At 42.2% G+C, this 144179-nt stretch overlaps 1 protein-coding gene and 1 long non-coding RNA gene across 2 annotated transcripts; one reads left to right on the plus strand and one right to left on the minus strand.

Moving 5' to 3' along the window:
- Positions 1 to 43616: 43616 nt before the first annotated feature.
- Positions 43617 to 92663, plus strand: CDH20 (cadherin 20). The gene is made up of 11 exons (XM_040984746.1): positions 43617 to 44007; positions 52591 to 52885; positions 54210 to 54329; positions 56756 to 56923; positions 61525 to 61712; positions 68221 to 68474; positions 77241 to 77377; positions 79090 to 79211; positions 80935 to 81052; positions 86964 to 87215; positions 91107 to 92663. The coding sequence occupies exons 1-11, from the start codon at positions 43771 to 43773 to the stop codon at positions 91610 to 91612; spliced, it is 2397 nt and encodes a 798-aa protein (XP_040840680.1). The 5' UTR covers positions 43617 to 43770; the 3' UTR covers positions 91613 to 92663.
- LOC121159575 lies at positions 60736 to 102498 on the minus strand. The gene is made up of 6 exons (XR_005884392.1): positions 102379 to 102498; positions 100145 to 100330; positions 98670 to 98814; positions 67860 to 67962; positions 61481 to 61750; positions 60736 to 60871 (listed from the first exon to the last, which is right to left on the minus strand). It is a non-coding gene; the product is annotated as an uncharacterized LOC121159575 (long non-coding RNA).
- Between the last annotated feature and the right edge of the window lie 41681 nt (positions 102499 to 144179).

The following is a 144179-nucleotide window of genomic DNA, read 5'->3' on the forward strand; positions in this document are numbered from 1 at the left end:
ATTTCACTCTATGTGCATAGGATGTGTATGAAACACAAATTAACTTCATGCTTGGGTCCCATTCTCAAGGTATCTCATTAGGTACTTGTGAGTACTAGAAAATGAAAAAAACATTTAAAGTACACAATATTTCTGATTCTGACATTTCAGAAAGAATAATCTGTACTACACACACTAGTACAGAAAAATATCTCTGATTTTAACAATTTCCAAATAATACGGTGGCAATGTTCAAGGCAAAACTTCTCAATTAAAGAAAAAAATTAGCAGTCAGCCACACACATAAAAAAATCTATGTTTTGAAATATTCATATCTCAGACCTAGCACAATGGCTTGATTGGCTAATGCTTCCCCTTCAAGCAACAGGATCCCATATGGGTGCTGGTTACATCCCAGCTGCCCTACTTCGCTCCAGCTCCCTGCTTGTGGCCTAGGAAAGCAGCAGAGGGTGGCCCAAAACCTTGGGACCCTGCAAGCTCTTGGTTCCTGGCTTCAGACCGGCTCAGCTGTGATCACTACAGCTGCTTGGGAAGTGAAACAGTGGATGGATGATCCACTCCAAGCCTGCTCTTAAAATGGGATTTCCGAGATTGGCCCCAGATGACCTCTCATTTTTCAGCAAACTAAAACTTTTCCTCAGCCCATGAGAGAGGAAAGAGGTTGAAGGTTTGGGGTGAGGTTTGCATAAACTCTCTTGAGGCCTATTTTGGGAACTTCTATTTCAAGCACTGTTTTCTTTCTTTTTTTTTTTTTAAGATTCATTTATTCTTATTGGAAAGCAAGATTTACAGAGAGAAGGAGAGACAGAGAGAAAGATCTTCTCATTGCTGGTTCACTCCCTAAGTTGCTGCAATGGCCCAAGCTGAGCCGATCCAGAGCCAGGAGCTAGCAGCTTCTTCCGCGTCTCCACATGAGTATAGGGTCCCAAGGCTTTGAGCCATCCTAGACTGTTTTCTCAGGCCACAGTCAGGAAGCTGGATAGGAAGTGGAGCAGGGAGGACACAAACCAGTGCCCAGGCAAGAATTAAGCCACCAGGCTACTACGCCAGGTCCAGGCACTATTATTCCACTTCTATATTCCTTGCCAAATCAAATTCCAAAGCCAACCGAGATTCGAGTCAAGAGAACAGACTTCACTCTTAACACATGGGTCTGTGGTCAACATTAAAAACAATGTGGATATAAGCAAGGGTGGAGAATTGGAGTTTTGTGGGATTTTTGTTTGTTTGTTTGCTTTTGCAACCAACACAACATAGATCAAAGCACACAATTAGAACAGCAATCCTATAGTCCTAAACAGCAAATATTTACAGCATATAATTATGGATAATTCTGATCTAGGATCATCCTACTTATGCTGATTGATTGTGAATCAGATAGTCTAAGCTCTCTGTCATATAATACCCTTTTCCTGTTTGCATAACTTACTTTTCCCAAAGCTTTTATGCTGAAATGCAAGATGACTTGGCACACAGTGATGATTGAGTTTATTAACCTTACTAACCCAATAGTATTATTCCAATGACTACTAATAGATTTTTATGATTTTCATTTTACTTTGTGGTTTCCTTCCTTTTATCCATCAAGCATTAAACATATAAGACATATTTATGCTTCACTAGTGTCAAACATGCTGATGAATCAATCTTACAGGACTTAAGAAAGAGACAAATTAAAAGCTGGAGCTTACCCAAGTACTCTTTGGTCTTTGTATTTGGTCAAATAAGTGATAAATATAGACTTTATACACAGAAGGCATTCAATAGACCATACAGAAGATGGTATGACAAAGGTAAGAAACACAGAATATAAAATACAAAATAAACTTATGCTAGAGCAATGAGCCTTCTAATTTTTGCAGTGCCAACTTCCTTTAAGTATTTGAGTACCCAACTGTCATCATTCCTTTGTTTTGGGTCCCTTCACCATTTGTAGATCTTATTTATTCTGTAAAATAATTTGCATTTTATAAAAATACTTCATTATCATTTTATGTATTTTATTCCAAAGTATATAATCACAATTAACTAATGTGGTCTTCAAGACTCTTATGTACACAATTCTATGTTCTCTTCTGACACGTCCAGTTGCAATTTCCTTGTGTGTATGGCTTAAAACCACATTTTTTAATCACATAAATTTAGCTGACTTTGGATTGAGAAAAACATGTTTCCAGCACACAAATTTTCTGTCATTCCTCTCAGACCAAGGACCACAAAATCTTAGGATATTTTATAGCAAGTAAATAAACAAAATAAGTAAAATGTCAAACAAAAACTTAGGAAATATCAAGCATCACTGGGCACAAGTCAGGCTGTGTCTTTTAGAACATCATAGTGGTTTTCCAGAAGCTCTGGCTCAATTGGGACTACCTAAATCAAATTTCCTGCATATAACCAGTGTTCACTTAAAATTTTCAGTTTCAATTAATATACATCACACAACACGGGAAAATACACACAAGGCCTCAAGTTGATAGAAAAAAACAGCATCAAGAAATTTGAGTAAAACTGGAGACTATTATGTGCTTTGAGGGAAGGCAGATTAAACATTACTTTGTAAAATTTGTTAGGATTAGAGGGAGCAGTGAAATGTGAATCTCTGTAACAAGAAGATTGGTGGACCATTAGAAACCAAAAGACATTTTCAAGGCACTTTGATAAATCTGCTCTCTTGGGAAGGTTAACACTAATTCACCTCTGAACAGTTAGCAGCAACACAGAGCCCAGCCCCTCTGAGACCACACTGAGATCCTACTAATTGGCTTCTTAGGAAAATGACGTTGTCAGAGCAGAACTACTTCCCAGTGAATGAAGACTCGTGTGTGTGTGTGTGTGTGTGTGTGTGTGTGTGTGTGTTTGTGCACACATAACCATAACCTTAACCCTTCGCCCCATACTCCCAGTCTCATCACTGAGCAGGTTCAGTGCAGTAAGTTTTCATGGTTCCTATGATGGAATTGATAAAGGAAAAAACTCCATAAGTTATTTTGAAAAAATTAAGGAAGGACCTGGAGCGACATTCCAGATCACATTGCAAACAAGTCCTCACTATCAGGATGGATGATTTCAAGGGCTATGAAGTCAAGCACTTCTGAAGTCAAGCAAGGATATAAATGAGCAAGCTAGGCCCAACACTTTCCCAAAGTACTGTGAAGAACATGTCTTGTCTGAAATGAAAAATCACTTCCCAGGTACATCTTGTTGCTGCCATGTAGGAAAGCGGAACTTCCAGACATCAGATTTTGAAGGGACACAGAATAAGGCAAAATTTTTAAAAAGATATTCTGAGTGTGGAATGTTATGTAAAATATTTTCATGTACAATTTGTCAGCATATGAGCTTTACCCCCCCACAAGGCATTTTGGGTGGCAAAACATTCTAGACAAACTCTGCAGAACACTATTCTCGTGGTGCTTTATTAAACCTTGAGGAGACCAGCAGTATACAGTGAGAGGTAGAAAGGGAACAGAAGACAGCAGAACACAGCTACGTCTGGGAAGTCAAACATGGCCTCAAATAGTTCAGGGAGTGAGAGTCTGACTGCACACTTGTAAATACAACTAAATCATATAGGAAGGCAGGAACTAGTCAGCCAGGCAAATGGCTGTTCCTCTTCCTCTTATGTAGTCAATATCTGAGCTCTTTGGGGCACTTAAGAGTTGGAGGCTTAAAGCTGATAAAGCTATATTGCTCATCATGAACATTCTACCTAGTGGGATTTATTTGCTTATGATCTGTCTCCCCATCACAACTCCCTTCCCTAATCTCCATCACTGATTATAAGAACTAGAAGGGGGAGGGGCCAGTGCTTTTAACATTGCAAAGCTAAGCAGCTACCTACAGTGCCAGCATTCCATATGTTTGAATCTATAAGCTCTGTTTCTGATCCAGCTCCCTGCTAATGGCTCAGGAAACACAACAGAAGAAGGCTGAAGTCCTTTGACCCCTAGATTCTTATCATGGGAGAACTAGTAGAAGTTCCTGGTTCCTGGCTGCTGCCTCGTTCAGCCCAGGTCACTGAGGCCATTTGAGGAATGAAGCAGTGAGTAGAAAAATTTTTTTTCTCTCTCTAATTCTGTCATTCAAACAAATAAATTAACAATTTTTAAAAATTTTTAAATGTTTATTTTTATTTATTTGAAAAACAGAGAGAATAGAAAAAGAAAGAGATCAACTTTCCATGTGCTGGTCCACCCCCAAATGGCTTCCACAGTGAGGGCTGGGTTGAGCCAAAACCAGAAACAGGAGCTTCTTCTGAGTCTCCCACCTGGCAGCAAGAACCCAGAACTTGGACCACCTTCAGCTGTGTTCTCCGATACATCAGCAGGGAATTGGATCAGAAGTGCAGCAGCAACTCAAACCAGCACCCATATGGGATGCAAGTAGAGGGCTAACCTGTATACCACACCACTGGCCCAATAAATAAATCTTCAAAACAAAAAGAACTAGGAGGGTAGAGTATTGAAACCACTATATAAAATAAACATTCAGCAAGCATTAGATGAATCAGAGAAATTCTATCAAAGGTGTGGATATAAAGACAGGTATACATATACTAACAAGATAACATTTTTAAAGCTATTTCCAGAGGTTGCTCTGCCTCCTTCTTGGGAACTGTTAGATTTTCTTTATTTTCATGGTCAGCTCAAAATGGAGTTTTGCAGCCACCAAATGTAGTATGGGACATGTTTGAAGCTGAAGCTCCTTATAAAAGACTAAAGTTGAAGGATAGGAGAATTTGAAAATGGGGTTCCCAGGCATTGTGCTGATAAATTTGACTGGGTGTCTTTCCAGTTAAGAAGGCCTTAATCTGTCTGAAGAACTTCAAGAGACATTTAGCTTCAAAGTATAAGACCATTGTTGACTTCAAATCCTGTGTGAAACTGTTTGTGGCTATTACAGAGGGCAGGCCTGTAACTAGGAGTTGTCTACTAGAAGGCAAAAGCAGAGCCTTAAATCTCTGTCTTCTTTATTAAGACGTTTTGAAATAATTCTGCTTAACACATTAATTTTCTCTCAGTCCCTTGACCTCCTTTGTTTGCTCATAATTTCAGATCCATCATGTTGCAGTTTTGTGGCTTTTTCTAAAATTTGGAAACATCTTTTTTTCTAATCTCATTAGCCTATTTCCTCCTATTTCCAGTATTAGTAAGAAAGGGATTATTCTAAATGGCTATCTAAGTCTTTATTTTCACCACTCAAAAGTTGGTTTTTTTTAAGATTTATACAATTTATTAACACAATCCTTTCTTTTTTTTTTAAGATTTATTTTTATTATTTTTTCATTGGAAAGGCGGATATACAGAGAGGAGAGACAGAGAGGAAGATCTTCCGTCCAATGATTCACTCCCCAAGTGAGCGCAACGGGCCAATACTATGCCGATCTGAAGCCAGGAGCCTCTTCCGGGTCTCCCACATGGGTGCAGGGTCCCAAAGCTTTGGGCTGTCCTCGACTGCCTTCCCAGGCCACAGGCAGGGAGCTGGAAGGGAAGCGGGGCTGCCGGGATTAGAACCGGCGCCCATATGGGATCCCGGGCGTGCTAGGCGAGGACTTAACCACTTGCGCCACCGCGCCGGGCCCAACACAATCTTTTCTAAAACTTCATCACCATCTCCTACAAATATCTAGAAACTTCTTCAATTCCCTCAAAGGTGTCAATGTTTGACTCAGACTTTTCATGTCTGCTCTACTCTTCCAGCTGCCATCTTCAGCTCAGGGTTGCAATACTGTTATATTTGTAATTATACTTACTGTGCTTTGCCATATACTTTGTGTCTACCTTGCTCCAGTCATTGTGTTGTATTTTATAGACACTATTTATTGATAACCCTGCCAGTCAGACAGCACCCACAAGAGTGATCAAAGATTTAGACACAGCTTGACACAAAGTCAGGCATCTTTGCTCTCTGAGTATACTACACTGATATAGAAACACTTCTGTGAATAACTTTGCTAAAAGCTGATTTTTAGTTTTCTATTACTGCACGCAAACATTCATTTTTACTAATGTAAAACAACCATAACCATTCATTTTATTCAGAAGTCTGCAATTTGGGCAGGGTTTGGCAGGAAAGCCAATCTGGCATCAGCTGGTGTGGTTCAATGGACAATCTGAAGATCTGCTTTCCAAGGTGGATCATGATCAGGACTGCCAAGTGAGTGGGAGCTCAGCCGAGGCGCAGGGCCATAGGTTTAACTCCCTCTCCATGTGTTGCCTAGGCTGGCTGAGAGCACGGCACAGGTGGTTTGTTCCAAAGGCAAGCACCATGGAAGAGAGCCAAGACAGAAGCTGCATCATCTTCCATGACCCAACCTCACAGCTATGCAGCCTATCTTCTATTGCATGGCATTTTTGAAACAAGCCACTAGAGGTGGCCATACATAAGCAGAGGGGAATCATACTGCACTTATTACAGGAAGATTATCCAATAATTTGTCAACATATTGTAAAACCATATGGTCCCACAATTTATCTCTCGCATCACCTCCATGCTGCTCAATGACAGCAGAAACCACACCACTCACCCTCCTAGGCATCACTGAAAAGAGAAACACGCAACTTAACAATACTACTCACCTTCTGTTTCTCCTGTTCTCAATTCCTGCACTGTCTTACTCTGTCAACTTGACCTACTCCTTCAAGACTCTACTCCCTTTCTCCATTCAAGTCCTTCATCTCAGTTTCTGTTCAATGGTCAGGAATTTCACGGTTTCTCTTTCTAATGCCTTGTCATTCTCTTCTCCTTGCTCTTCTCTCCTTATTTCTACTCCTCTTATTAATCACCTTGTAGTCTGTCTCCTTTCCCACAATTATTTATGTACTCAAAAAATTGACAAAAAATTGCAATTATCTCCTGATTCTTCTAATATTTTCCCCATTTATCATTCTTCTTCCTTCCGTGCCACTTGATAGTTACTGACCCAGTCCTTTCCATTTTCCCCTTTCTCCATCCATAACTACATTTGTCTTGTCACAAATTACTTTTTATTCAACATAAGAGTACAACCCAAGTAGAAAGAAAGTCTATCTTAAAAAAAAAAAAAACTTAGAAGAAGCATAAGCACAAACACAGCAAGACGAGTTGCTGTATGTGAAAATGAGGTATGTTCTCCCCACAAGGGGCATGATATTTGGATGAGAAATCTTACAATGAGCAATACATTTAAATCCATTTTGAATGTCTGCCCGATAACTGAGATCATGATTCAAGGCAAAGAGTTTCACCTTCAGAAAAACACATAGTTGCTGCACATTTTTTTCTTGGCCTTGAAACTTTTAAAGTATCCAGTGAAGGCTCTAGATCCTTGTCTTGGGAAAAAAAAACATAATATGGAGAAAAAGACATAAATATTTGAATATGGTAGACTAGTATATACAACTAGGACACAGTACATTTGTTAAATTTGAGATTTATACAAAAACCCAAAATGAAACGGATTAATAGGTATTCATATACACAGTTACGATGCTCAAGAAGAAATCTAAACGGAAGTAAAAATGCTGCAGGCATTCGATATAGGATGGCTAAAACCACTGGGTATATTTTAGAACCCTTAAAACCTTAGTTGATGCATGTTAAAGACGGACTCTTGGAATATAAAAAAAAAAATTAAACAGAAAACATCACACAAAGAGTTGAAGAGGAGTCAGTGAGTTGGGAGGATAGCACAGAGAGTAAGTTTTACACGATTTTTAGCAAGTTTCAAGAAAAGGAACTGTAATAAATATTCATTAGCTTTCTTTGTACTGATGGTAAAATATGCAGCAGTAAAAAATAGTGAGTAGAGTCCATAAGCTATGGAGTAAACAAAGATTTAAACATTAGAAGTAGTTGAGCTAAACCAGAAATTCTTTGGAAAGAGAATTTCACATTTCAGTTCACAGTGTATCTTTAGTCACTGTGCTTTGTTCCTATACGGTCTGAAGCCATGTGGTTGACGTACAGAAGTGTTACGTCTTCTCCTTCACTGCCACCTGCTCTTCTGAACAACTCTGCTGTCTCATCTATATGTCACTTATGCCATTGCAACACAGTTCCTAAACAGCTGACTTCTGCCTGTGTGTATGCTTCTCCCAGAAATCCTGTCATGCTATTCCTGACAAAAATTCAAAGTTGGATTTGAATTCAGGCTTCACCTCTTATGATCTTCATTTTTTTATCATTTCTTCATTTGTAAATGAAGCTGATATTTGTAAATGAAGGTGATACTGTCTCCCACACATAAATATTGCAGGGCAACTATTCAGATAATATATCTGAAGCATAGAACCTAATACTTGAATAAACACCAAAAAAAGAGGAAAGAAACAAAAAAGATGTGCTTAGGGGAGCCTGACCTCCTCCAGTGTCTAGGTAAGGATACAGAAATCCCAGTTTTAAAACAATGACCCCATTTATTGGAATAGCAGGATACGAGATTATTATTATTTATTATCATCATCATCATTACAAAGTGGTTCCATAGGCTCCGGGGTTTCCCCTCGCCTCTTTCCCAAATGCCCTCCCCTCACTGATTTCTGTATTAGACTAGTATAGTCCTTTATGAACAGTCACATATCCATCATTCTGTTATATTAAGGATATCTGTGTATAGTTTTCCTTCTGCTGTAGTATTTTTCATATTTATGGCTTTGGTATTAAGGTGATGTTGGCCTCACAGAGTTCGGAAGAAATGCCTCCCTTTCTACTGTTTTCAATAGTTCAGCAGTGAAGCCGTCTGAGCCCGGGCTTTTCCTAGCTGGGAGGGATTTATTACTGATTTGATCTCTGTCTCAGTTACACTTCTATTTAGATTTTCTGTTGCCTCAAGACTCAGTTTCGGTAGGTGGTGTGTGTCTAGGAATCTCTCCATCTCTTGAAAGTCTTCTGATTTGTTGCCATATAGTTGCTTGTAGTAACTTCTGGTTATTGTCTGTATGGTCATAGTACCTACTGTTATGCTCCCTTTTTCTTAATTCCTATCTTCTCCTTTTTTGTTGTTTAATCAGTTCGGCCAATAGCGTGTCCATTCTTTGTTTCATTGATTTTGTGTATTGTTTTAGTCTCTATTAGGTTTATTTAGTCTCTTATTTTGATTATTTCTTTTTTTCTGTTGATCTTGGGATTATCTTGCTGTTGCTTTACTAGCTCCTTAAGGTGTATGCCTAGTTCATTTACCCGGTGTTTTTCTTGTTTCCCAATATAGACACTAATTGCAATAAATTTGTCTTTTAACACTGACTTGGCAGAGTCCCATAGGTTTTGGGATGTTGTGTTTGTGTTTTCATTGGTTTCATACAGTTTAATTTCCTCCTTGATTTCCTCTCTAATCCATTGTTCATTCAGTAGCTTCAAGACTTCTAAGACTTCTCTAATTTTCTGCAGTATTTTGATTTATTGTTCTTTAGTTTCACGCCATGGTGGTCTGAGGAGATACGTGGGATGATTTCAATTTTTTTCTTAATTCCTGAGGTTTATATTATGACCTATAATATGGTCAATCCTGGAGAAGGCGCCATGTACAGCTAAAACATGTTTATTCAGTGTCCATGGGATGAAAGGTTCTGTAAATATCAATTTTAACTTGTTCTATTGTCTGTGTTAAATCTATTGCTTCCTTGCTGAGTTTCTGTATCACCAATATGTCCATTGAAGTTAATGAACTGCTAAGGTCCCCCACTATTATTGTATTGGCATCTGTATCTTCCCTTGGTCTGTCAACAGTCTGTCAATGAAGGTATCATGTAGCTAGATGCCCTTGTATTCGGTGTGTATACATTTATTATTGTTATTTCTTCTTACTGGATGGACCCCTTTATCATTATGCAGTGTTTCATCTCTTTTAATGTTTTTCATGGAGAAATCTATAACATCTGATATTAGAATGGCTACACTGGCTCTTTTTTTTTCCTTTCCATTGGCATGAAACAGTCTCTTCCATCCTTTCATTTTCAGCTTTTGTGTATCTGTTGATTAGATGTATCTCTTTGTAGGCACATATTGATGGGCCGTGCTTTTTGATATAATCTATGATTTCTGATTTATGAGATCAAGTCATTCATTCACATTCAGTTAATATTAATAGGTTGCAATGTGGTCCTGTCATTCTTGAGCTGGGATCTCTGTTTAACTTTGGGTTTTTTGTGTATTTTAATGGGGAAAACATGCCATCCGCCATCACTGACTGTGGCTAACTTATCTTCTTTCTGTCTTCAGCACCTTTTTTAGTAGAGTTCCTGATCCTCTGTACGTGCTTGTTTCAGTATTCTTTATCTTCCACTGAGAGCTTCACAACTTGACAACGATGTGTCTGGGTGAGGATCTTTTTGGATCAAGTCTATTTGGGTTTCTCTGCCCTTCCTGTATTTGGCTTCCCCTTATGTTCCTGATGTTTGGGAAGTTCTCTTTGATAATTTTAGTGAATACTTCCCTGCATTTCTGCCTATCTTTCCTTACTTTCAGGAATTCCTATAATTCTCATATTCAATTTTCTAATGATATCATTCAGTTCTTGGATTTTTTTTTCTTTTTTTTTTTTTTAAAGATTTATTTTTATTATTTTTTCATTGGAAAGGCGGATATACAGAGAGGAGAGACAGAGAGGAAGATCTTCCGTCCGATGATTCACTCCCCAAGTGAGCGCAACGGGCCGATACTATGCCGATCTGAAGCCAGGAGCCTCTTCCGGGTCTCCCACGCGGGTGCAGGTTCCCAAAGCTTTGGGCTGTCCTCGACTGCCTTCCCAGGCCACAGGCAGGGAGCTGGAAGGGAAGCGTGGCTGCCGGGATTAGAACCGGCGCCCATATGGGATCCCGGGCGTGCAAGGCGAGGACCTTTAACCACTTGCGCCACCGCGCCGGGCCCGGATTTTTTTTCTTTATTCAAATTCTCTTCCATATATCTGATTAACTGTGTGTCCTCGAGTAGATTATCTTTCAGTTCTGACATTCATTCTTCTGCCTCATTCATTCTACTGATGAGGTTTTCTTTCACCTTTTTGTTTTACTTTATTGTATTCTGTAGTTCAAGTATTTCAGTTTGGATCTCTTTTATAGATTGCATCTCTGCTAGGATATGTTCCTTAAACTCCTTGAGTTCTTGCCTTTGTTTCTCACTGTCTCTGAGGAGTTTTATAATGATTGTTTTTGCATTCCTTCTCTAGGAGAGGCTCAATATCTTCATCCTTCAGCTCTAATATTGATACGACCTTTTGTTCATTTTTGAGGGAAGCATTGGTTTTCCCCATCTATGTTGCTCCCTGTTTTTCTGTTGCCCGTCCCCATGGCCTTTCAGACCTGTGGGCTTTCTTTTCAAGCAAATCTTTGTCTTTACATTGTGTTTTTGGCTTCTGAATTTGTAGGTTGGGCGGCTTCGGCCTCAGTCTCAGCACTCAATGCTACTCTAGCTGTTTCCCTTAGCTGCTTGGGTGCTGTTCCTCTCTGTCTAGTCCCGTTCTCAGACTGTGGGACAAGTGAGTCTCATTTATTGCTGATATCTCTGCTAAGACTGCTGTTCTGCTCAGAAAGTTAATCTGCCCATGATTTCCCAGCCACAGAGTTGCTAGGTACTGCTCAAGCATACTACCAGCTGGGTCCTGCCACAGGTGTGAGTGGTCTGTGGATTTTCAAGCTCCCTATATTGGATTGGCTGCTGGGTCCTAATGCTTGCCCAGCTGAAAGAGTCTGAGCTTTCCTTGAGTTTCACTCCAAGACTCAAGCAATTGATTCCAACCCAGTCTCTGCTCCCCAGGCATCCAGCATCTCTCTATTGGTTGGTTGGTTCCAGTATCTCTCCAGGGATTTAACGTACAAAGCCTCAGGGTATGGGGTAAGTATTGTCTTCCTTCCCTGAGTCCCATCCTCTGCCAGATCACCCTCCAGCAGCTCACTCCCCAGTGGTGTGTCTGCTCTGATCTGGGGTGTGATCAAGCTGTGGGTGTAGGAGCTTTTACTCAGCCTGCTTCCCCTCACCAGAGTTTTGTCCTATGGCTTTTTGCCTCACACTGTCTCTCTGGAGGGGACTTCTGCTGTGAATTCCCTTTGTGCTGGCTCAAATTCACCAATCCTTTGTGGGTTGGGGTGCCCTCCCATAGCTCACCTGGGCTCACCTTCCTCCTGGGCTGCTGGCTGCTTTCTCCTGCATTTTCACCAGCTATTCCTTGCACAGCTGCTGCTTCCCTCTGGCGGCCTCCAAGGAGCTTCACTCAACCCATCCAAGGACGTCCTTTTACTAGCTCTGCGCTCCACCTGACTTTGTCTAGCGGCTTTCTTTGCACTCTCAACTACACCTCCCTACCCCAATTGGCCAGCCATCTTTACTCCTAAATATTTTTAAAGACTTTCTGTCCACCAACTGTAATACAACAGAAAGGTCAAAAGATGCAAGGAATCAGTCTCAGTGAGACTGTTAAGTATATCCTGACATCGTGATATTAGATTTTCTACCATTGCCTATATGTACTTAAGTAGCAGAATGTCAGATTTGTGACTGTTGCTGAAGGACTAGACTATTATAATAATATGGGGAAAACAGTCAAGATGATATCAGATTTACATCCTTACACAAGATACTTACATAAGCTACTGATGGCTCTCAACTTCATTGCCTCATTTATATTTCGCTCTCAGTGCCAAAAAAGCTGAGAGATCCATAAACACTTAGCTCTTTTCTCATTAAAGCCAAACACGAGCCCAAACCCTCCACCTTTACCACTCAAACCAATAATAACCTCATTTGATTCCAGTATGGAACAATGTCTTTCACTTAAAATGAATGCCTTGTCCACATAAAATTGAAATACAGAATGCAGCCTTCCTGATGATAAGTAGAAAGCATAAAGGTGACTTTTAGGGAGATAAATTTATTCTGTCGGGGAAGGAATAGAAACCTTTTGCTATTCACCTGTGACTTGAACATTCCTAAGTAATGAATTCTTCCCTTATTTGTAACTAAATATGATCTGTCACTCAGCCTTCCCTTGCTGTCGTGTGTTAAATGAAAATGTAGCATTAGTGTATATATACAAATATATGTATATACGCACATGAACACACACATACAGTCTGATTCTCGTGTGGTAATGGCTCTGTATTAAAAGACATCTGAAAGCCATGTACACATAATGATGTAAGTCCACATGGATAGGCAGTAAAGAATATGGCATTTTAAATTATTTCAAATAGAATAATTATATTGCTTTCACTTACAGAGAATTTCAAGCACTAAAATCATTTTTGCATTAATGAAATCAAAGAATTACAATGATCCAATAGAAATTTCTGGAAATAATATTATACAGAAAGATTAGTGCTAATAAGACTTCCTTGATTTTAAAAGAGAACATCCTGGATAACTGAATTGAAAGCAGGTATTTTCCTCAATGAGTCAGAAATCAAGAATCTTGCACTCAATCATCTGCTATCAATATTCTGCATAAGATGTGACATAAATTATATTGCTATCCTAGAAATAAAGAAAATTTTGGCTGAGTTTTTGTTGCATTACTTCTAGCAAAGACTTAGCTATTATTTGTTGAAGTCTTATTAGATATCAACTCCTAAATTTAATCCACATAACAAATATTTGAGACACATTTTAGCAGCAGCAAAATCGTGTTTTGTAGAAAAAAAATCATTTTTTAGATAAGAGGAGCAATCAAAAACTATTAAGTACCAGGAACATATTTTAAATCATTGAATACAATACCACTCTGAGATAGGTGCCAGTATAAAAGCAACCCTCATTTTTTCAGACAAGGAGACTAACTAGCTCAAAATTACCAGTAAGGGAAGAGCATGGATTAGAATCCAGTTTGTCCTGCCTCTAAGATAAGAAAAATATGGCTCACATAGGTAAATCTGAATCAAAGAGATACAGCTAGGGAAGGATGCAGATGAAATGTAAATGCTTACTATGGATTCAGAACAAGAATGTTTGGTTCTATTTTAAAAGTTAGGTAAAGCCATCCAGGATTTTTCTGCTATATAAGTCTATGTGGAGAGAGACAGAGATGATTTTTTTTTTTTTTACAAAATGGAATCATATTCTCTCTGCATTCAAAGCCGACCAATACTTCTGCATCCTTCCTTCCTTACATATCTTTTACTTTGCTAAAATTAAGAGTTCCTGGCACATAAAAAGCTCTCAATAAATGTATTGACTCAGTGAAGGAAATAGGAGTAAAGTAGCATAATCAAAAAGTGAATTTTCTATTTTGATATGCTTTGTAAAATTAACTATCAGAAAAACCAACAGCCATTTTTTCCTAGTTATATATTTTTAAGAATTTGTAATTGAACTATTTCATGAAGTTTCAAATCTTTTACCTTGTGGCTCCATCTCAGAAGTAGGTGACATGTTGGAGTACAACTGTAATATCTATGAAAGCCAATAGCCAAACTTTCAGGAATTTTGAGAACCAGTGGCCAGTTCAGTCATTTCTTAATCTATACAACTTTGCAATTAATTAAATTATATTTAATACAAACATAATTTTCAAAGTATACAATTTCCTAATTATTTTACTAAATGTTTCCATGCCTTTGCTTTGAAGTCAGTTATGATCGTTGTATCTGGATAATGGAAATACTATATACAGAGATGTACCACCCTGCATCTCTTCCCAAATCCATGTTCAGTGACTATGCCTGGAGCTTGCAATTGGTTGTGTGGATGTATTCACACTGTGAAGATCAGCAAGTTGTATAAATTATTATTTGATTTAGTATTGAAGCTAAAGGAGTTTTTAGTCTAATTAATAATTTACACCATGGTGAAAAATAGTTCAGCAATATGCTATATATCAGATTTAATGACAACAAATTCATTGGGAAAAGAGTGCGTAGACTGGAATATAACTCCATTTGTTAAATCTTGACTCAGAGTTCACTGCAGATTCCAAATTAAAAACACAAGAAAGGTATTCTTTCAGAACGAACTATGTGGAATATATTTATACGATAGAGAACATTACAGATTTTAATTATTTGCAAGTTATTTATAAATGCAACAATTACTGTCAGTAAAATGTATGGCATGTGTACATTTGCTTGCTTCTTTTTTTCCAGAGGGCTACTTGTTCAACACTTAATGGCACACCATTGCTTAAGAAACATAATACTTTTATAAAAACTGAAATATTACATGTAGTGAGCTATTTGTGAAATATTCCATTGCTATTTCTGATTGTTGTGGTCTTTATACTACGGTGCATAACCATAGATTTAAAATATCTGGAAGGATAAACATCACTCCCAATATATTACTCCATAAATATTTGCTCCTTGACTATTAAAAAAAATGAACTATAAAAGAAAAGAGGGCCAGGGCAGTAGACTAGCAGCTAAAGTCCTCACTTTGCATTTGCCAGGATGTCATATGCACACCAGTTCATATCCTGGCTGTTCCGTTTCCCATCCAGCTCTCTGCTCCAAGGGTCTCCAAGGGTCATATTATAAATAGCTCATCCAGGAGCATCAGCATCATCAGAATCGTGTGACTCCGGTGAAATGACTCACGCCTCCTTCTGAGTGCATGTACCTGGGCTGAAGCACCTGGAGCACAGACCATCATCAGAGCTTGTTCACACCCACCGTGGGAAGAAAGCTAATGGGCAGAGATGCCGGCATTAATGTCACCACAGCTTGAGAAAGCCTGAGCTGAGAGGCAAAAGAATTGAATGCCAGTCTTGGCTCCAACTTACTAACTGGCAGAAACCATTTAAACCTAGAGATCTTGCGTATGAACTCAGAAATCTAAGAAAGTGAACACCATGATCTATAAGATCTTGTCCTGCTTGTAAATAATCTTTATTATTTCCACTTAAAGAAACAAAAATAAAGTTATGTAGTAGGAGAACTCTACAAAATATCTAGGAAGTATCTTCAGTATCAGAAAGATGGTGAAGGAAGAGAAACAAAAAGATTCCATTGGTTCCAGAAAATCTCCTGCAAAAGAGGAAGGCTCATCAAGCTCTCTCCGCTGCAAAGGCAAAGCAGGAACTAAAGGCAGAAGATGGTAACACTGAGGAGCCAGGATGAAGGGATTAGAATCTGTATTTGGTGAATCTTTTCTAGGAGGTGTTGAACTAGACTTGGCATGAACAAGTTCCCATGCCATCATTTCAAAATGCTAGAGGAAAGGAAAGGAGATTTAAGTTCAGAGTGGCAGAAATGTGATGAAGTAGACTAGAAGTACAACTTCCTGTCTGGGAAGAGCCAGATTCACATTACTTGCCTTTGTTGTACGTGTCCAAGGACTAATGGGTGAGTTCACTTGCAGAGAAGTCCACAGCCAGCCAGACTTTTACGTGTCCAGTGGTGTCTGTCAAAATCACCCGCCAAAACCTAAAAGTGGCCCTTGTTGCCATTCGGGAGGTGAACCAGAGTATGGAGGCAGAAAAAAAGATCTTCTTTTCAAATTCAGAACAGTTGAACTATCAAAACAACTTGAGCAGAGCTCTTGGAGCAGGCCCCACGTCGGGGACCCTGGGATGGTTGGGAGGCTGAATGTGGGACTTTTCCCCTTATCTCTCCCCTTCCTCCAGATACAAGAGAAAAAAAAAAAGAATGTGATAACAATGGTCTCACCCACTTTCTTCTATCCCCTGACCCTTTGTTCCCAATTCAACTATGTAAAGATAATCAACAAAATAAAAGTGAGGGAAAAAAGAATAAATACCTCTTTTTTAAAAAAAGTTGAAAAGCAAAAATCAACAAATAAGACCAACCCTCTGACAGGTAACACAGCGAGTGGAAAGCACCTGGGATTTCCTGGCTATCTCGGGGATCCTGTGCCCTTTCCAATGGCAATGGTCTGGGTTGCTACCAAAAATACAGTGGGTTAAGGAGATTGGCTTGCCTGAATGCTTGGGTCAATGCAGGAATCAGCTCATCCATCAGATGAACCAGACCCAGAATATCTGAAAACACAGTGGAAACATGTGTTTCTGTTCTTTTGAACTGATAATAAGTATCTTCAGAGAAGACTGCTTATTGCCTTACCCCCAAAAGCGAGAAAGGATCAAGGAAAAGACAGCTAATGACCGGTAGGCACCTCACCCCAACACAGTTACAATGCAAAGTACCATAATTTTCCACCTTGACTGCTGCTTGTTCTGGAATGGCACACACCACAGAGGACTGAGTCCACCTTTGTCACAGCTTCTATCCTGGCATAGAATGTTAATGAATGACTGGCCTGAGCATTTATACAAGGCTTTTTAACAATCATGGGGCAATGGACCAACCCTGTCCCCAATGAAATATTCAACTGAGCCTTTACCTTGCTTATTCCAGATCTCAAAAGTACTGCTGTTTGTCCTGCTAATAATGACATAGTAGACTAGCAACAAGACTCCTGGGGAAATTAATTCTCGAGGAAAAAATGAATCTTACACTGCTTGTGTGCATCATCAGAGTCCATTCCCGAACTGCCCCAGCTTATTGTCTAAGCAGTTAGTGAGAATATTTCAGGCCTAAGTTAAACATAAAAACATGCTTCACTGTTGTATGCCTTAGTTCTTTTAGATCAGCTTTACTTCCATTCCGTCCATGCAGCCCTGCTTCTGACTCTTGCAACAGGTTTCCTGCTCTCAGTAAACGCGGCATTGCTTACTATCCCTGTCCATACGAAAAGTCTTCAGTGTGACGTAAGAACTGAGATCCTCTTCATCCTCATCTCCCGACAACAGCACAGAGCCATAAATCGGACTCAAGCAGAATCCAACTTAGTCAGGTCACTTCATAGGACAGGTGAGCTGGTGGACTGCTTCTGCCTGTTTCTCAGACAGCCTCCCTCTCCTCACAGCGACTCCATCAGGAACACCAGGTCCCTGTCAGCCAGATCAGAGGCAGCACACTCCCAGTCTGAAGATTCAAGGTCAGGCCTGTGGACTAGGTCTGGATCAATCCTCCTGAACTAAGCCTCTGTTCAAATGCGGCTGTCTTACAGGGAATGGCCCTTTGGGAAGAACTGCAGGAGACCTTGAGAAGCCTGACAGATCCTGACCATGCACCTCCTAAAGCCTCTTAGCTCAACACCAGACCCTCACAGTCCATAAGGGTGCTGGGCTAAGAAGCACCTGCTTCTCTCTGTGGATCCGCCCTTTATAAGGGACCAGGAGAAGGTTTTGAGATGACTGATGAATCCTGGCCAGGGATATACTCTGGTGCTTCTTGAAAAAATCGTGGCTGGGCTCCAGATCCCAAACAGCCTAAATGGATGTTTGGCTGGGAAGCACACTTCCTGCGGGGGACCACACCCCTGGAACTGGGTACAGTCTGGAGACCACAGGCTCCAAATCCCAATGCTCCAACGACTCATTACTTTACCTCAGATGTGAGAGCCCATGACCTGCTCTTTCGGAGTCTTCACAAGCTGTGCTACTAGAGGATCCACCCGCTACTTCTTGGCTTGGCTCTGGGAATATTGGTCCTGTCTCAGTTTCCAACGTGAAAGTCAGTCCATTGCACAAGTCTGGGAGGAGGTCCCAGATTAGTTGAAATACGCACCACACATACACACAGTTACAGGAGGTTAAGAACCCAATTTAGAACCTAATAGGCAGTTAGGTCAATCAGAAAGCTGTTAAGTCAGTTAATTGCATTCAGTTTTTGCGAAGCTACGCAAGACTATAATCCCTGCTTTCTGACTGTGTGTTATTCTGCTCCTTCCCTAATCAGTTAAATCAAGGTTTAGTGTTGAAAGGGGCTGGTGAGAAAGAGCCACTTTGCATTTAACAGACAGCACAATACCTCCCTTGGAAACACCATGCTGACAATAACAGCAGGTTTCTTGCTTACTGTCCTTGACCACAGGGAAATTCTTTTTTTGCCTTGAGACAAAAACTGGCATTGCCCTGGTCCTCATCATAATCACATTCCTGGCAGAACTTTTCCAATCACAAGCCCTGCTAAGCCGACTTTATGCTACTTGACAACACTGTTTTATCCTCGTCATGTGTGTAAAATACTCCCCAAACCTGAGAAGAGATGGCCATCTCTGGTCATTCACTGATGCTTCTTTCAGCAGTTGCCTAATTATAGTTTATTGAAACGAGGTGTAGATACAAGGTCTACAATACTTAACCTAAATAGGCTAGTCTTTCCTACAGACTACAATAGCAATGGTAGAGATTTACACTTCATTGAAAAGTTTTGCCAAATATTACTCTGTAAGTTAGTGGTAATATCTCATCTAATGCTGACAACAACCTTATCATTCTCATTACTTCCCCAAAATACCATAATTGCAGAGCCATTGCCTGTTCAGCCACTGTGAATAGGGCTCCTCGTTCCTAGCTGGGCAGTTTTACCCTAATCAAGTCAGTCAGGTCTCATATTCTCATTTGTCACTGACTGATGATCTTGGTGTTCATGCCTATCCCAATGACTTTATAGCAGAACATGTTTTGGGTTTCACCTTTGGAGGGCTAAAAATACAAACAAAACAGAGTACAGAACATACAAAACAAGTGACAAGATATTAGCTCTTCAAGTGAGAATTTAGAGTTTTCCAGAGTCAAATCAAAACTCAGAGCAGAAGTATTCTCCAGTCTGCCTCAGCCCTTCTCAATCCAGTCAGGCCTACAGCCTCCGTTACCATGGTAACCAACTACCATTTCCTGGTTGGCCTCACATGGCTGCTGCCCCTCTTCTAAATGTTTTATCTCATTTCATAATGCAGATTCTCCTGTGGAAAAATCTAAATGCTTAGTGGATCTTTTCTATGAGTCAAGAAGCTAGTCTCCCTTCAAACGCTTGGGAAAAAGCAGAATGTAACACAAGTGGTTAAACAAAGACAGACTGTATTTCTGCACCTCCCCAGGTCTGCTGTGATGGCTATAATAACCTCCATCTGCTCCTGCGTCTTCTTATTTATGTAATTATTGTATTGGACAAATATGTTTATTGTTACCTCTGTTGAAATATAGGGTATCCCCAGTAAAAGGGAAAGAAGAGCATTCTAAACATCATTCTCCAAAATGAATTCCAAACCAAAACATCAAAAACGTAATGTTTTGGTTGCCCCTCTATTATAAATGATTAGGCCAACATTTGGGAAAGCAGGTAGTCACTGAAGTGATGCATCCAGGAGGCACCTGCAGAGTAACTTCCTGCTCCTTTCAGCAGCTGGGTCTGAACCCTGCCTGATGACTGGCAAGGAACCCACACACATCAACGGAGCCCCCTCCAGGTGGGGGAAGCAGTCTGTGTGGAAAGATGATGGCACTAAATCTCCCAAACTTAAGTATATTTTATGTCAATTGTGTTGCTTTAAATCTCATCCACAGGGAGACAGAGTCGGGCTTTTTGATTTCTTTTCTTGTTCACACAAATGGCTAAACTGTATTTCCTTGAGAGGTAGAAATCTACTTCTGAATAGTTTTGCAACTTTAGAAGTGCTTTATGAAACTAATATCATCTAGTTAACTGTACCATAATAGCAGCTTCTAAATGGGACATTATATTATCAGTCATAAGTTGTGCTGTAGATTTAACAGTTTTGGTCATAGTATTATAATCTTTTTAATTTAGAACACTTACAAAGCTGGAAATTAAACATATTTCAGTCTGCTATTATTCTAGCCATTACTTACCTCAGTGCCAAGTAAATACTGTGAAATGCCATAATTTCCAGTAATATTATATTATATTCTGAATTCCTTGAGGATTGAATACAGGCTCAGTGTAGCAGCACATCTTTTTATCTTACCCTTCTTTTTGCCCTGTTTAAAGTATTATTTCTGTAAAATAATTTTCCTGTAAAGTTTTAATGTACATTAATGATATGCTCCTTGGGGAGATATTTGCCACATAGGAGAAAGGGGGAATGTTGGACTTACAGCCGTGTGTGTAGATGTTACTCAACGCTGAATCCTCTATGCACTACACATGCAGTATCACAAGCCAAAAAATAGCACATGTTGGGAGACAGGCAACTGAGAATGTTGGCCTAAACACACGAAGAGGTTCCTGAAGTATATCAATCCCCTAGTGCTCAAGACGTGGCCTTTCACAGAGCCACTATCTGCACGTCCTGGGCTGTTTAGAAATGCAGAAGTTCAGGCTTCACCCTTGGCTGACTGAATCAAGACCTTCAAGTTGACACAGCCTCGGGGAGATGGCGGTCACTCCCAAGAGTCACCTGGTCAACCTTGGGCCTGAGTTAGACCGTGCTGCTCCAGTGTGAGTGCAGGAGAAGGGCTGTGACTCGTCAGTCACTGAGATCTGGCATCTACGGAAGTGGGGAGAGGGAAGCAGCAGAGTGCTGCACATTTGATTACAACCATTGTTAGAAAGAAAAGCTCTTGTTGGAACTAGCTTCCCCTCCCGTCTGTGATGTAACTGGACTTGACTTCCTTTCTTCTCCAGTAGGACACACTGGTTAAAAAAATAAATGACCTGAATTTAGTATTCCATCCAGATGCTTTCCATTTGGCAGGCCCAATGCAAGCTTTGCATAGATACTGAGCTCACTGCAAAGGATTAGAATTTTGAGCTTCAAATTCCAAAGGCATTTTAAAGTCAAGGAAAGTGTATAGAAAAAAAGAGTGACCTTAATATAATTATGACATGATACATCTTGGAGCCAATTTGAAGTAAGTTGCTTCAGGCGCATTTGTAACTAGTCCGTCTGGCACTGAGTTCAAAACACTGATTTTATTCTCAATCTTACTTAGGCAAGTGACAGAGACTGGGCAGTAAGAGCCACGCTTGTCTCACCTAATTGAAACAGCAGCTCACAAAAACCATATACTGCACAATGGCAATCGTGTAAATGAGCAAAAGCTGACCTACCCCACTAATCTTGTCCTGGCACTGGCCACCCTCTTTGCAGCGTAAAACAACCCTGGGCCTCACACATGTCACAGACACCCAGGGGCTGACCTGAGTGTCTCGCCATCTTTCCATGAAGGCACCAGGAAAGAGCAGAGCTTCAACATTCCTTGACTCCATGCTCTGCTTACTGTCTGTCCTGTTTAGAAGCTTCCTTCCTCTTAGCCATTTCTGTTTTCAGGTAAAGACGCCAATCACTTCTAGTGTTGTGAGATAAATACTTTGATTCAAGTATTTATGTTCAAGCAATTTGCTGACGTAGAAGTAAGCATACAGAGTAGTTCAAAAAGGCCTTAAAAATTCAGTTAAAGTGTTTACTTTGATGCAAAATAATCTTTATATCCAAACATGGTTGTGTCATAACATACATTTTTCATTAGCTTTTTGATGACCTGTCATATGGATTTCAAAACTTTTGAGTAGCAAACAAAGATGTTTAATTCCACTTTTCACTAAACATTTTAAGTCTCCTCATATCATTCAGTATTTTTGAACTGGAATCTTAAACTATAACAGGGAGAGCCCAGCGTGATGGCTCAATGGATAAATTCTTGCCTTGCAAGTGTTGGGATCCTACATGGGCACCAATTCATGTCCCAATTGCCCCACTTCCATTCTAGCTCCCTGCTTACAGCCTGAAAAAAGCAGTAGAGTATGGCCCAAGACCTTGGGACCCTGCACCCACATGGGAGACCCAGAAGAAGCTCCTGGCTCCTGGCTTCAGATCAGCTCAGCTCTGGCCACTATGGCCACTATGGCCACTTGGAGAGTGAACCAGGAGACAGAAGATCTTTTTCTCTGTCTCCCTTCTCTCTGTAAAATCTGATCAGACTTTCCAATAAAAAATAAATAAAATATCAGATAATTAGTACAAATCAAATTGACATTGTTACTTATATTTTCAATAAAGAAAATTCAATGTTTTCTTATTTTCTAACAGAAAAGTGAACTATGCAAAAATAGATAAATATGGTATATTAACTTCCTAAGTGGCTGTAGCACAGTGCCACAAACAAGGTGACCTAAAACAGAAAGATTATCTGGAATCTAGAAGATGCCCCAAGTGAAGAAATCCACAAGGTTGACTCTTTCCAAAACCACTAGGGGGAGCTCTTTCCTGGCCTCTTGCAGCTTCTGGTCATCCTAGGTACTCCTTGGCCTGCCCCATGACAGACCTACTACTCTGTCTGCAACTGTGTCTCTGTCTTCTATTAAGGACATTGTCATGTTAGATCGATGGCCCACTCCAAAGGTCTCATTTCAGCATGATTGCATCTGTGAGCCCCAACTGCCAAATCAGATCACATCACAGGCAGCGAAGAGCAGGAGTTCCACAAATCTTTTGGGTGAGCATAGGCCCTTAACACATGATGTCATCTTGTCACTAACAGAATATATAGCCTTGTAACTTTACTGAAAAGGCAATTTTATTCTCTCTTTCTCTACTCTACAAAGTAAAATAAAATTTGTTCATTTGCCTTCATCTAAAAAAAAAAAAAACCAGAACAGTTAGAAATCAAGCAGTAGTTGCTAAAGCGAGTCCCCAGATACTGTTCAGTATTGACCCTCTTAAAGTGGATGCAGGGGCATCCAGGGCGTGTTTCTGTGGTAGCACCCATACTAGGAGTTGATAGCTTACAATTCTTAAAGTTTTCTAGTAACAAAACTGCCTGGTGACACAGGCTTCAAGAAAATACACTTAGGAAAAGCTTAAAAAGACTTACCAGGGGAAGAGATAAAAGCCTTAATGACAACTACTCAGTCCTTAACGTCACTTGGAATATCTAGAAGATGAAATTCACACTCAGTAATACGTCATTCATGGCTAAATGCACAGTAGTACACAACTTCTTTTTGTTATTTTCAGTCTGTGCTTGCGTTAAATACATTCCCAGCCTGACAACTGCTCCACCTTGTGCTCTAATCTCCATCTTGAGGACACTTTCAACGAACTCTTTCCAGGATTTCTGTCTGGACTCCTTCTCTGTCCACTGTGGGCATCCACATGCCTGTTATCCTTACGGCTGCTTCATCCAACCTCCACCCTATTCCCTTCGGCTAGCTGAAAATCCTCAACGGAATAAACAGCTGCTGAACTCACCTTAACGTCCTCCCTCATCCCCCCAGAGGTCTTCCTCAGAAGTTTGGGTGAATCTTGACCAGAAGTATAAATATTGGTATATTTTCTAGAAAATGAAGTCAACTTGTTACCAGGTTCCCAGAGAATTTCCTAATCACGAAAGATATGATAAAAAGTCATCCCCTCAAAGGTAAAATCCAAGCTGTCATCAATACCGCGTCTGGCAGGGCACGGAGGGCCTTCTCAAAGCATGCCGGGTGGTTTTAGCCCTTCCCTTTGTGCAGCTATGGCCTGGGAGAGAAAGAGCTGAGGGGCGGGTTGCAGGAGGAATCCACACATCCTTGTCTTCAGACAGAAGTCCCATCCTACAATCAAGGTGGGCTGCGTAGTCAACTCCCAGCCCACAGTGAAACTAAGAAAGCAAAACTGGATAGGGACAAAAGCAGCTGTGTCTTCACTCTAACAAGCTGTGACTACGGTTCCAAAGCTCTAGAAGGGCCTAAGGAGATGGTGAGGGTCCCAAGGGCACTGGGCCTGAGTCCCTGATAGAGAAAGGGGAATTCTGGATCTTTAGAACGGCCCCCCCCACGAAAGGAAATTTCTCCCACTTCTACCCACAATGACCTAGAAAAGTATTGTTAAGCTTTACATTAAGTCAAAGAACATATGTAAATCACCCAGCATGGAGCCAGATAGATATTAGAGATTCAATAAATATTAGTTCCCCTCCCCATTAAAAGTTAAAACAGATACAATGCTTATGTAATCCCTTGCCATTATTACCTCTATAGCACAGCAAGAAGCATGCACATAATTAAATATGTACCACTATGGTAATTTTGTTTTTACATTTTATTGATCACATCATTATGTGCCTTATGTAAGCTCCGAGTTTTTCTGCTTATACAATGTGGTTATCTGTTTCTAACTTCCAACTCCCATCACACCACCTTCCCCCCCCACACACAGTTCAAGGGAGCATGTCAGGAAAGTGACTTTAGTGGACTAATGAGGTTTTTTTTTAAAAAAAGTGTCAGATGTTCCTGCAATATAAAGTAGTACTTTCCTCATTAATCTTCCTGTCTGAACCCAGCCCCACCTTCAAACCTGACATTGCCCCCTACTTACCCACTGCCCTCTACCCAACACACAACTGATATTGGTATTTCTCCCTCCCTTTCCACCACTTAAAAGGGAAAAAAATTCACTTGTCACTGCTAGCAAACACCAGACAATCTCCAGGAACATCCTCCCCCTCTGTCTTCTGGATGCTTTGACCCACCGTGCTATACAACCTCACAGGCTGGCAAGCCTGGCCAGGGCAGAGCTGGCTACAAGAGCTCACAGTCCCTGCCAAAACTATCCTTATTCCAGAATCACTGATCAAAATGCTGGCTGAAAGTAAATGTGGGCTGTGACTCAAAGCCCAGGAGGCTAAAAGCAGCCACCCCCATTTATCAATATCTGAGACAAGGGGAAAATATCAGCTTGAAAAATAGCCAGACTGGGGAGACTTGAAAGCAGGTATTAATGACCCAAGACAAGAGCTCAAGTTGAGGTTGCGGTGAAACCAGTTGGGATTCTTCATCATCAATATGAATTATTCTTACTTTAAAAATGTAGAAAATTTATTTAGAAAGTCCTCAGCATGTTCTTTCATTCTGTAGAAATCATCTTGACTCACAATCTGAGGAAAAGATAATAGCTATAAATTCAAACAGTTATTTCAAAATAAGTCTCTCTATACCAAACATTAAGTCCCGAGTAAACTCAGGGACGATTTAAAACACGCGCAGCACAGATTTCACTGAAATGAGCCAACAGGCCTAGCTGCCCGATGACGTCACCAGATGCGGATTTAAATGGAAAATGAAATTGAAAATGGGGTCCGTGGGGCCTGTGCAGTGATATATCGGGTTACTCCTCTGCCTGCAGCAGTCAGATTGCATATAGATGCTGGGTTGAGTCCTGGCTGCTCCACTTCCAATCCAGCTCCCTGCTGACCTGGGAAAACAGCAGTGGATGTCCCAGGTCCTTGGGCTCCTGCTCTCATGTGGGAGACCAAGAAGACACTCCTGGTTCCTGGCTTAAGACCAACCATGTGGGCAGCTGGAGAGTGAATGGAAGATCTTTCCCATCTTCCCCTTGGTGTCGCTCCCTCTCTCTGTAACTCAGGCTTTCAAATAAAATAAATAAATCTTAAAAAAAAAAAAGAAAATAGGGTTACTATCAATGAACACTGGCATATATTAATCTAAAAGCTAAGAACTGTATCAAATCCATAAGCTTTAGTCATTCACAGGCACCAGACTCTCTCGACCACAGCTTTGCATCAGATAGTTAAAACTGCCATTTCTTATTAAAAAAAAAAATGCTGCTGTTCAAGTTTTGCTTTGTAGCATGTTTACCATCACATGGAAATAAAACAGAAATGGCAGCAAAAATCCAGGAGTTATTATTCACTCCCCAAATGCCTGCAAATAACCAGTGCTGGACCAAGCCACCGTAGCAAGCCCAGTGCTCCATCCTCTTCGGCCACACAGGTGGCAGAGTCCCAAGCTTGGACCATCATTTCCTGCCTCCCCAGGTGGTCACTGGCAGGAAATTGGATTGGAAGTAGAGGAGGCACGCTGATGTGGGACTCAAGCATCACAAGCAGAAACTTAATCACTGTTATCACTCGCTAAACTATTTTTAAACTTTAATTATTTTAATATTTATTTTTATTGGAAAATTAGATATACAGAGATGAGGAAAGACAAAGACAAAGATCTTCCATTCATTGGTTTACTCCCAAAGCAGCCACAATGGCCAGAGCTGTGCTCATCTGAAGCCAGGAGCCCGGAGCCTCTTGTGGGTCTCCCATGCGGGTGCGGGGTCCCAAAGGCTGTGGGCCATCTCGACTGCTTTCACAGGCCACAGGCAGGGATCTGGATGGGAAGTGGAGCCACCAGGATTAGAACTGGAGTCTATATGGGATCCCAGCGCATGCAAGGCAAGGACTTTAGCCACTAGGTTACCATACTGGGTCCTAAACTCTAGTGTTTTGGGAGATAATTTTTAACTCCCAATTATATGGACTTAAATTCTATTATCCAACCACGTGAATTATGGTAATTCATGTTTTAGATTAACATTAGCACACATAAGAAGCACAGGATATTGAAGCATGCAGAAAGCACAAGGAAGAGAATATTTATCAGTAAAGTCGATTATATGTCCTCATCCTGGGACTTGTATTGTGGTACAGTGGGTTAGTTACCACTTGTAACCCCAGGAAACCATATCCGAGTCTCATACTGATTCCTGGCTAATCTGCTTCCTGCTAATGTGTCAGGGAAGGCAGAAGATGGCCCACGTGCCAGCCATATGAAAGACCCAAACACAGAGTTCCAGGCTCCTGGCTTCAACCCTTCAACCTGGCCTAGACCCTGCTGTTGCAGCCATTTAGACAGTGAATCAAGAAGCAGATCTCTATCTCCTCTCCTCTCCTCTCCTCTCTCCTCTCTTCTCCTCCCCACCACCCACACACACAATTTCTAATTCTACAGAAAACCTTAGTAATCCAATGATACTCAGGGATGCAATCTGCCCAGGGAACAAGTTCACTACTGACATAAAGAACACAAAACTGACTGGAGGCATATTCTCTACAAGAAGCAAAAATCAGATTGTATGATTGATAACTGTTACTTTTTATTGAGATAAATGCAAATAGACACAGAAGTGGAAACCAACCCAACTCTGCCTGACTTCAAGGCCTATATGGTTTCTTTTATATGCCAACGTATCTTACTAATACTGGTATTAATAGCTCAGGTTTACTGACAACATACTGTATATTGAGGCTTAATGCCTGAGTGTCACACATAGAAACTTAGGCAATAGATGTGTGAACTAGCCACTGTTAGCCCCACTTTACACATGTGGAAAGGGACACTCAAGGAAAGGGATGCTCAGGGTCACACCTCATCTAAAAGGATGACAGAACCCAAGTAATTCTGCCCACATCACATTAAGCTGTCTCCAGTTGATCCTACAGATATCTGTCCCTTCTTCACGACTGCTCTCATTATTATATTTATTTAAAAAGCAGAATTACAGACACATGAGGGAGAGACAGAGAAATCTTCCATCCAGCAGTTATAACAGTGAAGGCTGGGCAAGAAAGAACCAAAGAGTCCAAAATCCTGAGAACCTCACATGGGTAGCAGGAATCCAATGCTTGGAACATTTTCTGCTGTTTTCACAAGTTCATTAGCAGGAGGCTGAGTCAGAAGTGGAGCAACCAAGATTCAAATGAGCAGGTATATAGAATGCCACCATTACTTAACCCGTGACACAACACTAACCCCAATTACTCTCATTATTAAGTGAACATCCATCAAGTGTATCTGAAGGCAGCTATGAGTTCAAAGTGAAAATCAGTTAACAGCACCGTGCTTGAGGAAAGACAAAGTCAGTTTCAAGACCCACCGTCCAAAAGGAAATGCCCTGTTTGTTTCATGTCAGTCTCTGCTTCAGATGAGGGAGAAAAAAAAAGGGCAAAGCTGTAACCATTGGTCTGGCTGGTTATTTCCCAGCAAAGCAGGGACAGATGCAAAGCCATTCAGCTGACGCTAACTCCTTATCTTCTCCATCTTCAGCAGCTTCGGAAGCAGCTCAACAAAGCTTCACCTTTGTTGAAGAGGAATTAACACACACACACACACACACACACACACACACACACACACACACACACACTCTTCCAAGTCTTTATATAAATAACATTTTGAAAAAAATACAGACTGGGCTGTCACACAGACAGGTGATGTGGCTGCCTTAGCAGCTTTGATATACCAGGCTGGCTGCCCAGTTTGGCAGAAACCCTGCATCCTCTCCCCTCCCAGCTGTACTGCAGTGAAGTCAAAGCACACAGCCTGGTTGTACATGTAACCCATGAGCCCAGCACAATCTCTCTTGAAGTCGGAGGGATTTCTGGGCAGCTCTGGAGTATGAATACACACGTGCATGGAAAACAGGAATCACCCTAGCTTTCATGTTTGATTGTCGTTTCATTTTCATGCATTATTATTTCCAGCAACATATATACACATAATGAATGAATGGATGAAAAAACAGGCAGCTAAATATAAACACAAATATACACCAAAGGCAAGGGAGGGAATCTGGATACACCACAGATATCCTGTATGAAATAGATCAATAATACCAAGATTCTGATAACTTAGAGAAAAAAAATGCAACAATGAGGTTCACTCATCAGTATTCAGAATTCTTATCAGAAACCAGTGTTCTCATTGCAACCTGATGCCAGTAAGTTGCATGAGATGCTGGTTTTCATCTAGTGTGGAAAGAACATGAGTACTGACCCACTGCAGCTCTTCGTGCTCACCCGCCCACCCCCCGGCCGTGTGGGGGCTCCTCTAGTCCCCCTTTCAATCTCTTACTGTGTGAATGTTGTAACGGTTTGCTAATTACATGCAGGCTGTATGCACTAACACGCCAACAGCAGGGACTGGAGGCCAAGGATGGCTGGTTGGGTGATTTCCCAGTGACATCTTATCATCCTACATGCATTTATTCCATGACTATCATGGCAACATAACCAAGCACTGACTGTATCTATCCAATCTATTGCTCTGCTACATTGTCATTGGTCAAATGACCTTGTTTTCCCCCATTTTCTATTTGAAAAAGGAAGGGAACCTATAAGCCTGATCTCAATTTGTTCTGACAATTATTGCAAAGCTCCTACTGAGAGGGAAGTTCTGCCCTTTGGTGTGGAATGAGATGCAGCCATCCAGGGTCCAAACAAAAGACCCTGCTTTTCTCTAAGTGTATTCGTCCATGTGAAGACATATTGGCTTAGATGCCTGCCCATTCACATCTTAATGGGAAAAAGAACAACAAGAATCTGAGGATGGGGAGGGGAGGAGAACAAAAGGCTGTCAGATGACACTAGCTACAGAAGAGATAAAAACAAAATCTGTACTTGATGAAGGGGAAGAAATCATAGGACATGAAATCACAGCTGTGTGCATGTTCAAGCTATCCAGGTAAAATGTGCTTCTTTCCCAATAAAGGTCACTACCTTGACAATGAAAAGTGAAACTGAACAGTTACACTTTGAGGCTGGATTATATGAACCTGCCTCTCTCACTCACTCACTCTCTCTCTCTCTCCCCTCCTCTTTCCTTCCCTCCCTTCCCTCATCAAGGCACAGCAACATATTATTTCAAATACATCAAACACCATTAGGTCAAAATACCACTGAGATGCATTCTAAAGCATAATTCCTCTGGAACAGTTTGTAACTTTACCAAAAACTCGAAGTACCAGCCAAAAAGGCAAAAGAAATGTATTACATTATGATGAGAGACAGGTCATTTAAGAAAAGGACAAAAGAACACTTCTTTTGAAATGACAAGTAGAGTTTTTGTTAACACTGGAAAACGGGTGCCTTTTTCTTAATACTTGTCCTTATTCTCTGCTGATAAACAGAAGAAAAATATTTATAGGAAAACTAAAGTCACTTTAAATTCTAGACCATCACACACATTCCTGTCTTGAGCTAAATGCCTTCCTCTTTCCCTCTTTCACCTACATTTTAACAATAATCGCTCAGCCATCCAACAAGCCAATCTCCCAAGAAAACAGTTGACAAAAAGGAACGTGAGAGTTAAGTCCATAACATACCAGAAATTATTTCTCCCAGCAAAAGTCACTTCTTTCAAAGGAGAAGTAATGAAATGAACAGAATAAAATAAAGCTAACCTTCAAATCGGTTATTAGTTCTCCCTGTAGCATCATGGAAATCGGGAGATTATGGATTCACTAACAATGTGGCATTTTTTTCCACTTTGAAAATGACTTATTTAACACATGCACCACTAGCAAATGATCTCTCTGGTCTTATGTAACACCACATAAAGAAGCAAAAGGAAAAGCTTAAGACATAAAATATACTATAAAGTTGCTAGAAAAAGTGAACCCCAATCCCCAATGAAATTACCTCTTTTGGCAATTGAGAATTTGTTGCAGCATGAACAGCCTCAAGCAAACTCAACAGACCCATTCCTGGCTGCCGGTAATGACAGATTTCTTAGGGAGTATTATTTAATTAACAATAATTTGAAACAGCAGCTCAACTGAGATATTGCATTTACTTACTGGAAACACTAAGCAACAGTTAAGTGAAAAAGACATGCAATTTGTTAGCCTGCGAATGATTTTTTTGTTTCTGAAATGCATAAATAGTGATAGGTTTTTGCCACTAGGTATTTTCAGTTATCTGGGTGGCCAGCATGTCCAGTGCACATTAGCTTTTACTGTGCAAGGCTGTTAGCAGTCCTTTGCAGTTTCATTCTGTTAGAAATCCCCTGGGGCCTCACATGTCCAGGGCCATCATGCTCTGCCCTTCCCCCTCTAGACAAGGGCAACTGCCAGCCCCCCTCCCTCATACAGGCCAAGCTTTCTCCCACCCCCATACATCACTTGCTGCTAATCACCTAACGTAAGTGAAGCCTTTGTTCTCAGACTCTGCCCAAGTTGCTTTAGGTTGTATCAGCAACTCAGAGCCTGATTGGATACTTGGCTGCCCCCTTCCAGAAGCACTCAGACCCCATGGTACTGGCAGCAAGGGAAAGAAAACCCCCCTTCCAATTTCCTGAACTGTACTCTTTACATCCAGTGCCTTCCTTTAGAGCTGATTATAATGAAACAAAAAAGTTTTAAACTGGTAGAGAGGACAATTTCAAGTTGTTCTGTGTAGTTGTTCTATATGCAGTAGGAGCTGGTGGCAGGAAGCGAACTCCACCCTTCAAGTAGCAAGCTCGGGAAAATGCAAAAATAACCCACTCTGTGGAAGAGGAAGAAAGTAAGTCATCAAACTTTTCATCTCTTCTGTTACTTCCATGACCTATCTTCACAAAGTGATCAGGATTGGTCAATGAAGCAGAAATATGGTCCTGGGAAATTAACGTGTCAATTTTGTTCCTGTAGGAGGCAAACCAAGCCATCTGAGAGAGCAATTTTAAATTATTATGGGCTGGCTGTTAATTGTAGCCACTTCTGCCCATTAGAATTCCTGCCAACAGAAAATCTTTATCTTGACTTGATTTGTGATAAACTTAGAAATGAACAATCAATGTGGAACACAGTTATTAAACAAAACAAATTTCTTTCATGGCATCTGAAGAGACAACCTGAAACTCAGGCAGTTGGGTCATAGTTATCTTTGGGAGTAGATTAGCGTATGGTGTATATACAGCACTCGCTTCCACAGCGTATTAACACTGATTGCAGGAGCAAAAGATTTTTCTCTTTGATTCTTTTCAGTCTGAAGCAGCTTTCGCTCAAATAATATCAAAGGCATCTGATTAAACACATCTCCCAGCAGGATTTTATCGTAGGGCATACTTTATTATGTACAGTATAATCAGATTATGTGAAATGGCATCAGCCAGAGAATGCCTTGTTTCAAAACAACTTGTGGAAATAGATTTTTATCTCTTACTTTAATTCTAATTTGGTGCTATTAACCAATTCCATTATTTAAATTGACTATTAAGATTGGATTCAGTTTGATTTATCAGAATGTATTTCTCATTAATAAGGCTTTCTTTTTTATCCTCATTTCTAAACATTCATTTATATCTAATACTTTGAAGAGCAACATTTACAAAATCTTTTTGTTAATGTGGATTAAAGCACGTGGCTTGGTTCCTATCAAACTATTCTTAACTATTCCTATTAAACTTACATTGTAAGGACAAAAACTCATAGAGTTTATATGGGTTTCTTTGAATGATTCGTACTGTATAGGAAAGATAAAAAGGGTTATAGGAAAAAGCAATAATAAATCAAATTTCGCAAAACAACATTTTCACAGAAAATGAATCCCTTTATCGACATACAAAGGAAATATACTAAATTTTACCTGCTAATGCCATTTCAACTAGTAACATTTCAACATCTTTGTGCACCATTATATAATATTTAAATATTAGAAAGAAGAAAAATGTCAGCATAAAAGCAGGGGAGAATGACCACAGTTTTCAAATAACAACCATTTTTCCAGACAGCAGTGTTAACAATCCCTTCTTGCCACTTTGCTACCTGAAATCAATCAGCAGGCCATTTAAAAAAATGTTTTTTTACTGACACTTTATAGCAAATAAAAGTAGAAATAGCCAGCATCAAGCATCAATTGACTGCAATTTTCAAAGGACATCTTATGCTTCTTGCTGTGTGCTTCAAATTCAACGTTTCTCCTATGCAAAAATGAGTGGGATGACTTAAATGCATGCTACTATACACAACCAACAGTTTAAAATAAGGGATTGTAAAAGACCTGTAGGTCTTTGGGTTTTGTCCCTCATCCTTGGCAGGTATTCCCCAAAATTTGTGAGAAATTACCTCATCCAGAGCAGTCTCCATCGCTACCTTCCTAAGCAATTTATCCCAATTTAGAATCTCACTGTCAAGAAATCTGCCACCATTTAAATCCCATGTTCCCTGTTTCTGGTTCTTCTTTTCTATGAAGATAAATTTCAAACATATATTGTGTGTCATTATTACGCTGCTCCTTGACTTTTTCTCACCTGGCCTTAAAGGTTTCCTCCCCACATTCACTTAGGTCTCATCTTTAGAGCCGTGTTCATACTTCTGAACTTGCTCCAGGCTCCAAGTTACCCACACTCCTGGACACCCTTTGGTTGCAGTTCTCAGAAACTGATAGAGTCTGGTGAGGACCTCAGGCCCACCTGCTGGTTCCTCAGGATTCAGCTCTTTATCACACACAAGTGCCAAGACTGTTTAAAACAAGACTGCTGTGAATTATTGTTCACTTTTTATTTAATTCTATTTCACATCTTATTAAATCATGGCTGTGGACACTGTGCCGATTCTGAGGATACGAAAGTGATAGTTGCAGTCTTCATGGAATGTATGTGCTAGTGGGGAACGCAAACCCATATGTGAGCTATGGGGGTCATAAGGACAACGGCAGAACCACAGCAGACAGGTCTGGGGATTAACAAAGGATCCCTTGAAGAGAACCGTTATGTAAGGAGCTTGAAAAAAGTATTTTAACAAGAATGTGAAAATGTTAAAACACAAAGTCTGTGGTTGATTTGAAGGACCCAAACATGTGGAGGAATATAGACAGGAATAAGGCTGGAATGGTGGGTGGGAGCCAGGTCACGAGGTCTTTGCATGTCTCTGTAAAGGATTTTGGATTTTATGAGTGAAACATAAGGAGGTGAGTGACCCAATAAGATAAGGTCACTTTGGTAAGTGAAAGAAGTATTTATTAGGAGAGGGACAACAGCAGAAGGCTGCTGCCATGGTAAAGGCACGCAACCTCAATGCCTGATCTGTGACTGACTAGGACAGTAGCGATACAAAAACAGACCTATCTGAGAAAGAATTTGAAAATACAAATGATAGAAGGTATTAGGTCTAAGTGACCAAAAAGAGAGGACTGCAAATGGAAGGAATTTCATACTGACTTATGATTTCCATTTGGATGATGCAAGTGCCATTTCTTGGACTAGAGTTGGCAGAGGCAGGAGTCAAACTGAAAGCATATGATATTCACTACATCCCACCATCTCAGCTGCTCAACGAGTTCTTCATTTTCTGAGCTTACCAGATCCTGCTTAATTCGTCATTACTTTGTCTATTTCCTAATACTTCTCCAGTGATCCAGTATAAAGCCAAACTACATACTTCATTGTCACCACTTTTACTTATTCCACTTAGGGAAAAAAAAAAAAACAACCCAGTACTTTGTGAGTGTGGCCTTTGATATCCTTAAAATGACGAGTGAATATCAAACATTGGTATTTGACATTTCTATATAATACTACTTGTTCTTGCTCTGAAGTCAAAAATTGTCCACTTGATAATTCTGCAGACACTGAGTGCTGAAGTTGAAAACTTATTTTTGCATTCATCATTATCTGCAGAACAGAATCCAGCATTGAACTCAGCCCCTTTAAATGCAGGCAACTGCCTTTTCATTTCTGGCTGGGACTGTTCTTGACAAATTCAAGCAGCAAAAGTTCCTTGGCACTGAACTGAGTAGCCCTGAATCATCTGATTGACAGTCAGGATGTAGCAGCTGGTGTTTACTGAAGTTGACCACAAAGATGTCTTGCCTCCAGTGGGTGCTTTTGGAGCCTAGACACACCTCACTAAGACACCATGTTTAAAAAAATAAAAAAGACATCATGTTTAACTTGCTTCAACTTGTGTGTGTGTGCTTGCAGGTGGCTTATACAATGTGGCAAAAGCAAAATTGAGGAAACCCTGAAGCTACATCATAAATGATGTGCCTGATGTATTGTTGGAGTCTCAGGATTTCGTTGATGTTTTCTGCATCTATGTTCATGAGGGATATTGATCTGGAGTTCTCTTTTCTCTGTTGTGTCCCTAACTTTTTTGGTATTAAGGTGACACGGACATCATAGAATGAATTTGGAAGGATTGACTCCCTCTCTGTTGTTTTGAGTAGCTTGTGGATGACTAAGCTCCTCTTTAAACTTTTGACAGAATTCAATATGAAGCCATTCGCTCTTGAGCTTTTCTTGGTTGGGAAGTATTTAATTCTTGACCTAATCTCCACCCTAGTTGTAGGCCTATTTAGCTTTTTTAATTGCTTCATAATCCAGTTTTGGTAAATTGTATCTGTCTAAAAATCTCTCCATTTCTCTTAAGTCTTCCAATTTGTTGCTGCGAAATTGCTTGTAATAGTTTGATTGTTCTATGCATGTCTGAGGTTTCTGTTGCTATATTTCCTTTATCATCTCTGATTTCATCAATTCATCTCAGACTAGTTGAGCTAGTGGAGTATCTATATGGCTTAACTTTTTTCAAAGAATCAGTTCTTTGATTCATTGAGGTTATGTATTGTTCTTTTGGTCACTATTGATTTTGTTCTTTACTTTTTTTCTGCTAATCTTCAGGTTATTTTTGCCATTTTTTCTAGCTTCTTCAGATGTATGGCTAGCTCTTTTATGGCTGGTGTCTTTCTAGTTTCTTGACATATGCAATGATTGCAATGGACTTTCCTCTTAGCACTGTCTCGGTTGTATCACAAGTTTTTACATGTTTGTTGACACTTTCGTTTCAAAGATTTTTTTTTATTTCTTTGAGTTCTTCTACAATTCATTGTTCATTCATCAACAAATTGTTCATTTGTAAGTATTTGTGTGTTTTCTGGAGGTATTTTGACTTGCTGGATTCAACTTTAACTCCATCATAGTCTGAGAAAATGCATGGTATAATTTCAACATTTTTTAATTCACAAAGGCTTGTTTTGTGACCTACAATGTGATCGACTGTGAAGAAGGTTCTATGTACTGATGAAAAGAAAAATGCAATCTCTGTCTATAGGAAGAAAGGTTCTGCCATTCAATTAAGTCCATTTGTTCTATCAGATGGGTAAACTGTGTTGTTTCCTTTCTGAGTTTCTGTTTTATCAATCTGTCCACTGAAGCTGGAGGGATGTTAAAGGCTGCCCACTATTACTGTATTGGAGTCTATATTGCCCCTTTAATTCATTAACAGTTGTTTCACATAGCTAAGTGCCCTGGCACTTATTGTATTATCATACTCACATTATCATTGTTTTTCCTCTGCTGAATGGATCCCTAATCATTTTATGTTGTCCTTTGCCTCTTAATGCTTTTCAACATGGAAGCCTGTAGTATCTGATATTAAAATTACTAGACCAATTCATTTTTCCTTTCCATTAACCTGGAATTTCCTTTTCCATCTTTTCTCTTACAGTTTCCATACACCTTTGTTGGGGAGGCGTATTTCTTATAGGAAACAGATAGTTAGATCCTATTTTTAAATCCAGTCTGCTAATCTATGTCTTTTTAAGCCATTTGCATTCAGGTTAACATCCATAGGCAGCAATTTGGTCCTGTCAGTATGGCACTGGGTGTCTCACTATTTGATTTAGTTTGCTTTTGTGGTTTTATTGAGTCATTCTCCATGTTTGCCTTTGCATTTGGTAGGTATCTTTTTTTTTCTGTAGCACATGTTTAGGCAACGTTTGTAGGCCTTGTATGTTAAAGGTGAAAATAGTAAAGTCTTTCAATTTTGGTTGGCTTTGGAAGTTTTTATTTCATTTTCAAATATGAAGGAAAGCTTTGCTGGGTAAGTTGCTCTGGGCAAACAGGATCTGGGATATATTCTCTGAGAAGTCAGCTGTGAATTTGATTGGTTTTCCTCTGTAAATAATCTGACATTTTTCATGTGAATATTTTCTTTAAGTTCAGCTGAAGAGATGGTTGATTAATTACCGTGGACAAGGATCACTTCTGGTCAGGCATACTTGAGGTTCTCTGCCTTTTCTATATTTGTATTCCCCTTCATTTCACAAAGTTGCTAAAAGTTCTCATTTATTATTTCACTGAATACATCTTTCTTTATTTTTTAAAGACTTATTTTTATTGGAAAGTCAGCTATACAGAGAGAAAGATCTTCTACTCACTGGTTCACTCCCAAAGCAGCTACAACAGCTGGAGCTGAGCCAATCTGAAGCCAGGAGCCAGGAGCTTCTTCCGGGTCTGCCACATGGGTGCACGGTCCCAAGGCTTTGTGTCATCCTCAACTGCTTTCCCAGGCCACAACAGGGAACTAGATGGGAAGCGGGGCTGCCCGGATTAGAATCACGGTCCATATGGGATGCCAGCGGATTCAAGGCAAGGACTTTAGCCACTAGGCTATCACACCGGGCCCAGAGTGCACATTTTTTATGTCCAAAACCCATTCTGAAGCTTTAGACTAGAAAGAGAAAGAAACTTCTTGCCTCTTTAAATAATCAGGCACAGAACGATGAATTTTTTTTATCCTAAGTCTAAAACCAAATTTATCACCTTGCCTCTGACTGCTGCCTCCTCCCAGCTTCCTGCCATATAGCCCACGCCCAAAGTTTAAGACATCTTTTCCCAAATCCTCTTTCCTTCACATATAGTCAGTTTGTAAATGTTGGGAGCTCTGCCTTCCCCAGGCTTCAGATACTTCACCAATGTCTGCCTCTTGTGGATCCTTGGTGGAGGCTCTCCTTACCACTTTTCCTTATAAAACATTCTCCTTACTGTATATTACTCTTTATGATCCAAGTTTGAAGACTACCTTCTTAAAGTTCCACACAAAGACAATTACTTGTGACTTCTTATCAAAGACCATTTGCCAAAAAAACAAAAATTACATTGAAGGTAAATGCTTTTCTCAATGAATAAGCACAAATGGAATTACAAATGTGGCGTAAGACTAGAAACTAGTGAACATGTGGGACAACTCAAAAATCAAAACTGATCCTTCTTATCTAGCTGAAGTCAGAGGAAGTGCACACGGACTGAGATGTAGTCTCATTAGCTTGATTAAAAGTGAAAACTGAAGGAAGAGTAAAGTAGGTCAAAACTTCCTGACTCCCAGAAGATTAAAACATTTACTAGATACTAAGTGTGTGAGAAAGAATCAGTGAGAATCTATGTGCCAGCCTTGGAGGCCAAGGAAAGGAAGACAGGACACCCTTGACTGCAAAAATTGATTATAATGAAACAAAAAACAAAGAGGAATTGACTGTGAACTTCAGTGAAAAAATTTCCAATGTGGAAATGTGTTTATTTCTGACTTGAGCTAGGGAGTGTATAGCTAGACGGTTAATGTTATACACACACAATAAGTTGTAAGACTGATCAGAGGTTCCAAAGCCAGCTTTTAATTCTATAACTCAAGTTTTCTTTTCCTTTTCTGCTCCTCACATGTACCCACACACATGCACAAGCACAGGCGCACACACACGCACAAGCACACACACACTGTCCTACTCTTACACAACATATAGTTCCTGAACTTGAATTATGCCACCCTATACTTCCCTTCATGCACATCTAGCCCACACTTCCATTTATGAGCTTCCATTTATAAAGCAGCACTCCCTCGCTTCAACTGGTTTGGCTGTGGGGCGGTAAGAGAGAGCAAGGAGTGCCGGGGTGGGGGCGGGGAGGGGGAGGACGCCAGAGAAGTGACAAAGTGAATCCTAGAGGAACTGAACCTTTAGTTTCAGGATTTCCACCTTTTTGATGAACTTGAGGATGGTACTCATAGAAAAGTAATAAAAATTGAAGCAAGCAAAGGTAAGGACCACCTTTACTCAGAAATCTCTATGGAAATTGAGTACTTTTTCATCTTCTGTTCAATTTTGTCTTTTAAAATGCTTATAATCAGTACTCCTCAACACCAGTGACTATTCACAGCATCTCTGAGGGGTAAATAAAGGGGAAATGAACACGGAAGTTCTATTAAGGCTGACGTGAAGATGCACTCCATTTCAGAAATGTTCCGCTGGAAGGAAGGCGTTGTGAGTTAGGAGAGGGCTCAGGTGGGAAACTGCAGCTGGATGACTCATTCCGACTCTGCCAGGAGCTGGCTGCCTCCACAGATGGGGGTGACTGTGCCCGGGCTGTTCAGCAGCTGGTCACAAAAGGAAGACGGAGCTCTGACACACCCAGTGACTGCCCCTGAGCAAATGAAGTGGGCAAAATCTCTCTGCCAAATAAAAATGACTTCCAGTCAAAGAACTGGAGACAGCTTTTAGCCTACAACACGGTGCTACACAAACTTTCCAAAGTGTATCCTGTTCTGTTTTGAGTCTTAGATGATTGAAGGAGGTTCATGAAATCCAACAATGGGAATATTGTTAGTGAACCATACGTATTCAAACACAAAATCATCAAATATGCTTTTCACTCCAATTTTTAACCTTGACCACCTGTGTTCGGTGAGGAACTCACTGAAGAATTTAGGTTCCTGAGTAAAATGAGGTTGTATTTCTCAAAAGCCCTTGATTGGGAAGTAGAATAACATTGTGACATTGATTTTTATTCTTATTCAATATTGATGTGCCTAATGGTACAATGTCATGTTTCACTGTGGTATCTAAGATCTCTTATTTAAGGGCTCTTATTTTTATTCTTTCACAGTATTTTTTAGGTACTTTTGATAAAAAAATGTGATAGCTCAAGAGGCTTATCTGCCAAAAAAAGTGCCAGCACTGCCTCCACTTACTTATGTGAAGTCATTAAGGCCACATCAGAGCAGGAGACGCCCGCCCTTCCCATGAGGAGTCACGAACAGAGACAACTGCCTGCTGCCTCAGTTACGTGAGCTGAGCTTTGCTGAGTGCTCCTTCCATTCACCACAGAAAGCTCAGGGAAACAGGAATAATGAGGAAAGAAATCAGAGGAAGACAATAAAAGCCCGGTTCATTTCAAGGAGAAAGCAGTAACCATCCTCTCCCCTACATTTTAAATATCACAATGAGTTTAAGTAACAAAATAAACAATTCACTGAGCGCGCACTTTATGTACAACTCTAATTTCTTCCTACTGTGTTCATTACCAAGCTATTTGCTTTCTTTAGGGAAGATGAGAGGGAAAAACTTCTAAAGGACTCATTTAACACAGAAGTCAATTTCCACTAATGCTTTCTTCGGGTGGCATGTATAGGCTCCAAAGCAAATCTAAACATACAAACACAAATATATCACTATCTTCCTTCATAAGAACAGCAATCTACTCACTCCCAAACAACTGCTATGCACATGCTATAGAGGGCAAAACACATGAATATGAGAACCACCCCATTTAGAATAACTGCAGTCTGGTTAGTATTTCTGATAAAATTGATTTCCCCTTCATTGTATAAAAACAACTCTAATTGTACAGAGAATAATGTAATCACTGCGTAAAGCAGCTTTTACTTTCCAAAAAAGATAGGCATGGAGTGTTTTTCATGCATTCTGCCTTGAGGAAGCAGAAATAAAGTACTTTGCCCATGAACAGATCTCTAAAGTTCTTTACCACAGAGTTTACAGGCACCGAGGTGGTCTTTGTGACTTGGGGCTGTAAGGGGGGGATCGGAGAGGGGACACAAACCACCAGTTTTCATTGGTTCACCAGAGCTCTACAGGTCCTGAAGACCCCAAAGCCACTTTCAAACCTTTTCAGTGAAAGGAAAGAAAATGGCAACTTTTCTCAGGCGTGTAGGAGGCCAAAGCGGGCAACAGAGAGAGATGAAAGCTGAAGCGACTGAACCACCTACAAAATATTCATCACAAAGCTTCCAGGGAAGGCCTTTTTGCTTGAGCTATTCAGATAACACCTATAGGTAAAAAGACTAGGAGTTTAATTGGCAAGGATGCATGCCTAGCTTGAAAGAAATGGAGAAATATGTAAGGGCCACTATCAAAACCCCTCATATTTTTCTCTGACCTGTAAGATTTAGCCAATGAAATCAAGATACAAGACGTTTTCACACTCCACACACACGCATATTCACAGTTATCTCCAAAGCAAGCTCCTAAAACTAGCCAGACAGAATCGCTGACATACACACTGAAGCAAAAAACATTTATATGAAGCAGGTATTAAAGGAAATAGAACATATAGAGAAAAATAGGCATGCTTATTCGATAAATATGATCCTTGAAAGAATTTTCTCTACTATTGGAAAAATTTCCTCAGATGGAAAACCCTGCTTGGTTATAAAGAACTAGCACGAGCCAGGATCCCCCACCAACTGGGGCTTATCACAGATACAGAAAACTGTGAAATAACAGATATAATAAATGTTTTTAGAATTTTTATTCCAAAGGTGCCCATGAAATACAATTTTCAGACAGATATATGCCCTTTTTACCTATAAACTAGATTTTTACATGACTGAATATTATTTGACAAGTCATTTACTAAAGCTTTCTTTTCTGCATTATTCCATCAGATATCATGGCATTTCTGTGAGGTGCATGGGACAATTACTATTCTTATTAACAGATGAGGAAAGTTAAGTTTATAAAAGTGAACAAAAAAAGAGATAGTAGCAGTAGAACCAGAAATCAAACAATTTCATCGTCTACTGATCATTGAGAAATCCTAGAACAGGTTGTGTCTTCTACTATATGGAATATTCTCTTGGTGACTTACCCATCACAAAATTCTGGCAATAGCCTTTTTTTTTGGTGGTGCTAATACTACAGGAAATGGCACACACAACTGCAGAGTCCCAAGGCTCTGGGCCATCCTCGACTGCTTTCCCAGACCACAAGCAGGGAGCTGGGTGGGAAGAGCTCTGTTCTTTATTAACACACACTTCCCCCTACATAAGGCAACTGGTTTGTTCGTTCTTACTAATCAATCTGCCTCTACAGACAGATCACATAAGAGGCATAGCATCCCATCTTATTAGGAAAATTCTAAAGTCTCCCCCAGCTTTTTCTTTTTTTATCAGTTGTCACTGAAACAATTTCTTATACAAAACGAAATGACATATTGCATGAAATGCTTATACTTTAAAAATTCTTTTGTACATTTCCATAGTAAGCATTTGAGAGGAAGTCAAAATCAGATCTAATGATGACAAGTGGAAGGTAATAACTGAGTTAGTTTGGTGCATTCATTTTTAATCATTTACAAAAATAGAGCATTATTTAGTCACCTGAATCTAAAATACCCAAATATACACATTTGTTCTGAAAGATGACAGCAATTCTTCAAATTAACAGTAAAACTTTTACGTTCACAGAAAGCGTCTTCATTGTTTTGATGGAGCAGTTTCAGTGTTTTGCCAACTCATTAACACCCAGCCAAGCAAATGAGAGAAGGCTGATGAGGTCACAGCCCAGGGTGAGGCCACTAGCTAAATCTGACTTCAGAGCAACAAAAGAAGTTTGATGAAAAGATGTCCCTGGGGTAGAAGTTAATATCTCTTTGCCTCAACAAGTCTTTCGGGTCAGGAATGGGAATTTTTGGCAAGACTCCTAGTGGACTCAGAGTGGCGTGTGACTAATGGCACTTTGAAGTCTGTTGTGAGGGATATAATGATTAAACGGCCATTCAGATCCTAGAAAGGTCACATTAGCAGCCCCTATAAGTGCTTCAAAGCAAACACAGTGGAGTGTGAAGCTTAAATTCTACCATGAGCTCAGAGAATGATTAAAATCAGAAGTGGTCCGTGACTGTTTAAAAATGAAGTCCATGAGGAAAGGAACCTGCTAGGTGAACAAATTGTGTATTAGGGGACCGTCTCTTGGTGTTGATATGTAAATTTCCCAAACCTCCCTTCCTGATGCATATGCGACAACATTTTAAAAGTCTGATGCTGCTAATAAACTTTGACTATTGTCCATAAAAAAGAAAGTTCAAAACTCCTAGCTTTGTCAGTAAAATGGGGAGGCACAAGGCAGTTTTGAATAACAAACAAGTTTGATTTTGTCATTTTAATAAGCCAAGCAGAACAGTTGGGTTTACGGAAATATTAATTACTATCTGTAAGTTTTTGGAAACAAGTGTTGTTTTTAAGCATTCAGGAGGCTGTCTGATTATAAATATTTCAAAACCACACTGGTAATTCTAGTCAATCAATAATGCAGCATAACTCTGCATACATGTGATCATTGAAAAGAAATTTATTCACTGTTTTATTCTCACTAAATCCATATACAAACGTTTGGGTTGGTAAGTTGCCTTCTTTGTATCAAAATATTATGACCCAAATATTTCAAAAGAAATAAACTGTCAGGAACTTTTTAATTCAATGAACAAAAATCCAGATATTTACTGACATTTCTTGAAAACTTTGGACTAGTCCCCAGGAAAGAACCTGACATCATCTCACTGTTTCCTTTAACTTGACAGGAAGTCAACTGCAAGCAGATTCACTTGGATTTCATTTGAGGAGCATACGTGTCCGATAAGCTGGATTTTTTTCTTTTTACTTGGAAAACATTCAAGTGTTCCAGTGGCTTCTCATCTCATCCCTTACTTCTGAAAACCTGGCGATCCTATGTGGACTTCCGGTAGGATGAGCAATGCAAAGAGCTGGCTTGGACTCGGCATGTCCTTGTGTTTCTGGGGACTGATGGACCTCACAACCAGTGTGCTGTGCAGCACTCCAGGTGAACTGCAAGTGTTCCTGCCAGACAAGTCACAGCCACACCAGCGGGCCAAGAGGAGCTGGGTTTGGAACCAGTTTTTCGTCCTGGAAGAGTATACTGGCACCGACCCTCTATATGTTGGCAAGGTAAGAAGTGCCCAGTGGGAGGACAAATGTTAAGAGTATCAGATATTGAAGTTGAATATAAGTATGAATTGAGTCCAAATGCTTATCTAACCCATGTCTGAAGCCTGAAAATAATTTTAACTGGTGGCGTGTTACTTGACACCTAGTGAAATATCACTTTTGCTTTATCAGATACTGGCAGAAAGGAAAATTTCTCTCTTGTCATTGCCTGTTCTGAGTAGAAAAAAAAAAATCTAAGAACTGGGTTTTGGAGGAAAAAACCTGAACCTATAAGATCCATTCAAGTCCCAAAGAACAAGCAGCCCCTTTCTGTAAGTGGGGAGGAAAAAATTGGGAAAGGCAAGAGGATTTTTTGCTTTGTATTTTTTTTTCAAGCATTTCCACAGATATTGCCTAAGGTCCAGATTTAATAGGGGGGGAAAGAATAAAACATTCTTCATTTCAGAAGATCCTAGCATGTGTTTTAGGATAGCTGGAGATTATCAGTGAATATATTTATAAATTTTATACTCCAGTTTCCCTGATTTATCCATCATCATTTCATTTTTAATCCCAGCTTTCTCTTGTGTTTACTTTACTTAGATGTTAATCAGAGACTATTTTGTGAAAGCAACCAAGTGAGAGAAAACAGGAGACACCAAACTAATTAGAAAATAAATAATTCATTCAAATGATAACTTCAACAGTTGGTTAGCAGAGAGGCCAAGAATGTGAGCTTCATATCCAAACATATGTGGCTTTAAAATCTAGCCCTGTCAATGATTTTAATGGTGACATCAGACAGGTCACCCAGCCCCGTGAGCCTCTGTGTCCTCAAATGTTGGGTGGGAGAATGAGAGTTCAACTGCTTCACATAAATTGCCTACACAAGCACTTTCTGCAAGTCCCACTCACTCCCAACCTCAGTTGTCTAATTTTGCCCCATCTGCTGCACTGAAGCTGTGTTCACTACTGCTCTGGACTGCCCACTTCCCGATCCAATAGCTTCACTCTGAAGAACCTCCCAGGAGCAGCCAGGAGCTGCTGCTCAGGCCGGGCCGTACTTCGCCACTTGCCCTTCTCGAAGCAGCATGACTACCCAATGCTGTTTCCCCACCTCCTTTGTCAGTCTCGTATGTTGGTCCTCTTCTTGTCAATTTCACCCCAGTACCATCATCCATACTCATTCCCTGCTGGCCTCATCTACCCCATGGTGACAGAAGGTTTTAACAACCATGTCTATACCAATAAATGCAATCCCTCCATTTCTGGCTTAGATCATTCACTAAGCTTCTACAGCATACATGGTATCTCCACATTTATGACTTCATAGGGCTTTCAAATGTGGTGTATCTGGTACAAAATTTTGCTTTTATTCCCAATCCAAGTCTAATCATTCTTTCCTTTTTCTTACACCTATTTTCTCTGTACCTACAAATTCTATGGCAAAATAAATCAAAAATCCTTCATTTTCTCACCTCCACCTTGACTTCTCCCTGGAAAGTATTTGTCTCCTCACTGTTCACATGCTCATTCCACTTCCTTCCAGTCTCTTCCCCACTCGTAATCTTTGAAGGCAATCAGATCACATCGCATCTCCACCTGAGTGCCTCCATCCCACTGTGTGTTGAGCCCTCTAAATTCCACTACCACTCCACCAAACACACAGTTTACTGACCCAGCTCACCTCCCGATGTCCCACAATTCCCCATGCTGTCTGCTTCCAGGGATATGCCATTCTAGGCTCTCTCACAACATGCAAGCATCACCTCTGTTATTTCCTCACACTGAGGTGTCCTTCCCCTGGTTTCTCCCGTGGTGGCCCTTTAGCCTCTGAAGCTCACTTTCAGTCTAATCCTCCTTCAGCATTAGCCACAATAGATCCCTCTGTTAGAGTCTATCACCACTATTATTTTTTTCATAACTGTAATAACATACAACAATGAATGCATTTATTATTTACATGCTTATTATCTAAACATCCTGACATGACTAGCAACTCAGTGACGGCAAGGAACCTGATCCCATTTATTCCTAAAAACTGAACACAGCATCTGTCATGAAGAAGATGCTCAAACGATATTCAATGAAGGAATAAGTAAATTAATACTTCATGGTGTCATAGGATTAGATAAGTTTATAAATCTAGAGCATTCAAAGTGCCTGGCGCACATTAATACTTTACAAATTATTATCCTATAGTATATATGAGGATGCCTCAAAAAGTTGGTGGAAATGGAATTAAAGGTAAGTTAATTTCACTTCCAAAATGAAACTCATGCAGTTTTCTCATAATACGTCATTTCGTCATTTTCATGAGCTTTTGAAAGAATCCCTCACATACTTTGATTTCAGTTTTTTGCACCAAAATAGGTTTACAATTCCATTTTCATGAACTTTTTGATGGCTCCTCATAGTACCAATAGTAGCAGTAGTCACATAGAGTTCATTATAGAAATTTAGTAACTCCATAATGTTTATACCTAACACAGCTGAAAGGCCTTCTCGGTTTCCTTTCACATCTCCTTGTTTTAGCTTCTTTATTCTGTAAGTACTACCAGTCTGTGTCTGTCAGTACTTCCTTGCCAGTTTCTTCCCAAAGTCAACTCTCACTCTCAGGCTCCACCTTAGCTGTAATTTTGTTTGTTTGTTTGTTTGTTGCTTATACTGAAAATCAGGTTTACAGAGAGGAGATACAGAGAGAAAGATCTTCTGTCAGAAGAATCACTTCCCAAGTGACCAAAACAGCTTGAGCTGAGCTGATCCAAAGCCTACAAAGAGCTTCTTCCAGATCTACCACACGGATGCACAGTCCCAAGCTTTGAGTACTTTACTGCTTTCCCAGGCCACAAGCAGGGAGCTGGATGGGAAGTGGAGCAGCCGGGACTAGAACCAGCACCCATGTGGGGTCCCAGTGTGTGCAAGTCGAGGATTTAGCCACTAGGCTATCATGCCAGGCCCTTGGCTGCGCTTCTTCATGACTAATTAGGCAAGTGCTGCCTGTGTCCCTGAGGACAAGCTCTTCTTATCCTTCTGATGGGGATTGGAACAGCCCTCTCCTACAGGACCCTTCTGTCACATCACTACCCTAGTGTATAGTGGGAGAACTTCTTCCCATCTCATTCATTCCTCTCTCAGTCTCTTAAGTCAGGCCCTCAGGCCCACTTCCTCAGGTACATCTAGATATATGCCCAAGCTATGGTCCTGCCATGGATATACTGCCACCCCCTGTCCTAAACTATATTTAAATTCCTCAAGTTCTGGGCTGAAAAGAGCCTCTTTCATCATGAATACAACTTCCATCTATTCAAAATTCAAAGACTTTCAGCTCCTCAATATTTGTAAAATGTTTCTTTCATCTAGACATTCAGGCCTTCTGCATATTAAAATAAATTAAAGGAAAGAATGTTTGTGTTCAGTAACTGCTTTTTGTGCATATACAACTTAGGGTTCTCCTCCCTCCTCCTGAGGGAAACTACTTAAACATTCCAGACACTGAGTACCCCGCACAGAAGTGATCACCCCTCAGAAAGGCAGCCTGTGTTGTACTGAACCCCCACACTACTGTATGTCAGTCACATTCATGTTCAGCTACTTGTTTGATCAGTGTAACACCATCAGGCAGGCATGATTAACTCAGGGAGGAGATAAGGTTCCTTGCCCAAAGTCATTGGGAAAAAGGCAAGTTATGCTTAGATGGAAACACCTGCTCCTCACACTAAAGCCAGAGACCTTCCTTCATGCTGCTTCGCTCTGGCCACTGACATTAGACATGACACTGAGGACAGGACAGTCAGTGATGGTAAAGTGGGCACAGGACTCTAATGAAGAGTGACTGCTCTCTGACCCTGGCAGTACTTAGCTGGGCAGCACCTGTTAGTGTTCCAAGTTAGTACTCATATCTTTCTAATTGCCCAATTCCATCATACAGTGCAGCTTTGTTCCTCAACAGTCCTCTGGTTCAGCCAGCACACTAGCAACCAGGGAAAGTCACTGTGTGAACTATGAGAAGATGGATACATTCACTTAAGCATGCACTTTGCCTCTTCACTTTCTTTCAAAAGAGAATTTACCCAACTTTGATTCTCTTTTTATCACCTTGAGCTTTGGAGTATTTGCTTGTCAGAAAAAGAGACTGCCAGCGTATTTGCTCGTCAGAAAGCAGTATGGCTACAATTACCAGCTGTCATTGGTATGGCCTCACAAAATCCACACTGGGTTTCCAGGGACAACGTAGTGTCACGTTAGAGTGAGATTCTATTGATACACGCAAAGAGGGGATGCATAGAGCTGTGCCTGTGCACATATCTGTGGTCTAAGTCATGCAGAGGTTACCAACCACGCAGACTCTGTGTAACCACTGGTGGCACTTCCTCACTTCCAGAGCTTATGAGGCACTCTGAAAAATGACAACAGTAATGAGAATCACATATCTTATTTCTAGAATCCTAGATCAAATAAAGTTTTTCAGAATCTGCATATACTTTCCATCACTTATCATTCCTTTAGCGGAATATCTGAGACTGAGGAGCTATCAGGATCGGGAAGGTATCAGGATCTCGTAAGGTGTCTAGATTTGGGAGTAGGGAATGTTTACCCAAGATTTACATAGCCGTTTTCTGCCAGCCTCACTCCAGAAAATTCCCCTGCTTCCTCAGTCAGTGCTGGTTAGATTAAATATGGATAATTAGGGAACAAAACACATTTCTATTACACTGCCAATTTGCTGAGTGACTTCGAGAAGAGCTGTTAATGTCTATTCTTTGCAATTTTCACTATCAAATGTGTATTCCATGGTTGGTAAACCCGAGTGTTACATATGTATTATTCTCTGGGTTATTAAGCTGGTGTCTCTCAAATCCACATTCACCTTTCCATTCTCCACATTGCAATCTGTGGCTGGAACTCTGAAGAACAGGGTTTGTTTTCCTGCATGCTCCCCATTGGTTCCTGCCTTAAGAACACATGAGAGGAAGGTCAAGGCAGAAGAGAAGGAAGAGGGATTTGCTGTTTTTACTGTGCTGGCAGACAGCTGTGGCTTCTGGGATGTCCTCACATTCACCACCCCAACCCCGCCCCTTGGGATCACTAACAACAGCAGACAGCATCAGGTCTACACGGCTTAGAGTGGGGAGAGAGGACCCAGCACCAGAGACAGACTACTCGGAGATATGAGATCAGTCTTAAGGTCCCCCCAAACCCACAAACAATTAGATGCCAAGAGCCCCAGCCTCTGTCACTGCTCTTATTGTCAGAGCGCCTTGACTGCTTCCTGCATTATTGTCTATCGTTCCTTAGTGTTTCTCTTTTCCTTTTCAGTCCTCCATGCTAAGGTCTGTTCAGATAACATCTAAGTGTTGTTCCCAGACAAGATCCTGAACATGTACAGTTACCCTCCAGAATCAGTTCTGTGTACACAGAAGCTAGGCTCTTCCTGTTCAAAACAGGATCCTGGTTCTCAGTGACTGTCATCTCTTTCCCGTGCACCCATGTAAACACACTCCGAAGCCCCACAGCCACTCGCATGAAGATACCATGGCTCCCCAGAAGGCTTTAGCACTGACCCTACAACTTTTCAACATGTCAAGATCTACACTAAGATGATGGTCACGTGGGTCCTTCCATCAAGGCACTTTCAGTCTAGAGTGTTCCTCAAATTCTTCTCCCAACACAGACAGAAACAAAGAAAGTGGACCTGATCTGTAACCCAGACCCTGTTTGTCACCAGCAGGGTCTGACGACAACTCAGAAGCCAGGGCCTCCTGCTGACCAGCTATGACATGAGTTGCTGCTATGAGCTGAACTTACACTTGGCCTAAGGTAATCTCAAGTGTGTCCAGATTTTGGAGGGCCAGGTCCAAATCATGGTACAACAATTTCAGGTTAAGCTGCCACCTGCTACGCTGGCATCCCATATGGTCACAAATGCATGTCCTGGCTGCTCCATTTCCAATCCAGCTCCCCATTGTAGGCATTTAGTGAATCAACTGCCAAACAGAAGACCCCTCCCTCTCCCTTTCTGTGAAATAATTATTTTTTTAGATTTCTGAGGCACATAAGATAAAGCAGTTTTCAGATGATAAGCAGAATGCCTCAAAATAGTGCTGGCATGTACATTACCAAACTTTCCACTCCTCAGTCAACCCACCCCCAGTATCTTCTATTCCCTAGATTAATCTTTTGAGTTTGAGTATCTAGGCCTTAAAATCACACATATACACATACACACACATATATATACATACATACATGTACACACTATTACATAGTAATACAGGAATCTTCCAAAGTTTATGGAAATGCGTATCATGGGAAAAAACACTGTGCATAGATTTCAAAAATTTTCTGCACCAAAATAAATTCATCTTTTAATTACATTTTCTATTAACTTTGGAATTATCCTTGTAAGTATAAATGCAAAGAAAGAGATTTTTTTCAATTTATATGATATCCTGCTATCTTTGATTCCCGTTTCATTCTTCTATCTGGAACCATGTTTCCAAAGGCAGTGGAACTTTATTTCTTTGTGTCCAGGTCCAGATGCAATGGCTTTCTATTTTACATAAAAAGAGCTGAGTATCTCTGCTTTTTTAAATGTGTAAATAAAATATTTGAGCCAGCAAGTGGTTTGGGGGCTTCCAAGTGTATGTTTGCATAGCTGCAAAAGAAGGTGAGATGACAGGGAAGGAGAGAGGAGCCACGGAGAACGGGAGTGGGCTGCAATGACCAGGCCAGGGTCTATGCACACAGAACCAATTCTGGAGAAATAGAATTGTGTAAGTTTAGGATCCTGCCTGAGAAAAATACCTAGATGTAATTTAGCAGAGTGAATTTAATATGGATGACTAAACAGGCAAAAGGAAAACAGAAATCAGAGACAAAATGAGAAAGCAGACAGGGCCTTGCGGCATTAGAACCAGGGACAGAGGCTGGGATCATTGGCATCTACACGTGCTTAAATAATAATGATAATACTGCAAACAAAATAAGGAAATGTGAGAACTTCATTTTCCAAACAGAATAAATAGGGAGAAAAAACAAAGTGGTTTTTTTTGTTGTTGTTTTGTTTTTTTTTTGTTTTTTTTTTTAGCAAATTCTATTCCCCTGTTTTCTCTCCACTAGGCAAGACACAGCTAAATTCCTCTAGGTAGCCAAGTTGTTGCCTGTGTGATCTTGGCTGACAGTCAGTCTAAGGTCAGCTCAAAGCCAGCACCACCTCCATGACCATCCTTGTGTGAGCATGTTGTGAATTCATTCTCAAGCGTCCAGGACATTTAATCCTCAGTAACACTACTCCCTGAATGCTTTGGGCAGCCACATCAACTTTTTCTGTTATAGACTTTGCATAACAGAAATGCCAGCAAGGTCTGCACTACACCCACGCAAGTTTAGAGGGGGCTGACACACTAATAATCCTGTCTCCCTACACATAGACTAGCATCATAACTGTCGCCAATGAAAATGATCCTGTTGTGAGAAAGGTGTGGTGCTCAGCGCCTTATACACATTGTTGGTGATCCCAAAACCTTCAAAGTGAGGATCACTGTTGTTTTCTAATCACAGCATGAGAAAGTTAGAGATGATAAATAATCTGCCAAGGGCACTCAATTTATGACTGACATAGACAGTATTTGGGTCAAATACTTAGGACCTCACTGCCCCAATCTGTCATCTTATGAACTTTATTTCTGAACCATGATGCAAGGTTCAATAAAAGAGTTGGTGGTCCAGAATGAGACTGTTAACCTTACAGCAAGCACAAAATTTCAGGGCTCTTTCCACCAAGACCTATCATCTACAATTAATAATTCCAATTACATTATCTGAGCCTAAGATTAAAATGCTGCACTCCCATGGGAAGTTACTATAACAGCCTGGGAAGGAATGCAGTTGGGTGGAAAGATAAAAATAAATCCCTAACTCAATGATCTACAGTTAGATTTGAGAGATTCAATTATGAATCCAAGAATTATTACCAACAAGAGAAATAGAGTGGTGTAAAGAATAAAAATAGCTGGATCCCACCTGATGCCTAAAACATAAACAAGCAGAGTCCTACTAAATGAAGCTATAGTGCCAGAGTCTAAAGGCACTCAAACTTCCCACTACAGTGGCCTGAACCTGTTTCTAAATCACATGGTCAGAAAAAAGCACCAAAATTAATTTCAATAATTTTTTAGCATTTTTCTATGATTTTTTATCTTAATGTTTATGTTTGTATATTTTATATTTTCTAAAACAGAAAGGTCAGTTTTTTCCTTGTTAGATTTGCTCCTGGTCTCTCACTAGGAACCAGCAACATTTTCCAGAGCTTCTGTTTTCTATGCATCTCACACAGAGAATTTAAAAAAGCAACAACAGTTAAGTTCTGGATGCTGAATGTGATGTGGAGAAACCTTACTTATTCATCGACTTGTATTTACTCTTTTGTACAATTCCATCTAATTCATGGTGTTTCTTTGTAGATAGACTTTTTAAACATTTAAGTGAAAAAAGTATATATTCCAGTGTGAAAGAAGGTCATAAATTGGCATCTCACTGAAAATCAATTTATTTCCAACAGTGCTTCATACTCCTAATGAGATTTGGTGCTTTGTCCTCTAGCTTCATTCAGATATGGACAGAGGAGATGGATCCATCAAATACATCCTCTCGGGAGAAGGCGCCGGCATCGTGTTTACCATCGATGACACCACTGGAGACATCCATGCCATTCAGAGGCTCGACAGAGAGGAGAGAGCCCAATACACTCTAAGGGCTCAAGCTCTGGACAGGAGGACAGGCCGGCCAATGGAACCAGAGTCAGAGTTCATCATCAAAATCCAAGACATCAATGACAATGAGCCCAAGTTCCTGGATGGACCTTATGTTGCCACTGTGCCTGAGATGTCACCAGTGGGTAAGATGGACTTCAACCACAGCTGTCAGTCTAGAGCGCGCACACACACACACACACACACACACACACACAGATGTGGAAAAGGAAAAAATGTACAGAAAGAGCCCATCACTCACAAAAACTCTGCCAGAAATGACAGCTATGTCCTCTAGCAGGCAGAAACATGCTTAAATGCTAGAATCAGTCACAGTAAATGATAATCCTAAAAAAAATCTTAGGATTTAACAAAAAAGAGAGATACTATTGATTTATAACAAATAATGTTTGATTCAGAAGGGAGAAAAAGGGGGAAGAAAGGGAGAGAACCATTTGTTTTTTATCAAGGAGAAATAAAAAACTCAAAAGCTGTGCTGTCCCTGCTGGTTATTAAGAATCTACAATGTCCTCTGCAGTTCACTGAGGCCTACAGAGGATGTGTAGTACCATGGAGAGCAGAACAAATTGCACAGTTCTTCCAGCCAAGTTTTGACAGCGAGAATCTGGGTGAGTGGAGACTCTAAGGTGGACTATATCAGCAAATGGACCTTGAAAGGATTTCCTCAACCTTGCAGCAATGAAATCAATAGCATCTAAGAAACATCAAAACCACTTAAGCAACACCCTCAGAATATGCTCTCTACATCGGGGACCCTGGGAAGACATCAGGTGGCCTTCTCCCTTCCCTGCGTTCTGATATGGTTGGGCTGCTGGGAGCTGCCCTCTCCCCTTCTTTCCCTACTTTCCCCAAATACAGAAAGAAAAAAGGAGTTTGGAGGCAGTTGTCTCATCCACTTTTCCCCATTCTTCAACCCTCTGCACCCTATCTGGTGGTCCACATGGGCATGCATCCCTCCCAACTATGTAAATACCATCAAAAATGAAATAAATTTATTATTTTTAAAAAAAGACTGTAAAACACAGGGCGGTTATTTGGCCTAGTGACAGAATCACCTCCTACAATACCTGTGTTTCTGGTTGAGATACCTGGTTTGAGTCTCAGCTCCTCCATTTCAAAGCCAGCTTCCTATTCATGCATATCCTGGAGAACAGCAGGTGATGGCTCAGGAGCTTGGTTCTTGGAGTAAACCAACAAACAGAAGATCTCTCTCTCTATCTATCATTTCCTCTTATGTAAAACACTTTTGAACCAATAGATAAGAATCCAAAACAAAATTTTCATCTCCACTAAACAGTAATAAACCAGGAGTTATTAAAGCTTTAGGCCAAAGGAATTTTCTTAATAAGGCAGGCATAAGAAGCAAATGCTTTCACACTGACCATTCAAAACTGTACCCAGCACTTAGCTACTGGACTTAAACGGATGTTTACCCCTTCTCTTTCTCAGGTACATCTGTTATCCAAGTGACAGCCACAGATGCTGATGACCCAACTTACGGCAACAGCGCCCGGGTAGTATACAGCATTCTCCAGGGCCAACCATATTTTTCTGTGGACTCCAAAACAGGTATCTGATACAAAAAGTCAGAGATGCTTGCTTTCTTCCACAATACTTTTCAAAAACTAAAAGTATAACATGTGTCTGCTAATTGTGACAGACCTAACTCTCCTTTCAGGGGGCTTTCTAGGCAGTGTAGTCACCAGAGAAAACTGCCACATAAGCTCAAGGATTAAGAGAGAAAACTGGCACTGCTCTGTTGGGGCAGTAGACTCTACGGTCTGCTTAGACTGTAGAGCATCCTGCTTGGAGAGGCTGAAGCCCGGTCTACATGAAATTCTTCCTCACCAGCCTTCAAAAAAAAGTCCCACAGACTAAGGGAGTCTTCATAACCTCAAAAAAAATAAATGTGTCTGAAAATTTCACACATTCACCCAGGCCCCCTGCAGAAATAGACTCACTGATCTGGAATCTAGAAAGAACCTTCGAGAAATCACTCAATCCATCACCATTCAATCAAAAGACGAGGGAAACTGAGAGCTAACAACGTCCATCTGGCTGTAGATGGGTCCCTCGATGTGGGGCTTGATGTCCTTTCCCCTGGACACTCTGTACTGAGCAGAGCACAGGGCTGGAATGAATGGCAACGGACCGTGCAGCTTCCTCGGCGGAGGAAAGAGCACATGGGATGTGTCCTCAGAAAGGCAAGTCGGCCTGGAGAGCCCCGGCAGAGAGGGCGGCAGGACGCATGGTCCAACGGCAGTGTAGCAGCACGTGTGCGGATCTGTGTGGTGCAGCATTATAGAAGAATCTGTGTTTTAATCTACAGAAGATTTCTTTTAATACTTTTGAGTCAAAGTAATTATTAGATCATTTGCTCACATATAAAATAAATTTTCTCCTACAAAGTACTTTTTTATACATTACCATATTAGAGCCTACCAACAATCATGTGAACTAGCAAGATATATAGGGGGAATCTTCAAAGAGTTCATGTAAAAATATATTATGAAACATTACGTATAGATTTCTAATTCTACACCAAAATAAATTTATCATTTAATTCCTTTTCTCCACAAACTTTTGATGTACCCTCCTATTAAGAAGACTTAAGAATGGTTAACAAGGAACTTGAGTAAAGACATTTAGAGCCACAGACGTATGAATGATGAACACTCAAAGTCACCTCTTTATTTCAAAGAGGAAAAAACTACATTTCTATTATTAGTAATCTGAGAGAATTTTTTTTTCTACAAGTTCTAAGCAGAATCAGGCATTCAGAAAATTGTATCATAAAAGAAGAAAATGAGGGAGTATAAATTAATAAAAGGAAAGAAAAAACTGCAGTTAGGGATGCCTCTGTGAATGGAGGGAGAGCGAAGGCAGGGTACCCACAGGGAGGAAACACAGCAGGAAGAGGGTAACCTTCCTTTATATCCTAAGGAGAATCTGACATGACACTGACAGCTCCCAGGGGGCAATCTAGAGCGCTAAGGTCAAAGACACAGGAAAAGATAGTTATTACTATACCCTTGGGGCATTAAGGGGAAAAAATGCTGCACACTTCACTTTGCAATGTTATTACTCCAATGCTACACACACATACACACATATACATATATGTATACTAAGAGCAAAGTGGGGACTGGTTGCTTCCCAACCTCTTCTCTTTTCAGGCAGCAGGTCTAGATAGCCATGGATCACGTTATAAACCTGCAGCAAATAAGCCTTTCATCTTTGCCTGAAGTATATAGGTGTCAGGCCTCCTAAGTTGAAGGATTAAAAGGGAGATAAAACATCACTGTACACTCTTGGCAGGACCAAAACAACACGTTTCAATCAATGGGCTCTGGTTTAGACCCCTCTTCTTAAGTGAAACCACATGTTCTCACTGTTATTTACTGTCTTGGGAAATTCACCACTTATGCAGAGTAAAAATGAACAGATCACAGAGCGTCTTTCACATGCTCGCTGTCGGGATGCCGAGAAGCACAGAAGTAAGCAGAAAATAACAAAACAAAATGAATGGCTAACAAAACAGAGATCAGATCAGAATTCCAACCCACTTTCAGGAAGGGGGAGGCAGAAGAACACAGAACAAGAGGGCCTTATCTACACACAGGGACCCCAGGGGACAAACCATAAAAAATCACAGGTTCACAGATATAAGAGGCTTTGTTTTCCTGGGCGACTGGAGCAGTCAGTCTGAAATCCCTAGACCCCCCAACTCCTCGAGCCTGTACAACAACACTGCTGCCACCTTCCGTTCTCTTTCTCAATGCTGTTGGCGGCAATCGGCCCACTGAGCTCTGACTGCTGGAATAGTATCTGTCATATGTGTCAGGGCATTTTTCCTTCAAGCTTAAATAAACAAAAATGACTTGCGTCTCACCCCTGGGCACTAAGAGTACACAAAAGAGAAACCTGGAAGTCAATCTTATCAAAACCAGACTTGTGGTTTTGTTTCTAAACACAAAGTCGTTTCTATCCTGCAGGTGTAATTAGGACAGCCCTCCTGAACATGGACAGAGAAGCCAAAGAATACTACGAGGTGATTATTCAAGCCAAGGACATGGGAGGGCAGCTTGGGGGATTAGCTGGGACCACAACCGTCAACATCACCCTCTCGGATGTCAACGACAACCCGCCCCACTTTCCTCAGAGTGAGTATCCACGCAATGGAAGCCTCGACCTCAGGTTCATCACCAGGCCACAAAGATGAACCTGTTGTGGAGTGCAGAACAAAGTTCAATCCGAGTTTGCTTTTTAAATTCAATCATTCAGGGACTCCTTTCCTGTATTCATCATGTAATTCTCACATAAGCATTTTCCTTCTGGTTTCTGCTTTCCCATAGCAAACATTATGTCAGTTTCTCAAACTTGCTTCCTTGTTTTTTCCCCTCACCCACCTATCCTGCACAAAATTGGATACCATGAAGAATTTCTTGAGTAGGGTTCAATTTCCATAGGCCACAAATGATCGCAATAGCTGAGATTTTTTTCTCAATGCACACATGTGCACACACACACACACACACACACACACACACACACACACACACACCAAGAACCAATTTTTGCCCTGGAAAAGACAACATTGGCTGAAGCCAAGTCAAAGCTGCAGGTGAACAACTGTCCAACTGACAAATGGACAGTATTAGCTAGTCACTTCACACCTGCTCTGTTACAGTAAAATATGAAGGATACAAGACGCTTTGAACCCGGCCCATGCCTCTGTGAAGCCTAAGGTCCTCTTGGGTAGTGCACATTCTTTACCCAGCAAAAGTGAACCAACAGGCAGCACTTGGTGGATGTGCCCTGTGGACAGCACAAAAGGATGCCTTTGCAATAAACTAAGATGAATGAAGCCTTTATGGTAGAATGGGACTTCAACAGGGTGTTAAAGAATATAAAAGACTTATATAGACAGAAGGTAAAAGACACTGCAGAGCTGGGCAGTCATTCGCTCATTTAAAAGAAATACATGTTCCATACATCATTCTAGGTACAGGACACACAGCAATGTACAAAACAAATAATGCCCTCCTGGAGCTTGTGTGTGTGTGTGTAATAGAACTACCAATACCACTTTATGTTCAGAAGACCAATCTTAAAATGTGTTGTGTTTCCAATATAAGCTATAGAAAAGTTTTCCAGTGAGAGAAATATAAAGAAGGGCTAATTGGATGGTTATACAGGATGGGCTGACAGAGGCGGGAAATAGAGGCAGGGGCTGTGTTAGAAATCTTTTAGTGTGACTTGTATTTCAAATCATAAGAACTGAACGAAATGGCAGGAGGGTGGAGAGACACAAATTTAAAAAAACACAAATTTCTGCCTCCTGATTTCTTGGCTAAGGGAGCCAAAGCAGAGGGAGGAGTCCAGGATGACAATGTTTTAAGCCTGGATGACAGAGAAGGATTGTACTGCTGATGAAAACAGAGGATGCATAATGAAACTTGTGGCAGGGAAGAAAGGAGACAAATTCAGGCTAGAATATAAAGTGACAGCGGAACATCAGGCTGAATATCCTAAAGGGAGACAGAAACATAGAGCCATGGCTGAGCAACAGAGCCCGGAGATGGAGACATTCGTTTGAAAAGAAGATGCCTGAGCGAGTAGCTAGACAAGAGAGAACAGCAGACATAATTCCAGGTGGAAGATTTGACCAAGAAAATGGCTTTAAAATAAATAAATTAAAACCAGACAGAGTCATGTCGGGCTATCAGCTGAAGTGCTACAATTTGAATCAGTCATGTGAACATTCCATTTTATCTTTGTAAATATTTTTTTAACTCAAACATTTGCATGCAACTGGTATGCACAAGTTGCCTGTGAGCATTTGTGAAAGAAACAGGCAGAATTCTAGTTAAGTATTTCACCAACAGTACAAGTAAGTAGGTGACGCAGCATGTTGGCCCCACAGTACAGGACAGCAGCACATCATGCTAGTTTTTGAAATGCTACATAGATTGATTTTTGTTTCTTTGCCAACCCCAGGGCTTCCATCTCTATTGTTTGGAAAATGGCTCACACTGCCCACCCTGTAGAGTACATATTCTTTTAAATCCTTCAACTATTTGTCTTTTTGTAAATTTGAAACTCACCTGCTTTTGAAATCAATGTCTTCTCATCACTCTACAGCATGTATTTTGAGGTGTAACTTCTTCAATATACACTGATAATGGAGACTCTACAATAGAGCAAACATATGATTATGATTTATGGGAGTAAAAATGAGAAATGTAAAATAACTGAAATCTTTGGTCTTTAAGCATTCTCCCACATTATCTCAACTTCCTCTAAGTCATTAGTTTTAGACTTTTTTATAATTTGGATGATTTCATCATTAAATATTTCCCCATAAATTTTAGCTAATCTCACTTTCCATAATCATATTTTGAATGAAATCGTCTTCCTTATTCTGTTTTAAAGACTTATTTATTTGAAGATCAGAATTATAGAAAGAAAGTGAGATGGAGAAAGAGAACAGGACAAAGATGGAGGGAAGGGTAGAGGGAGCAAATGAAGGAGGAAAGGAGAGCGAGAGGGAATTAAGGAGGAAGGGGCTCAGAGCCTGTGAGGCAGTGAGCCAGGTCTGAATTGCACAGTTCTGCTGGTTCACTTAGCAAATTGCCACAACAGTTAGGATGGCCCAGGCCACAGCCAGGGGCCAGGAACTTCTGTCAGGTCTCATACGTACACACAGAGGCACAAGTTTTTGGAGCATCTTCTGCTGCTTTTCCCAGGCCATTAGCAGAAAATCAAATCAGAAACAGAGCAACCAGGACACCAACTGGTACCCATACAGGAAACTAACATTGCAAAGTCCCTAATTCAGTGACTCCTCATTGCAAAAATTCCACTTTGCTTCTTTTTTTTTCCCCACAAATATTACCATAGTCATGGGATGTTGACAAAGTATGTGCCTGTTTTACACTGAACATGCTCAGTCACCTTTAAATGAATTAACTATAACAGGATATCAAGATCTCAAGCTATTTCTTTAGCGCACAGTACATCATACTAGTACACACACTTATGTTGACAGCACATAACCCAGCTTTCCTGGTGTGCAGAACAGTGTAGGCAGATGCCTGTTTGCAGCAACAATGTGTGTAATCAACAACTTTGGCAGTGCCAAGAGACCAGAAATCCAAGGGAGTGCCACTGTTAGTAGACAGCAGAGATTTCACATTTGTAATGAACAGTGAACATTTCCTCTCCTCGTACCATTAGCCTTCCCAAGTCTTTGTGAAGATCAAGCCCTCACACCCCAGCTTTGTTGTAGCTTAAGAGTGCATCATAAAATAAAAAGCAGGCCCAGCGCAATAGCATAGTGGTTAGGATCGTCTTGCACGCCTGGGATGCCATATGGATGCCGGTTCTAATCCCGGTGGTGCTGCTTCCCATCCAGCTCCCTGCTTGTGGCCTGGGAAGGTAGTTGAGGATGGTCTAGAGCCTTGGGACCCTGCACCCACATGGGAGACCCAGAAGAGCTCCTGGCTCCTGGCTTCAGATTGGCTCGGCTCCAGCCGTTGTGGTCACTTGGGGAGTGAATCATCACACGGAAGATCTTCCTCTCTGTCTCTCCTCCTCTCTGTATATCCACCTTTCAATAAAGATAAATAAATCTTTTTTAAAAATAAAGTAAAAAGCAGCTCTTGCATACTGAAAATGTAATTGGGTAGCTTTTGTTTATGTATGCAGTTGCATTGTAGCTGACAAAATAGAGAACACCAAAAAGTTTAGTCCTAGAGAAGATTTTTTATCTCTGTGGAGATGAAAAATGAATTTAAACATGAATTCAGTATTTCAAGTCAAAAAGGAGAAAATTAGTAACTCTGAGTTTTCTACAGACATGAGAAATTTTCTGTATAATCGATTAGGGAACAAGAGAATGAAGCACAAATGTCTGTCCACGGACAGACAGCCAGTAAGCGATCCCAGGTGCAAGGACCTACTGATGGAAAACACAAGGGCCTGGTGGCACTTGTGCCTGTCACTTTTCCTCCTCTGGATTGCTGGGTGCCGTTTTCTCTGGGAGGGCTGGAACCCATAAAGATGGGTTCTCAGTACACTGGTCTGACAAATGAAGCAAAAGTGGGCATCTGAAATGTAAAAGGAATCAATCAGGGCTTTGTGACCACAACATTTTTTCCATCTCAGAAGACATTCACATTTGGGGAAAGATGTTAGTACATTTGATGCCCCAGGCCCATGGGTACCCCACTTGCAGATCCAACCAGTCAGAGTAGTTGGGTCCCTGCCACACATATGGGAGGCCTGAAATTAATTTGGGCTCCTGGCTTAATCTTGATCCAGCCTAGGCTAGAACAGTTGCTTATGAATGAGCCAGCAAATCAAAGTGTGTTCTCTTGCTTTCTTTCTCTCTCCCTTTCTCATCCCATCTCTGTCTTTCAAGTAAAATTTAAAAAAAAAAAATTTAAGAAAAAAAAAAAGAGTGAGGTACGTCCTACTACCCTGAAGGAAGATTCACTGGGGTAAGATTTTGCTTTCAGCCTTTCTACTCATAGCACTGTGATCAAACTATTCTGACTCTTCCTTCTGGCACACACAGCACCTGACCACCTAAGTTACCGTTTGTTCAGACCCTCTGGAATTAAATTTTCAAATGCAAAACTAAAGTTCTAATTTTTTGAACAAAGAAGATGCTTGACACAGCATGGTTGATCTGATATAAGAATAGCATGCTTTACAGTGACAGATGACCAAGGATGCATGTTCTTGATTTTCTCCACAGGACTTTATCAGATGAGTGTGTTGGAGTCAGCTCCAGTTAGCTCCACTGTGGGGAGACTGTTTGCCGAGGACTTGGATGAAGGAATAAACGCAGAGATGAAATACACTATCTTGGATGGCGATGGTGCTGATGTTTTTGACATCAACACAGATCCCAATTTCCAAGTAGGCATCATAACCGTCAAGAAGGTAATCCAACTCCTTTCTACAAGTTGTTTTCATGATGCCTTTAGTGTGCATGAATAAATATGATTTGAAAACAATATGTTAAAAGCACTTTCCTATTATTTTAAAAATCACCTACTATACTTACAGGAAAACACAGCCTATGCCAACATTTTACACAAATGGTCATGATAGAAATATGATGAATTAATATGACATTTTTTCCTTCTCAGCTAACTTAAAATCCAACTGTGGATAAGTTCTTTGATGATTTTAACCTAATTTAGCATCTAGTCTTGAACAGCAGAAACTTCTACTAATAGAGTACCATAAGTTACAATAGAACACACCGTAACATTATTTGTGAATCAATAAGGAACATGTAAGAATGCTTAATTGCTTCTTAAATATGCATACCTACTAATTCAAATCTAGTTTTATCACAGTTACTGAGTGATGATTATCACTTGGAACTTTTCATAAAATGCCAAGTTTTCTGAATGTAAGCTGTGAATTCTTTTTGTGACATAAGGTACATATGAATATTATTATAAAGCTGGAAAATCAAGAGACAATGGAAACTTTTAATACACAAGTAAATATATATCTGACAAATGGAATTAATCAAATCTCACAAATTTAGTTTGTTTTTTGAGTAAATTTAAAAACCCAAGATCTCTTAAATTGCATATTTGACCAACATTTATTGAATGCCTACTCTCTGCCACGTATTGTTAAAGGAGTTTAATGGAGACAACAAATAAATTTAAAAATATTTGCCATCATAGAGCTTACATCCTATAAGGGGAAGGAAGAAATGAAAACAGCAAGTCCATAAACTAGTAATATTAAAAGATGATTGGAAGACTGGCCTGATAGGAAAGTTACACTGATGCAAACACTGGGAGAGCAGAATCGGAGCACAGAGTCAGGCAAACTGGCCATGCAGTGCTGGCAAGTACTGCTAAATGTTGACAAAAAGCACACATGGAAGCCTTGAAGAAAAGGAAACTGACAAGGAGCTACTGAGGCAAATGTTCCAGACAAAAGGACAATGCAAACATCCTGAGCTGGCACTGTGATTGGTTTGAAGAACAGCAAAGGGTTTATAACGCCGCGTGGAAGGAGATGGTTCAGAGAAGAAACAAGGGGCTAGAGTATATAAACCTTGCAGACTGATAGATAATAAGGACTCCAGCTTTTACTCCAAGCAGGGAAGAACTGAAGCATCTCTACATATGTGTGAAATGTAATCATAGGAGACTGCCTGTAGACAAAAAAGGGGACAATGCCACGAGCCTTCAGACACCCCAACAGGAACAAGTCAGCAGAGCAAGGGCAAGCAGACTGAGGACAGAAGAGGAAGTCAGGAAGAAAATCAAGGGTGTGTGCTAGCTCATGGGATGAGATAGTCCCATGAGAAAAGAGATCATCTATGACAAACACAGCCAAAGGTCAGACAATAACACTGAAAATCAACCACAGCTTGAGGAACAAGAAGATAATTCATGACCTTGACAAAAGCCAACATGCCCATAACTTACAATGTGGCGTAGTGAATGTGGGCTTATGATATCTATATTCTACGCTATTTTACACAACTGAATCACTACTACTTTAGAAGAAAGGATGAGTTCATGTTTGTTCTCGATCCATTTAAGGTGCAATGAAATACAACAAAAGAACAGATCTAAAAGCAGCACAAAACAATGAGATTAATCATTGAATCAACAAATAAATATGGATATTATTGTTAACAATGACTTGGTAACTATAAACACCCAATGATCTAAGTATTATCTCTTTAATGCAAGAATCCTATTCAAAAAAATAATCAGTAAGTTTGTGAGATTTTAAGTATTTAAATTTTTGTATCATAAAACAATGACAATTCTAAAGAAAAATACTAATGATGTCAAATTGTCACAGTACATTTTAGAGCTTAATAAAATCATTCATTTAAAAGCAATATATTAACTGTAACTATTTGAGGAACCTCTTAATGCCTTTTCTCCAGTCCCCTCACTTAGAAAGAAGATTAAACCTGGGAAGGCACTACACTGTCTTTCACTGTCATCACTAAAATAGCATCCATGTCTAATCAAAACATATCAATTTTGTCAAGGTCACTTTGATTTCTTTTCTGAACTTACAGGCTGCCAGAAAATGGAATTAAGAAAGTAGTCAATAAGTTAGGTGGCGGACAAGTCACATGTCATAAATACTTTAGAGACTATTGACTGCTGAATCTACACCTTTGGAATATCATTCAGCTGTCTAGTGTACACTCCTCCTTTCTATTTTGTCATTTACAATGTCATAAAAATTGAAACAAAAGTTCTGCTTTTGATTTATTTTCCTTAGACCCATTATTTATCTAAACAGCACATTTTTTTTCAAAAAAGAAAAATTAAACTCAATTGATAGAATTTGGTCTTCACAAAACTACACTGAATACTAACCAACATCTTGTATCTTTTGAGCTTTTATGTAATCAATCAATTGATTTTCAGTTGCTTGAACGTTTGAAGTGTAACTTAAAATATATAATTTTCAGAATGTGTTTATTCTGTAGACACATAATTTTCTAGTCTTCACCATGTTTTCCATCTTCCAGAAAACAATAAGCAATTGTTCAGTGTCCATCCTGCATTTCGCCAGATCTAAGACTTAAAAATCATAAATATTATTTTAGGTACTACTTTTTAAAGATTCTGTTAATTCAAATAATATAGAAATGTTTTATTTCTTGGCTTATAGTTATTTAAAGAGTGTTATAGCCATAGTTAGAGATATTTTCTTCACTAATACCAGATTTACTCCCTACTGTTGTTTCCATGCCACTCTGCCTACACAACCACTTTTGTTTCAATGATTAATCAAATTATAGCTTTCCTGAAGACATACAGTTCAACACATATAGTATCAACAATATGTAGAACTCAACAGGAACATAAAAACATGAATGGCTTTGATCAGCTCTGACTTGCACAGGTAGGAACATCAACTCTTGGTAAGTTTACAGCAATCTTAAGATGATATTTGGAAATTTTATTTCTCAAAATATCAAAATAGGAAAATGTCCATATTAATTACTGGAAATGTGGTAACATAAATATGCATTTTCCAGGTAAGTAATACATTTACTCACACTGTGAATTTTCTGCACTAGTTAATATATTGTTACTATCTTTGGGGTTTCAAGTCTGGCTACAGGGAAAAAAAAAAGCCAGCATCGAGAAACAACAAATAGGACTCAGTTAAATTCAAGATCCTAAGTCTGGGGGAGTGGGCCAATATAACAATATCCGTAATGCAAATAAAGAAAAGCTATAATGGAAACATGGGAACATAGGAAGTAACACATAATTCTTCTCAGTTAATATTTAAAGCTGAATCACTAAATTGTGCCGTAACTTTCATGATTCAATTTTTGAGGATACAAATGACTTTTTATTTTTATATCCTACAATCCCAGGAAATTTAATGGATTTAAAACCTGGGTTTGCCAAACTTTGTTATTCTTTGATTTACCACCAAGAATATTGAAATAAACAATTTTTGTTTAAAAAATGGTAATTAAAACCAATTTAAGAAGGATATGCCCAACCAATGTGGGAAATTTAAATATTTGTTTATGTGTACAGTGCTTTCTTTCTATTCTAAAGGTGGAAATGAGAGACACAAAAGCCTTAAAGAATTTTAAAATGTCTAAGTTTACTGAAATTTACTGAAAAAAAAACTTTCAACCATAATTAAAACTCACTCTGGCCTTTCCAAAACATGGTGCTAGAACAGCTGGATATGGAAGTATTTTAAATGAGCCTCCATTACATCTTCCAAAAATAAATTCATAATAGATCATACACTGAAACACTAAAAAATTAAAACTATAACATCCCTAACAGGAAACACCTTTGTGACTCTAATTAGGCAAAGATTTCTTAATCAAACCACCAGAATTCCATTTTACAAAAGAAAAAGTGATAACATTTCATTGCAACTAAGAGTTTCTGCTTTTTAAAAGCCATTATTAAGAGAGTGAAATGACAAAAATCAACAGATTGGGAGAAAATATTTGCAAATCATATATCCGATAAAGTATTTTCATAGATAATAAATACAGAAATCTTCAAAAAGAGAGAGAGAAAGAAATGCAGCAGTAGGTGTAAGGGAAGTGCAAACCCAAACCACCATGATGCACACATGCATATATACAAGGATGGCTAAAATCAAACACCTGACGAAATCAAATACGGGGCTGGTGTTGTAGCATTGAGGGGTAAGCTGCTGCCTGCAACAGCCACACCGCATGTGGGTGCCAGTTTATATCCCAGCTGCTCTACTTCCTATCCAGCTCCATGCTAACACCCCTGGGAAAGCAGTGGAAGATGCTTGAATTCCTCCCATCTACATGGTATGAAGCTCTGCCCTTCTCCTGGCTTCGCCTGACTTAGTCCTGACTGTTGCAGCCATCTGGGGAGTGAACCACAAGATAGAAGATCTCCCTCACCTCTCTCCCTTTTTCTCTGTTTCTACAGGTACAAAATTTACACCAATGTAAAAAAAAAAATTAAGGGAACACAAATTTTGCCTAACTTAAATTTAACATCACCAAGAGCTTCAACTTTGGGCTGTTCATACACAAGGAAAGAATTTTAAATGTCAATTTAATATAATACATATTTAAGTTAAATGTAGATATAAATTTACCAGGAAAGAATAATTCCTAGATTTAGAGAGTACATATAACTAATTTGGTAAAAACTAGATCTTCAAGTAGCTTGTAATCTTAATGTTTAATTTCCCTAGGAGAGTAAACATGGCCTCTTGACGCACAATAAGGGAAGCCATCAGGCTGAGGGAAATGGCCAGCAATCTAAGAAAGCAGGGCTACCACAGTCAGGCGCTGAATGATACAACCAAAAAGACAATTCTGTTAGATAACAAATGGAAAATCATAGACTACTGGGGTTTGTTTCTCAGAAGCAAAGCTTAACTAGGAACACGACTCTTTCCAACACAAAGTGAGCTGACAAAAAGCAACTTTTATGGAAAAAGTTCAAATGAATGTTTTAGACACATCTTGCTGTCACTGTGTTGACTTTTTAGTAACTGTTGCTGCTCACTCCGATCACTCTATCAGATTCATTTTCCATTTATCTATGGTTTTAATTATTTATATTTTGAGACAGTTGCAACTTAAGATACTTACAAGTTTTTATCAGCTTTAAAAAAAATGGGTTTCTTCTTCACAAGCAGGATTTAAGTTCACTTTCAACCCTGCAGCGCTGTATTTAGCTTGAAACGAACATTTCAAATGAAAACACAGATCAAAACAGAGAAGCAACCAAACGAATTGCATTTTATGAGTTGATTTTACTAGACAAATGAACCCTGTGGTGGAGACCCTCGGTGGAGAATTCCTACCTAGGAGCTCATAGTTCTCCTCTAATACAACAAGACTGGATCAGATTAGCCCAGTTTCCAAAGATTACTGGGTATCAGTTTCTTCGAATGAATTAGGATTGTTTAAAAATATTTAGTTATTTGAAAGGCAGAGAGAGGAAGGGAGAGGCAGAGAAAAGGATCTTTCATCCATTGGTTCACTCCCAAATGGCCACAAAAGCCAGAGTGAGACTGGTCTGAAATCAGGAACAAGGAGTTTCCTCCCAGTCTCCCTCAGGAGTGTAAGCCTAGGCCATCTTCTGCTGCTCTCCCAGAAACACCCGCATGGAGCTGGGTCCTAACTGGGGAACTTGAACTGGAACCCATGGAGGATGCCAGTGCTACAGGTGGCAGCTTTACTTGTTATGTCATAGCGCTGGCTCCTAAATTGGGTTTTGAAAAGGGATTTTTTTTAAAAAAAAAGATCATCTGGGATGAACCAAATATACAAAAATTATCAGATATTGCCTCAAGAACACGTATAATGACTTCTTGGAAAGAATCACTACTGCCTTTGGACTCAAGAAGGATTTTTTTTTTTTAAAGAAAGAAAGCAGGAAACATGAGGCTTGGTCACTTGATTATTCTGAAATAAGATCCTCTTTTCACCAGCCTGTCCTATCTCCCCAGTTGTTAGTCAAGGTTTTCATGTGCCCTCTCTGTCATCACAGCATCTATACAAATGAGCAAGCATCACCAAAGGTACCAATCATCCAGGTTTACCTGGAGCAGATGAACATTCCAGAAAACAGTCTTCCATTTTATAACTGGAATAGTCCCAGACACCCTTGAGAGAGAAGGTCTCCTTGGGTCTTCTCTAAAGACCCTGATGATTAAGAAAGTAGACAAGATTAAGCCATGGGGCTACACCTGAAGGTCTGGCATCATACATACTCTCCTTAGCAAGGTGATGGCTCCAGTTACAGAGCAAGGGAAAAATCTCCAAGTTCCCCTTTCATCTCTTTTTTACCATTTTAATGAATTTTGAGGTATACCCATCAGCCATCAAAATTGAACATCTTTTGAAACCTGAATATGTTTTGCTTGTTAGTGGTTAATCAGTTTACTTTTCATTGTTTTCCAGCCACTGAGTTTTGAAAGCAAGAAAAAATACACCTTACAGGTGGAGGGAGCCAATCCTCACCTACAGATGCATTTGCTGTACCTGGGCCCCTTTAAGGACGTAACGACGGTGCACATCAATGTGGAGGACGTGGATGAGCCCCCCGTGTTTGAACCTGGCTTTTATTTCGTGGAGGTGCCTGAGGATGTGGCAATTGGGACAACCATACAGATCATTTCTGCCAAGGACCCAGATGTGACCAACAACTCCATTAGGTTTGTCAACACAGTTCACCTTTTCCTTGAATCTTGGAATCTTCTCTTCCCTTGTGCATAATTTTTCAGCACTTTTCTCTTTGCTTTTTTCTTTTATATTTCATCTCTGAAGACTCTGAGTTTTTACATTTAAATAGCATGGCTTTGTTAATGCTGTTTAAAAGAATCCAGCTCTCTTTTGGTTGGTTCAGATGTACACACACCTTAGTTCTCAGTTTCAGTCCCACTGAGTGTTGGGGATGGGTATTCTGCACTGATGTTGGGACTGGGTCAGCAATATCTCCGCCATGAGCCATTAAAAGCCAGGAACAGCCCCAGAGTAGCACCAATCTAACATTTCCCTAGACATTGCCTATAAAACCAATTTCAATTGGGAATCATCACTTCAAATAAAACATAGCTGAACATACAGATATCAACACATTAAAAATGGCTAAGTGGGAAATAAAAATCATCATTATACGTTCTTTCAACGTTTATGAACTTCTGACATATTTCAATTCTTAAAAAATGGGAAAAATAATGCCTATTGTATGTGACTAGACATGAGCTTCACAATTTGCTGCACCAAGATAAATTTATTTCCTAATGTCATTTTCCATGAACTAATTCAGTTGCCCTCATGTATTTCTATATAGTACATAAAGAGCAGAGAAAATGGTGCTGTTGTCAGTGGCTGTGACGACCCATAAACTGACCACATAGAGCTCTGTACTGCAAACTCAAATACCTGTCTCTTCAACGTATGTTTTTTAAAACCAAAGATTCCAAACCAAAAGCTTCCCTCTTAAGAACAGGAGGAGTGTTCTCACAGCCATGGCCTTTTCCCATCAACTCTGGGAACAAAGCACAAACAACTGGTGGACAGGTTGACACGTCAATCATCCAGAGCAACCGCCAGACCTCTGAAGCCCGCCACCAGGACCAGGGGGCCAAGGCTATCTGAAGCCATCTGCCACATTGCTTGTTAAAAGACACACAGTAAAACGAATCTGGGGCTTCAGCACAGATCACACATTTCAAACATACTCCAACTTACACATGATTCTTCTGTCATCTGGCTATTTCTCTCAACTGGTACTCTTTTAAATTTAATGAAAGCGTGTATTTGTAATTTAACAAGAATGGTTCTCTCCAGAGAGTAGGGGCAAATCCAGTTAAAAGATGTTCAATCACTAAAACAACTAAAATCATTTTGTCTGAATTCTGATATTCAATATTAAAGCAATTAATCTTTCTATTATGAGTTATAACAACTTTTATAGAAGTGATACCTTAAATTTTTAAATGTGAAATAGGATAGGAAGAAGTCAGAGAAACCATATTATCCCCCCCCAAAAAAACATAGTGAAAATGAAGTAAATTTTATTATAAACTCGATTTTCTGAAGCCAGCAATACATCATTTCTAGTTGTAATCTATTTATTATATACCTATTAATGTGTAACAGATTAATATATTCTAATCAGAGAAGATACTATGAGGAAAATATGTGAACATAATAACATAGCAGGCTGAAATTAAAGATGTACAAATATAGATCCCATTCCTAATGGGATCTGTCAGATTCGCTAACAGTGCGTCTACATCTTCTTCCCAGATGCTGACGCTGGACCCCCTTATGACGTGCATCTGACATGCATGCTCTTACAAGTTACTACTAAAAATCAAACACAAGACTGCAAAACACACATTTACATTTGCCCCTACAGTGTATGAGGGTACTTCAGAAAGTTCAGGAAAATGAAGTCAAAAGTTTATTTTTGTATGAAAAAAAAACTTTGAAATTTATGCACAGTTCTTATACTGCAAATTCTTCATAAACTTGAGACAGTTCATATGCATGGACTTCAAAATTTTTTGCACCAAGAAGACCTTATTTTTAAATTCTATTTTTCCATGAAGTTTTGATGTTCAGTATTTGAGATGAAACTCTTTTGTGATTTCAAGATATCTCTAGAAAAGAAAAGGAGAAACACCAGCAGCTCTACATTCTGTACAGACATGGAACAAAATGAGGTAGAAAGAAATGTCTGGCTTACAAGAAATACCCTTTTAGATAATGAGCCAGGTGTAGATCATCTATCTGCCAGCATGTGTATCAGTGTCCAGTGCTCCATCACGGAGTACCTGGCTATTCCAGTAGAGCCCAGTCACAGAGACCACGAGAATGAACAGGCTGGTGGCACAGAGTAGGACCCATTGGGCTATTCTGGGGTAGGATTCTAGATCCTCAACAAGAAACTGGAAAAATCCAGGGTCCCAGTTCTGGGCAAGACAAGGGCTCAGGCATTAGGGACAATGTGGAATTTCAGCAAAATGTGTACAATGTTCCCTCTGCATTGTGATCACAAAAGGAAAAATTGAAAGAGAGACCAGAATTCCTACTGCTTGATGTAAGGTTTTGTTCTGCCGACAACAACAAAGAATGGTCCCTGGGACCAAGCAGAATGTCAAGTTCCTAGATATTCCAAATCAAAGCACCTAGGGGCCAGTGCTATAATATAGCAGGTAAACCCACTGTCTGTGGCAATGGTATGCCATTTGGGTGCCAGTAAGTGTATTCAAGCTACTTCTCTTCTGGACCAGTTCCTTGCTAAGAGCCTAGGAAAGGCAGCAAATGGTAATCCAAGTGTTTGAACCCTTGTCACCCACATTGAAGACCCAGAGGAAGCTCCTGGCTACTGGCTTGGGCATGTCCAGCCCCAGACACTGAGGTCATATGAAGACAGAATGGTGTATGAGAGCTCCCTATCTCTTCACCTCCCTCTCACTCTGTAATTCTGACTTTCAAAGAGGTGAATAAATCCTTAGAGAGAGACAGAGAGAGAGAGAGAGAGAGAGAGCAAGAGAGAAAAGAGAAAAGCACCTAAGAGTCAAATCACTGACTACCATTTAATAAATCCAGTAGGGAACTGATTTCCTCTGTTATCATTCCCTAAATTACTCACTTTATCCCTTTTTTCATACAATCTTTATTTTATTGTAAAATAATTTATGTATGCTATATACAAGATTGCTATCTAATTCATCCTATGCATTTTTTTGTTTCAAAGAATGGCATTAGATTACTAAAGCATAAATCATCAGAAAAGCAACATGGACAGGCCTTTGGCATAGCAGCTGAATTGCCTGAGGTGCCCACATCCCACACCAACATGCCTGGATTTGAGTCCCAGCTCTGCTTCTAATTCTGCTTCCTGCTAATACATTCCCTGGAAGGCAGCAGTAACGATCCAAGTACTTGGATCCCAGCTACCTAAGAGGCAGACCCAGAAACAGTTCAGATTCCTGGCTTTAACTTGGTCCAACTCTGACTCTCACAGGCTTTTGAGAGTGAACCCTCTAATTCAATTCTCTCACTCTCTCCATCTCTCTGCCTTTCAAATAGATTAAAATGGTTTAGAAAAGCAACATACAAGAACCAGCTTTGCGGCACCAGTTCAAGTCCTGGCTATTTAGTTTCTGACCTACTACCCAGGAATGCACAAAGGATGGCCCAAGTACTGAAGTCCCTGCCACTCAATGGGAGATCAAGATGGAGCTCTGGGAGCCTGCTTCAGCCTGGAGAAGCCCTGGCCATTGTGGTCATTGGGGAGTGAGCCAGCAAATAGAAGATAGTTTCTCTCTCTCTTGTTCACTCTCTTCACCAGAGTTTCAAACAAATAAATCTTTTCTTAAAATGTTTGTGGAATAGGGAATGCAAAAGTATAAAACAATTGGACATTTAACCAAAAATTAAAATTTCATGGATAAAAGAACACTGAACATTAGTGGAGGTTACTAGGATTTGTATAATCTTTTTAGAGTCAATTCTGTGTTCAAGTATATAAACTAGTTGTCATTTAAGCCCAAAAATGAAGTCTGCAGACTTATATTCATTTAAACACAGTCCGGATCCCCTGGATTTTTAATAAATGTTCAAGGAAGTTCTGGCAACCAGATATTGAACAATTTGGCAAGTGAAACAGAGCTCTCCTCATGTGGAAATGGCTCATCCTGCTGTGCCCTCCTTCAGGGCATGTGTACTCAGCAAGCCTGCTAGTCATGCTCTGCTCTAAGCTGTCGCCACATCCAGAGACCTTGTCCTCTGCCAAGCAACAAGCAGGGAGCCCGACAGTGAAGCTTTGCCTGAGGCAATTTTGCATTCACATGTTGTCATGTTATGCTTGTCCTGCTGAGAGTGGTTAGAGAACTATGGTGAATGAGAGAGAGAGAGAGAGAGGCATCTAGACAATGCACCAGCATATCCCAGTGTCCTCATTTTCCATCTGTGTCTTGCACTCCTTTGCTTTCTTGAGTCCTGACCCATGGCCCGTGTTCCACTCAGAGAAAGGAATGCCCCCAGTGGCCTCCCCGCAGGTCTCATGCCTAACAACTAACGTCCTTGGCTTGCACATGATGGGAATCCATAAGGGCACTGTGACACCAGTGGCCCCACTTCCCATCCAGCCTTCTGCCTCTGGCCTGGGAAAGCAGTCAAGGATGGCCCAAAGCTTTGGGGCCCTGCACCCACGTGGGAGACCCAGAAGAAGCTCCTGGATCCTGGCTTCAGATCGGCTCAGCTCCGGTTGTTGCGGCCACTTGAGGAGTGAATCATTGGACAGAAGATCTTTCTATCTCTTTCTGTATATCTGACTTTCCAATAAAAATAAATAAATCTAAAAAGGAGAGGTCACAGGCACATAAACATCTTAATTTGCTTCATTAAATTCCCTCCCAGAGTCATAAACTAGAATATTTCTAACTTCCCTATACCTTATTCATTTATTTATAACTTTACTTCCTAACAGTCATGCTGAATCTTTGCAGAACAGAACATTTTATAAAATACACAAGCATGAACATGTACATACTGTGTATATACACACATATACATACTTTATAGCAAAAGCTTTACATCATAGCCCATCATACTGATTTCACAACCCCCTAACCTAGATTTGGAAAAACAACGCATTAAAGAAATTTCTTATTCTCACTAAAATTGTAGTTTCTCTGTCTCAACAATTTTAAGAATATGTGCTGCAATTGCTAGCAACTTTAAATAGAATTTGTAACCCAAATCAGTCTCTGGTGCCTATTTAAACAATTTCTAAGAACAGTTATAATTCCATATACATGGTGTCAAATCTTATCTCTGTAAACTACTACCCATGTAATTGTATAAAAGTGACTTAACTTCCCTAAGCCTCTTCCTAAGTTTCTTTAACTGTTGAGATAATAATTGCTTCTCAGAGATAACAAAAAAAATTTAAAAGAAACTATTAAGTCCACAGTATGGTGTCTGGTTCAATAAGTGAAACTATTATTAACTACTGGCCATTTTCTTATTGTTGAGTATTTGAGTTCCTTTTTTGTTACTATTCAATGTATGATTTGCAAATGTATTATATTCCATGGATTTTCTCTTCAGTCTGTTGGTTGTTTTTTGGGTTTAGGAGGGTTATTTTGGATTTTTGTTTTGTTTTGTTTTTGCTGCACGAAAACTATTTAGGTTCATGTAATTCCATTGTGTTTTTGTTTTGTGGTCTATTTGGAAATATTTTTAAGTAATAATTTCCCAGGTCCAGGTCTGATACATTTTCTTCTGATGTTTTTACTGTCATGTTATAGTTCCAGCTCTTACAACTGAGATTTTAATCCATTTTGAAGTGATCCTTCCATAAGGAGGGTCAGCTAAGGTCCAGTTTCATCCTTCTTTATTTGAACAGCAGTGTTCCAGTACCATAAATGAGAAATTGTCCTTTCTTCAGTGTGTGCTTGGCAACTCTGTATCAAACCAATTGAGTATAATTGCATGGGATTATTTCTGGGTCCTCTATCCTATGCTCTTGGTCTATGTGTCTGTTTTTATGCCAGTCCCATCCATGCTGTTTTGAATACTATAGATTTGCATTTTTGCATTGTTTTGAATCAAGATAAATATCCTAACATAAAAAATGGGGAAAAAATCCTCAATAAGCATTATCAAAAGAAAGAGTGCAAATGATCAAGAGACACATTAAAAAAAAACACAAAAACCATTAATCATCAAGGAAATGCAGATTAAAACCACAATGAAATAATACCTCTTACCTATTGAATTAACTATGATCAAAAGATAAAAGATATAATGTATTGGCAACAATGCAAAGAAAGGAGTACCCTTGTACACTGTCAGTAGAAATACAAATACAGCCAATATGAACAACAGTATGGAGGTTCCAAAAAAATCAACATAAAATTACTCTATGATCCAGCTATCCCACTTTTAGTTATAAATTCAAAACAGCTGAAATCAGCATGTGAGGTATTTGCACTCTCATGCTTATTGCAGCACTATTCACAGCAGCCAAGATGTAGAAACAGGGTGCCCACCCACAGAGGAATTTAACGTGATCTGTAAACACTGAAACACTACTCAACCTGAAGAAAGGAGGGTGGGTACACTGCCAGTTAGGATAGAATGCCTGGGTTCAAGCCCCCGCTCTACTCGCAATCCCAGCTTCCTAGTAAGGCAGATCCTGGGAGGCAGCAAGGATGACTAGGCTTCTGCCACTCACATGGAGACGTGCCTTGAATTCCAGACTCCCAGCTTCGACCACAGCCAGCGGTCATTGCAGGCATCTGGTCAGTGAACGGAGGATGGCAGTTCCCCTTCTCTATCCATCCCTTTCTTACTCTTTTGCTCTACCTCTCATAAATTAACAAAAACATTTTCCCAAAAGAAGAACATTCTTTTTGCCATTCTAACGTATGTATAAAATAATGCTGTCCTACAGTAAACCATAACTGTCAAATTGTTCTTTAAAAATTTCTGTCATTTTGGATGACATGGATGAATCATTTAAAAAACAATATACTAAGCAAGTCAGGACAGAAATCACTTATTACCTGTCTCACCTATATGTGGAATTGTCAAAAGTCACACCCCTAGAGGAGAGTGGTGGCTAAAAGAGGACGGGGGAGGGGGAGTGCACAAGTAATGGAGAGATGCTGGTTGGTGCACAGAGTTCCAGCCAGGCAACAGGAGGCGTTCTGGCTGTCTGTTGTATCACACTGTAAGCATGGTTAATAATAAGATGTACTATGATTTCAAAACTGCTCAAAGGACATATTTTTTGAAAGGTAGACAGAGAAACAGAAAGAGGTATCCCATCTGCTGACCCACTCCCAAAGCCCTGAATCAGCTGAGACTGGCTCAGATCAAAGCTAGCTTTGATGGGTGGCAGGGATTCAATTATAAGAGTAGATTTTAAGTGTTCTTAGGACAAATAAATTATAAATATGTGAGACAACGGTGATAGATACGGTATATGCAAGTGCTGAAACACATTATACCCCACAAACAGATACAAGGATTATTTATGAAATTAAGGCTGTCCTTTACCAAGGACTACTTAACAGTCTCAAAGATAGTTCTCAATCATGCTTATATAAACATACAGCTGGGGCTGAAAACAGAATCAACCACCAGCTGATCAGGGCCATGGACTGAGCCGGGCCCTGTACCTGCTAGTACATACAAGAATCTGGTCTAAGAACACCTCAGACAAAGTTTCTCTGGAGATTTCCCCAATCGAAATGCTGGACTTAGAACCCTAACCAAGAAAAGAGAGAAGACAGAACAGGTCAATCAACCATCTCCCTGCAATCAAGACACACACTGGTCCAGGCTCAACATAAGCGGGGGAAGCACCGAGTGAAGTGCACTACCTGAACACAAAGTAATTTTTGTTATGGAACATCTGCTTGTTCTACTTCGTCAATTACATACCTTACATGACATTTTCCAACAGGCTGCACCCCATAAGTTCATAAAAAGCAGGCTTATGTACAATAAGCAACCAAGACTGCCTGTTTCATCCTGCTGAAAGCATTCCATAGATAACGACTCCTCAACTATAAATGCCATTATTGTGTTGGCCGGGAGGTGAGTCATTAACACCTTTACAAAGGGCCTGTGCAAAGCTTTCCTTTCCAACAGGATAATACTAATTTCAAGGACTAAAACTACTAAACTACATGTTTACCCATTTTCAGTTTAAGATCAATCTTTGAGAAGGCCTTCACATGAAAGTTATTATAAATTTATATATGTGTGTGCACAAACACACACACGACAGTATTCGAGGTGTTCCAAAATGCAAGGTTTTAAGCTTTAAATAGCACAAAGTGAACTTGGAATAGTTTCCAACTGCCACGGGGTGGGCACTGCGGTACACTGCGTTAAGCATTTGTTGGAGAGGCCCACATCCAATCTCAGGTTTGCCTGATTCTGGCTATTTCATTTACAATCTAGCTTCCTGCTAATGTGCCTGAGAAGGCAACAGATGACTCAAGTTCTTAGTCCATATTGCCCATGTGAGAAACCTGGATGCAGTTCCTGGCTTCTGGCCTGACCTGCTTAAGCCCCAGCTGATGCAGCGTGAGCATTATGTGTCTCAATCTCTCCCTCCCACCTTTCATCTTTACCTCTCTATCACTCTGCCTATTGAAGAAATAAAGCTTTAAAAAGTAATAGCTTAGCTGCCCTAAGAATCTCAGATTCTTTATTAGCATTTTTTTTTCAGTGAGGAAACTGAAGTAATACTTTCCATGTGCAGGTTTTGGAAGAGGGCTCTTAATTGTTAGTGTGAGAAAACTGAAGACACCATCTTCTAATTCACAGCACAGAACTGGTGCAGTTAGGGATTGTCCACATAGCACTCATTCAGCTCTTTGTGCAGGATGCAGTTGGAAGTCTACCAGATGAACTCACTTACACGCTTCATGTCTTTATAGATACTCCATTGACAGAAGCAGTGACCCTGGAAGATTTTTCTATGTCGATATAACAACAGGTGCTCTAATGACTGCAAGACCCCTAGATCGAGAAGAATTTTCTTGGCACAATATCACTGTTCTTGCTATGGAAATGAGTAAGTAACATAACAAATTAGTCTCCATTTGGGAACAAAATGTATTACAGAATGTGGACGTTTCTAGAACTCATAGCAAAAATTTTATTTTTTAAGGGAAGAAATGAAAATATGGTTTCTACTTGTGGCATGGGAAAGCAACTTTGGGACCCTACATCAACATCCAAGACCTGGAAGAAGCTCCTAGCTCCTGGCTTCAGACTAGCCCAGCTCCTACAGCTGTGGCCATTTAGGGAATGGATGAGCAGATGGAGGATCTTTGTCTCTCCTTCTCTCTGTAAATCTGCCTTTCCAATAAAAATAAATCTTTTAAATAAATAATTTTTTTAAAGGTACAGAAAAATGAACCAGAAGAACAATACATTCTGAGATTTTATATACCACATTTTCTGTGTTTTTAATTTTTTTAAGGTTTATTTATTTACTTTCATTTGAACGGTAGAAATAAAAGGGAGTAAAGGAGGCAGAGGGAGACAGCACTTCCATCTACTAGTACATTCCCCAGATGGACATAGAAGCTAGAGCCAGGCCAATCCAAAGCCAATAACTTCTGGCTCTCCTATGTGGCTGCAAAGGTCCCAAGACCGGGGCCATTCCTTCCTTGCTTCCTCATGCCATCAGCAGGAAAAAGGATCAGAAATGGAGCAGCCAAGAATCAAATTGGTACCCATATGGGATGCCAGTGCCACATGTGGAGGGTTAGCTTGCTATGCCACGAGGCTGGCCCCAACGTGTCTTTAATTTCTATTTTGTCTTCTTGGAGCGTCAGTATTGACACTGTGAAATTGATTCTTTGTGGCAATACCAAGCAGAAGATCCATTTCAGAATTACACATTTCTCCATTACTGACTATAGGAAAGACAGGATCGGGGATATACTTGATCCCTCAAAAGCCCCTTAGCCTCACTCAAAATAAATGTTCTGGGGCCAGCACTGTGATCCAGCAAGCACCGCCTGTAATTCCGGAGTCTTATATCTGCACTGGTTTGAGTCTCTGCCACTCCATTTCTGACCCAGCTCCCTTCCTATATGCCTGGGAAATCAACTGAAGATGGCCCGTGTGCTAGTATTCCTGCCACCCAAGCTCCCGAGTCTGGCCTGACCCAACACCCACTGAACCCATCTGTGAAGTCAATCAGCACATGGAAGCTTGCTGATCTGTAGCTTTCTCTCCCTCTCTGTAAGGGCCTTTCCAATAAGTCAATCTTTTAACAAAGGGAGGAAGGGTGTTATCTATATTTCAACAAAGAACTTAAAATTTGTTGAAATACAATTCAAAGAACTAATTATTTCATAGGAAAAAGGGTCACGCAGGCCACACCGTGTACATGCAGTGAGAACTGGGCTATTTTAAAGTCCAGGATTCAGATGGATCTGCTTCAACTCCAGAATTTAAAGTATGAGGAAAAGGAAATAAGTAGGAAAGTCAACTTTCTACAGTTCTTCTAGTGACACTCCCTCTACCTCAAGTCTCACCCTTCGCCTCTCACCCTGGAGAGCAAACCTGTCCACCTCATTCTGAGCTGCTTATGTCTGGCCACGTTCTAAGTGGGAACTTGTGTATGTATCCTATGCTTGGGTCACCATTTCAATGTGCTTTACTGATTCCTTTAAAAAGCCAGATTGGCCACGTAAATATCCAAGTCCAGCAAGGAGCTGGTGTTTTCCATGTACGGAATTCTTATCCTTGGTTTTCCTCGTGTTTCTGTAGATAATCCCTCCCAGGTGGGAAGTGTTTCTGTCTCAATCAAAGTCCTAGATGTGAATGACAACGCTCCAGAGTTCCCCCGATTCCACGACACTGTCGTCTGCGAGAATGCCAAGGCAGGGCAGGTAAGGGGCTGGCACGATGCACTGTGGCTAACCCAACATGCTGGATGATCGTCAATAACCAGATTGGCTATCAAAGACATTCTGACTCCAGAAAATACAGTTCACAAAACTGATTCCTCAACTTCTGTATACTGTATATCCACAGTTAGGATAACTATTCATGAGTCCACACTGCATTTTATAATTTAAATTGTGCTCTCACAGTGGCTTGATTCATAGCCACCTTTATAATGTGTATTCACAGCCTCTATAAGGGATCTACCCACCTTGAAACTGTTATGATCAACTATACGATCACATGCTGAATCTACAAATGACAGACCATGTAGAGGAAGAGCAGCTGGTCAGGACTTGAGCACTTGGGTTTCTGCCATGCACATGTGAGACCCATATGGCGTTTGAAGCTCCTAGGCTTAGCCCCACCCATCCTGGCTATTAGGGATATTTGGGAAATAAGCCAGCAGATTGAAGATCACTCTATTTTCAAATAGGATTAAAATAAATATACATTTTTAAAGGAAATATAAAGAGATTCCCAGCCCTTCAGGGGCACAGGTGATTCTGACTGCAACTGATTTATCTATGGGTGATTCTTCAATGCATGATTTATAGCCCTCCTGGAAGTTTTGTTTTGTTTTTCCAAACAAATCTAGAATAATTGCACTTCCAAATCTTTTGAATTTCTAGCTTGGAAAGACCTGAAATGTTATGCGGCTGATAACAAATTACAATGAAGAGTTTACAGCACAGGAAATGGGCATCATTATCATAAAGAAAGAAGGGTATGTGCTACATGTTTACATGAACAAAGACAAGAAAGCAAGTTTCAAAAAGAGAAGTTACTGAGCCACGCTAGCTGAGTCTGGAGTGAGCAGCTCCAAGACTTTAATAACATTTTTTCATGCATTGTAATAAATTACATACATGCACTTTTGTGTTACAAAACATAAGTATCTTATGACAAAGAAGACTAACTTTAATCTATAATATAAACAGGATGATAAGTAGCACAGTGAATTAAACCCCTCTCTTTCTTCAAAGGCTTCAGAGGAATCGTAGTCCTCGAAATTGATGGCACTTTAATCGCTTCATCCTTCATTTATAAATATGGTTTTCAACAGGCTATTTTATGTGATGCTTTCAAGTACAGCTGATCTGTGACTTTGCATTCAGGACATGAACCACATTTCTGTTATATTTGTCAACTTTAGTCCAAGATACAGGATACTGCAAATTCTATCCTTCAATTTAGGTTCTGAGAAATGTGAAGATTTTCCAAACTCTAGCTCAGGGAGGACACCTGGTTTATAAAGAGTCAGGTCTCCTTGTGTCTACCTCTCCCCTTCTCTATAATTCTGCCTTTCAAATAGATGAAATAAGCCTTTACAAAAACATACTGGGTGGAAGTAAAAACAACTAGAGACAAGCTAGATGTTGTAGAACCTCAGAGTCCTTTAGCCCGGGCTCACATTTACACTGCCTGAATATAGCTGGCAGCATTGCAGCAATGTTACATTAATATCTAAAATCTGAGCTATTTAGGTAACACATGCTTAGGCCTGATAATAAAACAAAATTAAATCTGGAATTGTGGGATGGCACAGAGACTTTCCAGGTAAGTTACACAATCACCTACTCCTCAGGCAAAAGCTCCTGAGATTTCCCTGGGTTCTCATGCTTTGTCCCTTGATCCAACTCACCTGATTTCATGTCCCTCCCTCAGCTAATCCAGACAGTGAGTGCAGTGGACCAAGATGACCCACATAACGGTCAGCATTTCTACTACAGCTTGGCTCCCGAGGCTGCCAACAACCCTAACTTCACCATAAGAGACAACCAAGGTAATCAGCTAGATAACTGGCTCTCCTTGTTTCTAAACAGCTTGGGCGGGATGTCGATATTGTTGGTTACCATGCCATACAAATGGTGTCAACATTCTTCTCCTGGAAGACAAAGCTAATTCCTAGTAGGTATCTTTTAAAGTTTTGTTTCAAAATATCAAAGACAAACAGTGCCCTCTGCTGACTTTAAAAGTTTTCACTCAGTCAGCTGACAAATGATTGATGCTGTGCCAGCACAGAAGCAAAACTCCTACCTTCATTCCCATAGCAGCCATGGTTCTGAAATAACGGGAAGAAAAATTGATTGAAAAACGCACTGGGTAAAGAGAAAAACCGGAGGCAATATTTCCAAACAAGAACCAAAAGGGAAAACAGTGGAAAGTTTACAGAACAGAATGGAGATCAAGACTAGCAGAGACAACAAAGGGCAAAAACAGAACACAAAACAGCAGCTTCACCAGTGAAACAACTCTATTTTTGAATGATTTAGACACATCAAGGCAGGGTTCCTACCACAAAAAAACACTCTTACTACAGCTTTGTCGAAAGAGTGTTTTAGGCCTGACTTTTCCATCTAGCATTCAGATCAGTTAAGGGCTTACAGCCCAGCGCCCTCTTCATTGGGCACAGATGGTAAATGGAAGGACCATTTAAAATAATTTTTAAATTATCTGCTTCATAGGGATACTCTGCTTTTTACCCATGATTTGCTTTGAGGAAAAGGTCAAAGCAATCGAAGAAATAATTTAGCTTTGTCCAGTGAGACCCTTCTGTTGTTAACTCTGCTACCAACTAGACAATTGATCTTGGGTAGAGCATCACTTCTCTGGGCTGCAACTGCCTAATGTTTACTCCAATTCAAAGTATTATCACCTTACAACAATTAAATACAACCTAAGAAAAGGCAAATGAAAAGTCACAAGTAGCATGGGTGGTCTTAGCCTCAAGCATCCATTAATTCAATTTGAAAGTATTAATTCTATAATATTCTTTTGCTATAAAGTTTTGAAAAATCTCAAACCTGCGCTCTTATAAATGGAGCATATTCTGCTAAATCATCCTTTCAACTGTTTACATATTATCATAAAATCACTATGTTCATTCAGAAAAGAAGAAGAATATGAATTATGACAGAAACGTAACAATTAAATATGCTGAGATTTTCATTGAGCCAATATTTTTAAATTATTATCTTCTTTATAGGGATACTCTGCAAAAACTAATTTCAGTCTCATTAGGATTGGTTTTATAAAGGAAATCTAGAGTGGGTAAGGAGAACTGCACATACTTTGTTTATTCACATTTTCAGCAGTGTCATTTCTGCAGCCTGGCATTTGTTAGAATCAATATAGAAACAATATGCACAGAAATGCTGCAAATTTCTTAAAGATGACTTTGGACACCAATTCACACACCCAAAACTCTGAAAAGCCAGAACAGGATGGCTATAAAAATAAATGACTCATTTCTTGGAAGACTTCCCAAAACTCAAGTCATCACGTCCTCTACAGAAAGCAAGAATTCCCATCTGTGACACTTTTCTCCCATGAGTTTGCTTTACTATGCTTCATCAAGAACTGGTCAACAACTGATTCACATCAAACACCTCCCACACCTATACCTGAACACGGAGCACGCCACCTAAGGTCAAGTCTTCTATACTTTTTCAGTCCCAACACATGAAAAGGATTGCGTGTCTAGGTACTTAACATTTTCTAAATAATTGTCCTGTATTTTGTTTTACTTGATATTGATAATAATTTTATATTTTAAGAGCATTCATAAATATTAAGAATATTACTAATATCTCTGATTCTTACAGTCCCACGTAATAGATGTGGAAACTAAATAAATGGGATGTGAGCAAGATCACATCAGACATGTCTAAGGTTTTATTAAGGAGTCTTTATTAACCAAGCATGGTGATAATACAGCATAATAGAAATAGCAAATCACAAGTCCATACGGCAATCCAACCAATCATAATCCAAAGGGAAAAAAAAATGGTCATTACCCTTAAGTTCATCCGTTAAGCTGAAGACCTATGTCCCAGCTTCCCCAACAGTATAAGTTATCCTAAGAGACATGCAATGAATAACCTGGACACACTTACAAAGCTGCAGACATTCACCTTTCCCTGGCTTCTCTGTCCACATTCCACTACTGCCAGAGGACTCACCTCTCCTGGAACTCCTGATAGTACACAAACCAGAAACAACATTACTATATCCACTGTCCCATCTAAGCAGTACACAGGGACCATGCATAGGGGATTACCTGTCCTGGGTCAGCAAAGAGTCGAGGTGCCAGAGTAACAGGAGCACCTGGCCAAAAAGAGAGTAAGCGCCCACTTCAGAGGCCTTTTAAAGGAGCTTGTGAGGGGAGTGACTACACAACAATGCATTACCATCCCCTCTCAGTTTATAGGTGAGTCACAGGTGGGCAGGAGCGAATACCTAAGTGTTGTGAGTTAAGGAGTTGATTAGCGCTCATTGGGATGGGCAGGAACAGAGACTGGGCTTGTAGCTAAAAACACCTGGAATAATTGGAATCATCTGTATCCAATATCTTGGCTAAATTAGAACGTGGGGGGAAGAGTATACAAGGAGAGGTGAAAGAGCAAGAAAGGGAGAGTTTGCAGAGACTTCTACCATCACTGGCTCCATAACAGCTCAAGATCAGAAAATAAATAAGCAGTAACACTGGGGCGACAAATTGGGCACACACACGTTACTTCAGAAACAAAGCTTGGGCCACAGCTGTGGTACAACTAGTTAAGCCATGCCTGCAATTCCACATCAGAACACCAGTTTCAGTCCCAGCTACTCCGTTTCTGATCCAGCATCTTGCTAATGTGCCTGAGAAAGCAGGGAAGATGAACCAAGGGCAGGAGTTACTGCTGCCCCCATGCAAGGCCAGAATGAAGCCCCAGGCTCCTGACTTCAGCTTGGCCCTGTCCCAAACTTTGTAGCCATTTGAAGAGTGAACCAACCAATAGAAGACCTTTCTCTATCCCTCCCATGCCCTCTCTCATTGCTTTCAAACAAAATAAATCTTTAAAAAGAAACAAAAAAAGAAACAAATGTTCAAATGAGTTACAATAAAGTCCTAATTATTGCATTCAACAAAAATTTTCCAAATGATTATTTGCTGGAGCCCTTTCAGGACTGGATTCAGCAATGAAGACTGAGTGTGTCTGTCTATTGTTAAATTTCAAATAATTCTTAGGTCAACAAATACATAACATGTAACAGATATAATGCTTTCACAAATTCTACTTTGGTCAACTTTTGTGATTTTACTTATTTGAAAGGCAGAAGGGAAAAGAGACAGAAATGTCATCCATCCACTGGTTCACTATCCAAATCAGGACTGCTCTCAGCCGAAGCCAGTATCCAGGAGCTTCCTCCAGGTCTCCCACACGATGCAGGGTTCCAAGCACTAGGGCCATCACGCTTCCTCGTAGGTGCACCAGCAGGGAGCTACATAGGAAATGGAGCAGCTGGGACTCTAACTGGCACCCATATGGCTATGCCACCATCACAAGTAGCAACTTTATCCACTATACCACAGTGCTGGCCCCTGGTCAATTTTTCTAAACGTCTTTGGGTCTAGCCTTGATAAAAACCAAAAAAATAAATATTAAAAATAGTTGTTTCTAGAGAAAAAAATTTAATCTATGTACAAAGTTAAAACTATTAAACAGAATTAATAGTTCTTGGGGAGAAGTTTGGTAAACAGACTTAAGTAAGTTGCATGGCAGTGAAAATATAATTCCCAGGCTAGCAACCTATTGTTACCTTTTAAAAAGATAACAAAGAAAGGGAGAGAGGGAGAGATCTTCCATTTACTCATTCACTTCTCAAATGACCTCAACAGCTGCGGCCAGGCCAGAGCAGTACTAGGAAGCAGGAACTTCTCTGAGTCTCCCACATGCGTGACACGAGCCCAAGTATTTGGGTCATCTTCCACTACTTTTCCATGCTCAGGACACGAATAGGAATGGATCTGAAGACGAGCAGCTAAGTCTTCCATGTTCTTATGGGATGCTGGCATTGCAGCCAGCAGCATAACCCACTGCAACACAAAGTGGGGCTAGTATCTTTCTTGATTTAAAAAAGAAGAAGGAATTAGCTTTTATTACAGCAAGAAGAAATTACAATTACCTGAATAATTTCTGAGTTAATGTTACTAAATAACTGGTTGCAGAGAGGAAAGAGAATATTTTACAGTCGGAATATAGTTCAAATCCCACCTCTGCTGCTACCTAAGCTGGTTGCATTGAGCAAATTACAAATCTCTGAGTTTCTTATTCTAAAAGGGTAAATTATCATCTCATCAGATTGTTGTGATGCTTAAGTGAGATACTATGCACAGAACGCCAAGTACTGGTACACAAGCACTCAACAAACAACAGCTGCTACCAGGAACAAATAATAAAAAGGGGAGGCAAAAGTTCATTAGGGCATAATATTTTATAATGGCCAGGTTATGTTACAGAAATGAACACTGCCAAATCTTTGTGACTCAGAGCAACTAAAGCGGATTTCCTGTTCATGTACGCGTGCACTGTGGGCCTACAGGATTCGGACAGCTGACTACCAAGTGCAGTTCACTGGCCCGGGCTGTCTGGGTTTCTACCGCACTCATCTCAGTCACAACAGCAAAATGAGAGAGCACGACTACCATGCACCTCGTCTCTGCTTCCGTCCAGAAGTAACACAAATCACTTTTGCTCACAGCTCACTAAGCATATCACAGACATCTCCAAATTCAAGAAAGTAGAAAAATTATACTCCTTTCTTAGGTAAAAGAAGGGAAGGAGAATCAGAAATAGTGGTCATCACGGATAAAACTGACTTTAATTAGTTTGCTAGAATTCTTTGTGAAATTCCAGACTCTTCTCTGGTAAATGTGAAACAGAATCCAAGGAGCTTCTGTGTTCATACTGGCTTTGGGAGATATTTCCTGTACATCTCACCACATCTCTCAAGCTTTCCTCTACTGAAAAGGATCTGAGCTTTTAAAAAAAATACATTACGTTGAAATTCACAGGCCCATTCCATAAAACTTAAGAGCATAAAAAAAAAAAAACCAGATATGACAATAGGCATATTCAAACACATATACCGGCTTTGTACAAATATTTCTACTAGTTCAGTAATCCTATTTAAAACTGCAAGAAAAATAATTAAAACTGCTGGCAGGAACAAATTTTTGTCACGTTCGTATTAATTGCTCCGACTTGGACCACCACACAGGGAGAATAACATGGTGTGTCACAGGCTGAGATTTCCCAGAACCTCCTGCTGAACACGCAGGTTCAACAGGAAGCACAAGGGATTATTATACTGACAGTATCTGAGAGATACGGTGGAAGATGCAAATTTCAGCCACACTGACAAAACTAAGCAATCTGCCGGAGCCACACAGGCTCCTCGGCATCCTTTTCCTGGAGGTGCAGTGCAGCAGCAGCACTAGGCCCTGGCACGCTGCTGGGGAGGAACAAATGGGGACCACGGGTCACCAGTGACTGCTCATTTCTGTCAAGCTTTCCCAGGAACATTTTGGTTAGATCTGAAGTGTGACAGTTCGCCCTGGGCACTTCATGTCACAAAGGATAAGACAGACTCTCAAAAAAGGGTTTCTCTGCTGGGCCTCAGGGTTGTGCTTAAAAGCAAGCAAATATCTCGGTTTCAGAACCCAAATGCTGATCGAGGTAAAGCCGCCACGCCGGAGCTGAACACCTCCAGGGGCTGTTCCACCGCCCTTTTGTCTCCTTCCTACCCTCTGTCACTGCCTCCAATTCTCCTCAATCAAAAAAAAAAAAATTTCATTTGTTGCTTCTGCCATCGCCTTCTCCTCTCCTATCTTCACTCTTCCCTCTTTGGATCCTGGAATCTCTCCTCAGACAACACAGCCCGGATTCTAACCAGACGGTCGGGCTTCCGGCAGCGAGAGCAGAGGGTCTTCTACCTGCCTGTGCTGATCGCGGACAGCGGGGAGCCGGTGCTGAGCAGCACAGGCACTCTGACCATCCAGGTGTGCAGCTGCGACGACGACGGCCACGTCCTGTCCTGCAGCCCGGAGGCCTACATGCTTCCGGTCAGCCTGAGCCGCGGCGCCCTCATCGCCATCCTGGCCTGTATCTTCGTCCTGCTAGGTGAGTGGTGTCTGTCCGTTCACTGGGGTCCTGTAGTTATCTTGCTTAGTTATCAATGTCACCACCCTCACTCAACCATTCAAAACTGGTCTTCTACCCCATGCTCCCTGAAAGGATGGAAAAATAAGCCTGAGAAAAGTAAAGAAACCGAATACAGTGCCCTTTTTCAAGGCTCCTCTGCCAGAACCAAAGCACATAGATTCAATCAGCAGCACATCGTATGGACCAGGGCATCAGACTGAGAGCTGGGATTAAGAATACATACATCCTGGCCCTCACAAAGTAAGTTCATTCTGGCGTGCTAGAACCAAAATTACAATTCTGGACATGAGGATCGCCTCTACGAACCCCTTCATTTCCGACAAGTGGCAGATAAATCACAGTAAGTGTCAGGCCCAAAGCCACATGTGAGAGGCAGAACCAGGACTGACTGGAGACAGGCTGTAGACTGAGCAGCCCTGTGTCTTGGCTGCTCTGACCTTCTCCTGAACACTTGTGCCCACATTCTGGAGGCGGCAGGCAGAGTGAGTGAAGTGGGACACAACACCTTAGGGAGATGGGGAAAGCGCAGGGACCACTTCAAACAGAGCACCCAGGGAAGCACCCAGGGAAGGAAGTGAGGGGTTTCTGAAGAACCAGCTGTTAGAGACATTAACAACCCTCCCAGGCCCTGCACTCTCTAACAAAGAGCAGTAACTACACAGCGCCCATCTGCCTCTGCTGGCAAAAAGATGCAGTGATAGGCTGGTGGCACAGCACCGCTGGGGTCCTTCTTTCCTCCCTTCCGATCAGACTGCAAAGGCAGCCACCCGAATTCCCTGAGCAAAGGGCCGTTCATCCATGCAGCTGTCTTGTAACTTTGCAATCAAAAATAAATAGCTCATTAAACTCCTGAAACCAGCCACTCCTGTCCATATATCCCAGCTCTTCTGAATGCATTAACCAGTGCACCTGCACACATGCACACACATAGAAAGTGCTTACAGAAAATCAGGTAGTAATAATACTCAGCATAAAAGAAGTACCAGCTTCATACGAGGAATCCCTAAGGATTTAAATTAGAATACACCTTTCATATGTATGCCCTTGGTCCCAAGTTCACTCCAGACCAAGAAATTGTGTCAGATCCAAGAAAACACCTGATGTGAAAAATCTCAGCATTTGATTTTCTAAGTAAGTCTGTGGAATATGTTTCTTGAAACACATTTTAAAATATGACACACAGTTGCAATCTGTTGTCGTATTTCAGACGCAATATGAAAGGAAAATTACTATTACACTAACCTTTCCACGTCCTTGGACCCAAGAAAATTAGTTTCTAGGCTCCATGAATGACAAATAAAACCTCCCTGCAATTCCCTTCGTGTCCATAGGGTGGCACTGGCAGTCCTCCAATGCCAAACAGGTCTGCAAGAAGCCTTTGAAGAAACTTGCTCCTAGGAGAAATTTCTAGACTGACTGTCCTTATTTTTATCTTTGCAAAATGTTGTAAACTTACCCTGACCTACAAACAGCCATCATTACAAAGACTGAGTTAAGGAGATTGGCTCAGAAAGACACTTATGTTAGAGGTGATGTGCAAGCAAGCAATCATGCTATTGTCTCTCAGAAATCCATTAGGTCTTGTCCAATTTTACAAAATAAGTAAAGAGTTTTAGGAGCTAAATAGAACAGATGTACCTTAATATTCCCATAATTTTATTCATTCTTATTTCTAAAAGCACAATGTTCCACATTAAGCTGCTAAAATTTGAGTTGTGACTGACTTGTCAACAAAATATATTTTGTAAACAATAATCATACCAACATGACCTTGTGGGCGGTTTTCCTCATGTCTCAAAGACATAGCCAGTTCCTAGAGCATTTTGTAAGCCCTCCTCACCCTGCCATTAGTATCTAAAGGTTAAACATTCCCTGAACAGATTTTTCTATGGTTAGGGAATCAAAGAAGTCTTCCAGCTGAACAAGACCACTGTACTCAAAATCTGGCTTTCTGAGAATTATGAAAATTACTGTAAAAAAATAAGGTGCCACAGTCTTCAGGTTTTTTTTTTAATGAACCTGTTCTATAAACTGCTTAATCATCTATCACCATCAAAATTCTCTCTCTCAAATACTCAGTCATTTTTCTACTTCTGCTTTCTAACATTTTCTAAAATGCTAGCCTAGCCCAGCCCAAGGTCACCTGGTAGGCCTTCAGACAGCATTCACTGGCGACAGTTCCCTAGTCTGCAGGTGCTACCTGTGACCCTGCAGTCATCGTAACAACTGTCTGCCGGGAACAAGCAGCGGCGTCCGCAACCTCCTCGGACTGCAAACACACAAGCGCCAATGTGGCTTCCTGTTCATCAGAAAGCCTTTCAAACACTGAGTTTAGCAGCTGTTTACTGAGTGCCACAAACAGCCGGTTCGCTTAGAATCCATTTTTCCACCTGCATCAGTCCAATTCACGATGCACCCTTTAGTGTCCACATCAAACTCCACTTAAAGAGCTAAACTCTCAGTCCTTCAAATTCATGACTAATATTTCCACATCCAGAGAAAATACACGAAAGAGTATCTGATTGCTTCCTGGGTGTATATATTGTCACCCAAGCCGTTCAAGAAAATTCTAGATATTAATGATGCACATCTTCCTTAAATATTTTAGAAATCACCTTTCGGAGTTTTATTAGTCAGTCTGTACCCTCTTACTGCATGTGACAACTGTACCCCATTTTCTTCCCTAGACATCACCGGGTCTTACTCTGCAGGCTGTCAGACTGTCCCTGCCACCAGCTGCAGCAAAGCACACCAGGAAAAAAATCGATAGTAGTTCTACAGCTAAAACCTCAACACGCTTTCTGGGAAACATTTCAGCCACAGAGATAAACAGCTCAATGGGATTATGTCTATCTCTCCTTTAAACCCCAGTGAACACATCCCGGGGAGCAGGGCGAGGCCAAGGGGGAATGCTTTTGTTGGGATAAAATTTTATCCAAACCTGCAAGGGCACATCCAACAGTGTGGTGCTTCTTTGATAACATGAGAAATTATATAAAACGCCTCTGCTCACCCCTTCCCTTCCATGAACGCAGTTGAAGTCAGAAAGCCCCAACCACCTCCTCTAGTGAAAGGATTTTCTGAGGAATCGTAGGTGGCCAGAACCTGGGGACCAGGTATGTTCCCGCTCCCCTTGTTTGTTGTGTTGTTTGTTTCTTTTTTAGAGAAGGTGTTAGATGATGACAACTTTGGCCCATCCTTAGCCAACGCGTCTATATGCACATTTACTCACAATTTTTTGATACAGTAGCACCCTCTTAGGAAGTTAATATCAGACCAAATTCCACTACTGTAATAAGATTTGTGCTTTATAATAAGAAATAATATATATCACTGTATAAACTGGCAGCTGTTGTGTTTTGGTTGATTGGGTACATACAAACACACATACATCCACACGCAGAAATTCAGGGTAGCAACTTGATACAAGGGATGGCCTCGAACCGCTCCACGAAACCTGAGGCTTCCCTGGGTCACCAGGCGCCAGGGCGGAAGTGAGGGAGGACACCCCGCAGGCTGCGTCCCAGCCCACCCTCCCTGAGCACCCCCTCACGGCGGGGCAGGCCCGGTGTCCCCAGGCACGGCCTCCCCCAGTCACGCAGGCCTCCTCACGCACCGGCCTCCCCTCCGGTCCCGGGTCTCCTCACGCACCGGCCTCCCCTCCCGTCCCGGGTCTCCTCACGCACCGGCCTCCCCTCCCGTCCCGGGTCCCCACACGCACCGGCCTCCCCTCCCGTCCCGGGTCTCCTCACGCACCAGCCTCCCCTCCCGTCCCGGGTCTCCTCACGCACCGGCCTCCCGTCCCGCCCCAGCGCAGGTCCTCGGTAACCGCCGTCCCTCTCCCCGCAGTGCTGGTGCTGCTCATCCTGTCCCTGAGGCGGCACCGCAAGCAGCCCTACATCATCGACGACGAGGAGAACATCCACGAGAACATCGTCCGCTACGACGACGAGGGCGGCGGCGAGGAGGACACCGAGGCCTTCGACATCGCCGCCCTGTGGAACCCGCGCGAGGCGCAGGCGGGCGGCGCCCCCAAGTCGCGGCAGGACATGCTGCCCGAGATCGAGAGCCTGTCGCGCTACGTGCCTCAGACGTGCGCCGTCAGCAGCACCGTGCACAGCTACGTGCTGGCCAAGCTCTACGAGGCCGACGCGGACCTGTGGGCGCCGCCCTTCGACTCGCTGCAGACCTACATGTTCGAGGGGGACGGCTCGGTGGCGGGCTCGCTGAGCTCCCTGCAGTCGGCCACGTCGGACTCGGAGCAGAGCTTCGACTTCCTCACGGACTGGGGGCCTCGCTTCCGCAAGCTGGCGGAGCTCTACGGGGCCACCGAGGGGCCTGCGCCCGTGTGGTGACCGCAGCCTGGAGGCAGGCCGGCGGCCAAACCCACACGTTCTCGGCAGATGCTGTGCGGACCAGATGCAGCCGACCCCGTCCAAGAGCAATACTGTGCTGCAGGGGGAGAAGGGGCCGTGAGCCGGCAAGCAGAGCTCTCTCTCTCTCTCTGGATCAGCTTTACTAGGTTAGGTTAAGCTAGGTAATCAAAAGGAAACCCAGGATGAGGAAGGAATCGTCTCCACGTGTCATCTTTTCTTTTTCATCGTGTTTTGACATCATAGTCGAAAGCTTAGCGACCATTGCGTTACGGCAAGCTTAGCTTTTCCTTGAAGTTCTTCAAGGCTTCTCATTTTGTCAAACCTCCCCCCTACCCCACCTCCCAAAGGCTCTGGTCTTAAACTCGGAGATCGTGGCTGAAAGCACATAGCAAGTTCTACCCCTGCTTCCATTTGTTTTTTCCTCTTATTTCATTCGCCTAAATGGAAAAGTTTTGCCGGATAATCAAAACGCAGAAACCAACCCATGCAAAAGAAGCAAAAAAAAAAAAAGGGAAAAAGGTGCCTGGGTGAAATTAACCTTTTTGTTCTGGAGTGGGTGGAATTTTCTTCCACCGGTTTGAGACACGATAAAAATGAATCATTCTAGTATGGGAGTGGGTGGGAAAAGGAAGAGACATTGATTTTGCGCTCAGGTACCAATGGCTGGACCGAGAGTTGGCACTCCAGCTAACCTACGACCACCAAGTTAGCGGGCTCTTTGTGTCCTACGAAGCCGATCAAAACACAACCACAAAGTCTGCTTCTTTTGCACTGTAGATGTCTCTTCCATGTGCCAAATGTGGAGACCAGATGCTACACACGAAAGCCAAATAAAAGAAGTATCTGATGAAATCATGGGTTAGAGGGCTTTCCTGATCTGTGTGAGGTCATTCTAAGGGATGTTTACAACTGTAGATAACCTACTTGAACAAAAAAAAAAAAAATCAGTATTATAGAGAATAAATGGATGTAAGAATTACATGTATAAGTTTTGTATATTTGTTAATAATTTTGGTAATAAATATGATGTACTGCATCTCAGTACCTTAGCACTTCTTTTAATAAAAGCTAAACAGAAGGTGGAAGGTGGTTTTTGTGATCCTCACGTAAGCTCAGCCCGGGGTTGGGGCTGACTGAGAAGGCAAGAGCAATGATGAAGAAAGCAATGATGAAGAAAATGGTTTTTCTTTTTCTTCTCTCACCAAATGAATGCTATGGCTCACTGTTAAACTTCTAATGAATACTCTTCATTCTCCCATCTCTGAAAAGAGGAAAGGGTGCTTTGGTAAAACCAATGATACAATGATAAACTTGGCCCATTTTTGGATGTGTGAGAAAGTATTTGACATAACCAAGAAGACAAGCTGTTGTGCAACATTCATCTCCATTTTACTGGCAAATCAACTTCGGTCAGCTCATTAACTCTAGATGAACTCACAGAAGACTGGGCTCATATTTTAGTGCTCTGCTTGTCCTACAATAGATGATGTGGTCCTTTGTGTACATACATGCTTGCTACATGCTTAGTGGTTACATCATGGAAGGTAATCTTTTCTTTGGCCTAAAGGATGTTTTATACAAATATCCTCACAATTGAAAACAAATTGTGAACCAGTTTTCTGAGGACCCTGGTTATAGCAGTGGTTCTCAGATTTTAAGGTATATCAGAATCAACTGGAAGACTTAAAACTGTCTCACCCCCAGAGTTTCTGATTCCGTGGACCTAGGACAGTTTGCCTTGTCTCAGAAGCTCCCCAGTAATGTTGATGCTTCTAGCACAGGATCATGTTCAGTGGACCTCTGGCATGCAGTTACAGTCTCAAGCATGAAGATTACATTGTCTTCCCATTGGTACTGAGGCCCAAACCACTGAGTGGTGTTATGACTCTCTTCCAGTAGAAAGGACATACGGGCTGACGAAATGTGCAAGAAAACTTATGAGGGTCTGGGAGCCAGTGTGCACATTAACAGCCAAGTAGTTCTCATTTTCAACCTTCTGCATACTAACCTTTTCCTCTCATGAGTTCCTCTCAGAGGTCTCACATGCATTCTTTGAGGGTAGCATATAATTAAAAAATATTTTTTAAAAGCAAAGAAATAGCCCTAACTTCAGTCTAAACTAGTCGCTAACAATATAACAGCTATCTGAACATGGGCAAATAAACCTCCTTAACACCCTTCCTTTCTGCCATAGACCCAGAGGGTAATTTTATGACTATTTCACTTTGCATGTATTACAACTGGGAACAGCTGTTATGCTGTCCACAGAGGGTTATCAAGCTCCCACATCCTGCAAATGTGGTCCCCATTACCCTGGGCATGAAGTGATTAAACAGAACTTCCTGGATCTTCTGTTTCCTGGGAGGGCGTTTAATAGAGCAATACAAGAAGCATAAGGAAGAGGAGTTTTGTTTTAGCTCCTCTTCTAAGCTAAAAGAGACCCCTATGTTCTAAATGAGAATTAAAATCACTGTTCCACTGCCATAGTGTACCACTAATTCTTTTTTTTTAAATTATGTTTATAAAAAAATTCTTTAAAAAAAAAAAACTAGTGTACCACCAATTCTTAAAAACAACAACAACAAACCCTGTCCATGGTCTCTCCAAAAAAAGAGAAGACGACAAATAAATATCATCACTACTATACAGACAATGGATCGGGTTGAGCAAGAGAGCTTTAAAATTATTCAGCCATTTCTTTGTTAACAAGTTAACTGGTCTATAATTGATACGTTGGAAGGGAATAGAAGCATTTGTGGAAATCAACTGTCTTCTCAGTCTGAAAGTGTTTTCTGCATGAGACCACTAGCAAAGATAAAAATTTACAATGGACTTTCAACTGCAAAATGAAGAATATCCCAATATGGCTAATAGCAAAGGCAAATGTGGGCTAATCCACGCAAGAAGTACTCCATAGATTCTAAAAATAGTATGAGCAAGTGAGAAATCCATGCAAGCACATTGATTAAATGTTATCACTAGCCTGCTAGTCATACAGATCTAAGCCTTGAGATCAGAATTCTGAATATCCAAATAGTGCTGAATCCACATGTAGAGAGCCACTTCACAATTAGTTCTCATTCTCAAATCTCTTTGCCATCTTCATAATAGAATTTTAAAATCCTATTTTTTTAAAGATGTACCTACTTATTTGAAAGGCAGAGTTAGAGAGAAAGAAAGAGTAACAGAGAGAAGAGAGATCTGCCATTTACCTGTTTACTCCCCAGATAACCACAACAGCCAGGGCTGGTCCAGGCCAAAGTCAGAAGCTTGGAATTCCATCAGGGTCTACCACTTAAGTGGAGGGGTCGAAGCACTTGAGTCATCTGCTGCTTGCCTGGTACATCCAGCAAAGAGCTGGATGGGAAGTTCAGCAGCTGGGATTTGCCCTATAGAATGCTGACACAGAAGCTGCTAAATTTTTAAGGGTCAAGGTTCTGATATAAGCAATGGATAAAGTTAAGTCAAGGCGCCCTCCTTTCAAATTTATCTACTAGCAACATTTATTTATGTCTTCTGTAATTTATATTATGCAAAAGAAGAACTAGTTCAAATCATGTAGCTGATTATAACACAAAGATTTTTAAATCTTGCTTTCTGGAGCAAGAGGCCAGCACATTTTACTTTGATTGTTTGGACATACTTTGGTTCTGTAAGGATGCTTTGATGAATGATAGTAAGGGAATTTCTTCCACTCCAGTCCTTTGGCACTCTGGTCATCTTGCTGGTTCCCATGATGCCAAGGGTTCTACACCTGTTCCAGAAGGTCACAGACCACTTCTCTGTGTATATACACTCTTAACCAGCACAACTACATACAGAAGATTTTCTAATTATTAAGGAAGTTTCTAATTTTGATTAGTTCTTTTTCTTCCCCTTATTTCCCATCACCTATTTCAATTGCTATTACTTTAAAGAAAAAAGAAACACTTGGTGCTATTTTAGAATACTGGCATCTAGGACAGGAATTTGGAAAAGATACATCAAAAGGTACAGCTTGGCTCTGTTTCCCAATGCCTGGGGCCTCAGCTGGGAAGACCCAAACGCCATGAGTGACATAAGAATTGGGATCCACGTCATCCAAAGGCTTAGATGTGTGGTGGTCGATGCTGCTTGTGGCTATGGCCTGAGCTGGAATGACTGCCAACAAGTCACTCCTGTAGCTAGTTGGGGTTTCTGACAGCATTGTAACAGGTTCCAACAGTGACCTCTGTGGTCATCACAGCCTACCCATATTGAAGTGGAACATGACTTAGGAAGAGCATCGGAGCCACTTCAGTTAAAAAACAAAAACAAAAACAGGTTCCAACTGTTGAAAATATATCATCTGAAGGCCAGTGTGGTGGCATATCAGGCTAATCTGCCATGCCTGCATCCCATATGAGTGCCAGCTTGAGTCCTGGTGCTCTACTTCCAACCCAGCTCCCTGATAATGGTGTGGGAAAGCAGCAGAAGATGGCCAAAGAGCTTGGGTCTTGCACCCACTTAGAAGCAGAAGAAGCTCCTGGCTCTCAGCTTCAGACAGGCTCAACTCTGGCCAATATGACCATTTGGTGAGTGAATCGAAGGATGGATGATAAACATATATGATGAAATATGTATATTTCCCTCTCTCCCTCCCTCCCTCCTTCCATCTATCCCTCACCCCATCCCAACACTTTCAAATAAAACAAATGATTAAAAAAATAGATATGATATGCCACATCGCCTGTTCCTTTTTCCACTCTGCCTCCTCCCACAACTCCTAAATCACTTTGGTTCCATTCACCACTTCCTTCCTCTCTTCCACTTCTCCTTGCTACAGAAGAGAATATATTCTTATTCTATCAATATAAAAGCACTACCCATATGAGTTATATATGTATGTGTGTGTATATATATATACATACACTCTGTATTATATATAAATAAAAATTCTTTCTCTCTCTCTCTCTGTATATATATAAAACTCTAAGCATAAACCCTACTCATAGTATACACGGAAGTAAAAATATTTCTTGAAAACACCTAGGAAGTTCTCTGGCCTACCCAACAAGGGATTCAAAGTGCATCGTTCTTGATTCTGGCTTGAACCCTTGATGTCCTACCAATGAAGAACAAAGCTGTCTTTGGATTCTTTGCGGCAATGGCACCAATCTCCACTTGCAATTTTACCAATACTTTGGCCAATATTTGTAATTTCAGCCTTTGTTAGAGAAGTGTTGCAGCATCACACCCTGGCTTTAATTATGCTGTGGTACGAGTAACAATGAGGGACATCCAGTCATGTTTCCCTGCCACCTCATGCCTTTCAGGATGATGTGCCCACAGGTCTCATCTAGTTTCTGCATTCTGAGATTTCTTCAGATTTGGGGGATAGAACCCCTGTTTTAGACATGCAGTTAATTCTCCACATGATATCTTCTAAAGGACAAAAGGTTTTTTTTAAATATATTTATGATAACCAGTTTATAAATTTGTTCTTATGTTTGTGATTTTGGTGTTATTTCTAAGAAATCATATCTTGGATCACAAAGACTTCTTTCATATTTACTTCTACGAATTGTGTACTTTTAGGTTTTTTGGTTAGTTTTGTTTTTTGTTTGCATTTAGACCTTTGAGTTTATTTTTTGCAGATTGCTGGATATATACCTTTGGATATGGATAATCAAATATTTGAAAAGCATTGATTCAAAAAGCTCTTATTTTTCTCATTGCAGTGTCTTTGACTCTTATAGTGTCCCCCTCTTCCTCCCAAAGCATGTTGTCCTAACCCTGAGCATGCGTGAAGGTGAATTTAATTGGAAACATGGTCTTGGTTACAGGGATACCTTAAATTTAGGTAAGATGAGGTCATGTCAGATTAGGGTGAGCCTGAACCCAATGATCAGTTTCCTTATTTTAACAAAACAGAAAAACAGAGAAATCAAGAGGCTTCTACACTGAGGCAGAGATGCCAAGAACACCCAGTAACAAAGGACACAGCCAGTAGAGGATGCATGCGTAAGCCAAAGAACGTCTAGGACTTTGGTAACCACACAACACAGCTGGGCGACAAGCACGGGATGGAGTCTTGCTCAGATTTCCAAAAGGAATTCACCCCGTCAACACCTTGACCTACATACAGTTTTAAGTCACCCAGTTTGTTGTAGTCAGTTGTGGTCACCCTGGGGGATATAAACATGTAACAGAAACCTAAATCTAAGGGAATGTATTTTTTTTTTCAATCTATTTTAACATTTAACAATTATTGTGAGCTCTTTTTGCCTCTTTGTATCTGGGACTAAACCTATGCTACACACTTTCGTCTTTAATTAAGCAACCTGGTCATTTTCTTTCGTTTGCTTGTTTCAGCTCAGCCATGGCTCAGGAGAAGCATGCATGGCAGGGGTCTCTGCATTTGCCACGGGGCGTGTGGCACATCCCAGCCAGCAGTCCTCTCTCGCTGAGTTGGCGGTGAGCAGCTCTCTCACTGTCCCAGGCGAGGGTAGGGAAGAATGCATCCCCAGATGGCTGAAAAGAACCACTTCCATTCTTGTGACTGCGCTGATGTGGGCCTCGCAGAGAGTCACAGACAATGGGGAGAGGCTTGTGGCTGCTGCGGACAGCACTGAGGACCGTTTTCTCTCAGATAGGAAAGCAGAAGGCCAGGGTGCTCTGAGAGGCACCTTATGGTCAGTCTACTACAACACAGAGCAGACAGTTCCTGCCGATGAATGCCCCTACCAGGATTCTGCCGGTGAATGCCCCTGCCAGGACTCTGCTGATGAATGCCCCTGCCAGGACTCTGCCAGCAAATGCCCCTGCCAGGACTCTGCTGGTGTATGCCCCTGCCAGGACTCTGCCGATATATGCCCCTGCCAGGACTTTGCTGATGTATGCCCCTGCCAGGACTCTGCCGGTGAAGGTTGCACTGCAAAGTGGAAGATTAACCTTCCAAGAGCAGGCAACGTGGCTTCCTTCTGTCTCTCCAGCGTGACATTCCCCGGCTGCCTCAGACACCTGACCTGATGCTCTGAGGTTCCTGCCAGGCCCGTATGCAGTGACGTTCACTCACCCTGATTGCTATTCTTCATTGGTCTCCTTAGGGGCACCAGCAGGCCAGCCTGGTGTTTGCCTCCAGGATTAGCCTCATCAACCTCCAATTTTTCCATTTGCCAATGACCTCCTGGGACTTCGACTGATGGACTCCATGACGGCTGCTACAAGATGAGATTTGCAAATGAGAAGCATGATCTGAGCATGAATATTAATTACACCCAAGATGCACAGAGGGCGTCATCAGCATTCTCTGGGATGAAATTACGGCTGCTGAGCTGCAGAGTGTAGGCGAGCGAATAGGGCAGTAACCTGCCAACTATGATATGCAAAGGCCCAGTGTTGGCACTTTCACAGGCATTACCATGTCAAAATGTAAGCAAACACAGATGTGAATCCAGACAGGCAAACAAAGGCAATGCATGATATTCTCTTAGATATGCATACTATCAGCTCCTCTGAGAATTGAAACACAGAGAATGCTTTATGGGAGCAAGAATTTAGCCTAGTGTTTAAGATACCATGTGCCATATCAGAGTTCCTGGGTTCAATTCCCAACGCCAGCTGCCTGCTAATGCAGGCTCTAGAAGACATCAGGGATAGATCAAGCTATTAGGTCCCTGTCATTCATACGGGATACCTGGGGTGCGTTCCTGGCTCCTGGCTTTGACCCCAGCCCAGCCTCAGCTGTTACGTGCATTTGGGAAATGAACTAGAAGTTTGCAAGCTCTTCCTCTCTGCCTCTCAAAAAATAATAATTTTAAATGATCTCTGGAAATTATTGATCATTGGTTGCTGATATCCCATCTTTCCTTCAGTCCTGGAAAACTGAAAATTGACCTTAACCTGGGACAACAAAATCATGTAAGGACACCTGATGAGCAGTAATGAATGACCACGTTTTCAAAGCTTCAAATTCATGTTGTTTCCTAACATAATCACTTCACTACAACATGTAAACATTTTTTTAATAAAATCATTGTCATTGGATAGACATTGCTGTCGGGACCTTGCACAAGCGAGGGTTGACTTCTCTCAAAAGAGTAGGACACTGCTTCCAGAAGACACTGAGTAGTACCCTGCCATATTTCACATTGTGTCCCATCTCTACAAAAAGCTACAATGCTCTTTAAACTCACCATATCCAGACTCCCACATGCATCGAAGCATATGCCATGGACATCCCAGGCACATTTGGCAAACAGATTATTGATGGACCTTGGCAGAGAAATCCTAATCAGGGTTTTTAGTCACCGTCTCTGTGACAGCACCCACTGTGACACCGAGCAGGCAAAGTGAACAATAATATATCCAACTCGGAAGGTCAGCCCCCCACTCCTAGTTCTAATTATTTAGTACACCTCTATGGAGCACCTCCACAGAGCAGGTTCCTGCCGTGATGATGGACTACGCATTGTTCAAGGTTGTCCTCTGGTTGCAGACAACAGTGCGGCACAGGTGGAAATCCTGCTGCTATTTTTAGCCAGAGCATACCTTTTTGGAGGAAAAGAGAACAAGGGTTTCTGCTTCTTGTGGCAGAAGCTGCTGCTGAGCTCTTCTCTTTTTGTTTCAGTTCGACTGTACTAAGAATTCATCTTTTAGCATCATCTTCATCAATTTGTTTCCTTTCTGACAAAATACTTTCCTGGAAGGGAAAAGAAAGTGAACCCCCCATTTCATCTGAAAGAAAAAAAAAAAACAAAAGAAATTCACAGCATAGAACTGTCTGTAAGTTTTCTGCTAGCCAAAAATAAACCAGTCTTAAAAATGCCAATACAGGAGAAATAACACCATCTACATGAGGTTCACACATTCATTGGATTATTCCACTGCCTATGGTCAAGTTTTCCAATAAGGCCTACACGGATAAGCTAGGGTAACAGCAAATTTAAGTAGTTGAATTATTTTTATATACGCTGTAATAACTAACACATATGGGAGCCTAAATTATTTCATACTAATCATAAGACTATTCAAGGGATGGTCATAGATTATAAGTCCTTGCTTACAAATAACATCAATAGTAGACCTGACCATATTCTAAGAGTTGACTTAGTATTGCATTCAGTTGTTGGGTCAAAGTTTCAACCTGTGGAGAATTCTCCGTCTCCCAGACTGAAAAGAATGGTGGTGCCAACACATGGAAACTCAACCAGAGAAAGCTGCCTTTGACTGTGACAGTCACCAAGGTTTGTCACAGACATTCCTTTGTTACAGACTTCACAATGTGTCCCTCTAACATTTCTATGTTCAAACCCTAATCCTCAATGTCATATCAGGAAGTGTTAAACGAGGCCATGATGGCTGAGTCCCCTGGAGGGGATGAAAAGAAAGCTGGGTCTCTTGGCCTTGTGAGGGCACAGGAACGAAGCTGTATGTGAAAACGCTCCGCAAGAACTGAATCTTCCTGTACCACAATTTTACACTTTTCAGCCTCCTAACTGTAAGTAAACTGGTGCTTAAGTCACCCAGTCTATGGTTTTCTATTGCAACCACTCACATTAAAATGTCTGCTTTCTGTATATGTAGTCAGTTTGCACTTTCCCACTCCTCTACACCTAGGCATGACCACATGACTCCATCCGGCCCGGGGGTGAGAATGAGCTTCCACAGCCAGTGTACAGTGCAAGGTTCTTTCCCCCACTGCTTCAGGAAGCTGTGAGTCTATGCTGAGACACAGCCTCTGCTACTCAGGTCCCGGCCTGACCCCACCGAGTGGGATCCCACTGCACCCCATGGCCTGAGAGAGGAACGAGAGCTGTGACATGATAGACATCTATCATATGAAGTCCCGAGATTTCTATTTAATCCCTTCCACAGAATTTAATGTATCCTGACAAATACAGCAGTAGCATTTATTAATTTCTCTAAAGGAGAAACTAACCAACTGATATGTTAGTATGAAATGAGTAATGACCACTGGTGGTTGCCAAGCATACACGATCCAGGGCTGGCATCTGAAGTCACCACTTGGAACACTTGCATCACATGATGTTTCCTAGCTGTGGTTTTCTTCTACCAAGACCAACAGCAGAGTTTATTCACCAGTTCACCTTCTTTCATCTCTTCAAGGTTAACTGCAGGTTTTTAAAGTTAGGCACATAACACAGCACCGTGCTCTATGGTCCTTTCCACCTAGAGGTCCCTCTCCACTGCAGAGTTCATACCCTTCTAGAATTTAGTAGCCACTCAACTGGCTGTGTAGCCTTTGTGTGCCTTGATTTTAGAGGCCTCCGCCCTCTGGACTCAACATTTGTAGTGTCCTAGAGATGCAGTGAGAGTGTGATAACAGAGGTTGGCACTATGGCTCAACAGGCTAATCCATCAGCTTTGAACACCAGGATCCTATACAGAGGCTGATTTGTATCCCAGCTGCTCCACTTCCCATCCAGCTTCCTGCATGTGGCCTGGGAAAGCAGGAGAGTATGACCCAAGTCCTTGGGCCCCTGTACCCACATGGGAGACCCTGAAGCAGTTCCAGGGTCCTGGCTCCTGGCTTCAGATTGACTCAGCTGCAGCTGTTACAGCTATTCAGAGATTGAAGTGGATGGAAGATCTTTTTCTGTTTCTCCTTCTCTCTGCAAATCTGCCTTTCCAGCGGAAATAAATCATTTTTTTAAGTGTGATAACAAAATGTGCTTTATTATCCCAGGAGATATATCTATGTTTCATGTCAGACTCCTCTCATATCAAGTGGACTATTCTGGAGACATAAAAATGAAACATACCAAAGTTCTAGTTATGTGTTTTCCTGAGGCTACCTCAGTTGCCTCTTTGCTCCAGTTTTAACTGTCTTGTACTTCAGTCTCTCCAGAGTTGCAGTAAAACCCAAGTCAAGATATCTGTCAATAACACTAAAAGGAACAAAGTTCAAATGAATCTAGTTCCTCGTATAACTGTTCCCACCTCTCCCTCTGAAATGAATGATCACATCACTTGTATCATAATCCTGCTTCAAATCTGAGGCGTGCCTGAATTTAACTTGGGGAGAGCAACAGGAAAATAGCACATTCCTTCTCTTCCTTCTCAAGGATACATGGTTTCCTTTCCTCATCCTCCTGTCCTATCGGTCTTGTCAGCATTCGCCAGTGTGTTTGTAGAACACTTGCCTGAATAATGTCTTCCCCAAATCTTTGTCCTTTTCAGACCTTCACAATGTGACCTTACTGAAAACAAGGTCATTGCAGACAAAACTAGTTGGAATGAGGTCATAGTGGAATGCAGTGGTTCTTTACTCATAACCTGCTAAGACCTGGAGAAGACAGAAAAAATAAACAGGCATAGAGTGAAGATGACCTTCAACAATGTGTACAAAGACTGGAGTTACACAGCTGTAAGCCAAGGGACTCCAAGTCCAATAATCAAGAGGCTAGAAAGCGGTGTAAGCAGATTATCCCTGTGAACTCTGCAGTAAGGAATTAATGCTACTGACATCTTGATTATTGTTGTTGTTGTTGTCATTATTATTATTATTATTATTTTACTTCTGGCCTCAAATCCATGAGAGAATAGATTCCTTATCTGTTAAGCCGTGAATGAATGGCACCTTATTTTAGCGACCCTAGGAAACTAAGCTAGAATTTTCTTTCACCTGCATCTTTTGTGCCACTTCTCACCCCTTTGGCATTTTTTGTGATACATCCTTCTACCACGGTCCCACACAGTGCTGTTTTTAAACCTGGCTGCTTTGTAGACCTTTTTTTTTGAGCTGAATCAAGTAGCCTGAAGCCTGAAAAGTTCTTTGTCTAAACGAAATCCATTGAGAACAGGAGCAATTTCTTGTTCCCCTTTTAATCTCTCCTCCAACTCCTTCTCCATGGCACCTGGCCCACAGCAAGGCCTCTAAAACACTCAAGAACTATCGAATTAGCCTTGGGCATCGCTCCTAATCTTTTGGCCCCTCTCGTCTCACAGTAATTCTGAACAATGGAGTTACTACAACTGTGAGTATTGGTTCACTTTATGGCCAATCACTAAACAATAGACAGGGTCACTTTTGTAGTCAAGCTGAATCACTTCATCCACGTGTGGGTGCCAACTATTCCCTAGCTGTTCCCTTGGAGAAGTGCAGCAGTGCAATCAAACGAAGAGCCAGTCACCAGAGCCAGGTGGAGGGTGCTGGAAGGAAAGAACAGCATCCATCACTGAAGACAGAAACCTAAGATCTAACAGATAAAAGGGAAAGCTGAAGCCACCCTAGGGAGGGTGTTGTGCTGCAGTGGGTTACCCCACTGCTTGGGACATCTACATCCTGTACTAGAGTGCTTGGAACAGAGTCTTGTTTCTGATCCAGCTTCCTACTAATGTGCACCTTGGGAAGGCAACAGATACGACTTGTGCACTTGGGTCCTGACACCCACCTAAGCATCTCGGATGGAGTTCCTGCTTCTTGACTTCGGCCTGGTCCAGCCTTGGCTACTGTGGACATTTAGGGAGTAAGTCAGTGGACACAGACCTCTCTCTCTCTCTGCCTTTCAAATAAATAAAAATTTATCATTAAGTATTTTTTAAAAAATAAAGGCATTTTGTTCATTGAAGGAAACTCTACGTCCATGTGCCGCGTCATCAATAAGCATGAACATAGCCTACCTTCAGCATGCTTTCTGCGTGTCCATTTGTTACTCATCATACAAGTTAGCTCACCGAGCAGGCGCCCACTGGCTTTCATACACACTTCACTTTCCTTCCAAGCACAAAGTAAAGCCAATTTTCTCCTTTTGGCTAGGAAGGAATTCTCATTACCTAAGAACTAGCTCAGTTCAGTCTCATGAGGACTAGGTTTCTGAGGTTGGAATGCAACCAAAACACAGATTTCTATTTCGTACACAGAGGGGGGAAAAAAAGCCAATTTCAGTTCTTCTCCCAAACCACTCCATGCCTGGGAGATCCTCCAGCCAACCCTGTCATTTGCAATCATATCCCTTACAGGCAAACAAATGATCCTTGAAGCATCTCTTTCAGCCTTCTCATCTGTGGCATTCAGGGGATGTTTTAATTAGCTCAGCTACTTTGTCATTCCTTTAAGCACTCAAGATATCTTGCAGGTCTCAGGCAGGCAGCCCCCTTCCTTATATCTGGCCAAGAAATAAATAGCTATTCTTAAAGTTCTAGTGCTTCCTAAGGTGAGCAGTTCATTTGCAGCTTGTCACTAAAGGTTGATGGGTTAACCAACTCTGGTTGCATTCATCATCTTTTATTACTACAGAGAAATGCCTGAGATAAGAGGCCAGAAAGGAAAAGAAGAGTTTATTTAGCTTGCTGCCTTAGAGGCTGAAAGTCCAAATGGCAAGATACAGGCTTTGGCAAAGCACAAATCCTGCAGAAGGTAGAGCACAGCGGAGAAGGGGTCATATAATGACTCAGCAAGCAGAAACCGAGCTAGGGCCCCAGCACAGGCTTCTGTAGCATTCTCATAAAAACTACTGTGTAAGGCCATGTTATCAGTGATGTAAGGACTTCCTACTGGGCTGTATGCTTCCCCATATGCCCATGGTGCCACCACGGGCCTTTGGAGCTTATTGAACACTCAACCATCAATATCCAAATCCTAGACACTAGACATCTCAACGCACTGAGAATCTGAAAAGAAAGACAACCGAGAGTCAGGCTAAAGATGCTCATACAGGTGAGGACATTTTTCTGCCAAGGGCCATTTGGATTATTTATAACATCATCCGTGAGCTAAGGTACCAACTTAAAAATTGGCCTGCTATAAACTTGCTGAGTTTTAGTCCTTCTTGCCCTTGCCTTGGTAGGGCCCAGCCCCAGTGATTTCAAGGGTCCTAAGTGGTCTGTGGGCCGCAGGTTCCCCCCCTCCCGATTCGTGAATGTGCTAGTCATAAAGGTGGAGAACTACTTTGTCACCTTTAACATGAAATACAGTCTCAAACTTTGCACAGATTTAGTACAGCATTGATCAGAGCCCCAAGGTGGCAGCAGTTAAAGGCAGAATAGGTTGCGGGCAGCGCTGGAGGAAGGCAGTACAGAATGGGGAGCTGGAAGTGGCATAAGAAGTTGCATGACGAGGTCTTCATATTTCTGATCAGATAAAATATTGCTATATCTATTTCAGACATAACACCTGAATCCCTGGGTGTTGAGAACAGTATCCTGATAAATGTAAGAAGGCAATAGAAATTTTTAAATACGTGTGAGTGGAGGATAGAAGAGAACAGAAACAGGGAAACGCACACTTTTCCCCGGGGGGCTCACTGTGTCGGCATGCCAGTGCCCACCGGTGCCACAGTGTGTCAAGTAACCACTTTGGACATCCACGTCTCATGTTAGAGCACTAGTTCGAAACCTGGCTTCTCTGTTTCTGATCCAGCTCCTTGCTGGTGTGCCTCGGAAGCAACAGATGATAGATTAAGTATTTGAATCCCTGCTATCCCTCCCTGTCCGAATGGGAGACGCAGGTAGATCCTGGTTCCTGACCTGGACCTGGTCTAGATCCAGCCATTGTAGCCACCTGAGGGACATGCCAGCAAATAGGATAAAGTTATGTTCTATGTCCTGTCTCTCTCATCACTTTGCCTAAATGGATCAATCTTTTTTAAGAGTGACAGTGTCACTGGTGAGAGTGACACAGGAAGCTGGCACCTGTTAGGGCCCTGAAGGAGACACTGGATGGAGGTGAGAAGGGCCTGGCTGAGAAAGAGCCAATCTCTCCTCCAAAGTCCTGAAGTGGGGGTTCCAGGCTGACTGTATTCCTGCATTCAGGACAGAGCATCTGCACAGTCAGGGCCGGGAGACTGGCAACAAGTCCAAGCAGGTAGAAGACACGCAAAGCCGAAGATTCTGCATGTGACATTCGACATTACACAATCCCCACGGGGGATTTCCACGTGGCCTACACCTCCACACCAAGGTGGACATGGACACCCTGAAAGTAACAGAAATGAGTAAGAACAGCAAAGATTGCTTTTTCCCACAGATGAGAAAGCCAATTGTCCCTCCAGTGCTGCAATTCTTATGGCTTTCCCCCTGGGTCACAAAATGGCAACAGCAGCTCCGAGCTACAGGTTTTATCCCGGGCTTCAAAGACAGGAAGCTATGGACAAGGCTGGGAGAGAATCTTCCTCTTTCAGGAGGAAGTCTCCAGACTTCTGACATTCTCGTGATCTGTTACACATTCCTAGCTCAGACCAGGGGCTGCAGCTGCATCGCCTAAGATGAACAGAAGCTCATCTGATATCTGTTGAAAGCGGATACCTTTGCTCCTCCCAACGAGCAGGGAAGATCAGAGAGACAGAGCTTGCAGGGCATTCTACCTTCTGTTTACCAGCATGAAGACTAAGTGTTACTAACTCTGAGCAGAGCTGGCAGGCAAAAGAAAAGCTCCCATCTCAAGCAGCCTCTCTCTCCGAATTTAGAAGCAAGAGTTCACCCTCCCAGAGACTCTTTTGAAACTGTTAAGAAATTATAATTAGACTTTGCATCTCCACGAGGCCTTTCATCCTAGGAGCTGGGGGCTTGCTCCTGCAGCGTCTCATTAATCTTCACATCACCATTCGAGGCAGCTGGCATCTCTTGTCTTTATTTTCAGGATGAAGGAATGGAGATTGCATTCAGGTTAATAGCTTGCCCAATGTGATCTACTCAGTGAGCCACCATTAGCTGGAGACTCTTGGCCCTGACTTGGAATTCACTCACTTATCCAGGTTGCACAAGGCTTGCTGGGTGGCTAGATGGAAGAGCTTCATGGAGAGGTAAAAGGAACAGAGCACTCATTCAGCATTCTGGGGACCCATGGGCAAGACACATGTACCTTCCGTATGCATTTCCAACTGACATCTCCCTCATCTAACTCACTCAGCTATTTTAAAGGCACAAGGAATGTCTCCATTGAAACCACAGGAGTTAGAACACTTTGCAAAAATAAAGTTAATGTAAGGTGTTGTTATCTGAGACAGTTGGTAAAGCTAGCATTTAAAATAAGTCTGCTAATCCAGATGTGCCATTCAGGTGGCAGAAGCCAATTACTCTGAGCCATCAGTCTGGCCTCCCAGGGTCTACACCAGCAGGAAGCTGGACTCAAGAGCTGGACCAGACAGGGAACCCCTATTCCAACACGGTACGTGGGCACGCAACTGGCATCTTGGGGGCTGGGCCTGCCCATGCCTATATGTGTTTGGTTGTTTGTGAGCTGCTTTTTATTTATCTTTAGGCAATCTTTCCAGGGGTAGACATTAGTATTTTCATAATACAAGTTATAATTGTATAGTTGACTTATATTTATCTGAAAAGCCATTTTTAGGATGACTTAATTAAACACAGAGTATCTTTGTTTCTCTTATATCTGGGACTTGAACTGGCACCCATTTGGCATGCTTGTGTCACAGGTGGCAACTTTACCCACTATACAACACTGTCCCCAACAACCCTACATTTTAACCAGTTGTAGAAGACATTTTGCAAACTACCCAGAAGTTCTTTCCTGCCGTTCAATGCAAGAAAAGTATTTTCAGTGCCAACCATGTGCGAGCCAATCCCTGAGTAGAGGATCCACAGGAGCCGTGTCCTCTACAAGTTCGGCCAAGGAGGGTGACACACAAACCCCGTCTCCCCAGGAAGGCAAAGGAAACAAACCTACAACAGACGAACTGGCCGAGTGGAGGCCTGGAAGGTCAGCTTCCATTTGCATATACACAGGAAGTTTTCTGGAATTCGCACGTTCCAGGCAGGAGGAACAAGGCAGGGGGAAAGACTGGAGGGCAGCACGCTGTGCAGCTGCTGCGGCTGGGGAAAACACTGCGCGGAAGGAGGACTCCAGGCCTCCTCCTGGGAAAGTTTACAGCTCGTTGTTGTCTAGGTTTTTTCCTCTATTGGCCCTGAATTGTAGCTAAAGTCCATAGCTGAGGTCAAAGAGGGCCCTAACAACTTCATGGGACAAGTTCAAGGAGACCTTAGCCATTGAGGCAAGACACTTCCCTGCAGAGTTTATTGAGCCGCTCAGAACCAGTTCCACCACTCTGTGCTGATGGAGACCATCCTGGTAGAGGTCAGCAGTATGAAGGTCATACAGACGACTCCTTTCTAGAAGCACCTTCCTCCATCCTATCACTCATCCCCCATTTTCACCTGCAAGAACATGGTTATGGGCAGGAAGGTGCCTGCAAGAAGGAAAAAAACGACACTCTTATTTCCAATCAGATGCTTGCTGCACTAGCAAAAATTTGAGGCTCTCAGTAGCAGAATGCAACTTACTAAGAGGGCTTGTCGGCATGTTCTGGAAGCCTGGAATAAGCTGGGTTGTCATGGTTACAAAATGTCCTTAGTATTGGTCATAGACTCCTGGAGCATGCATGGAAGAAAGGCTCATGTCCGTCCCAGACCCAGAGGTCTCTGGAGACAGGAGCTTTAGGGATGACTTGGGGGTGGGAGGGGCATCTAAGAGACAGAGAGGCTGCACATGTGAGAAGAAGACTGGGCAAACACACAGGGTCAGGAAGGGGACACTAGCAGTACCCATGACCCCTCGTCCACACAGAGGTCCGTGATGGGGCAGGAGGACCTGGTCAGGAAGGGGTCACCAGGGACACCCATGATCCTTTGTCCACACAGAGGTCCGTTGTGGGCCAGGAGGACATGGGCAGAGTCAGGAAACATGAGGCCCACCAGGAAGGAGTTGAGACAGGCACAACTGGGGGATGAACCAAGACAGGGCAGCTCCTCAACTGGGCTGGCATGGAGCACAACTCTCAGAGCCCACAAACACCAGAGCTGGCCACAGGCTTCAGATGGGCCAGGAGAAATCAGGGCAGGCCAGGATGCGGACATGACCACATGTCTACAGCAGACAACTCTCCTTCGCCCACCCCCTGAATCCCAACTGCTCCCCCAACTCTAAACTTGGAACCCCATATAAGACAGGGACTTCCAATTTCTCTAAACATGGCCCACATCAGGTGGGATCTCCTTAGCACACATGCACATCATCCCATACAGTTCGCATTTTTTGTCACCCTTACTTCTTCCAACGCATGCACACACAGTCAGAAACAACGCTTTCAATGAAATACTGCTCTAATACACACAATTCCTTCTGTAATCTATATTTCATTTTATATATATTTTGAGACCATCTATGCCTGCTAAAATTTTGACCCACCTTTAAGTGGGTAGCACAAGAATTGCCCATCCATTTCCTAACTGATCAGGAGACCACCAACGGGGAACATCTTCCCTGCAGGTCCCTGCCCAGGCAAGGAGGGGTCAGGGAAACGCTGAAAACCCCAGCACCCTTCCTCCAACCTTTGCAATCTCTCCCTCTCTCCTTTCAACAGGCAGTCACCTCCCAGCTCTCTCCCAGGGCGTACTTTTCCCTTCCCTCTGCTTTCTACATTCACCTAATCACTTTTGCAAATAGAACTTCTCTGGCTGCAACCGATTCCCAGCTTTTAATTTCTGTACCGGAGTCAGGTTATAGCCGGGACTCAGTCCCAAACATTTGACGTGGGATTCATGTATTCCTAACTGTTAGGCTAAAATGTTTCCCTCCATTTCTTTTTGATATACAAATACATTGATTTTATGAGCTGGAAGCAGCGTGTGTTTTGTATTTTGAAAATAAATAAATAAAGACAGAACATTATGGGACAGAATCTGAGGTGAAAAGGCAAGCCATGAATGTCGCTGGAATTGAATGTTTGAGAAATGAGCGGAACTGAAATAAGTCCCTTCTGGCTAATTGAAATAACAGTGCAACCATCTTCCCGGGGCTAGCTGCCCCAGGGGAAACCGTCTTGGGGGAGGTGGAGGGTGGCAGGATGGAAAACAACTACAACTACAAACTATTTGAATGCAAATACGTGAATGATTTAACCAATCCAACCATCAGTTGGTGGGGCACCAGTGGACGACAGGAGAAAAGGAAACCACCTCTCTAAGTATGTATCCGAGACCAAAACTGGATTCGGCCCACCCGCAGGTCAGAAACGCAGCCGGTGGGTTCTGCGGAGAGTGCAAGAGCTCCAACAAGAAACAACACCTGTGCTTCCTTTTTCCTTCTGCCGCATCCATCACCCTTTCTTCCGAGAAAGGTGACGAAAAGCGCGGGGCAGCGGAGACGTTGGGATTTGTGTTGGTTTTCCTCTGCGCGCAAGGATATTTTAGGGAAACATTTCCTCCCTGCACTATGCATTCTTCGTTTCGGCCACAGGAGGGCGCGTCTCCTCCCCGCCTCTCCCAGCGACAGGAGTGCAAGGCCCGGGCTGCACCTGCCTGACAGTGAGCGTTGTACCCCTACACCTGCAGCCTTGGGGGCACACACCTGCCGTGGACAATGGGGTCCCAGGCACACATCCCTGCCGGCAAGTTGTCTTTTTAAACAATGATTTTCCCATCTATGTAGGGTCAGGGAAGTCTCCAGAGACAGGTTCGGTCACGCCAGAAGGTGGAAATGGTTTCTCTGGCTGGCCCTGGGCATCTCTGCCTACCCCATCCTAGGTCTCAGACAGCGCAGTGATCCTCCGACATCTCAGGACACGATTCCCATCCCAATGATGACTGACATGCTGCAAAGAGGGCTTCTAGACCTGCCATAGGTCCACGGAGGGCTGACAGTAACCCTGCGTTTATTTTGGCTTGCACAATAAATTCTTGGAGGAAGGAAATTATTCAGGCTGGCCCTGCGCAAGACAGAGCTCTTCCACAGCACCAGTCTGGCCGCTGCCTGGAGTCCCTTTGTTCTCATCACACAGACACCCACTGCCCCTGGTACACTGTGCCTCGGAGGAGCGAGGGAGAAGGTTCTGAGATGAGGCGGGATCAGCCGCACAGAAGCCCAGACACCAAACTCCCCGCCCGCAGAATCCACGGGGTCTGCTTTTACTGCTCTCCGTTTCGCAGCAGTCATTGATTCTGGGAACTTTTGCTTAATCATTGGGGTAGGATGGCTTTGGGGGCAGAAAAAAGTTCTGAATTTTCCTAAACTTGGAGATGAACAAGAAGTCTGAAGCCATGGCAAACAGGATTCACCCGCGCGTCAGAAGCACCCCCAACTATAAAGGAAGAGGAGTTTAGATTATAAAAAGGAGTTTTAAAATAACCTGTTAACTACTCACTGTCGCCAAAAACAGGCCTGGCATAGTCTGAGAACAGCTGGAGTGAAAATCCTAATTATGCTAGAATATTTATCAAAACAAACGCCCAAAATATACGACGCATATGCAGCGGTGCTGCCGAACAAGTGCGCTGTCGTCGCTGTGTGCTGCACCACGTGCCGTTCTTGGTCCAAGGCTTCTCACCCTAACTTCTTCCTCCGACAGGACCTGCAGAGCTGGGGCCGGCGTGCACCTGCTGGGGTGTGTGTCTGCACTCACCCCTGGTTGAACATGCTGGGTCACATAGGAGCTGCAGTGTGAGGTCTCCTGGGTACCATTGGCATGATGCCATCTGGGTGGACTCTGTGGGCTAACACGCAAGCCAGCGACTCGTGCTGTATCTTCAGTGATTCCGTCCTTACAAACAGGTGTATGTATGCCTCCCCCTCCCCCGCCAGGAACCAGGAAATTATAAGCTGTCAGGAAAATAAGATTGAAAGATAAAGGTGATGTGACAATTCGTTTTTTTTGTTGTGTGTGTCAACATAACTAGGTCATACTGCCTGATTGAACACGTGTCTTCATGCTACTGTGCAGGTATTTTGATGAATGCTTATGGCTAGGTCATTGTGAGTCAAGGAAATTACCCTGAATCACACGGGAGAGTCATTCCAATCAGGTGAAGACCTTAGGAGCAAAGGCTGAAATGTATCAACGACAAAAGAACTCTGCCCAAGACAACAACCTCAGCATCTCCCTGAATGTCTAGCACGTTGATCTGCCCTATAGCTTTCAGGCTTGCCAGGCCTCACAATGGCATGAGCCACTTCCTTTAAGTAATCATGTGTGTGTGTCTTATTGGTTCTGATCCAGTGGAGAACTCTGTTTTATATAGTAAAACAATCATGGGACATAGTAAGTAATATTACACATGGCACAGATTTCAAGTTTTGTTTGGGTCAAAACCTCTCCCTAACAGCCCAGGTGCCTGCAAGCTGACCTGTCCCCCTTCTGCAGTGCTGTCCCCGTGGTCTGAAGGTGAGCTGCCTTTGGCAGGGACTGCGTTGGGCAGGGCTATGGGATTCAGGAAAGACCAGTGAAGTGGAGGTTTGCTGTGGACTTGTAACACAGTTTGTCCTCACTGCTCACTTTTCAGAGGCTGCTTTCTGTCTCCTAGACGCGGAAACTAAAGAAATGTGACATTCCCCCTCCGCCGACTCCTGTCGGCATTGCTGGCTCCCCTTTCAGTATCAGGATCTTCGATATTGCGATTAAGTGGTTGGATTATCCAGCCCCAAACCCCACAATGACTGTAAGCTTCCATGTAAATGAGCCGATGGTGTAAGTCCATTTGAGCCTAGCTCCTTGTTAGTTGTAGCCAAATAACCAGCATTTCCCCGCTCTTGGTGCCTTACCTACAAACTGAAAGAAACGGAATTAACCAGGCTCAGCTCCCCCGCAGCTCAAGGTCTATGCGTTGTACGTTGCTGCTGATTCTGCCTACTGTGTATCTGCCAGTTATTATCTCAAGACGTTTTAAACAAGTGGCAATATTTCTATTACATTTTAATTCCTAGAAATAGTAAAATGACGTGTGAATTTTAAGCCCGTAAAGCATGATTCAATGCCGTATTTTCTGGTGGCGTTAGCCCTAGTAAACTACTGTCAGCAATAAAACTTTAACTTATTTTTCTCATATGTAAAAAGCTCTAACAAATGAAGAAAATGTAGGAGAACGCAATAGAAAGATACGGGGAGGATAAGAGCAAACAGTTCCCAGTAAAGCAATACCGATAGTGGAATCACCGCGGAGGATCGGCAGCGAGAAGGAGCAGAGAAGACCAACCTTTCAGGGAAGACGGTGGGGGCTTCTCGGTAACGCTCTTTGTGAATGCACAGCGGTGCTCACAGCACAATGCCCTCTAGAGCCTTATTCTGCCGTCATACTTACCTACATATAAAATGATGTGATTGATAACTTCAGCTTTGGGGAACAAGTATGTATCAAGAGGAAAGATTCTATTACATAGAGAGTAGAATAATACCCAGCTCTTAAAGAAATGAGGCACCTCTCTATGCAATAAAATGGAATGAGCTCGAACTACATCTTGGTTGCTATAACAAAATGCCATAAACTGGATTGGCCAGAAACAACATCTGTATTTCTCATAGTTCTGGAGACTAAGAAAGTCTGTGGTCAAGGGGCCCGCAGACCGCATGCCTGTTTCGGGCCCTCTGCCTGGGTCACGGATGTCCTGGAAGATGACTTCGTGTGGAGCTCTCACAGGCAGGAGAGGACTTGTTAGCCCTCTGCGGTTACAGCAGCATATGGATCCCGACCATGAGAGCTCTACCCATACGTCTAATAAAACCCCAAAGTTCCACACCCCAAGTGCTCACACTGGAGGTTGGGGTGTGCAAAGAAATCAAATCATAGCCAGTCCAAGATTCTGTGTGAAGGCAAAAAAAAAAAAGCAAAGTGACTATTTGCTACCATTTTCACTTATATTTTTAAAAAAGAATAGCTAAATATATGTTTGTATAGAGATAGATTAGGAGGGTATGAAAGAGGCTAGGAACTGTTAATCTAGGGATTATAACAGAAATTAGAAGACAGCGGTGAGAGAGGATTAATATGCAGAAAACATTTTTAACATCCAGTTTTTTAAATTAATCAACTTGAAGGAAAGTGAAGATATTATGATCAATAAATTCACTGATTTGCTATAATGACGCTAATTCTGAAGCTAAATTACAGAACTTATGCTTTGGGCAAATGACAATTAATGAATAGCTGTAAGACAATGATTTCCTGCATTTGTTCTCATTTGCCTTTATGTCTAAATAAGGACAGTAGGGAAAAAAATCTTGCATTAAGAGGAGGAAATGAATCTTAACATCTGAAAAGCTCCTTTGCTGGGCGCTGGGCATCTTCTGCCCCTAGAGTGCTTTGCGTGGCTGTGTTCGACTGCAGCGTGCTATCATTCACTCAGCGCCACTCATCCTGCAGATGTACACGGAATGCCGGCGGTACAACCACAGGCTGAAGCCCCAGCCGAGTCAGCCCAGCACAGCTGCTGCCTCACAGCTAGGCCTTCCTCTTGTCATCATCATTTAACTCATGTGGAAACAGTGATGATGGAATCAGTACACTGAGGGTTGTAGGCACTAAATTAGGGAGACCCCACAAGCAGAACCCACCACCAGCTGGGGGACAAAAAGCAATGAGGCCCCACGGACAAGACTACTAATCCACTGAAAACCAGGCAGAAGTAACCTTTCTGGATATTCAATGCCTCCATAAGTGTTTTTCTTTCAAGAAGAAAAATGAAAAAGGCAGGAAGAAAGAAAAGAAAGGGCTTGTCTGACAAAATAATTCAGGAGACGTTACCCTTGAACTCAGGATTAAGACATCTTTCATTCATACTGGGAAGTTACTGTGTGTCAGATAGTAACTCAGAAACACGTTGAAAAACAAACCCAAACAAACAAAGCCCAAGACCTCATGAGAGTGACACATAAGAGAGGGACGACGGAGGGCTGCTCTCAGGGCAGGCACTTGGAGCCACAGTTAAGACATCACTTGGGATGCCTCATCCCACAGCACATTCAGAACGTTCAAGTCCCACTTCCCTTCTGATCCCTGCTTCCTGCTAACGCACACCCTGGGAGAGAGCAGTGATGGCTCAAGTGGGTCCCTGCCACCCATGTAGGAGACCTGGATGAAGTTCCAGATTCTGGCTTTGGCCTTGCCCGGCCCGCACCTAGTCATGGGTCTCTGGGGGATGAATCAGTACATAAATGATCTCTGTCTCCATTCCTTTGCCTTTCAAATAGATGAGTGGCGCAAAGATAATTCTTTAAAAAAACAAAACGAAACTGAATGCACAAGGCACTGGGAGGTGGTAATAAGCAATGTGCGTGTGTGCCGATGGGGGCAGGGCTCTGAGGAAAAACCAGCAAGGATTTGAAAAGAAAGTGGCATCTAGTCACCCAGGAGCTTCCTAGGGTGGGGACAGACCAAAGCCCTGATGCGAAAACTCATTGGGAGGTGAAGAATCAAGAGGGAAACATAAGCAAATGTCCTCATGGATTTTAGAAAAAACATAACTAAGGAACAAAGGCAGTGTTTCTTCTAGAAAACACACCCCACAGTTACATAAGTCAAACAAACAGTCCTGGGTCTCCAAGGCAGAAACAGAATCTATTTATTGACAGGGTAGGAGTCTGCCCGCCTGGACAGAATCAGGAACATGGAGCAATCGCTCTGTGACCCACGCCCGTGTGCACAGACTGTCTTCCGTAGAAACAATGCCCAGGGGCCCGTCTTGGGAACTGGGCCTCACAAGGTAAAACGCCTTGAAAAGAATGATACAGAAATTTGAATTCAGACCAAGGTAAAAATAACTGTTACCTGATTCTACCGTGAGCCTTCCATGCATCTGAATTCGGCGGGGGGTGGAGAGCGGAGAAACCAGAGACTCAACATAAAAGGAGGAAGCCCCAAATCCAGCTTCAGCAGCTGTGCTATTTTCTCCCCAACAATCGGCGAACAGAAATACTCTTTCTCCCTGGAGAGAGGAAAGGTATTTCTGTGAAGCCTCCATAGATTGCTAGAAATGTCCCCAAGGGACTCACAGCTCCCCCTGGGGTCTAATTATATACCCACGCAACAGTATTCTGATCTGAATTTAGTTACCTGAAAAATATGCAGGAAGGGAGTACCATTTGCAGGCAACAATACGAGGCAATCACACAGTGTAAATTAATAGCTTGACTCTGTTTTATAGAATTCCAACTCTAATGAATTTTGCAAGTATAATAGGGCCGAATACACAATCTGAAACAACCCAATGAATAGATAGAAATGTCACAAGTTTTCACATCTGTGAGCCCTCTGGTTAAGCCTCACTCATCCTAAACCTTTACAGCTTTGGTAATTCAGGGAATTCATTTTTGAGATGTAGACTATGGAATACAGAATCCAATCATTTCACAAGAGACACAGTTCAGGGGCTGCTCTCGGCTGGTGGAAGACTGCTAGGGAAAAAGAGAATCTGTCCCCACCAACAACACATAAGACTACCATGTAAGGTGCTTCAACAGACCCCCAAGACTGAGTGAAAACACATTCAAGATCCATAACTACACCTGTCTTATTTTCTTAAAGAAGCTGCACTTTAGGGGTTCCTGGTAGAGCTTGGTTTCAAATAGCTTGGAACTCAACTCCTTTGTTCCAATTAAGTCACTAGAATGGCCCTTTGGTGACTGATATGTAAACCTGGAAGCCACCTGTTCTCTCAGGACGACAGGGATGTCTGCTCAAAAACGCAAAGCCTCCTGGGAGGAAGCAGTTGGGCCCTTTAGCTTGTGAACATTGCACCTGCTGTTTGGAGCTGCAGGGTTCCTGAGCTGAGACCAGATGCCAAAGGAGCAGAGCAGAGTTCAGAAGGCTCGGTGAAGAAAGGGATGGAGAACCCTGGATCCATGGTCTGAATCCAAACTTCCAGACGGCAGGATCTGAATGTGGATAGTTTGAGAAAGCATGAGTGTGAGAGAGACAGAGCTGAACTTGCTCTCAGTTCCTGGCAAAACACAAGGGGAGGCCACTATGAAAACCTCCTGTGAGTTACCACTGCAGAAAGCAAACCCCTGAGAGTCCCATTTCAGCATTTCACATCATTCAGCAGCTGCACTCCCTTGCCAGATGGACCCCACCAGCCAAATGAGTCTTCACCCTCCAATTCTCCCTGCACAGCACGGAGCAATGAGTCACACTTGCCAGCTTAGACAAACTTCAGCAAAAGAAAAGTTGGATGGATGCCAGGTAGCACCTTCCCTCCACAGAGGGACTGGCCCTGGAAAACAGTGGAGAACCCAGAAGGATGGACAGGAGGAGGGCTACGCATAACAAGGGCGTCACTGGGCAAGGCCAGAGGCAAGACAGAATCCGTCTCAATAGCAAAGGACATAATTTCTCAGCTTATGTGTGCAAGTGCCCTGGGACTGATAGTCCCAGCTATTGGGCTCTGTTGTCCTCTATGCCTCAAGGAAGACCCTGTCTCCCATCTTCCTGCCTGCTCCATTTTCCCCACCATCTCTCAAGACTCACATCATGGGAGAAGAATGTGAAAATAGAATGTGGGTATGATTTGGGAATAGCAAAAAAAGTTGACACATTGGAGTGCCAGCATTGTGGCATATCAGGTTAAACCCATTCCATATGGGCGCTGGCCTGGATGCTCCACTTGTGATCCAGCTTGTTGCTGGGAAAAGAGAAGATGACTCAAGTGCTTGGGCTCCTGAGTTCTCACGGGCGATGCAGGTGAAGCTCCTGGCTCCTGGCTCCTGGCTTCAGTATCGCACAGCTCTGGCTGTTGCAGCCATTAGAGGAGTAAATCAACAGATAGTCTGTCTCTCCTTGTTTCTCTATAACTCTGCCTTTCAAATAAAAAACAATTTTTAAAAATTCTAAAAATTGATCATTTCTAAAAAAATGATATTTGCATGATGGATTTTAGTGTCAGAAAATGAGGAGCAGAAAGAACAAACTCAACAGGTGACTCGTCTCACAATCCACAGCAGCTGAAGACTCTGCAGTGAAAAGAATTATTCTAATTTGGTTAATTACCAGAGATGCTTCTACAGAAAAAAAAAAAATTAACAATTCTGCCTTCCTTGCACAGCATTGGTGAGAGATTTTGAGAAATAGATTATCAAAGGTATGCCTTAGAGTCAACTCAGAATTATCAGTCAAGGAAACTTAATGTTAAATGTGCTATATAAGTCAAACTTATGAGTTAGTAAAGTTGTACTTTTAATAAAACATAGGCATATTTTATTGCGCAATACTGCCTACTTCATTTTCCCTATACACAGCATATTTATGCCTGTTTTATGCCCTCAAATATCATTTTACTACTTACGTGATTATAAAGGTTTATAGATGTTGTAGTTTTACATGTATTTTATATTCATAATCTGGTCCACAATTTCCTTGACACAGAAGTTTGGCCTCCGGAGCATTTAAGCTTGACACGGCCTTCTGCAATGCTGTGCTCTACAGAGTGTAGTTCACGGTCACAGACCAAAACGGGGGCCCAGCCATTTGACATAGAGACTTCGTATAGAATGTGATTTAACATTACGGTAAAATGGCTAGGTTTTTCAACTGGCTTTCTGTTGCATCTGTGGCCTTCCAAAATTACAAACATCCATGGGTGTTTTGTGTGGTTTGTATTTTCTAAGAAACATGTTCTATCAGCGCTTTGGAACTAAGATGTACATTTCTGCTTACCAACAGAGGAGGACTCCATCACGCATGTATCCAGGGACAAAATGAGTATAGAATAACCTGAGATTTCACTGCTCACCTGAACCAATAGTTACACTAAAGCTAATAGTGAACGTCAGATTGGCCTTCCCCTCTCATTGCCCCATCATCACATTGACCAAAATGCTTGCTTGAAGCTCTTCTCAATCCATGATGTGTCTTTGGTGTGTGAGATGGTAATAGACACAATTGTGAAATATCTCTTAAACTAATGTAAAAGAGCATAGCTTGCATTTTTTTTTCCAAGACTTATTGTCATTATGTGAAAGCCTTAGTTACATAAAGAGAGAGAAAAAGAGAGGTCTTCCATTTGCTGGTTCATTCCCAAATGACTACAGCAGCTTGGGGCCAAACCTGATTTAAGCCAGGAGCCAAGAGCCTCCTCCAGGTGCAAGAGCCTCTTTCCAGCTGGATGCAAGGGCCCACGCACTTGAGCCATCCTCGCTGCTTTCCCAGGCACATGAGCAAGGAGCTGGATTAGGAGTGATGCAGCTGGGACTCAAGCTGATGCCCAAATGGATGCCATTGTTGCAGGCAGCAGCTTAACGTGCTGCCATACCACAGCCCCGTGGTTGGGATTTTAGTGATAACAATAATCTAAAAGTCTATGCTTAAAATGTTGTGAGTTATACCGTATTGCCCCGAATTTTATATATTAAGTCCTAACCCCCTGAGAATGTGACTATGTCGGGAGACGGAGACTCTGAAGGCGGCGTTAAGTGAAGTCGACTTCTAAGATTAAGCACATTCTCTGGCTTGTGGAGCCCCCACTCAGCCCAATAATGTCACCCCTCTGACACGGCTTCCTATCTATGTCTGACAGCTGGAAGGGTCTCTGCCTGTAAGGACTCAGGAATGAAGTCCAGCAGGAGAGTCTAGGATCGCTTTACGTCAAGGCTGACTACCTGGCAGCGTTATCTCCATCACCACTTTAATTCCCCTTTGCCGTTTAACTCACCCGGTTCACCCGTTCCAGGAACAAGGATTTGGGAATCTTTGCAGGAGTCAAGAGAGGACAGGCATTCTTCTGCTTTGCAGATACTCTCGGATCTCAGAAACTCAACACAATGAAACTTTTCTTACCTGTCACCTCACATTTATGATGGCTCAAGTGCTCTCTCCTCAACCTGGTGATTCAGGAGTCAGGGTTTTTTCCACCAACGAATCCACTTAGAATTCTCTTAGATCTCTACGTTTCCAAGAACATTTTAGATGCATTAGTATCAAACAAAAACAAACACAAAATGAACTTATTATACAATCTTTTCTTAATTTTTATCCATTGTTATTGGAAAGTCAGATATATAGAGAGAGGAGCAGAGACAGACAGGAAGATTCACTCTCCAAGCGGCCGCAACGGTCAGAGATGAGCCGATCTGAAGTAAGGATCCAGGAGCTTCATCTGGGTCTCCCACTCAGGTGCAGGGTCCCAAGGCTTTGGGCTGTTCTCTACTGCTTTCCCAGACCACAAGCAGGGAGCTGGATGGGAAGTGGGACCACCGGGATTCGAATCAGCAACCACATGAGATCCCCATGCGTGCAACGAGAGGACTTTAGCCACTAGGCTAGCACACCAGGCCCTAGCATACAATCTTTTAGGAGGTCCAACCATAGTGACCGTACTATCTGCCTACATCCTACTGGTCAGAACTCAGTTATCCAGTTACAACACAACTGCAAAGGAAACTACGAAAAGTAGTCTTCTCATGTGCCCAAGAATAGGAACCAAAAAGGTTGGTTTGATGAACCCATTGTGTTGATCCTGCCGAAATGTCAGACCATAGCTGGAGAAGGCCAACGTCCCGGTAGGATCAATACCTGTAAGAACCAGTCTTGCCTGACATCTATCAAGCATCTCAAGGATCTTTGAGTTCCTCCATTTTACTCTTCCTAGCTGCATACAGTCCTCTCTCATTCTAAGCGCAGGGTGTGCACCCCAATTTGCAGAAACTCAGCATGAAGTCACAGTTGTTGCCGATCTGTCCTTCATTTGCTGTATCTAAATTGATAACAGGTGTGTTATTCTGAAACTCAATTCTACTACCCAGAACCTTTTCTGCTCTACAAATACTTATCCCTTTGGCACAGCAATTAAGATGCTTCTTGGGATGCCAGCATCCTGCATCAGAACACCTGGCTCAAATCCTGGTCCCTTCACTTCTGATGCAGCTTCCTGCCAACATGCAACCTGACAGGCATCAGGTGATGGCTCAAGTGTTTGACTTCCTGCCACCGAGTCTGGGAGACAGGTGGAGTTCTTGGCTCCTGGTTCCAGGCTGGCCCAGCCATAGACGTCACAGGGTTTTGGAGCGTAAACCAGTGTATGGAAGAGACATGTTTTTCTCTCTCTCTAATTATTTTCCTCCATTATGTCTCTGCCTGTCAAATAGAATCAAAATTATAAAACTGAATTAATTTTTAAGAAATTTTATGCCTGTGACCCTGCATTGTTCTTGCCACGTTCTCCCAAAGATCAAGATATACAAGTGGGGGCCAGTACGATGGCTCAACTGGCTAATCCTATGCCTCCAAGCACTGGGATCCCATATGAGCACCAGTTTGTGTTCTGGCTGCTCCACTTCCCTTTCCGCCTCCCTGCTTGTGACCTGGGAAACCAGTCGAGGACAACCCAAAGCCTTGAGACCCTGCACCTGCATGGGAGAGCTGGAGGAAGAAGCTCCTGGCTTCAGGCTTCAGATTGGCTCAGCTCCAGCTGTTACAGTCACTTGGGGAGGGAACCAATGGATGGAAGATCTTTTTCTCTGTAAATCTGTTTCTCCAATAAAAATAAATAAATCCTAAAAAATAAAAAAGATCTGCAAGTGAACTTCAACCCTAGAACGGATTTTGCCACAGTGAGTGTGTCTTATGGTCACACGTCTCCTCCTGGCCCAAGATCTACGTGTTCATCCCATAAATAACACCTACACCTCAACCTGTGTAAAATTGGACTTGTGAACATCCCACACACATATTGAAATTCCTAGGTGGTTTCTGACACCTCATTTGGTTTGTTAAGTGAGGTCATAGCCCTCAGAAAGTTCCTGATAATTGCCAATATGACATCATCTGCACATTCAAAGACTGGCTTAATCTGTGACTGCTTTTTTGAACCAATCTGCACATCTCTGAGCCTGTGGGCAATTCTGCTATGTATTCTGTATGTGGGACCCTAAGGCAAGCTCTGCTGTAGGTCCATTAGTATGTTTTCACTGCTTCAGTCAATAAAATATTCCCCAGGCTTAAACTTGTCCCATGTCTACAGTTGGCGTGAGATTCAGAATAAACTGGGGATGGATCTAAACTGGGATTGTACACCCCTATAAAACTCTTCCTGGTGTGAAGGCGGGACCAGACACTTAGTCCCGTAGCCACTAACACCATAACATTAGATCATGTCTGGAGGCCAACAGAGGCTGGGAGTAAGAACAAAGCCCACTTTGCCATGTTCTCTCTGCTATTGAAGTGGACTCTCTTCCCAGCACAACTGGTTATTCTGGTTGGGTTATAAGAACAACCACATGAGACCAACTTGATTGGGGCAAGTCTGGGGCTCTGTTGACAGGCACTGGTCTAGAGACCGAGATCTTTAGCATCTGCCTGGTGTTGGACTTTACTAACCGAGCACTAACTCCCAAGACACAGTTGTTTGAAAGGATATAAGAAAAAGAAGGAGATCTCTTGATTATTGTACTAGCCAATATTTTTTAACAAAATACCTGAGGCTGAGAGTTCGTAAAGAGAAGAGGTTGACTAAGCTCACAGTTTGGGATAGTGAAAGTCCAAACGGCACAGCACCGGCTCTAGAAAGAGCCTTTTTAATCCCATTGCTGTTCACACTGGTGTCTCCTCGAGATGTGGCCATTGAAGTGACTTGCTGAACAACCATCCATGTAACACCACATATTCAAGGCAGGAGTGTGTGAAAGTCAGATCGCAAGGCCAGCTTGTGACCTCTCCCCAACCCTACCTCTTTAAGGAACACCCACTTCTCAACCTTGCCACACTGGGGAGCAAGCTCCCACCATGGGGACCCCTGAGGAACCCACTAAAACCACAGCACCTATTTTTAAACATTAAGAATCTGATTCTGGGGCCTGGCGCAGTGGGCTAGCGGCTGAAGTCTTTGCCTTCAATGCGCCAGGATCCCATATGGACGTCAATTCTAGTCCCAGCAGCCCCACTTCCCATCCAGCTCCCTGCTTGTGGCATGGGAAGGCAGTCAAAGATTGCCCAAGGCCTTGGGACCCTGCACTCATGCGGGAGACCCAGAAGAAGCTCTTGGCTTCGGATTAGCGCAACACCGGCCATTGTGGTCACTTGGGGAATGCATCATCAGATGGAGGATCTTCCTCTCTGTCTCTCTTCCTCTCTGTATATCTGACTTTGCAATGAAAATAAAAGTGAATTTTTAGAAAAAAAAATCCAGAATCTGATTCCGGGCCTGGCACGATGGCTTAGTGGTTAAATCCTCACCTTATAAGCAACAGAATCCCATATGGACCCTGGTTCATGTCCTAGTTACTGCACTTCCCATCCAGCTCCCTTGTTATGACCTGGGAAAGCAATAGAGAAGGCCCAAGTCTTTGGGACCTTGCACCCCTGTGAGAGACCCAGAAGAAGCTCCTGCCTTCTAGCTTTGGATCAGCTCAGCTCTGGCTGCTGTGGCCATTTTGGGAGTAAGCCAGCCAATGGAAGGTCTTTCTGTCTTTCTCTCCTTCTCTCTGTAAATCTGTTTTTCCAATAATAAATAAATAAATAAATAAATAAATAAATAAATCTTTAAAAAATAATAATCTATGGGCCTGGCATCTTAGCCTAGCAGCTAAAGTCCTTGCCTTGCACACACCAGAATCCCATATGGGTACCAGTTCTAATCCCGGCACTCCACTTCCCATCCAGCTTCCTGCCGTGGCTTGGGAAAGCAGTCCAAAAGCCTTGGAACTCTGCGCCTGCATGGGAGAACCGGAAGAGACTCTGGGCTCCTGGCTTCAGATTGGCTGTACTCCGACCATTGTGACCATTAGGGAATGAATCATCACACAGAAGATGTTCCTCTCTGTCTCTATTCTTTTCTCTGTATCTGATTTTCCAATAAAAATAAATAAATCTTTAAAAGAAAAGAAGAAAAAGAAAAGCAAAATCTATGTCTTTATCAATTCAGTTCCTGACCACAGGCTGAAGCTTTATTTAGAAAGCTCTATTGATTTTTATCTGAAAAGCAGATTTTACAGAGAGAAAGAAAGAGGTTTTCCACTTGCTGGTTCACTCCCCAAAAGGCCGTAATAGCCACAGTTGAGCTGATCTGAAGTAGGGAGCCAAGAACTTTTTCTGAGTCTCCCATGTGGGTGCAGAGACCCAAAGACTTGAGCCATCCTCAGCTGCTTTCCCAGACCAAGCTGGATCAGAAGTGGAGCAGCTGGATACAACATGGTACCCATATGGGACGCCGACATCTCAAGGTGGGGGATTAGCTTACGGTGCCACTGTACCAACCCTCGCAGCTTTCTTTTCTTACAATGAAAGAATACTGGAGTGAGAATCTCAGATGGGAAGTCAGTCGCAGAAAGTCATGAGCCGGGAGAGTGTGCCGGCCTGTTTCCCTGAAGCGTGGCCTTCTTTTCAGCAGATGAACTATTTATGGCAAAGAAAAGCCCTGTGTGCTTTAACTGTGACTTCCTCTTGAGTGTTCTTTTTACTAGGCAGCAGTCCATTAAATTAGATTTAATTAAATTTGATTTGATTGATGAACCAAGGTCTCATGGTCTCTCCAAAGATAACATGGGTTTGTGTCATTGATCCAAAAAACCCTCACATTTTGGCAACCATGTGGCAAAATGATTTATTTCCTCCATAAAAAACAGGCAATACTATTGATCGAAAGCACCATCATTTCAGTCATCCCTATGTGGTGGAGGTTCCTAACTGTTATTAAATCAGATGTCTACCATCTGACACCTCACAAATTGAAACCACACACACACACACACACACACACACACACACACATCACATAGCTGAACTGGAAAAACCAAACCTATTTTTATTACAGTGCAGAAACCAGAAATGGGATTTTCTGCTGCCAAGGTTCTCATATGGAAGCATGAAAGAAAAAGTGTAAAACGTTTCTCCTTTTAAAAATAATGAATGGCATAAATCATGTCGACAGCTGACCATTACGCTGCAATATTCCTATGAGTGTGCACGAAGAAGAAGCTGAATTCGATTAACAACTGTGCATCCTCCTCACCATTTCAAGGAAATTAACTTAGCTCTTCATATGTCTCAGCAAAACGCCTTGGCAGTATTAACTACCTGATTCCTATCACCACAAAAACATTCCCTTTACACTCATTTGCACTTGGGATTTTGCTAAGCACTTTCTAGGCAATTCAAACTGATGGATTGTATCAACTAAAAATGCAGTTTCTTATTAGAAAGACAAGCTGGAACTTGTTTATTCAGTGGGTTTGAAGTTGGACTATTTCTGGTTATAAAAATGGAGGGAGGTCTCATGTCTTACAAAGGATGCATCTTACCAGACATGGTATAATTTGAACTTGCATAATTCAAGAACGATTTCCTCAAGGGAATAAATATAAAATAAGACAGATGTATTCTCTGAGCACATTTACAACTTGCAACATGTTTCTGCTTAGAAACTGCCTCTCCTCTTCCCAGCATTGTATCTCATATTTCACAGGAGGCGGCTCCCATACTAACGGCAACACGGTGATTGTCTTCCTGCTGGCATCCTATCACAGAGCGCTACCCTTCCCAAAGCTGTTGATGTGGGACCACGTTTCTCAGTGTGAGTGCTTGCATTGCATCTTGTGACTGCTAGAATGACATTGTAATGGGTTGTAAAAATATTTAACATGATAATAATGCAAATAATAGCTCAAGAGCAATCACACAGCCTCTAAAACTCCATCTAAGGGGTATGAGATGGCTTGCCACTTACTGGTGAGCAGAAATGCCACAGCATCCTGGCAAGCTCTGTAAACCACACCATTATTGCACGTGATGGAGTTTTAGAGGCTGTGTGATTGCTCTTGTGCAATAATGGTGTGGTTTACAGAGCCTGCCAGGATGCTGTGGCATTTCTGCTCACCAGTAAGTGGCAAGCCATCTCATACCTCTTACTCAGCTTACCCCAGACAACTACTCCCCACCATCAGCTTAGAGACTGTGCAATTCTTGACATTAAAAAAAAAGTATTTCTTTATTATTTGAAAGGCAGAGCAAGTGAGAAGGGGAGAGAAAGAGAGAGAGATCTTGCATCTGCTGATGCATTCTTGAGATGGCCACAGGGCCTGAAGCCTGGGGCTCCATCCTGGTTGGGTCTCCCGGTTGGGTGCAGTTGTCTGAGGACTTGGGCCATCCTCTGCTTCTTTCCCTGGCCCTTCACAGGGAGCGGGATCAGAATGGAGCTTCCAGGACTCAAAGCAGTGCTGGTAAGCGACTGCTGGCATCACAGGCAGTGCCTTCACTTGGTGCTCCACACCGTTAAATTTTCTTAATTTAGCAAATGAACATTAATTTTTACTATTTTACAGGCAGTAAAATTTTGTTGATATATGTACTCTGATGTCTTCACATCTACATATCCGGGTTCCACGTTACGCGGGCGAGCACTCCTGAGGACCAGGCCTGACCTTGGCACACCGATGAGCTTTCAGGACCTGCTCCCACCTGCAGCAGAAGCAGGAAGGTCACGCTCACTTCCCCTCACCCTGCTGCCCTGGACCAGTCAAAGAAACCTAGGAAGATCACATCTGACCTTCTCCTGCCCTCTCTTCTGAAGCAGGTCAGAAGATCCGCAGCAGGAGGCACTTGCCTCTGAACATGGAGAAAGGTCCAAACACACAAGCCTCACTGGGCTCACATGAATTAATGAATTAATCGTGTTAGATTATGCCCTTCTGTTCTCCAACCGCAATTCTTCATGATTGTTTATACTTCACACATAAGCATAAAAACACCTGTTGCCCCATTTTTCTGGATGTTGATCCACTTCCCTGAATAACATTCTAGAGGCTCTCGCGTCGTACATAACTTATATTGAATGAAGCTATATGATTGATCACACTCTTCTTTTTATATAACTACTGCTCACACACACAGCAATGTGAAGAAATGTGTTTTCCCCATAACATCCCCTATGCTAAAAAGCATAATACTCTGAATTTTCCAGAGGAAAAGAAATGACATGACTAATCCCAAATTCAGCTGGGGTGGCAAGAAAAGGGGTCCTCACCTGTTCACAGGGAGGCATCCCAGCTATCTGTTCAGGCTGAAGATACAAATGTGGAGGTCAGACAGGGAGAGCTTTCAGGCCCTGTGACAGGATAAATCACTTGGAGAAAGAATGTGGATAGAATAGTGAGAGGCTGGCACTGTGGCACAGCAAGCTAAGGCTCTGTCTGCAATGCCAGCTTCCTTTAAGAGTGCCAGTTCATGTCCCAGCTGCTCTGCTTCAGATCCAGCACCCTGCTTATGGCCTAGGAAAGCAGAGGACTATGGCTCAAGTCCTTGGGCCCTTGCACCGGTGTGGGAGACCGGGAGGAAGCTTCAGATTGGCTCCCCTTCAGCCATTACAGCTATCTGGGGAGTGGAACAGGGGTGGAAAATCTCTTTCTCTGTCCTTCTTTCTGTGTAAACCTGCCTTTCAACTAAAAATGAAATAAATCTTTAAAAAGATGAGGTTGGGAAATGAAGAGCAGCAGTGAAACATGCATTGATAAAGTAGATGAAGATACCCTGCCAGCAGGCAACCTCAGGAGGCGTATCATAAAGGGGGGATGACGAGGGCTGCCGCTGCGGCACAACACATTAAGCTTCCGCTCGAGAGGTCGCCGATCAGTGTGAGCACCCGATTCAAGTCCCGAGTGTTCCACTTCCGGTCTAACTCCCTGCTAATGTTCCTAGAAAAGCAGAGAAGACGGCCTAAGTACTAGAACCCTGCCACTCACATGAGACAGCTACATCAAGTTCCAGGCGCCTAGTTCCAGGCTGGCTCAGCTCCAGTCACTGCGGTCATTCAGGGAGTGACCTTCTATCTTTCCCTCCCTCTCTGTCATTCTGCTTGTCTAACACACACATACATAAATCTTTTTTAAAAAGAGAGGGCCCAGCGCAAGGGCTCAATTAGCTAGTCTTCCCCCTTGCCAGCACTGGAATCCCATGTGTTCACCTGTTTGTGTCCCAACTGCTCCATTTCCCATGTAGCTCTCTGCTTGTGGCTTGGGCGCTGCATCTGCCTGGGAGACCTGGGAGAAGTTCCTGGTTCCTGGCTTTGGATTGGCTCAGCTCCAGCCATTGTGGAAACTTGGGGAGTGAACCAACAGATGGAAGATCTTTCTCTCTGTCTCTCCTTCTCTCTGTAGATCTCCCTTTCCAATAAAAACAAATAAATCTTAAAAAGGGAGGGGGAGGAAGGAGGAAATATCGATATATCCATTACTGTGTGATTGTTGCCTGGTTCCCCTTGAGTAATCCTTTCATGACTGAATGCAACACTGGGCTAAGCTAGTACCAAGAAGCTAGGAAAGAAACTGCACTGACACACACACACACACACACACACATCAGTTTTACCTGCAGACACATGAGTGGCAGTTAGTGTGAGCCAAGAAAGAGTATTTGGTACAAGACAGCTTCAGATGCCTACCACTTGTTCCGGTTTCAAGCTCTACCTCAACTTACAATTCCATTGTCCTGCTAATACACGCCCTGGGACGCAGTGCCTGGTCTGCACCACTCCTGACTGTAGGTGACATGAATTGAGTTCCTGGCCTGTGGTTTCAGCCTGGTCCAGTCCCTGTTACTGTGGGTATTTGGGAAGTAAATCAGCAGATGAAAGCTCTGTGTTGTGTGTGTGTGTGTAAAATGAAAATTAGAACACGAAGCTTTTTAAAAGTGATGTGCTGAATTCAGCCTACATTAGATCTTGAGCTACATTCGTTCCCTTATAAACAGTAGGATCATTTTCAACCTCAGAGAGACCTACAGCCTAATTATATGTAACAAATATTTATTAGGGGGCTTACTTCTGTCACACACTTTTGTAAGGAATGAGTCTATAACAAAAAACAAGGTAAGTGGTGTCCAGGTGGCTTAGAATTGATGCTTCTGCAGCGGAATCCAATCAAAGACATCAGCTGGCACACCCATAATGAGCAAGGGATGTGCAGCAGGGAATTCAGCATTGATGCTGAAGCAGGGCGACGACCAGAGGGTGTGAGGGACAACTCTTTGATGCATGGTCAGGGAAAGCTTTTCTGAGGAGGTGACAGTGATTCAGGTCTAATTGATGCATGTGAGGCGAATCCTCAGTAGCTGTCACTGTAGCTTTTGAGCACCCACCTCTCCTGGACTGCTACCTAAAAGAGGAATCCCATTATTATCCCATTTTCCCCATAGCTGGCTGGAGATGGCAACACAATGGGAAAGCAAGAATGTCAAGAGAGGTATACCAGATGCCTAGGCGAAAGAAGGACAGGTTGAAAGAGGTATGCTTGCTCAGATCTGTTCTCCTTGAGATAAAAACCAAACCAAACAAAAAAGCCTTTCTAGGAAATAGTGTCCAGATCAAGCTGTGCAAAAAACAGAAACGTTTCCCCAGTTCTGCACCCATGCTCACTGAGGAAAGAAGAGAAGGGCTTTCTGTGAAAGGGGAAATTGGGATTGACCCAGCGTCGCCTGGATGGGGGTGACCTTCTCTATGTGTTCCAGGGAAATCAGAGGCACCAAACTCCACCTCCCTGCAGATGTCAGTAGACTCCGGGGTGGGCATCGCTGTGGCAGTGAAGACACCAGCCGAGAGAGACCCAAGGTCACCCCTTTAACAGATGACTACGCCAGAACACCAACCAAGGGCTGACAGTTTCCAAAGCCCACATTCTTTCCACTCAATGACCCGGCCAAGCCGCCACATTAGACACTGGAAAATATAACCCATGAAAGGAGACAGGGCACCATGGATTCCCTGGTGAAATTTTTCTAAGGGGAAAAAAGAGAGAGAAAGAGAGAGAGAGAGAGATAGGAGAGGAAACCACACTGTATTCTTAGTGACAGGTGGTGAGAACTGCACACAACAGTTTATAGAGAAGAAAGGGTTTGTGGCTTCCCTGGGGTAGGGAAGTTTTTTTTGACATTAATAGCAAGAAAAGTGTTAGGAAGCTGGCTTGAGGAAAAGGAAATGTCCTTGCTTCCTCCTCTGCCAAAATCTTGTGGGAGAAATGCAAGAAATACATGGAAAACCCAGGAGGGAAATATGCGAAAAAGTAAAATGGAAAAATTTCTGGAAAAAAAAAGAAATCAGCATAGCTATTATTAAAAAAAAAAAGTACAGGCTGGTTAATTAACAAGGAGGATAAAAATGGCCTGCAGACAATATTTATCATCCTTCCCAGTTTTCCTGTGGCTTTATTTGTGCCCATCTGTCACCATGATCTTTTCCAAGTGTCTGCTGCCACATATAGAGGCCATTAATTTATTGAGACTATTACTGGAATTAGATTGCTTGTGGCCTTCCTGTTGTTTAGTTTTTAACTTTTTATTTCCGGTTGTTTCACTGGTTGTGTTTACATTCTGCCCAGGCTCAGAAGCAGAGCCTTCCGAGGCACAAGAAAAAGGAGACAGCAGGATCGTCTCCATCCAGGAGCTCACCATCCACATTTGCAAGCCAATTTTGCCAAATGCCCTTGTACACGCATCTTTTCTCCCCTACAGTGAGAAAACTAAACCTGAGCGGTTCCTACAAGAACAAAGCAAGCCAGTATAATACTGCGTTTATTTGCTTTAGCATAAAAGCACAGCTAAATGGACAATTACTGCCATTAACACAGCCAGGTTACAGCCTACAAATAATCAGGAAGGTTCCTGCCTATGAAATAAGCAGATGATGCCTTGAGGTTAGACCTGTTTGTAAAAAGCAGGGTCTTCAAGTCTGTCACAAGCTGATAGGAGTCTGTTTTGAGCCAGCATCCGGCCAAGGAGGACATCTTTAATGTCACATGTTTTAATCAGTGATTCACTGACTGTAGAACAATTCCGCAAAGGGCTGTAAGTGTTGATCTGATGTCCTCAGCTTCCCCAGGCTTCCCCCAGGAGGCAAGCAGGCCACCCAAGTCCTCAGGCTTGTCACACGGCTCGGATCCCTCGAGGCATTAAAGAGGGTTTCGCTTCAGGGAATGCCACCCAGGCCGGCTGGCTGCCTGCCTGTTATTTCTCCTTCATCTCCCGGGAAGTCAGGAGAGAGAGTGCCACCCTCCTGATGGGCACGGATCCCAGGCTCTTGACACCACCTGCTCACGCTAAACAACTTTTTAACAGACGATCCCAGCTGCTCCTTACCTCCCGACTCACCTGCTGGCAGGCTGGTGTGAGGCAGCAGGGAGGGAGAGAGGGGCGAGGTACCAGCTGGGCGGGCAGTTAGAGACCAGCTTTAGCCTGAAAACAAATACTCATGGGAAGGAAAAAAAATGTTTTAAAGCGTGAAGGATGGGAGATAAAGCAATTGGTTTCCGCAAAATAAATACTCTACAATGTAGGTCTTGACACTGGCTTGAAGTGACAGGATGAAAACATACCTCTTAGGACCCGGTGCGGTAGCCTAGCCTTGCATGCACAGAATTCCATATGGGCACCAGTTTGTGCCCTGGCTACTCCACTTCCCAGCCAGCTCCCTGCTTGTGGCCTGGGAAACCAGTTGAGGACGGCCCAAAGCCTAGGGACCCTGCAGCCGTGTGGGAGACCCAAAATAAGTTCCTAGATCCTGGCTTCAGATCAGCTCAGCTCCGGTTGTTGTGGCTTCTTGCAGAGTGAATGAATCAGCGGCCAAAAGATCTTCCTCTCTGCCTCTCTTCTCTCTGAAAATCTGCCTTTCCAATAAAAATATATAAATCTTAAGAAAAAGAAAACGAAAACACATCTCTTGCTGCAGGTCAGGGTGTCTGTTCCGCCCTTAGAGAACTGTGGCCCCGACAGGTTGGGATCCCAAGCACATGGTTCTGGGGCTGCCTTTTCCTGTCTCCACATCTGTGGGTCTCAGTGGCTACCCACTAGCACCCTGTGTCCTAGCTGAAGGAGCCCGGGGCCTTTGCAGGGCACCGGTAACGGGTTGCCTGAGAGAGTGAAGAGCACTGGGCCCCAATGTCTCCCCTTGCCTGGAAGCTTCCCTGGTGACTCGCGGCTCTGACATTCCCAAGGCAGGTGCGAAGAGCTCCCTTGAGATGATGAGACCTCGCTGTGATGGGGAGTGCGGAGAGCTGCAGATCTAAAGGCAGACACTTTCAAACAGCTGAGCCGTTTAACGCCCCACGGGGGGATACTAGGAGCATGTAGGAGAGCAGAATATGCCATGACCAAAATATTACTTTTTCACATAAAGAGTATTTTAAGAAATTGGAGGAACTCTGAGCAACAGAGTAGAGGTTAACTTTTCATAAAAGAGACTGCTGCCTAGGAAGGAAACCTCTTGCAAGGGCTTCTCCTCCGAAGGATGGCTCCTGGGCACTGCAGACCCCATGCCATGGAGTACAGGACCCTGTCTATCTTGCTTTTCCTGCACACTGCCCATTCCTGCCCCCGGACATGCTTCCTTGTTGGTGTTGACTGCGGTGTTTTAGCCTGAACTCAAAGCTGCCTCTTGGACACTGACTCTTTTTTCCCTATGTGGCTCTCGGGGTTGGGGGGCTTGTTTTCTCTCCTTGGGTGGTCTTTTGCTGCAAGGAGTCCCAGCTACTAACTTAGGAAGGGTGTGGGGGGCATTATTCTTTCTTCCCCTCTATTATGGAATTTTCACATACCTACTCCACATCCTGTTCCTAAAGGACCCAAAGTCTCTATGCAGAGGCAATGGCCTCAACTCTTCTGCAACCTGATTCAGTCCTCTGAGACCCTGATCAGGACTGGCACTCCAGCCTAGAAGTACAGTGTCGGCTTAGGATCTATCTCAGCCAAGACTCCATCCTTGAAGAGCAATTGCTTGTATTTCCAGGAAGCCATGCTTTTCTGAAAAATCTCCATGTCCATTTTCTTACCAAAGAATAACAAAAGAACCCCTGCTTATGGAGATGGCCGCATGTGTCCAGTCTGTATTGCCCCATTGCTTTGCCATCCACTTTACCCAAGCACAGCCATCCCAAGGGCTTGCCAATGGGCAGGAAACAGTTGTTCATCAATCATAATTTTGATGGGGGGAACCGTCAAATTATTAGTAGTACTAACGTTTTGGACATCTATTCAATTTGAATAAGATTTCCTTCACTCCGTACCCAAGACTCTTTTCTGAATATATTAGCTATTTATTAATAATGGAGTAAGCTGGGGAAGGTGTCCTTAAGGCTAATTTAAATAAAAAAAGAATGTAAATGTGATATGTCCTTGGATCTTATGCTATGTTGATCAAATAACCATGTATAAACCTGCAGGAATGTGGTTAAAAATAAGAATGTATGCACTTCCCCAAGACTCATGGATGCCCTTGACAATGGCCTCAAAATACTAAGAGCACACATCAAATCCCAAGATGCACCTGTCTAGAGGAATTCGGCGCAGCAAAGCCCTATCAATCATCTGCCATGTTCCAGTGACGGGGCTTGTCATTTCAAGGGGCATAAAGATGGATAAGACATGTTTTCTGCAGCACAAGGACTTATTCATCCCTCATCCATTAAGGTATTGACATCTTTTTAGTACCTAATTTTATCTTCTACTTCCAAAATTTGCACTGGATAGACTCAAGCCGTGTCCTGCCCCTTGGGGTATGAGTTGGATCCTACAGGAAAAATGTCATTGCTAGAGTAAAACAAAAAGGTTATATTAACATTTTTTCCTAGGAGATTGTGGAGCTAACGATCTTTTTCCAGACACAATTTTTTTTAACTGTCTTAAATGAGTTCTCATTATAATTTTTGCTTTAAGTTTCTTCTTAGCACCATTCCCCTCTGTTACCTGGAAGGAGGTGAATCTAACTTCCTTCTTCTCAGTAAAACATGAAAAAGCAAAGTGAGGCTATTAAATGAATGACTTCTACCATAGCTTAGGCAATTTAGAGGGCTCCTCTTATGCTGAAATTTGAACACAGATAAGACACTGAATGAATAATACCCAGAGACAACCAGTTCTAAGGAACCTTGAATTCAGATCAGTAGCCTGAGATTAAATAATAGTAATAATAAAAGGCATGGGATGGGCACATCAGGAGGGCAGGGCCAGGATACACAGCAACCTTCTCCTTGCCGTCCTGTGTTCTGCTGCACAGGTAGCCAACGAATCAGCCAAGCACATCATCATTTGAAAATGGTTCTAGCCTAAGCCTGGAATTGCTTGGAAATAAAGACTACCAGAATATAGTGCCTCAAATAGGCGACTTTGTCATAAGGGTTCCTTCGAGCTGAAAGCAGCTGTGAGAAGGAAATGCTTGGTGTGGTGGTTCTTACCGCACTTGGATTGTCTGCAGCAGGCGTCAGAATGCCCGAGTTTTAGTCTCTCTCTGCTTTTGTTCCAACTTCCTACTAACGCACAGCCTGGGAGACAGCAAGTGATGGCTCCAGTACCTGGGTCATCACATGGAAACCCTGAACTGCGTTCCTGTTTCCTGGCTTTGGCCAGCCCAGCTCTGACTGTTGTCAGCATTTCAAAAGTGGACTAGCAGATAAGAGTGGTTTGTAAATCTGTCTCTGCTCTGTTTCCCTGTGTTTCAATTCCATTAAAGAAGCAAACAGCAGCCCACTTGGGCACAGGTGCAAGCATTTGGCACAGCAGTTACTATAGATACTTCTAGGGTACCTACATCCCATACTGGACGGCTTCGGTTCCAGTTCTACCCCTGCTTCCAAGTCTAGCTTGCACTTAGAGAATATTTCGGGAGGCGGCAGGTGATGGTTCAAGTTCTTGGGTTCTTTTCACAGGTCTGGATTGAATTTCATGTTCCTAAATTTGGCCTGGTTCACCTTCAGCTATTGCAAGCATTTCAGAAAGTGAACCAGTAGATGGAAAATCTTTCTCTCTCTCTCTTTCTCTGCCCTTCAAATAAAATGGAAATAACCTTCATCAAAAAATAGAACAAACCCTGAAATCTGGGACCAATCTCAGAAGGTTCAGATTTTAAACATAAAAATATGCAACAGAGAACTCACAGACACAGAAATAGCTTTTTGCCTCTCCACAACTGCCTAGAATTAATGTATAAATTTGCCTTTTTATAAAGGAAATTTACATTTATAAATAAAATTCAAAGTTGTGAAAACACCTCTCTACCAGGAGAACTCCTCCAGGAGCCAATGCTGACACCAGAGACTCTGATTTGCATAACAAGACACTCCTCGATTCAGGAGCACCTCACCTCGCTCCCTTTCCTACAACTTGCTTTCCTTGCCTACAACTCAAAAAATGTTCTTATCCTTTGTTCAGCCTAAGATGGCATGTCAATCGCCTGGGTATTTCTTTAGAACATGTTTTGTTTTCTTTGAGAGCTTCCATGCACATATGTGTAACCCAAGTTGCTTTTTTTCCTGCTGATCTTTTCTCTTTCTTTTTTTTTCTTGGAGAGGTGAAGAGACAGCGCTCCCACTGGTTGGCTCATTCCCCAAATGCATCAATCATCCAGCACTGGGCCCAGGCGAAAGCCAGGAGCCAGGCACTCAATCCATGACTCTCACACAAGTGGCAATGGCCGTCACCACTGCCTTCTCACAGAGTTGGCTTCAGCAGGAAGCTGCAATCGGGGCCAACACAGGAATGAAACCCAGGTAATCAGACTTGGGGTGTCTAAACGCCTAGCCCATTTCATCAGATTGATTTATGAGATCAATCATTGAACCTAGAATATTCTACAGAACTCAATCTTTCTTCCTCTTCAGAAGGTGTGTAATTCCTAGCCAAGCCACTGCCAACATTCATTCCTGTGTATCTTATTCTAGCTGTAGCTGATGAGAAGGACGCTTTGTTTTCTCTTTTTACATTCTGTTTAACACAGGCTAGTTGCTGACTTTGTGACTAATCACATCCACATTTAACTCAACAGATAACTAATGCTGACTAAGAGTCTCCAGGGAAATGGTTAGGATTGCAATTCTCAGAGAAGGATAGAATTTGTGACTCCAGAGACCACCCCTTGAGGGGGAACTTAGCACCACCTCCTCCACACAGTCAAGCCTGGGAATAAAAGAACTGTCCAACAGATATCAAGCCAACTCTGGAAATTCTGTGACAATCCACTGCATCCATTCTCCAAAACTGCTCCTTCATCCTCCCTCAACAAGTCCTGCGGACCTGCAGGGCAGGGGGAAGCGCCTTTCCAAGACAGAAGTTCTTTCTCCCCAAAATAGCTACCTTAAAAAAAAAAGCTTTATTTTATTTTTTTATTGGAAAGTCAGAGAGGAGAGGAGATAGAGAGGAAGATCTTTCATTTATTGCTTCACTGCCTAAGAAGCGGCAGTGGTTGGAGCTGAGCCAGTCTGAAGCCAGGAGCATGGAGCTTCCTCAGGGTCTCCCACGCTGCAGTCAGACGTTAACTCATCAAAGGCCGAGGCTGGATGGGATGTGGGATGGAAGTGCTGAGCAGAGAACCGAGCACTCTCACAGCACATTAATATAACAATAGACGCTTCACTCCCCAGCCTGTCTTTCCTCACTTATTCTAGGGAGAGACCCAGTTTATCCCAGGAGTGGGTGCTTCGTCTATACTGATATGGGCAGGTTCAGTCTGCATCTAAGGGAGTGAAAGGAAAGCTAGGCTTGTATTCTTTTTTTTTTTTTTTTAAACAAGCAAGGTTCCTTTATTTGAAAGAGTTACACAGAGAAATCTTCCATTAGCTGATTCACTACCTAGAGGATAGTCATGGCTGCTCCATGTTGAAGCCAGAAAGTTAGGCTTGTACTCTAAATCCACCGGAGCCTGGAGTCATTTGCAAGTAAATAAATTACTCTCCTCTCACTTCCTAATAGTCCAGAATGTCAATGACAACAAGCAGTTGCTTAGGCATTTTCAGAGCCAAAGGGCAAATTTTGGCTTTGAGTGTTAACACATATATTTAAACTTAAAATCCAAGCTCTAGTCCTGTTTCTATACAGATGCTCCTCAACTTAATGGGCTACATCCAGATAAATAAATTGTAAGCAGAAAATATTGTGAGGAGTTAGACATGCTAATAGGCAATTAGGTCAGGTCCCAGATGGAAAGAGAAAACGGGCAGTGCGAACCAAAAATGCATCGAATACACCTAACCTTCCAAACAACATTGCTTAGCAATATAGCACACCGAGCAACATTGGTTCCCTGAGATCACGGGAAAGGCTAGGAGCCATGTCCACCGGTACTGCTGGCTTGGCACAGCAACAAACAGGAAGAGCCAACGAAACAAAAAGCTGAAAAACAGATTTTACCAAATTGTGTATCACATTTGCACCATCAAAATGGCAGAGAAATCTAAGTGGAGCCATGGTAATTCAGAGACTGCTTGCAGTAACTCCCATCTCCAGCTTCCCCTTGCCTCTGGCCTCCTGCCATGGGAGCTGCTAGAAGGAACAATGTTGCTTGTATAGTCTCTCTTCAAAATATGTCTAATGCCAAAAGGCTCCAAGGTTCAGCCGATAATCTTGTCTGTTGAGACTACCTGAAGAGTCCTAAATATGTCTCTCTCTCTCTCTATATATATATATGACATTACTTAATTATTTAATGTCATATATATATTTAACTTAAACTCAGAAAGTCAGAGCTAATATGATGGGAAAGCAGATACTCAGAGTCTAAAATCACTGACTCCAAATTTCCTGAGTTTCTTCCCACCACACATTGACTAAAGTCAGCCTCTAAGACAATTATCCCAACTGTTAACTTTCTTCACTTTTAAGTTACAATCATTTTCATTTTGAATTTCTTTTTATGGTTTATTTGAAAAGCAGAAAGAGATCTTCCATTCATTGGTTCACTCCCAAACGGCTAAATGGCTGCACTGGCCAGCGATGGACCATGCTAAATCCAGCAGCCGGGAATGCCATTAGAGTCTCCCATGTGGGCCACAGGGGTCCAACTACTTGGACCATTTTCTTCTGCTTTCCCAGGTGCATTGGTAAGGAGTCAAATCAGAAGCAGAGTAACTGGATCTCGAACCAGTGATACAAAATGTGAAGTGGGCATTGCAGCTGGTGGCTTAACGTGCTGAGCCTCAGTACTGGCCCCTGCTTCTCTTTATTTCTGTGATATTTTATGCCTGTTTTATCACATAGATTAGCAAATATTATATAACTAAAAGTACATGCCCTGGGTTAGATACACCAAATACCCTGTCATAATGGAAAGCAATCAAAACAATTTAGAAGCCTCCTTGCTGGTAAGGATGAACTTTATTTCAGCCCCGTGTTCCCTGAGAGCGGAGATGGAAGTGAATTCTCTTACCACCAAAGGAGGTACTTCACTGCCCCAAGCCATGAAAATCTCTCTCTTTCAGGGAAAGAAAGGCTCCATTAAATGACCAACCAGTAGGAAAACAGGAATTACGACCCAAATTTGACTACCCAGGTTGGGATTTGAGATATGATTTATGGGCTCCATAAGACAAGCTGGTACGCCCAGTGCTGATGAAGCCATTTCTAAGGTGGAGGTGTTGGAACCTGCACAAGGTAAGGCACAGGAGGGGGGATTTCAACAATTCTCCCGAGGCCCTGGATCCCTTGCTTTGGACCTTATAAACAAAAGGCCAACCAACCTCAGAAAAGCACATAATCTATTCATATCGATTTTGTTTTTTAGCAGATGTTCAATCCTCTTTTTTGCAAGTTGGTTTTCGCCTGTTTGTAAGGCAGAGTGATAGCAATAGAGAAGTAGATTTTCTACCTACTGATTTACTCTTCAAATGCCGACAACAAGTATGGACAGGCCGGCAGAAGCTAGTAGTCAGGAATTCCATCTTGGTCTCCCACATGGGGTATAAAGACCCAAGGACTGGGCCTGGTGCAGTGGCCTAGTGGCTAAAGTCCTCGCCTTCAACGTGCCAGGATCCCATATGGGCACTGGTTCTAATACTGGCTGCTCCATTTCCCATCCAGCTCCTGCTTGTGGCCTAGGAAAGCAGTCGAGGATGGCCCAGAACACTGGGACCCTGCACCCACATGGGAGACCTGGAGGAGTTCCTGGCTCCTGGCTTTGGATCGGCACAGCACTGGCTGCTGCTGTCACTTGGGGAGTGAATCATCTGACAGAAGATCTTCCTCTGTCTCTCCTCCTCTCTGCGTATCTGACTTTGCAATAAAAAATAAGTAAATCTTAAAAAAAAAAAAAGACCCATGTATGTGAGCCATCATTTGCTGCCTCCCAGGATGTGCACTGGTAGGAAGTTGAATCAGAAGCAGAGGCAGGACTTGAACCAGCCACCCCAATATAGAATGCGAGCCTCCCAAACAGTGGCTTCACCCCTTGGCTGTAACAGTACCCACACTTCTGCTATCAGGAGAAACTGAAAAACGATGAAGTGTTTAAGAATACATTAAATGACTATTTTTTATGGTAGGCTTGATTAAGAGTGAATCATCAAGGAGAAATATGGCAGGACACAAGTGATCCCAGAGTGATAAACCCCAGTGATGGAGCCTCAGCTGTTTGTTCCGAGCGCTACCTGTGTCTCTTTGTCTTTGGAGATAAGAATGTCTGCTTCCGGCAGGTGTAGGGAGGCTACCTTGCCTGGGAGGCTCAGGGGAGTGGGGAGGGGGCCGAAATAAGTCACCTTCCTGCTCTGCCTTTTTCTACAACTTAAAATGCTCAGTGTGTCCACAGGCTGCATTTTGGGCCAGAACATCCCGAACCGTGCCAGCTAGATCCTGAGAGATTTCTAGCATTAAATTGTAGCAGTCCTAGTAGACAAAAGAGGAATAATTTTTAAACCCCAAGAAGATACAAAAGATCAGCATACAATGCATACTTCTTTTAGAATATCTACGCTGACTGAACCTGACCTTTTCCCAACTTTTGTCTCTGCTTTAAAGACAACCCTAACACTAGTGTGCCTTTCCCTCCATTCCTGCAGCGTTTCCCTGGCAGTTCCTTAGGGCATCCCACTTCCTGCTCACTCTTTGCAACAAGGGGGTTAAGGAAGCATATATTTTAAAAAGATTTATTTGCTTATCCATTTATTTATTTATTTCAAAGGCAGAGTATGTGTGAAAGACAGATCTTCCATCAGCCCAAACAGCTGTTCCAAAGCCAGGAGCCAGGAACTTTTTCTGGGTCTCTTCTACTGCTTTCCCAGATACATTAGCAAGTGGCAGCTTTACACACAACACCACAACAATAGACCACAGAGAAGTGCCCTTAAACAGATCAGCCTATTGTTCCGAGTTCAGACAAGGAGTAAGCCCTTTGCCAACTAATGGTGTGAGGGGGTGTCGGAGCAAGGGGAAGACGTTTAGACAGAATCAGTCTTTCCCCACATCTAGTCTCTGTCCAATACCCCCTCCTCATTTCAAAGATAGTTTGATGCCCATTTTAACAACACTCACAGCATTAACGTGGGCCTCCTCCTCCCTACAACTGTTCTTCTTAAAATGGTATTTATTATTTTTGCTTATTTGAAAGGCAAAGTCTCTCTCTCTCTCTCTCTCTCTCTCTCTCTCTCTCTCACACACACACACACACACACACACACACACAGACATGGAGAGAGAGAACAGAACAGTGCATCTTCCACCCACTGGGTCAGACCAAACTGAAGTCACAGCGATCCAAGCCCGTGGGCCTCCATCTGCCTCCCAGAGTGGACATTGGACGATGCTCGATTGGAGACGCAGGTAGAACTCAGATTCAAGCATTCCAGTATGGAATGAAAATATCTCAAGCAGTGGTTTAACTCACTGTGCCACAATACCTACCCATCCTGCAGCTCTTCTTGAATTTGATGTTCATACTATCTCATTGAAAAAACTGTAAATGTTCTTTATTTCCTAAAGGGATTTCCCAGCTCCAGCATAAACGATCAAGCTAGAGGCAACAGTGTAAGTGCTTGAAGTTCAGGGCAATGGTGATCTAGGAGCCCGAAGCTAAAATGAGAGACAAACACCTCCTCCCAGGGCCCGCCTTGGATAAATCACACTCAAACACCATAACTCAATCTGCTCATCCTCATGAGGGGTGCATTATTCTTCCCACGGAAGAGGTTTTGAAGGTTTGGGTTTTGTAGAACCAGTATTGAAAGATCTATAAATGGGACTGGTATCATGGTATATCATGCCAGCCCTCTGTCCATGGCACTGGCATCCCACATGGGAGCCAGCTGGAATCCCTACTGCTCCGCTTTTGATCCAACTCCTTGCTTATGGCCTGGGAAAGCAGCAGAGGATGGATCAAGTCCTAAAGCCCCTGTGCCCACTCAGGAGACCAGAAAAAAGGCTTCTGGCTCCTGACTTCAGATCAGCTTGACTCCAGCCATTGCAGCCATTTGGGGCATGAACCACCAGAAGGAACTGACCCCTCTCTCTCCATCTCTCCTTTTCTTTGTAACATTGCCTCACAAATAAAAGTCAAATAAATATTTAAAAAAGAGAGAAAGGGCTGTCAGTTTGCCCTACATATCCTGCGGATCGTGTATATGTTAGTTTTGGGATGTGGTTGTCAGTCTCCAGAGGAAAGAAAACTTTTCAGATGAAGTTAACCGGATTAAAAGCGTTACCTTGTAGCAGCTTTGTGTTTTATGTTGAATTTTAAACTTCTGACATGAAAGCTGAAAAACTGATGCTGAAGGTTTATGGGAAATAGTTTGAAGAATTTCCCTTTCCAGTGTGTGAAGAGACTCAAAGGAGGGAGCCTCCACATGGTCTCTTTTTAGGTCCATCCCTGAGAATGTGTCATAAAATAGCCTTTGCTAAAGCCAGGTTACCATAGAATAGCTGTTACTGTGATTGCCATGACCTCAATTGCTGTTGCCTATTATTCAAAAACATTAATTGAGTCATGGTCCCATTGCAAATGTGACTTAACTTGCTGTTTTACTGCTTGCTCAGGCACTGCAAATAAAAAATAATGGCAGTTGTAATTAACTCAGAACCAGCAGCATAACCTGCCCCTCAGCCCGTGACGGGTAAAAGTTCAATTAAACACTAAAGTTCCTAACAGAGAAGAGACTGGTCACACATCTGTCATACAGGGTATGACAGGACATGGAAATTGCCTTATGCTCCCAGCCAGGGAATTGCTAGAAATCTTTAATAACTTTATTTGGGGCCTGTCAAAAATAAAGAAGTATCTCCATACATAGAGCAGTTTAAATTACTCAGTGTATAAACATATATGATGAGTCACATAAAAAGTCAACGAGAAGTGTTTACAGTAGTCACGAAGGGTGTAATAGCAGTAAGTCACAAAGGCAATAGGAAAAAAAGGATCATAAAGCAATGCCAAAAGGAATAGGGGATGCTTACAGAAATGCCTGCAAACTACCCGAAAGGCTCACTATTCAACCTCGTGCAGTTTTGGAAAACTTGCTAAAAGGCACTGAGCACAGTATACCCCTTCACACTTGGTAGGCGATCGTCATCCAAAAGGAAGACAAAGCAGGTGTTGGCGAGGAGATGGAGAGGCCTGAGCACCCAGGCCTACGTTAGTCCATGTTCAAAGAAAGGTTTCTTTGTGTGTTAAATTGGTAACTGACATAGAATTGTACAGAATACACACAGGGTACAGTGAAACACTCCCCTACAGGTATACAATGCACAGTGTAACTCTGGAAAACTGACTTGTCTCCTCCAGTGTTTATCCTTTCGTTGTATTGGAAGCATTCCCGATCTTCCCACTAGCTAGTTTGAAATGTTAACCGTTGCCAGTCATAGTTGCAATATTGTGCCACAGTATGTGAGAAGTCATTGCTCGTAGCCAGCTGTATCGGTCTACCTGGTAATCACCCCTTCCCCATCCTCCTCACCTTCTCTCCGTTACCCCAACATCCGGCAAGCACAGTAGAGCTTCGAGTTTGAAACCAACATTTTTAGGTTCCATGCACATATAGAACATGCATTTATCTTTTTGTGTCTGACTTATTTTACTTAGCATGTGGTCTTCCCAGCTTACCTATGTTGCCAAATGACAAGATTTCATCCTTTCTTTAGCCAAGTTATTTGTGCACACATTTATACATTTTTATATATACTTATATATACATACACATAAACATATATATATATAATCACTTTAAAAAACTGCATAGCCTTTGGCTTAGTAATCCCTATTCTTTTTTTTTAAAAAAAGATTTATTTATCTTTATTTGAAAGGCAGATTTACAGAGGGAAGGAGACAGAGAGAGAGAATAATCTTTCATCTGCTGGTTCATTTCCCAAATGGCTGTAAAGGCCAGAGCTGAGCCAATGTGAAACCAGAAGCAGGAGCTTCCTTCGGGTCTCCCACATAGCTGCGGGAAGCCAGGGGCCTGAGACCTCCCTCACTGCTTTCCCCGTCTGTAACCAAAAAGCCAGATCAGAAGTAAACAGCTGGGCCATGCAGCAGCGCCCACAGGGATGCTGGTGTTTGCAGGCAGAGGATAGCTTGTCGAGCCACGGTGCTGGCCTCCCCACTTTTATTTTTGAAAAGACTTCTTTTATTCATTAGAAAGGCAGCATTACAGAGAGAGGGGAGAGACAGGGAGATTGATCTTGCGATCCTTGATTTGCTCCTGAAATGTCCGCAATGGCCAGAGCTGGGCCAGAAAGCATAATCAGAAATGGAACAGCCAGGATTTGAACCTGTAGTCAAATCAGATGTTGATATAATAGGCAGAGGCTTAGCCCACTGTATCACAGTGCTAGCCCCAACATATAACACTCAAAAAGGAAAATATTTGATTCTGGCATCGTGGCATAGTGGGCTAAGCTTCTGCTTGTGGCATCAGTTTGTGTACCTGCTGCTCCACTTAAGATCCATCTCCATGCTTGTGATCTTGGAAAGCAGCAGAGGATGGCTCAAGTCCTTGGGCTCCTGCAGCCACATAGGAGTCCTGGAATAGGCTCCTGGCTCCCTGCTTGCAGTAGGCTCAACTTCAGCTGTGTGTAGCCATTTGGGGAGTGAATTCGCAGATGGAAAATCTGTGTTTCTCTCTGTCTTTCCTTCTCTCTTTTCAAGTAACCTTGCTTTTCAAATTAAAATAAAATAATTCATGTTTTT

The sequence above is a fragment of the Ochotona curzoniae genome, unplaced genomic scaffold (assembly GCF_017591425.1).
Source record: "Ochotona curzoniae isolate NIBS_2020 unplaced genomic scaffold, NIBS_Ocur_1.0 contig_43, whole genome shotgun sequence".
In the NCBI taxonomy this organism is placed as follows: Eukaryota; Metazoa; Chordata; class Mammalia; order Lagomorpha; family Ochotonidae; genus Ochotona; species Ochotona curzoniae.

Excerpts from the sequence above, each read along its gene's own strand:
- CDH20 (XM_040984746.1), top strand. The coding sequence starts at position 43,771 with ATGTGGACTTCCGGTAGGATGAGCAATGCAAAGAGCTGGCTTGGACTC. Across the intron at positions 44,008-52,590 it reads ACCCTCTATATGTTGGCAAG|CTTCATTCAGATATGGACAG; the intron begins GTAAGAAGTGCC and ends TTTGTCCTCTAG. Across the intron at positions 68,475-77,240 it reads GTGACCAACAACTCCATTAG|ATACTCCATTGACAGAAGCA; the intron begins GTTTGTCAACAC and ends ATGTCTTTATAG.